Genomic DNA, 144,179 nt, shown 5'->3' on the forward strand with positions numbered 1-144,179 from the left:
CTTGCTCCTTATATATGAATAAAAGCCTTCAGGATTTTCCTTAAACTTGTTTGCTAAAGATATTTCATGAGCCCGTTTATCCCTCTTAATTCCTCATTTCAGATTGGTCCTCCCCTCCAGATATTCTTCCAAAGCTTATGTACCTTCCTTATGTACGCTTATGTCGATCTTATGTATGCTTCCTTTTTCCTCTTTGTTAGTCCCACAATTTCACCTGTCATCCATGATTGCCTCATCTTGCCATTTCTATCCTTCATTTTCACATAGACATATCTGTCCGGCTGTCTAATCAACCTCTCTTTAAAAGCCTCCCACATAGCAAAGAGAATTATAATCAATGGCCCCAAAGTGCTGTCCCATTGACTCCTCAGTCACTCCCCTGCTTTAGTTCCCAAGGTCAAAAAGGCTACCTGGTGAAGGAGCAGCGCTTCAATAACACGTACTTCCAAATACCTGTTGGACTATAATCTGGACTTTTAACTTTGTTCACTCCAGTCCAACACTGGCACCTCCATATCATTATTTCCCAAGAGTAGACCAAGTTTTGTTCCTCCTCTAGTTGCTACTTCCACAGACTGATTATGAGAATTCTCTTGCACAGAATCTTCACCCAAGCCCTTGATACTATTAAAAGTAATATTAGCAAATTTTCTGGGTGGCAGGGTGAAATGTTAGGAGAATACAGGGTGACCTGGACAGGTTGGTAAGTCGACGGATGCATGGCAAATGCAGTTTAATGTGGATAAATGTGTGGTTATCCACTTTGGTGGCAAGAACAAGAAGGCAGATTACTACCTAAATGGAGTCAAGTTAGGTAAAGGGGCAGGACAACGAGATCTAGGTGTTCTTGTATATCAGTCAATGAAAGCAAGCATGCAGGTACAGCAGGTAGTGAAGAAGGCTAATAGCATGCTGGCCTTCAAAACAAGATGAATTGAGTATAGAAGCAAAGAGGTCCTTCTGCAGCTGTACAGGACCCTGATGAGACCGCACCTGGAATATTGTGCGCAGTTTTGTTCTCCAAATTTGAGGAAAGACATTCTGGCTATTGAGGGAGTACCGCATAGGTTCAGGAGGTCAATTCCCGGAATGGCGGGACTATCTTACGCTGAAAGATTGGAGCGACTGGGCTTGTATACGCTTGAGTTTAGAAGGATGAGAGGGGATCTGATTGAGAAGTATAAGATTATTAAAGAATTGGACACTCTGGAGGCAGGAAGCATGTTTCCGCTGATGGGTGAGTCCCATACCAGAGGACACAGTTTAAAAATATAGGTAGGCCATTTAAAACAGAGTTAAGGAGAAACTACTTCACCCAGAGAGTGGTGGGTGTGTAGAATGTTCTGCCCCAGAAGGCTGTGGAGGCCAAGTCTCTGGATACTTTCAAGAAAGAGTTGGATAGAGCTCTTAAGGATAGTGAAATCAAGGGTTATGGGGTTAAGGCAGGAACAGGATACTGATTGAGGATGATCAGCCATGATTATAGTGAATGGTGGTGCTGGCTTGAAGGGCAGAATGGTCGACTTCTGCACCTATTGTCTATGGCAGTCATAGTCTACTTTTGAAAGTTAACATCCTCTACTCTTACCACCCCATTATTGTTACAGATAACTGTAATCTCCTTACAAATATGCTTTTCAATTTTATGCTGAAATATTTAGGAGTGAAACTACTGTCAGACGCTTTGTTGAATTTGCATTGTAAAACACAAAATTTGATCTAAGGACAAAAATCTGTGAGATTGTGTTTTATCAGTCGATACCTGTACTGTATATGATTATTGCAATCAAGAATTGTTATTAGTAGACACTTTACAATATCAGTATCCGTATTACTCATAAACACTGCACATTATTAATATTATCAGTGAAAATAAACATTGGGGGTTGACTTTGATTCTATTCATATTTCTTTCTATTCTATCCAGGTTGTACAATGTTGATCTCACAGATTTTTGGTCTAAAGATTTCTCCATTGCTGTTATTGTGTACAGTTCAGTCACCACAATACCAGAAGGATGTCGATGCTTTGGAGAGGGGACAGAAAAGATTTACCAGAATGTTGGCTGGCCGGGGGATTTTAACGATGAAGAAAGGTTAGATAGACTGAGTCTGTTTTCAGTGGAATGCAGGAAGTGACTTGATAGAAGTTTATAAGATTGTGAATGGCATGGGTAGAATGGAAAGTATGAGCCTTTTTTTCCAGGGTGGAGGTGCCAATTATTCAGAGAGACAGGTTCCAGGTGTCAGTGGGGGTGTGTTTAAAAGAGATGTGTGAGGCACGTTTTTCACGTGAAGTGTAGTGAGTGACAGGAACACGCTGCCAGAGGTGGTAGTGGAGGCGGACACAATTGCAGAATTTTAGAAGCACCTGTATCAACACATGAATAGGAAGAGAATAGAGGGATATTTGATCCTGTAAGAGAAGATAGTTTTAGGACAGAAGGGTAAAATGTATCAGCACAGGCATTGAGGACTGAATGGCCTGTTCCTGTGCTGTATTGCTCTTTGATCTTTGCTGGTATAAACCAGTCACTGAAAGTTCGAGATTTGAGATCAAATTCATTCACAGACAAATTTGTCCCCACACTCTCCTACCCCATACATAAGACCATAAGACATAGCAGTGGAAGTAAGGCCATTCGGCCCATCGAGTCCACTCCGCCATTCAATCATGGCTAATGGGTATTTCAACTCCACTTACCCGCATTCTCCCCAGAGCCCTTAATTCCTTGTGACATCAAGAATTTATCAATCTCGGCCTTGAAGACGTTTAGCGTCCCGGCCCCCACTGCACTCTGCGGCAATGAATTCCACAGGCCCACTACTCTCTGGCTGAAGAAATGTCTCCGCATTTCTGTTCTGAATATCCCCCCTCGAATTCTAAGGTTGTGTCCATGGGTCCTAGTCTCCTCGCCTAACGGAAACAATTTCCTAGCGTCCACCCTCTCCAAGCCATGTATTATCTTCTAAGTTTCTATTAGATCTCCCCTTAATCTTCTAAACTCCAATGAATACAATACCAGGATCCTCAGCCGTTCCTCGTATGTTAGACCTACTATTCCAGGGATCATCCGTGTGAATCGCCGCTGGACATGCTCCAGTGCCAAAATGACCGTCCTGAGGTGTGGGGACCAAAGCTGGACACAGTACTCCAAATGGGGCCTAACCAGAGCTTTATAAAGTCTCAGTAGCACATCGCTGCTTTTATATTCCAACCCTCTTGAGATGAATGACAACATTGCATTCGCTTTCTTCATCACCGACTCAACCTGCATGTTTACATTAAGAGAATCCTCGACTAGCACTCGCAGATCCCTTTGTACTTTGGCTTTACGAATTTTCTCACCGTTTAGAAAGTAGTCGATGCTGTGTTCTTTTTTCCAAAGTGCAAGACCTCGCATTTGCTCACGTTGAATTCCATCAGCCATTTCCTGGACCACTCTCCCAAACTGTCTAGGTCCTTCTGCAGACTCCTCACTTCCTCAGTACTACCTGCCTGTCCACCTAACTCTGTATCATTGACAAACTTCGCTAGAATGCCCCCAGTCCCTTCATCCAGATCATTAATATATAACGTGAACAGCTGTGGCCCCAACACTAAACCCTGTTGGACACCACTTGTCACCAGCTGCCATTCCGAAAAAGAACCTTTTACCCCAACCCTCTGCCTTCTGTCAGACAGTCAATCCTCAATCCATCCCAGTAGCTCACCTCGAACACCATGGGCCCTCACCTTGCTCAGCAGCCTCCCGTGTGGCACCTTATCAAAGGCCTTTTGGAAGTCTAGATAGACCACATCCACTAAGTTTCCCTGGTCTAACCTACTTGTCACCTCTTCAAAGAATTCCAACAGGTTTGTCAGGCATGACCTCCCCTTACTAAATCCATGTTGACATGTTCTAATCCAACCCTACTCTTCCAAGAATTTAGAAACCTCATCCTTAATGATGGATTCTAGAATTTTACCAACAACCGAGGTTAGGCTAATTGGCCTATAATTTTCCATCTTTTGTCTTGATCCTTTTTTGAACAAGGGGGTTACAACAGCGGTCTTCCAATCATCCGGGACTTTCCCTGACTCCAGTGACTTTTGAAAGATCTCAACCAACGCCTCCGCTATTTCTTCAGCCACCTCCCTCAGAACTCCAGGATGTAGCCCATCGGGGCCAGGAGATTTATCAATGCCATACATGTCTGCAGGGTTGGAAAAGATTGGGTTCGTGTCTGTCTTTTTGCTAATATAAAATATAATGTGATCCAGTCTCTTTTATCGGTAACATATATCAAGGATTATTAAAATATTACCTCAGTTTTATTTATGGTTGTGTTCAATCTGTTTATTTCCTGTTTTCTCTTCAATCTGTTTCAGGCTGTTTGGGAATCAGTTCAGGCCAAAGGGACAGAGACAATTGGAGTCAGCACAGGAACCTACAGCTGCACTGACTGTATCCGTGGGTGAATGTTTCAGACTCTTCAGGGCTAGAACAAAAAAGAGAAGTACAACTTTCACGTTGTTGGGGTGGCACTGATATAAGGGGTTAGAATAGAAAGAGTGCAGGATTAAAACTACACGAGACATGGCTATAGGTCAACAGGAACAAGGAGGAAAAGTCACAATGAAAACCCATGTGTGTCTCCCCCAATGAGAAACAGCTGAGGCTTGTTTTCTGTTGAAAATGAATCGATATTTGATGTAAAGGTAGGAGACTGCAAGGTTTAAGTTGGTGTCTCTGAGAGAACAGATGGACAAAGGCCACAATACACCGTGGTATTTATGACTCCTAATGGATAACATAATATGGAGGGGCCGGTGATGGACTGGGGTGGACACAGTTAAAAATCCGACCCCACAAGCTTCCTGATCAAGGAGCAGTTCTCTGAAAGCTAGTACTTTTAAATGAACCTGTTAGACTCTAACCTGATGTTGTGTGATTTTTAATTCAATGGATAACGTGGGAGAGCTTGGACATAGGTTCGAACAAATAACTTGAAACCCATTTAAATCAGCTGGCAGATCCTCAGAAGACTTTAATCCTCGGTTCAAAGTCAAGATGTCAGGGCTTGGGTTTACACCATCTGACCAATTAGAACATCACATGTCACCTATTAACAGTTAATTAGAAATTAGTTAATTATGCAGTTAGCAGTACAATATAATTTGATTCAGTTAAATATGTTAACCTTTTATTATCTTCAGGGAGCACTTATTCAACTTGGATGGTTTATCCTGCTTAACTGTAATAAAGTTGTGTTTTCCTCAAGGATGTCTGAACTCTCGCAGTCAGTGCTGAAAATGTGTTGCTGGAAAAGCACAGCAGGTCAGGCAGCATCCAAGGAACAAGAGAATCGACGTTTCGGGCATAAGCCCTTATGTCCAAAACATCGATTCTCCTGTTCCTTGGATGCTGCCTGACCTGCTTTGCTTTTCCAGCAACACATTTTCAGCTCTGATCTCAAGCATCTGCAGTCCTCACTTTCTCCTTAGCAGTCAGTCCCAAACACGAAATTAGAACAAGGCTATTGATTGGTATGTTTTCTGCTCAAAATCATGCATGTAACTATATTTTGTCTATAGAAGTCACAACTCTATCTATATCACTTGTCTCTTATGGAAAACATGTACAGTCACCAGTAGAGGGGGAATCATGCGTTTGTCTGTGTGAGAGGGCTGGATATTCAGAATCTAGCAGAGGGAGATTGCTGTTGGTGGTGTATGTTCTCTAATTGACACTGTCCTTGAGTGTCAACATTTTTAAAACAATTTGTGTCAAGCAACAATTTCCCAACATTGACTGTAGATGAACTATTGATGAAAAATGGAACAGCCTTGTAACATTGAGTTACAAATTCCTAGGAATGAAATACTTTTGTTTAATGCATGTACATTCAATTCATCATACATTTCTGTTAATTTTTAAAAACATTTTGTCCATTTGTACAATTGCTTTATGTTAAATTGTAGAATGTATTTAGCATAATTTGTATAATCTCAAACTCATTAAACATGCTGATTAAAGTTACCTTTCCTCCTGTGGTTATTTCATGACAACTGCATAGCTTATACAAGTATAATTAGTCCATTCAGTCGATTTGCATTCTTAGTAAGTCAAGTGCCTCCTCTGGGGAGTCATCATCCAGAGGAGCAGCATCTGAAAGATACTAGATTTCAGCATGGAAGTTTGGGCATGGAGGTACTGGGGTAGGCAAGGGTCGATTAACCAGATTCCTCTTTGGCTTAGGCAAAAAACAATATAAGGTCTGCTTCATGCATAGGTGGATGACAATGTATATTCCTAAGATGAGACAAAGGACTATCAATACGTCCCATATGATCCACCCATATCGCGATCATACCCAGCAACTAACACTCCATCCACATGAATCGGATAATGGTGGGGCAGGCACCTTCCCTGTGTCTTGACCCGATTTATTGATAATATCTGTGTTGTCCAAATGTTTTTCGAGAAATCATCAAAGTAGGTGCCACGTTGTGGGCCAATGACTGAACAAGCACCTCCTTTCACAAGGAGGAAATCTAGCACGAGTTGATTCTGAAGCATCATCATCCGGATCTCCTGTAACTCTTTGTTCACCAGCTTCAGAGCATGGGCAGTCGAGTTGGCAAGTTTTTCTTTGTCATATGCCAGGTCACTTATCTGATCTAGGGCCATCTCAACACACCAGCCAGGAATAAGACCTCCCAGCAACCTGGACCACCAGCCTTATTGATGGAAGAAGTTGTGTAAGTTTTGTTTGTCCTTTACTTTTTATTCCGTACTGATTCACATGTTGGTGGGTGTTCCATTCATCACCTGTTTCAGACATTTCATGGTGGATTGTCAAATGTGGTAACGTGTGTACTACGGCACAACTTCCGTACCAGTCATTGGGTAAATATGAGTCGGCTTTGTTTTCACATAGTTAATTGAGGATAAAAGGAGTTCCAAGGGTGTGCTTCTGTGAGTGAATGAGGAGTCCACTCAGAGCGAGAGCTGAATCTTATAAACAGTGAGTGCTACCAAATGTTATGTTCAGTTGTCCAAGGGTATTCACGGATGGAGAACAGGGGTATGATCAGTGTCTTTGATAATATTTTTACATAGTTTTTGTTTCACTTGCCCCATATTGAGGGTACCAGAAGGTCTTTCAGTGTACCATTTTAACAGCAGAACAAGTTTAATATTGAATCCTTTTGGTTTGTACACTTTATACAGTGACACGCTTCTTCTACCGAATGGGTGTTTCCATCACAAATGAGGGACTGCATAAGTGGATGAGTCCTATTTACACACTGTCCATCAGAATGATAGAAGAGTGAGTAGATAACACATGGATCAGGAGGTTTAGCTTAAATAAAGAAACCATTAGTAACAGGAGGAGGATTGGGAATGCATAGAATTTTAGGTCTTGGTTCATCTTTCCAGCTTGTCTTGTCAATTACTGTAGCTACTGAATACAGGAAACGTGTAAAGGTATTGCTGATGGTGGCGTTAGGTTGGATAGGAGAGGATTCCATTAAGAAGGTGTAGATGGTCAGTCTCATTTTGGTACTGTGTGCTCAATATTGCAATCTGTACAGTTCAGTTTGAGAGGCGAATAGACAAACATTTCAAGTTACAGTTTTTGGTTGACAAGAACGGATGAGGTTATGGAATTATGCCATTTCATGATGACTGGCATAGAAGTGTTGTGAGGATGACAATAAGATCGAAAGTGATATTTACTTACACAATGTGAGTAGTTTAAATGAGTTTCAGCTGGCTGGCTGCAGTCATAACTTCCCATGGTTTTAGTACAGGTTGCACTTATACAGTTACACTGGAGTTTAGCCGGTCTGAGATATCACAGATGGGTTGGTTACAGCTGGGCGCATGTACTTGGGTTGGGTTTTCATCAGATGCCTGTATCAGTACTAACACTAGGACTGTGAGGAAGATACAAGCTTGCAATGCCCTTCGTCGCCCATGTTGAATGTCCTTCTACCTTTACTGTAGTTTCAGTTGTCAGAAGAATTTCATAAGGATCTTTCCAGCAGAGGCACAATTTTTCATGATTTAAGTTTTTCAGTAGGAGGTAGTCACAAGGGTTAATGTCTTTAAACGTTGGGGCTTTTTCTTCTTCCTTCCCTGGTGTCTGATAGGCTTCTTTGACCTGTTGATGATAAGACTGCAATGCTTTGGTTAGCTTAATCAGGTACCTGTGCATCTCTTCTGTCATGGCATGCACATCAATAGGGTGTTGGGCAGTTAATGGTGCAGACCAGCAAGTCCTCCAAGGTTTTCCATATATCAGTTCAGCCGCTAAGAATCCCGTGTTTTTCTCTATCATTGTTGGCATATTTAAAAGGGTAATTGGGAGTACTTGCAGCTAATTAAGACTGGTTTAGAGTCATAGAGATGTCAAGCATGGAAACAGACCGTTCGGTCCAACCCATCCATGCCGAACAGATACCCCAACCCAATCTAGTCCCACCTGCCAGCACCCAGCCCATATCCCTTCAAACCCTTCCTATTCATATACCTATCCAAATGCCTCTTAAATGTTGCGATTGCACCAGCCTCCACCACATGCTCTGGCAGCTCATTCCATACACGTACCACCCTCTGCGTGAAAACGTTGCCCCTTAGGTCTCTTTTATATCTTTCCCCTCTCACCCTAAACCTATGCTCTCTAGTTCTGGACTCCTCGGCCTCAGAGAAAGGTTTTGTCTATTTATCCTATCCATGCCCCTCATAATTTTGTAAACCTCTATAAGCATACCAAATGCCTTCTTCACTATCCTATCTACCTGCGACTCCACTTTCAAGGAGCTAAGGTCCTTGCACTCCAAGGTCTCTTTGTTCAGCAACACTACCTAGGATCTTACCATTAAGTGTATAAGTCCTGCTAAGATTTGCTTTCCCAAAATGCAGCACCTCACATTTATCTGAATTAAACTCCATCTGCCACTTCTCAGCCCATTGGCCCATCTGGTCCAGATCCTGCTGTAATCTGAGGTAACCCTCTTCACTGTCCACTCCCCTTTTGTCCTTACTATATTTGTAAAAACCCTTTGGATTCTCCTTACTTCTATTTGTCAAAGCCATCTCATGTCCCCATTTTGCCCTCCTGATTTGCCTCTTAAGTATACTCCTACTTTCTTTGTACTCTTCTAAGGATTCACTCGATCTATTCTGTCTATATCTGACGTATGCCTCCTTCTTTTTTCTTAACCAAACCCTCAATTTCTTTAGTCATCCAGCATTCCCTATACTTACCAGTTTCCCTTCCACCCTGATGGGAATATACTTTCGCTGGATTCTTGTTATCTCATTTCTGAAGGCTTCCATTTCCAGCCGTCCCTTTACATGCGAACATCTGCCTCCAATCAGCTTTTTTCTACCAATTTTCTTACCTGACCTTTTAAGGTACCATTGGCTCTTTCTACAAATCCCGCTGCTTGGGGGTGGTTGGCACAATGGAACTTTTTATTCATATTCAACCTCTTACACAGTGCCTTGGCTAGCTCCGCACAGAAGTGGGGGCCATCGTTGGAAGAGACTGTTACTGGTATTCCAAATCTGGGTATGATTTCCCTTAGTAGAATTTTAAAAGTAGTTGTTGCTGTGCAGTCAGTACAGGGATAAGCTTCAATCCATTTACTAAATACATTGATTATCACTGAGCAATATTTATAACAATGACATCTCGGTAACTCTACAAAATCTAACTGGATAGTATCAAATGTTGCACTTGGCAAGGGAGTTTCATCTGGTGGACACTTTACTCCTCTCCCCGGATTATGCTTTTAACAAATTAGGCAATTTGCAGCTGCTTGCTTTGCTTTTTCTTGCAGGTGGGGATTCCACCAAATTTGGAGAATTCTGTCCACCATTCCTTCCTTACCTATATGCGTGCGTGTATGAACATAATCAACGAGAATAGGCAAAGTCGTGTTGGGCAGACATGTCTGTCCTACCAGCATAACCCAAAGCTTATTGTAACATAACAACCATGGTCTTTCCATCTTTGTTTCTCCTCATCAGAGGTGTCCCCCTGATGGGTCCGTATTTGCTCTAGGTCAGGCATGGTCAGGGTGTCAGAAGAGTATTTGTCATTTGAGTAATCACGTCTTTTTGCTCAAAAGCTGCTTTCTTAGCCGCTTAGCAGAGTTGTTGCTTTGGGTGACATCGGAAGCATCAGAGGAGCGGTGAAGAAGGCGTTTGGTATGCTTTCCTTTATTGGTCAGAGTATTGAGTACAGGAGTTGGGAGGTCATGTTGTGGCTGTACAGGACATTGGTTAGGCCATTTTTGGAATATTGCATGCAATTCTGGACTCCTTTCTAGTGGAAGGATGTAGAAAGGGTTCAGAAAAGATTTACAAGGATATTGCCAGGACTGGAAAATTTGAGCTGTAGGGAGAGGCTGAATAGGCTGGGGCTATTTTCCCTGGAATGTCGGAGGCTGAGGGGTGACCTTATAGAGGTGTATAAAATTATGAAGGGCGTGGATAGGATAAATAGACAAATGTCTTTCCCTGGGGTCGGGGAGTCCAGAACTAGAGGACATAGGTTTAGGGTGAGAGGGGAAAGATATAAAAGAGACCTAAGGGGCAACCTTTTCATGCAGAGGGTGGTACGTGTGTGGAATGAGCTGCCAGAGGATGTGGTGGAGGCTGGTACAATTGCAACACTTAAAAGCATCTGGATGAGTATATGAATAGGAAGGGTTTAGAGGGATATGGACTGGATGCAACAAGTGAGACTGGATTGGGTTGGGATGTCTGTTTGGCATGGACGAGTTGGACCGAAGGGTCTGTTTCCCTGCTGTACATCTCTATTACTTTATGAGTGAACAAAACATTTGATAATTGCTGAGAGGGAAGTTGAATAGCACTGAGGGGATTAGCAACACAGGCAGCATTGAGGATAGGAGTTCCTGATGAGGCAAGGAAGCTGCACTGCTGCTAGAGTTGACCAAAATCATGGGCACATCCAAAGCATAGTGGGAATCAGTCTAGATATTAGCTGACTTTCCTTTAGTAAGTGTACAGGCATGGGTGAAAGCAAAGAGTTCCGCTTGTTAGGCGGAAAAGAGTGGGTCGACAGAATAAGCTTCGATTGTTCAGGACAAAGTGACGATTGCATATCCTGACATGCGTTTGTCCTTTGGAGAAGTAGAAGAAGAACCATCGACATAAAGTGTAAGGTCAAGGTTAACAAGAGCCTGATCCGTAACGTCAGGACATGGTTTAATAACAAGTTCATTTATGAGAACACAAACATGGGGAGGATCAGGCAGTTTAAGAGGTTCTTCCTGCAGGAATGTACCGGGGTAAATTTTGGAGCAGTCTGTAAAGGAGAGAAGTGGATTCTGAAGTATTGAAATCTCATAGCGACAGAGTCGAGCCACAGTGAGCTGTTGAGTACATTTCGAGGTAAGCAAGGATACCACAGAATGGGATGTACAGACTTCTACATTTTGATGTGAAGTTATATTAGGGGCAGCCGCTACCATAGTATGAATGGCGGGGAGAATTTGGGTGGAATTTTAAAATAATCGTGCAGCAGTCACATGTACTTCCATCTTGAATGAATTAAATGTGGTCCCAGTAGAAGGCCACAGGCTGTCTATAAATACTAATTAGGAGGCAGAGTTGTAATTGCCAACCTGTACGATGGCCTAATCCTTCAAATCAGAATTTTAAATTGCATTAGTTTGTATCTAATTTGCACTTCTGGTTGTTTTAAAGTCAAACTAAAATACTTTTTTTTTGAAAAACTAGCAAAATTTTGGTTCTTTCAGCAGTACATTGTTTTCTTTCTGGATAAGGATCATGAACTGATTTTAAAAGCAGCAGTTAGATTTGATCAGAATCAGTGTTCTTAAGTTCACTTATCAGTGCAGTTGTAACACTCCTAAAACACACAGGGACAAATGATTCATTGAGGGAAGGGCATGGGCCTTGGCACATTGGTCCTCAGAGTGGGGGTGGGGTGTGGGGTTCAGGCGACTTTTTTTGATGAAGAGTGTTCACCTTGGCCGTACTGTGGGTGAGATTTGAGGAGGTCCCCGGTGGGCAATCAGAGGAGATCAGCTGACTGGACGGGAGGCGTAAAATATTTCCTCCTCTGAATCTGAGTCCCATCACTCATTCGTAGATGGATCAGGATTTTTTTGTAATGGGTCTTTGGGAGAGATGGGGTATAAGGAACAATCTTTGTCATCCGTCTAGTCCTGCATGGCTGCAGCTGCAATCTGTTTCCCTTTTCTTTGGGCACCTGACATTTCAGCTTCGACTGTGATTCTTTGCTAAACCTTTTTATTATTTTTTTATTTTCTCTCTCGCCAATTCCAATTCTGCTTCTAAATCATGTGCTTCATATTTACATTTTAGTTCTGTCCAATTCAGTTCAATCCTTCCTCAGTTAATGGACTAATTCCCTTTTTAATAAAGTTTGGTCTCCATGATGATTGCATGGATATTTCCCATTTTTCTTGAGCTACCTTTTTCCACACTGATATGGCTTCTTTCTGCTTAGTTCCCTTTCTTTTTTCCCCAAATCTATTCTGTTGAGCAGTTGTGGTCAATATTCTCCTTATTTGTTTCTCATAGTTAGGATACAGACTTATTATTTTTGTTAGGGGACATTTGTCTTCCATCTTATCTAGGGTTGCACCATATTTATCGTATTTACTTTAAACCTTCACAAAACTACTGATCTACAGGGGACTCGAACCCCAATTACTACAGGGGTCTCTAACCCCACAAAACACAGCGGCCTCTAACCCCATAACTTTCTGCTTCTAGATAAACTATCTCATTTAGGGTTGCGTCAGGGTACCGTGAGAGTGAAATGGGGGAAGCAGCACACAAAGAGCAATCAAGATATAATCTTACCTTGTGAGCCCGACCCTCAGGTAAAGCTCCTCTTTTCCAGTTTCACTCAAACGTGTCCCTTGTTGGAACCCTGCTCGCAGCACCAAATTGATAAAGTACAGATTTGAGATGGCCCAGGGAACCCCTTGTGGACTCAACCTGTAAGCCTCTCTTGTTCGTCCCAGAGATTGTACTTTTTGGAAGTCTGGAATTAAAAAAACCTCTTTCAGGCAGTTTAATTTTAGTCATCCCCTTTAATTACCAATAGCATCACTGTTACAACATAACACTGATATCTATAAACCAGGCTAACTAGGTTCTAATGACTAAGGAGTGTAGGATATCAGCTCCTCTACAGCCCTAGCAGGTTACGCTGCTGTACTGTCACAAACAGGCTTCCTTTATTCAAATCAAGTTTACAAAAACACTGCATGTTCTTAACTAGAAAGATAACAGTGAAGGACAATATTTAAGGAGAGAAGTTAATTGATACAGAGTTTCATTTCGAGGTCAGAAACAAACACTGTTCCTAATTTCACAAGGGAACAGCCATGAATGTTATCACTCTGTGTCCTGTTTACACAGATTCACTGATACCAAGATAAATATTTTTAATTGCCTTACCTTCCCTGCCTGTATATTTTCTAGTGTGCAGCAAACGTGTTCTTTAATTCAACATTACATTTTAGTCGAAATGGTTACGGACAAGTTGTAAGGCTACAGACTTTCTCAAAAGGAGAGGGTAGATTCTGTAACATCGTTCCCTGAGCAGACTGTCAAAAGTAACTTGGCAAAATGCCTCATCACCAGAACTTTCCAATAAACACCAAGGCATTGCTTGGCTGGCGGTGGGAAGGGCACTACCTGCGAGACCCTCTTGTCTTCCTAGACTGTGTGTGCCACCACACTCTGCCCTTGAGGCTGCTGCAGACTGAGTAGAGACTGTGTCACATCCTCTTCTGGATTGTACCTTCGCAAAGGAAGTCTGCAGGAAGATGCAGTGGTTTTTATTGAGGTTCATCCCAAACAGCTCCGTGAAGAGAACTCTACATTCTAGGATTCTGTGATACACACTGAGACAAACATTGGCTGTCCCTGGAGGACCATCAACATGGCTAAAGATGCTCTTTGTTCTGCCCAAAACTTGTTGGTCTTCCAAAACAAGGAGGTGACCCCCATCGAGTGTTGCAGACTGGCACGTTCCAAGGTCCAGGACTACGTGCTGAGGGATGCACTAAAGCTTGGGGCAGCTGCTATCAAGACACATTGGGGAAGGACCACTGTTTGAGGTCTTTCTGCTGAAGGCAAGTGGAGATCCATTAAGTTATCGGACCCTTTGGGTACCTCAAAAATATATATAATCTTATACAAGTAAGAGATGCCTTTGGTTTGTTTATTGGATAGAGTCCAACTTCAATGTTTGTCTTGTTTTCTTTACTTGCTATTGTAAAGAATCAAACTTCTTTAGTAACTATGGATATCCATATATTTTTCATGAATAAAGTGTATTTTTGAAATAAAAAGAATCCTTCCTTAGATACGGGACCCAAAACTGCTCACAATATTCCAAATACCTTATACAGCCTGAGCAACACATCCCTATTCTAACCTTCTCAAACAAGCCCTAACATTGCATTTACTTTCCTAACTGACAACTGAAGCTGCATTTTAACATGAAGAGAATCCTGACCACGGACTAACAAGTCCCTTTGTGCTTCAGGTCTGTCAGTATCTGCCCAGAGAGAGATAAAGCTGAGACAATGTTTGGGGTCCGGGGGCGGCCGTTATTCGGAAGATCGCGCTTTGGGACTTGATGCCGCCACACAATTTCTTCATCACTTTCACCTCCCTGCCTGTGGGAGTATTTTCATTCTGATACATATTATTTTGTTTGGCGACACCGAAGTCAGCCCTTTTGTGTTTCTGTTTTCTCTCCTGAAAGGGTTGTTTCTCTTTAAAGAGTTTATTTTCTGAAGCAGCTGCTAACGGTCACTCGGGGCACGAGGCGGCCGTTAACCGCCAGCTCGCGCGCGGCGGGGGGCGGGGCCTGGAGCTAAAATGGTGGCGGTCCCACCCAGAAAGGACAAGGGTCAGAGGGAGAGTGGACTGTGTCAACAAAGTCCCTGTTCTCAAGGTAACGATGGTGGTTATTGGGGGATGGAGGGAGAGTGGACTGTGTCAACAAAGTCCCTGTTCTCAAGGTAACGATGGTGGTTATTGGGGGATGGAGGGAGAGTGGACTGTGTCAACAAAGTCCCTGTTCTCAAGGTAATGATGGTGGTTATTGGGGGATGGAGGGAGAGTGGACTGTGTCAACAAAGTCCCTGTTCTCAAGGTAACGATGGTGGTTATTGGGGGATGGTGGGAGAGTGGACTGTGTCAGTAAAGTCCTGTTCCTGAAGGTAATGATGGTGGACATTGGGGGTTGAGGGGGAGAGGATTGAGCCTGGTCCCTTCCCCACAGTGAGACATCTTTCCGGTAAGCGGGGCTGGGTGACCGTTACCAATTTTATTTTATATTCCACCCCCCTCCCTCTCACGTAGCTCCAAGGGTTTTTGTTTACACTGGAGGATATTGTGTGATGGTGGGGAGCTGATGCTGGTGAAGGAAGAGGGATCGCTGACCACCGCGACGGCGAGGACCACACCGTTTTATTTTGCCGCTGGGACACGCTCCAGATGCAGGAGGATGCCCGGGTTCGGTGGTTCAGTGGTTCGCACTGCTGCCTCACAGCACCAGGGCCCCAGGTTCGATTCCAGCCTCGGGTGACTGTCTGTGTGGAGTTTGCACATTCTCCCTGTATCTGCGTGGATTTCCTCTGGGTGCTCCAGTTTCCATCCACAGTCCAAAGATGAGTGGGTCAGGTGGATTGGCCATGCTAAAGTGCCCATAATATTAGGTGCATTAGTCGGGGAGAAATGGGTCTGGGTGGGTTACTTTTCGGAGGGTCGGTGTGGACTGGTTGGGCAAAAGGGCCTGTATCTGCACTGCAGGGGAATCTAATCTAAGACAGGGTTCACTCTGCTGAAACTGCTGGGATGGGACTGTGCATTGCTCATCAAATAGTTACTGTGTCCCTGACCCCACCGTGTCGGTGTCCCTGACCCCACCGTGTCGGTGTCCCTGATCCCACTGTGAGCAGACTGATACCTTGTCCCTTTAAGGAGGATGTGTTCTGTTTCTCTTGATGAGGGATGTTATCAACCTGGTGCCAAGGTGTATGTTCCATGGAAAGCAGAGTCAATAACTTTGGGTTTTCTTAAATTATGACCAAAGCAGCATGAGGAAGTGGAGTCTGGCTCTTACCGATCCAGGGGCTCAGTGCTGCTTTCAGTTACTGAAGTTGCATTATTTGGTGCTGAAGCTATTCGTCACAGCTGTCACCTCTCTCTGCTGTAGGAAAAAAGCTTGAACTCTCTCCCTGCTGTGAGATTGTTTGTTTTTGTGTTCCTATCTTTTGGATTGGAGGAGATGGTAAGTGAGGGAAGTCTGTTTTGCTGAATTTGCCTTTACTATGGGTCTGTTTATAGGATATGGCTGTATTGGAACAGTTGATTGGTAGAATTAAATAATATATTATTTTGTTCTGTATTCCAACAGGTTCAAGTTGTGTTTTTTTTCATTGTTTGCATTTTAATTGTGGTGTAAGAATTTAGTGTGTTTTCTGTAAAGCTCAACATTCTGACCAATCGAATTACATCCAGAACAGAACACTCTTGAACTGTACATGATGCTACCAGCAATGTCTAAGGTTTGACGTGACCGTTCCCAAACTCACTTGAAATATTTGCCAACAGAGTTCTGTACATTTGAGAAGGGATGTGAGTGCACTGGAGAGGGTGCAGAGGAGATTGACCAGGACGTTCCCTGGGCTTGGAGAGTTTTAGTTCTGAAGAGAGTGTGGATAGACTGGGATTGTTTTCATTAAAGCAGAGGTGATGGAGAGGAGACATGACTGAGATGTATAAAACTATGATGGGCGTAGGGTATACAGGAAGAGAACATTTCCCATGGATGGGGGGATTAAGGACCAGGGCATAGATTTAAGTGAAGGAAACTGAACCCTTTAGTTGAAGAGGAGTAGAGTGTCAACAACTAAATGGCTGGAGGATAAGAGAAAGAGCTGGAAAGCACAGCCTAAATGAGTGTAGAGGTGTGAACCCTGAAGACAATTCGGAATTATATGGATGATATTTTGAAATGCCACAGTAGACAAGGCTGCAGACTGATGTAGACAGTGGGGCAAGAGGATATGACAGACAAGGAATGAAACCCACACCTCTCTGTATAGTGGGCCCAGACCCATACCCTCCCTGGCCTCACCCCTCCATCCCCCTTCAAACTGCTCCGTCATCAGTCAGCTGTTTTGGGTTTCTACACTGAGCATGCCCAGTACACTGCAGGGAACAAAGAATGATTCATCCCCATCTGCTGCCGTACAGATCGTTTGTGTCTCAGAGTCAGCTCTGAGACATCTCCTGGGCAGTCTCAATCTGTATCTGTGTCTCTCTGACTCCGTGTCATTGAGCATCACCCGTACACCCTAATGTCTATGTCTAGAACTTCTTTGTATATTCTGGAATATGAGCACATTGTAACCTGAGAAAGGTGAGGATTTCGGTCCTCCCCGGCTTACTCCCTGTTTGATCGCAGTGAGGCCACTTGAACTGGACAGGTGGAAGTGTGACCTCACAGAATAAGTGTGACCTCACTGTGTACATCAGAGAGAGAGATCCGACATCACAACTGGTTTGTAAACTGGCTTCAACTGAGACACGAGGCTGTGTCAGGAAACACAGGGAAGGCTAGGTCACTGCACTGACCGTGTCTCGGGCTGATCTGTCTGAGAGTGAATGTGATCAGAGAGATCATCAAAACAGCTGGACTTTACCAAGAGAAAACAAAGCTTTGAAAACACCATCAGCAATCGGATCAGGCAGAAGATGGGGTGGTTTGAAAGGTTAGTGTAAAATTCTTCCTTTTGCACTGACTGAGGATTTGGGGGTAATTATAGAGTCATAGAGTTATAGAGATGTACAGCATGGAAACAGACCCTTCGGTCCAACCTTTCCACACCGACCAGATATCCCAACCCAATCTAGTTCCCCTATGGCAGCACCCAGCCAATATCCCTCCAAACCCTTCCTGTTCATTTACCCATCCAAACGCCTCTTAAATGTGGCATTTGTACCAGCCACCACCACATCCTCTGGCAGCTCATTCCATACAGGTACCATCCTCTGCGTGAAAATGTTGCCCCTTAAGTGTCTCTTATATCTTTCCCCTCTCATCCTAAATCTATGCCCTCTAGTTCTGGACTCCCCGATCCTGGGGAAAAGACTTTGTCTATTTATCCTATCCATGCCCCTCATAATTTTGTAAACCTCTATAAGGTCACCCTTCAGCCTCCGACGCTCCAGGGAAAACAGCCCCAGACTGTTCATCCTCTCCCTATAGCTCAGATCCTCCAACCCTGGCAACATTCTTGTAAATCTTTTCTGAACCCTTTCAAGTTTCACAACATCTTTCCGATAGGAAGGAGATCAGAATTGTTCACAATATTCCAGTAGTGGCCTAACCAATGTCCTGTACAGCTGCAACATGACCTCCCAACTCCTGTACTCAATACTCTGACCAATAAAGGAAAGCATACCAAATGCCTTCTTCACCTATCTACCTGCAACTCCACTTTCAAGGAGCTATGAACCTGCACTCCAAGGTCTCTTTATTCAGCAACACTCCCTAGGGCCTTACCATTAAGTGTATAAGTCCTGCTAGGATTTGCTTTCCCAAAATGCAGCACCTTGCATTTATCTAAATTAAACTCCATCTTCCCCTTCTCAGCCCATTGGCCCATCTGGTCCAGATCCTGTTGTAACCTGAGTTAACCCTCTTCGCTGTCCACTACACCTCCAATTTTGGTGTCATCTGCAAACGTACCAACTGTACCTTTTATGCTCGCATCCAAATCATTTATGTAAATGACAAAAAGTGGAGGGCCCAGCACCGATCCTTGTGGCACTCCACTGGTCGCAGGCCTCCAGTCTCAAAAACAACTCTCCACCATCACCCTCTGTCTTCTACCTTTGAGCCAGTTTTGTATCCAAATGGCTAGTTCTCCCTTTATTCCATGAGATCTAACCTTGCTAATCAGTCTCCCATGGGGAGCCTTGTCAAACGCCTTACTGAAGTCCATATGGATCACATCTACTGCTCTGACCTCATCAATCTTCTTTGTTACTTCTTCAAAAATCACAATCCAGTTTGTGAGACATGATTTCCCATGCACACAGCCGTGTTGACTATCCCTAATCAGTCCTTGCCTTCCAAAATACATGTACATCCTGTCCCTCAAGGTTCCCTCCAACAACTTGCCCACCACTGAGGCCAGGTCCATTGGTCTGTAGTTCTCTGGCTTGTCTTTACCGCCCTTCTTTCCGGCACCTCACCTGTGACTATCGATGATACAAATATCTCAGCAAGAGCCCAGCAATTACTTCTCAAGCTTCCCACAGAGTTCTCGGGTACACCTGATCAGGTCCTGGGGATTTATCCACCTTTAACCATTTCAAGACATCCAGCACTTCCTCCTCTGTAATCTGGACCTTTTGCAAGATGTCATCATCTATTTCCCTATAGTCGATATCTTCCATATTCTTTTCCACAGTACATACTGATGCAAAATATTAATTTAGTATTTCCCCCATTTCCTGTGGATCCACACAAAGGCCGCCTTGCAGTTATTTCAGGGGCCCTATTCACTCCCTAGTAACCCTTTTGTCCTTAATGTATTTGTAAAAACCCTATTGGGGAATAATACTCTAGAGATTTATTCTGAGAAAGATTGGGGCTTATTGAAACCGGTGAGATACACAGAACTGATTCTTAATGAGGGACAGAAACTGTCTCAAATGTCACTCTTTTCCTCGGACCTAGACCAATACCTATGTTCGTTCTTTTGAAAAGGGTGGTAAAAATCGTTGAATAGAGAACTGGTCTGCCAAGAATTTGAGGAGAACCCAGAGACAATGCGTGTCACTTGGAGGAAGACGGGTCAGAAATTGAGTTGGAGAGGGATTGATTGAAGTGGAGCTCCCTGTGAGAGATTAGGGTGGGAGAGGAATCTGATGGTGAAGATTAGAGGGGAGGGTATTGTGGAGAGATAATGCCCTGCTTCACATCATCATTGCCCTCAATTCCACCAACATTACCAAGGGTGCCAATCTCAAGAATTTATGGAGATGCTAAACATTCTCAGCATTGGGCCATAGTACTCAATATTCATCATTAGCTTTTTAATAATATCTTTCCTCTCAATCTTGAGATTTGTTATTTACTTGGATTGAGTTGACCGTGGATTTGAAAATCTGCACGCTGTCTTGAAACTCATCCTGCAGACATGACTTGGAGGTGCCCGTGTTGGACTGGAGTGGACAAAATTAAAAACCACACAACACCAGTTTATATCCAACAGGTTTATTTGGAAGCACTGCACCTTCATCAGGTGGTTGTGATAAAGGAGCAGCATTTCGAAAGCTGGTGCTTCCAAATCAATCTGTTGGACTATAATCTGGTGTTGTGATTTTTATCTTCTTCCTGCAGACACAGTTCACAGATGTGGTCTCCTCTACATCGGGGAGACAGAACTCTGACTTGTAGATTGTTTCAGAGAACATCTCTGGGACACCCACACCCACCAACCAACCCCACCGCCTCGTGGCTGAACACTTTAACTTCCCCCTTCTGGATTAGTGGTGCTGGAAGAGCACAGCAGTTCAGGCAGCATCCAAGGAGCTTCGAAATAGACGTTTCGGGCAAAAGCCCTTCATCAGGAAGGGCTGATGAAGGGCTTTTGCTCGAAACGTCTATTTCGAAGCTCCTTGGATGCTGCCTGAACTGCTGTGCTCTTCCAGCACCACTAATCCAGAATCTGGTTTCCAGCATCTGCAGTCATTGTTTTTACCACTTTAACTCCCCCTCCCACCAAGGGCATGCAGGTTCTGGGCCTCCTCCATCACCAAACCCTTACCAGCTGATGCCTGGATATTCCACCTTGGAACCCTGCAACCAGGCAGATCATTGTTGATTTCACTAGTTTCCTCATTTCCCCACCCCAACTTATCGCAGTCCTAAGCCTCCAACTCAGCACCACCCTCCTGACTGGTCCACCTTCCTTCCCACCTGTCCACTCCACCTTCCACAACCCCACGCTCCCCCCCCCCCCCCACCTGACATACCTTCATCTCTCTATCACATTCCCAGCTACCTTCCACCCCCAGCCCCACACCCTTCCCACTTATCTCTCAGTTTCCTGGTCCACAAGCCTCATTCCTGATGAAGGGCTTATATCCAAAACATTGATTCTTCTGCTCTTCAGATACTGCCTGAGCTGCTGTGCTTTTCCAGTGCCACATTCTTGCCTCTGATCTCCAGCATCTGTAGTCCTCACCCTCCCCTCCACTCTAAACCTACCCACATTCCTGTATACTCTCGTAATCAGTCTATATCCCGCCTTATCCCAGGCCCAGCCCTCTCTTTCTACGCCATCCCTTTCACCTGACCGTCTTCCTTTCCACCCATCTGCTCCCCCCCCCCACCCACTGTCCAATCACAGCCACCTCCTCCCTGCATCCACCAATCGCCATCCCACCCACCTTTCCCCAGCCCCACACCCCCATTTTTTTCTGCAGCCCCTTCCTCTCCCTGGGTTCTGATGAAAGTTTCCGACCTGAAACATCAATTGCCCTTCGACTCTGTTTGCAGCTCAACTCTCCAACTCCTCTCTATTCCTTTGTACATTCTGAACCTCCCTCCATGCAGTTGAACAATTTTAACAACCCTGTCTCTCTTCGTACAGTTGGGAGTGAAGGACTGGAAGAGAGAGAGAGAGAGAGAGATGATGGAGGGAGAGAGGATGGAAAACACTTGGATGGAGAGAGGCCCAGCAGACAGGAATGCGGTTACCTTTTTGAGTCGGATCCTGCACCAGGGTTCAATCACGTTGGAGCCGTTCAGAGCTCTGAGGCTGCGGACTATCTCCTGGTTGGTCTTCAGGGGGATGTCTTGGCCACACATTAGATTAGATTACTTACAGTGTGGAAACAGGCCCTTCGGCCCAACAAGTCCACACCGCCCCGCCGAAGCGCAACCCACCCACACCCCTCCATCTGCCCCTTACCTAACACTACGGACAATTTAGCATGGCCAATTCACCTGCCCTGCACATCTTTGTGACTGTGGGAGGAAACCGGAGCACCCGGAGGAAACCCACACAGACACCGGGAGAATGTGCAAACTCCACACAGTCAGTCGCCTGAGGCGGGAATTGAACCCGGGTCTCTGGCGCTGTGAGGCAGCAGTGCTAACCACTGCGCCACCGTGCCGCACATGTTGATGAAGTACCTCCAGGGGACAGGGCTCTCCAGCAGCTCCATCATGCAATTGAGATCTGCCTGAACTCTGCTCCAGCCAGCATAGGTGACCCACTCCAGCTTGGCTGCGACAAAGACATTGTGGAAACACGAAGCGATGGCCCGAAGGGCCGCATGAAATTGACTCGGGGATTTGCAGTCCACGTGGATACAGTAGACATTCTGTGGGGTGTCAATGCTCCGTAGAAGCCTCTCAAACATCTCAATGCTCTGGTGGATGACCATGGAGAAAGCCAAGGGGAAGTGTTCCTCCTCAGGGCTCAGGGGGACAGTGATATACTTGCGGGCCCTCACAAACGATCTGCAATTTCTCCAGCCCTTACATTCCTCAATTTCTCTGTAACGTCCTCCACACCCTACAACCCTCCCTATCTCTGGAATTTCGGGTCATGTTGAGATAATCTCCCTCAGTGATGGCCTGGTGCTTGAGGGAGATAGTAATGGAGTTGATGAGGCCCCTTTCCACCACCTGCCTGTCCGCCTGGATGATCTGCCAGCAGGTGGAGTTCTCGTCGACCAGCAGGAGGCATTCCTGCATTGGACCGGCGCCTGGTTTCACCAGCCTGAGGGTCAGCCGGCCCCCTACTCTCTGGACCAGCAGCCTTTGGCACAACAAGACCACACTGAGCACACACAGCGCTGATCTGAGGCACGACCAGCGGGTACAACGCTGGCTCAGCTTGGGCATGGCACTTTCCAGAGGGCAATGTCCCCAGTCTACAGGCGATAGGCAAATGCAGAATGGATGCTCTCTGTGCTGGGCAGCACTGCCTTAACTCGACCGTGGGGAAGGAGTGACTGCAATTTGCTGGAGAGGTCGCACCAGCCAGTCCCCTCTCCTTGTTAGACTTGTCTTTCCTTTTCCCCAAGATTCAACGAATGACTCCGACTTTCACTCCCTCTCCCCCCGGAACTGCTCTCCATCTAGAATTCCTTTCCCACTTTAACACCTCTCCCTCTCTCCGTTAACCCTTTGTAATCCCTTTCCCTCTATAATCCCTCTCCCTTTGTAATTGCACTCCTCCACTAACTCATCCCTCTGCCTCAGTAACTCCTCTCTCGTTCCTCCTCTCTTTCTGTCCCTCTGTAACTCCTCCCTCTCTCTCTCTGTCTCACTAACTCCTCTCCCTCTCTCTGTCTCTCTCAGTAACTCCTCCCGCCCTCCTCTGGATGATACCCAGCCAATGTTCCGTTGTTTCTCTCTCGGAGTCCGGGCTCCCCTCGCTCCTGTCTGCCTGCCTGGCTACAGGCGTTTTCCTTCCCCGGTCTCTGCTTCTCTCCAGCCGTTCCTGGACCGATGTCGCCTGGGTGAAGTAAAGGAGAGGATCACGATCGGAGAACCTACAACCAGAGAGAACACAGAGCCAGCCAAGTCCAATAACCCACGCCCCAGCCTGGGCTGAGATGCTCTTTCAGGAAGGAACCTTCCATCGAGCCCACATCAATGTGGGAGGCGTAACCCTTGGATGAAGAGAGGACCAGGAGACGGGCAGGACCTGTTTGTACTGTGACTCTTAACTGCCCTCTGGTCTATTAGGGATGGGCAATAAACACTGGCCTGGCCAATGGTGCCTCCATCCCATGGATTTATTTGAAAAAAAGTGACAATAGTAAGTCAAATTAAATCAAACTTCACCACCCGTCATCTCTCTCTCTCTCTCTGATGCGAAATTGGAATTATGGTGATTTGACCGTTCATAATAAAGCTGTGAATCTGAGCACAGCAAGAAGATATGGATCCAAAAAAAATCCCCTGGCCAAGAGTGGCTCAGAGGTTAGCATTGCTGGAGCACAGTGCCAGGGGACCAGAGTTTGATTCCAGCCTTCGGTGGCTGTGTGGAGTTTTGCATGTTGTCTGCTTGGGTACCCTTCAGGTGCTCTGATTTCAAAGATGAAGTTTATCTTCTTGCTGTGCTCAGATTCACAGAGATAAGCAGGGGTGTAAGGGGTGGAGATGGTTACAGAAATAGGGAGGGATGTAGGGGCTGGAGAATGTTACAGAGACAGGAAGGAGTGTAGACCCTGGAGGGGGTTCTAAGATAGAGAGGAAATTGTGGCTGGAGGAGGTAACAGAGATAGGGAGGGGTGTAGGGGCTGGAGGTGATTACAGAGATAGGGAGGGGTGTAGGGACTGGAAGTGGTTACAGAGATCGGGAGGGGTGTAGGGACTGGTGGTGATTACAGAGATAAGGAGGTGTGTAGGGGCTGGAGGTGGTTACAGAGATAGGGAGGAGTGTAGACCCTGGAGGGGGTTCCAAGATAGAGAGGAAACTGGGGCTGGAGGAGGTAACAGAGATAGGGTGGAGTGTAGGGGCTGGATGTGGTTATGGAGATAGGGAGGATCCTAGGGGCTGGAACAGGTTCCAGAGATAGGGAGGGGTGTAGGGGCTGGATGTCGTTACGGAGATAGGGAGGAGCCTAGGGGCTGGAGGTGGTTACAGAGATAGGGAGGAGGCTTGGGGCTGGAGGAGGTTCGAGATAGGGAGGGGTTTAGGGGCTGGAGGTGGTTACGGAGATAGGGAGGGGTGTAGGGGCTGGAGGAGGTTCCGGAGATAGGGAGGAGTCTTGGGGCTGGAGGAGGTTACAGAGATCGGGAGGGATGTAGGGGCTGGAGGAGGTTACAGAGATCGGGAGGGATGTAGGGGCTGGAGGAGGTTACAGAGATAGGGAGGAGCCTTGGGGCTGGAGGAGGTTACAGAGATAGGGAGGTACCTAGGGGCTGGTGACAGTTATAGAGATCTGGAGGAATTTTGGGACTGCAGGAGTTTAAAGAGATCAGTATGGGTGTAAGGTCTGGAAGAGGTTTCAGAGGAAACGAGGGTTATAGGGGCTGAGAGAGGTTAGACAGATATAATCTTTTCTGAACCCTCTCCAGTTTGATAGTATCCTTTCTAGAACACTATTCGAGAAGAAGCCTCACAACTGTCCTGTACAACTTCAACATGTCACCCCAACTCCTGCACTGTATCTCTTAACATCTGATATGTCCCAGAAGGAGTAGGACTAGGAGGGTAGAGCAGATGAATGCACGGCGGAGGAGCTGGCATAGGGGAGAAGGATTCACATTTTTGAATCATTGGAATTTCTTCTGGGGTAGAAGAGACCTGTGTAAGAAGGAAAAGTTGCACCTGACTTGCCAGGGGACTGATATACTGATGGGGAGATTTGCTCGAGCTGCTTGGGGGTCGAAGGGGTTTGGAATTGATACCCAGGAAGAAGGTGGGGAAAGAGATCAGTCTGAGACTGGTATCGTTGGGAAGACAAGCTTATCAATTAAACCAGGGCAGGCCAGAACACAGCAGAAACGAGGTAGGACTGATAAATTAAACTGCATTTATTTCAATACAAGTGGCCTAATAGCTAAGGCAGGTGAACTCAGGGCATGGTTAGGAACATGGAACTGGGATATCATAGAAATGACAGAGACATGGCTCAGGGATGGACAGGACTGGCAGCTTAATGTTCCAGGGTAATAGATGCTAGAGGAAGGATTGAAAGGGGGCAAGAGAGGGAAGGGAGTGGCGTGGTTTTTTTTTGATGAGGGATAACATTACGGCTGTATTAAAGGTAATTATCCTTTTCTTATTTTTCAGTTCCACCTAAATTATTTTTTATTCATTTATGGGACAATGGGTGTCACTGGCTGACCAGCACTGATAGCCCATCCCTAGTTGCCCCTTGAGAAGGTGGTGGTGAGCTGCCTTCTTGAATCACTGCAGTCCACTTGCTGTGGGTTGACCCACAGTGCTGGTAGGGAGGGAATAATTTCCCTGGATGTACTTACAGGAATAATCACCTAAATACGATTCTGTTGTCGACTCCCAAAAGTCAGTGGGAAATTGAGGAGCAAATTTGTTTGAAGATCTCAGTTATCTGTAAGAATAACAGTGTGGTGATTGTAAGGGATTTGAACCTTTCAAAGCACATACTGGGACTGCCATAGTGTTAATGTCTTGGTTAGAGAGGAATTTGCTAAGTGTCTACAAGCAAATGTTCTGATTCAGTATGTGCTTGTACTTACTAAAGAAGGAGCAAAACCTGACCTACTCTTGGGAAATAAAGCAGGGTAGGTGACTGAGATATCAGTGGTGGAGCGCTTCAGGGCCAGTGACCATAATCCTATTAGATTTAAATAAATGATGGAAAAAGACAGAGCAGATCTAAAAGTTAGAGATTTGAATTTAGAGGAAGGCCAATTTTGATGATATTAGGCAAGAACTTTCAAAAGTTGGTTGGAGGTGGGTATTTTCAGGTAAAGGATGGCTGGAAAGTTGGAAGCCTTCAAAAATAGGATAATGAGAATCCAGAGACAGTATATTCCAGTTAGGGTGAAGGGCAAGGCTGGTAGGTGTAGGGAAAGACAGATGACCAGAGAAAATGAGGTTTTGTTCAAAAATAAGAAGGAAGCATATGTCTGTTATAGACAGCAGGATTCTGGAGAATCTCAAGAAGAGTATAAAGGCAGTAGAAGTATACATAAGAGTGAAATCAGGAAGGGAAAAAATGGGACATGAGATACCTTTGGCGAATAAGATTAAGGAGAATTCAAAGAGATTTATAAATGCATTAAAGACAAAAGGGTAATTATGGAGAGAATAGGGCCCCTGAAAGATCAACAAGCCCACCTGTGGAACCGCAGCAGATGTGGGAGACACTAAATGAGCATTTTGCATCAGTGTTTACTGTGATATGGATATGGAAGCATGAGAACTTGGGGAAAAAAATATCTGTAATATGGACATCTTCAAAAGTGTCCATATTACAGAGGAGGAGGTGCTGGACATCTTTAAATATATAAAGGTTGATATATTCCCAGGACCTGTCCAGGTGTAGCCGAGAGCTCTGTGAGAAGCTCGGGAACTGATTACTGGGCCCCTTGCTGAGATATTTATATCATCAATAGTTAATGATAACGGGCCAGTTGGCGAACATGGTGTCATTTTTCAAGAAATGTGGGAAGGAGAAGCCAGGGAACTATAGATCAGTGAGCCTGATATCGGTGGTGGGCATTATGTTGAGCTGAGATCCTGAGGGATCCTGAGAATTTACATAAATTCTAATCTGCCTTTCCACATTTATCAACATGGTGGGAAATCATGTCTCATTAACTTAATTGAGTTTTTTAAGGAAGTAGTGAAGAGGATTGATGAATACAGAGTGGTGAATGTGATTGATATGTACTTCTGTAAGGCATAAAACAAAGTTCTGAATGGTCAATTGTTTAGAAACATGAGGTCACGTGGAATACAAGGAGAATACTAGCCATTTGGATACAGAAGGTAGGAGACAGAATGTGATGATGGGAAATTGCTTTCCAGACTTGAGACCAGTGACCAGCAGTGTGACACCTTGATTGATGCTAGGTCCACCGTGTTTCATCATTTATGTATCTCCCTCATTGACACTTTGGGCTTGCTCTGACCATGGGCTTGGGCCCAAAGCCATATCCACGCCCAAGATGGCCATCTGAAAGCACTCAGGACCCACGGCTGCTGCCACACTTCCCACAATGCAGTACCACTGCTGCCGATCGACAGAACTCCAGTAGGGAAGGGAAAAAATATGAGAAGGAGAGAGGGGGAAAGGAAATATGGCCAGCCTGGAGCAGATGGGCCTACTGTACCTGTTCCACAATCTTGGATAACTTGCTCAATCTCTCCCTCACACTGCCAGGTCCCACTCTCTCTCCCTCACACTGCCAGGTCCCACTCTCTCTCCCTCAAACTGACGGCTCCCACTCTCTCTCCCTCACACTGACAGGTCCCAGTCTCTCTCCCTCACAATGCCGGTTCCCACTCTATCTACTTTGCAATGCTGGGGTTGCTTGCTTTTATTGTCAGTGCATTGAATATAGGAGTTGGGAGGTCATGTTATGGCTGTCAATGACATTGGTTAGCCCACTGTTGAAATACTGCATTCAATTTTATTTTCCCTGCCACAGGAAGAATGTTATAAAACTTGAAAGGGTTCAGAAAAGGTTGACAAGGGTGTTGTAGGATTGAAAGTTTTGAGTTAGAGGGAGAAGCTGAATAGGCTGCGGCTATTTCCCTCGAAGGTTGAGGGGTGACCTTGTAGACATTTATAAAATCATGAGGGGAATGGAAAACGGGAAATAGCCAATATCTATTTCCAAGACTAGAAGTTATAGGTTCAAGGTGAGAGGGGCAAGATTTTAAAGGGACTTAAGGGGCAGTCGTCTTCTTGTAGAGACTGATATGTCCGTGGAATGAGCTGCCAGAGGAAAAGGCTGGTACAATTAAAACATATAAAAGGCATCTGGATGCCTATATTAATAGGAAGGGCTTAGCGAGATGTGGGGCAAATGGGATTAGATTATTTTCGGGTATCTGGATGGTATGGAAGGTTTGAACCAACAGTCTATTTCCGTGCTGTACATCTCTATGACACTATGACTCTATGAAAGGTAGGAAGTGCATGGGGCAGACTGTCCAAGGGTTGGACACAGGGTTGATCTAAACACTTTTCAACATTCAGACAAATGATCTACCAACAACCATGTCTCACGGTTTTCTCTATGCTGATGACTGAGAGTTAAATTGTCATAGCATGGACACAGACCGCTCCGTTAAACCCATTCACCCTGAACAGATCTAGTCCCATTTGCCAGCACATGGCCCCAATCCCTCTGAACCCTTCCTATTCATATAACCATCTGGATGCCTTTCAAATGCTGTCATTGTACCAGCTTCCACCACTTCCTCTTGCAGCTCATTCCATGCACGCACTGACTTATATTTGAGAAAAGTTGCCCCTTAGGTCCATCTTAAATGTTCCCATCTCACCTTAACCCTGTGTGCACCAGTATGAACTCCTCTTCCCCATAGAAAAGACCTTGGCTATTCACCCTATCCACGCTCTTCATGATTGAGCAAACCTCTCTGAGGTCATAGAGTCAGAGAGTCAGAAAGATGTACAGCACGGAAACAGACCCTTTGCTCCAACTTGTCCATGCAGACCAGATATCCCAATCCAATCTCGTCCCAACTGCCAGCACCCAGCTCACATCCTTCCAAACCCTTCCTATTCATATACCCATCCAGATGCCTCTTAAATGTTACAATTGTACCAGCCTCTATCACTTCCCCTGGCAGCTCACTCCATGCATTTACCACCCTCTGCGTGAAAAAGTTGCCTCTTTGATCACTTTTATATCTTTCCCCTCTCACCCTAAACCTATGCCCTCTAGTTCTGGACTTCCCCACCCCAGAGAAAAGATTCTGTCTACTTATCCTATCCATGCCTCCATAATTTTGTAAACCTCTATAAGGTCACCCCTCAGCCTCCGATGCTCCAGGAAAAACAGCCCCGGCCTGTTCAACCTCTCCCTATAGCTCAAATCCTCCAAACCTGGCAACAGCCTTGGAATTTTTTTCAGAATCCTTTCAAGTTTCACAACATCTTTCCGATAGGAAGGAAACCAGAATTGCATGCAGTATTCCAACAGTGGCCTAACCAATGTCCTGTACAGCCACCTCACGACCTCCCAACACATGTACTCAGTACGCTGACCAATAAAGGAAAGCATACTAAATGCTTTCTTCACTATAATATCTACCTGCGACTCCACTTTCAAAGAGCTATGAACTTGCACTCCAAGGTCTCTTTGTTCAGAAACAGGTTATTGCTCAGCCTCCATGAGGACAAGCCCTCAAGGACAAGTGAGATTCTTGTACATTTCTTCTGCAACATTTCAAGTTTAACAACATCTTTCCTATAGCAGAGAGACCAGAATTGAATATGGTATTCCAAAAGTGGCCTAACTCATGTCATGTACAGCCACACTCCTACACTCAATGCACTGACCAATAAAGGCTCTTTAATTCTACACCCTGGACTAGATCCTTAGTGAAGGTGCTGAGCGTAACCTCGGGGTCACCATAGCTCAGGTCAGGGTAAGAAGAGTCCTTCATCGTAGCATCATCTAATGTGGGAACAGGGCCAATGCAGTTGGCATGCCTTTATATTGCAAACTAGCTGTCCAGCTCACTGAGGGAAGAGTTACTGAATGGGCATTCTCGAGAGAAGGATACCTTTGGAACACAATGAGATTCAGAGATGGGAGTGTTTGATTGGAAAACAATATTGCTCGCGGAATGAAAGTTATCATTGCATTAATTAATGTGATCAGAATTGTCCAGTCTTTAAAACTTAATTTTAGAAATAAATGTATATTTATTTGAGCACTTAATGTGCGTTGTCATAATCTGTTTGTTCACATTTGAATGAAACACTAATGTGAAGAGTGGTGGCACCTCACAATCCCCAGGTGATCCTCCATGGTATCGGTTAAAGGGCTGGGAAACGTGGGACATCAGTGTTTGATGGAGAGAGATTGACTGCAGCATGAAAACACAGATTACCTCAACGCTGAAAACATCCAGAATTATCAATAAATTATTCAAAATGATTCTTGCCATGTTAGTATTCCTGATAAGGGATTTAAACTATTGAAACTTTGTAAATATGGGTGATAGTTGGTCTCTGCACCTTGTGATCGAAGATGTTATGTTTTGGTCCAGTGGTCGCCATTATACAGACACTCGAACATTGGTGTCTCTTATTATGTCAGGTGTTATGAATGTTCTCGGTGGTTTAATTCTGATTTGTGAGGGCTTTAGTGGTGCAGTGGCAGTGCCCCTACCTCTGAACCACAAGGTCTGTATTCAAATGCAAACCTGCACTGAAGGAGTGTTTACAGGAAGGAGAGAAGGAGGCAAGAGAGGAGGGGAGTGGTGTTTTTGATAAGGGGAAACGTCATGGCAGCACGTAGAGAGGATATTCCTGATGGATCATCCAGTGAAGCTGTATGGATGGAACTGAGAAAAATGAAGGGTGTGATCACATTGTTCGGATTATACTCTCGCCCTGCGCCCCCATCCCCCCCAATACTCAGCAGGAAATTGGGGAGAAAATACGTGGGGAGCTCGCCAAAGGCTGTAAGAATTATAGGGTTGCAAGAAAAGGGGATTTTAACCTTCGAAATATGGACTGGGAATGGATTGGAGAATTTACTCAGTATATTCAGGAAAACTTTCTCAATTAATATGAAGCCGGCCCTCCAGGAGAAGGAGCAAAACCCAACCTTCTCTCAGGAAATAAGGCAGGACAAGTGATGGAGGTATGAGTGGGGGAGCACTAACTGATATTTGATTAGTTTTAAAATAGCTATGGAAAAGGATAGACTGGTCGACAAGTTAAAGTGTATGGAGTTGACAGTGGGGTCTTTGGACATTACAATATGTAAGTGTGATTTGTAGAAACTTTTTCTGAGTCTTGTAAATGAGAGCGAGATTCACTCTGCATTCAGGTCTCTGTTATTCTTTACAAGTCTGATGGATTACGTTCATATACTAAATGCTTATCTCTATTTACGATTGTAATTGAATCTTTAATATTGCAGTGTACAAATAATTTTCGATGTGATATATCAATTATAAAGAACCTGACCTCTAATGGGAGTATCCATTTGAATTGAATAACTTGCTTGCTTTCTGAACATGATGTAAAACAGAAAATGCTGCAAATACTTTATATGTCAGACAGCATTTGTAGAGAGAGAGAGAAACAGAATGAACGTTTCTGGCCAATGACCTTTCATCAGAGAAAGTGACTGAATATTTCCAGCAGTCTCTGTTTTTATTTAATTTAATGTATCTGGATTATACAGCTTTTCAAATTATAAATCTCCATAACGTATTATTGGAAGCAGGGATTTGTCTACAGACCAGTTTGGAGAGAAATATAAATAATTTCTTTCTCTCTTGTTCTGTTTGAGTGTTCGAATAAAAATGTCACTGGAGGGTGGGATCAGAGTGGGACTGAACAGTGTCTCTGTCTGAGCCTGTGGGAGTGATGACCCTCTGTGTCTCTGTATCTCTGTCAGTGATAATGTGAGCGTGTGTGAGAGGGAACTACCTGCATTGTTACTTGTGTCTCAGCTGGAAGGTGGGAAGAAGAGCAGAAGGGAAAGGCTGTGATGGGCTGGAGGGCAGGAGAGGCTGAAATGACAGAGTAACAATATTGACCAAAATGGTGCAAGGAACCATGGGTGGGGGCAAGGTGGGAGAATGGGAGAAGAGAAGAAACAAAAGATTGGGGTGTAAATAATCCTCACTGACTGTCATCGAAAAACAAACAAAACAAAAGAAAATGGTGACAGAGAAAAGAAAGTGAGGTACTCTGTCATGTCCCCCTTCACTGTTTACAGGATGCACATTTACTCTCCGATTCTGAATGAATCTGTTTTCTCATCATTAACTCTCACATTGCCAGTTACTCTCAGTTTTAAAGGATCTTGTTTCAGCAAACGGGCCTGGAGTCAAGGGACCAATTCATTGGATTTACAGGAATTCAGTTTCAGTGGAAAGACACGGGGAAATGTCCTCTGGCTGTTGATGTGATGGACCCTCCCTGTCAGATCCTGAGAACTTCGCATGAAACAAAGAGTCTGTCACTGACGAGCAATCTTTGTGCACGTGACGTGTCTCCTACATGTGCACTGGACATGACAGAGATAGTTTGGTGAAGGGGCTGGAGGATACAGAGAGAGGGAGGAGTGGAGGTGTTGGAGGTGATTACAGAGATAGGGAAGGGGGCAGGGTCTGGCGGTGGTTACAATGATAGGGTGGTGTTTCGGGGCAGGGTGATGTCACAGAAACGTGGAGGAGTGCAGGTCCTGGAGGAGGTTACATAGATAGGGAAGCATGTTATTATTCCTGATAACCCAGCACTCCCTACACTTACAATCCTTGCCCTTCACCCTAACAGGAACATACTGTCCCTGAACTCTCAGTATCTCATTTTCAAAGGCTTCCCATTTTCCAGCCCTCCTTTTACCTGTGAATATCTGCCCCAATGAACTTTTGAAAAATCTTGCCTAATACCATCAAAATTGTTCTTACTCCAGTTTAGAACATTAACTTTAGATCCAATCTATCCTTTTCCATCATGATTTTGAAACAAGTAGAGCTTTGATCTCTGACCCCAAAGTGCTCCCCAGCCCTCCCTTATTTCCCAAGAGAAGGGCAAATTTTGCTCCTTTTACAAGTAGATTCACCCACGTACAGAATCGAGTGACAGACACACCCTGGGGTCAGTCTGCTCTCCCCTGGGTCAGTGACAGAGACACAGTGGGGTCAGTCTGCACTCCCCTGGGTCAGTTACAGAGACACAGTGGGGTCAGTCTGCACTCCCCTGGGTCAGTGACAGAGACACAGTGGGGCCAGTCTGCTCTCCCCTGGGTCAGTGACAGAGACACAGTGGGGTCAGTCTGCTCTCCCCTGGGTCAGTGACACAGACACAGTGGGGTCAGTCTGCTCTCCCCTGGGTCAGTGACAGAGACACAGTGGGGCCAGTCTGCTCCCTCTGGCTCAGTGACAGACAGTGCTCTCCTTCCCCCTTCCACTTGTCGATGGTGGTGATGATGTATGCATTTGGACATGCTGCTGGGCAGAGTCATGCTCTTGGAGAAAGTGAGGATTGCAGATGCTGGAGATCAGAGTCGACAACTGTCGTGCTGGAAAAGCACAGCCAGTCAGGCAGCATCCGAGGAGCAGGAGAGTCGATGTTTTAAGCATAAGCTCTTCATCAGGAATGGGGGTGGGGTTGGGGAGGGGGGAGGTTTAAGGGGGAAGCGAGATAAACGGGCGGGGGTGAGGCTGGGGGATGGTACCTTGGAATGTAATGGGTAGATGGAAGTGGGGGTGATGATGATAGGTCAGAAAGGATGGTGAAGCAGACAGATGGGAAGGAAGATGGACAGGTAGGACAGTTCAAGAGGGCTGTGCTGCATCGGATGGTTGGATCTGAGATAGGGTGGAGGGAAGGGAAATGAGGAAACTGGTGAAGTCTACATTGACCCTGTGTGGCTGGAGGATCCCAAGGCAGATGATGAGGCGTTCTTCCTCCAGGCATCAGGTGGTTAGGGTTTGGTGGTGGAGGAGGCCCAGGACTTGAATGTCTTTGGCGGAATGGGAGGGGGAGTTAAAGATTAGATTCCCTACAGTGTGAAAACGGACCCTTCAGCCCAAGTCCACACCAACCCTCTGAAGAGAAACCCACTCAGACCCAGTTCTCTCGGACTAATGCACCTAACACTATGGGCAACTTACCATGGCCAATTCACCTCACGTGCACATCTTTGGACTGTGAGAGGAAACCAGAGCACCCGGAGGAAACCCACACAGACAATGTGCAAACTCCACACAGACAGTCACCCAAGGCTGGAATCAAACCTGGGACCTTGGTGCTGTGAGGCAGCAGTGCTAACCACTGAGCCCACAGAGTGGTGGGGCTGCTTCTTGACTGTGTCCCAGAAAGAAACTGAAGACAGACAGTGTCTTTGAAGAAGCGAGGTCTGGGTGGGTTACACATTGGAGAGTCCATGTGGATTTGTTGGGCCAAATGACCACAGGGTCAGTAGTCTAATCTAAAAATGTTCTCTGCAACATTCCGCAAGTTTGTGTCCTGTGTACCCAGTGTAGAGGAGACCACACTGAGAGAAACGGACAGAGTAGATGGTGTGTGTGTGAAATTACAGGTAAATCTCTGTCAGATGTGCAAGGATCCTTTGGGGCCTTGGATGGAGGTGAGGGAGGAGGTATGGGTACAGTTTTGCACTTCTTGCGGTGGCAGGAGAAGGTTCCAGGAGTTGAGGGCGGGTTGGCGGGGCGTGTGCACCTAACAAGGGAATCGCGGAGGGAATGGTCTCTGTGGAATGCTGCTAGGGGTGGGGATGGAAATATATCCCTGGTGGTGGAGTCTGTTTGTAGGTGGCAGAGGATGACATGTTTTATCGGGAGGGTGGTGGAGTAGAAGGTGAGGACCAGGAGGGTTCTGTCCTTGGTGCAATTGGAGAGCTGGTGTTCAAGGGCGAAGGAGCAGGAAGTGGAGGAGATGTACTGGAGGGTACCATCGATCACCTGGGAGGGGAAACTGCGGTCCTTGAAGAAGGAGGCCATCTAGGATGTTCGATGGTGAAATTTGTCCTCCTGGGGGCAGATGTGGCGGAGGCAGAGGAATTGCGAATAAGGAAAGGCATTTTTACAGCAGTGGGGGTGGAAGGAGGTGTAGACCAGGTAACTGTGGCAGTCTGTGGGTTTGAATTAAATGTCCATGTTGAGTCTGTCACTGGAAATGGAGATGGAGAGGAGGAGAAAGGAAGGAGAAAGGGAAAAGATCCTTTCTAACATGGTGCAATTATTTAAGAAAGGTGGTAAGGAAAAGCCAGGGAACTATAGACTGGTGAACATGTTGTCAGTGGTGGGTGAATCTTGAGAAAAAAATAATCAAGTTAAAAATGTACATGGAGAAAGGACACGTTGTTTATACACCGAGCTTGTGGAGAGGCCTGCACAGGGACGGCTCGGGAGAGTTTTTGTATCCAGGCAGTGAAAGCTGAATGTTGGATTATTTGAGGAGGAGTTGTTTTTTTCATTTGTTCAGTTAAGTGTTTGATTTTTAAAAAATATTTATTTTTTTAAAATTTTTCTTTGCATGCTTCATAGTAAATCTGTGCTTAAGGAAAGATAGTTTAATTTAATATATAATTTCTTCAGATATCTGGAAAAGAAAATCTGACAAGCAAAGACATTTGCCCCACCTCCCCTTCCAATTTGAAATTAAACTTACTCTGCAATTTGGGAGACTGTAGACTATAATTGCTTGCAACAAGGAGAATCTTGCATGCAAATTGACGAATGCCAAGATATGCTGTGACACAAACACTCAGCTTCAAGGTCATCACTGATTCATCTCCATCTTTGGACTGTGACTTGTGTATTCCCCTGCAGAAGCCTGAAGGAAAATGTCGAACCCCCCCCCCTCCCCATCAGGTGTATTAACCATGAACAACTCATGCTCGCAAAGCCTCATGGAAATTCAGTTTCTTGAATTTTCCATTCGAACAATTTTCTGTTTAAATTTTAGGCATTTCCTAGACTTCATGCAAGAATGATTCTAAGTAGACTCCCATTTATTGCCCCATACATTAAAGAGCAACTACTAGTTAACAAATTAAATTCATAAGGAGTGGGTACATGGGAAACCCAAGAACTGAATTTCAATCAGCCTACAAAAATGTAGGGAAAAATACAACATGTTTAGGGATGACAGCACCCAGAGACAGCCAATTGGAAGCCATTCTCATGCTTCTAGTTCCACAGTTAGCAGAACTAAAGTGACTATTCACAGCTTTTGTCATTTTAAAGGTGTACAAATATTAAAAAGGTTAAAAGTTGACGACTCAACTTGTTTTCCAGTTGAAGCTTTTTGGTCTTCAATAGCACTCCACTTCTCAACTGAGAATCTGTAAGTCGTTCAAAGCCAATTCCACAGCATCTTGTGCAGTTACTTTGAGCACAGGAAAGAAGAAGCCTCTCCATTCTGAAGCACTGGAGTACCACCTTTGATTTTTAAAACAATTGATTTGGGTGACACGATGGCTCAGTGGTTACCACTGCTGCCTCACAGCACCAGGGATCCGGGTTCAATTGCTGCCGTGGGCCACTGTCTATGTGGTGTTTGCACTTTCTCCCCGTGTCTGTGTGGGTTTCCTCCCCCAATCCAAAGATGTGCAGGCCAGGCAAGTTGGTCATGCTAAATTGCCCATAGTTTAGGTCCATTCGTCAGGGTAAGTGTTGGGGGATGGGTTACTCTTTGGAGGGTCGGTATGGACTTGCTGGGACAAAGGACCTGTTTCTACACTGTAGGTAATGTAAAATGCAATCATATAAGGTGCTATTGAAAGCTTCTTCATTTTCAGATTAATGTTACTGATGGCTTGCAAGAGATATTGAGGATGATGATAAATAGATTTAGTGAATTAATTACATAGCAAGATCATTCAGACAGATAACTGTCCGTCAGGAAGGGTATGAAGGTGGTTTAGAAGTCCCCGTTGCTATTCCTCTCTCAAACAGATATTCCATTTTGGGTATTGTTGAATGAGAAAAATAGAAGTGGTTGTCAGATCTTGGGCACTGACAATGAATTTTGTGTTAAATGGGTTTGTCAAGTTTTAAAGGAATAATCGTTTTCGGGAGCTCGCCTGTCAGGGGCACAGACAGGAGATTCTGCGGTAGTGAGTGTGAATCGAGGAGAGTACGTTGCTTTTCTGGTACCAGGGTGAAAGACGCCTCAAAATGTTTGAAGCAGATTGTCAAAGGGGAGAGTGAGAAGCTGGAACTGGGAAAGGGTTAAAGCTTTACAGAGTGAGTACAAGTGGTTAGGTAGAAGGTTAAAAAAGTAGTAGTATGAAAAGTAGTAATCTCTGGTTTACTTCTGGTGCCGAGTTCTAATGAGGGAAGGAATAAAAGGACAGGGCAGATAAATCAATGGTTGACGAGGTGCTGCAATGTGCAGGGAGTCACTTTCTTGGAGTATTGAGCCACCGTGCCCCCGTTTTCAAGCACCACTCTGATTTTGACTCTAACCTCCAGCATCTGTAGTACCCACTTCTGCTGAATGGAAAAGACTGGCAGCTCAATGATTTTACAGAAAGGATAGAAAGAGGCAAGGTGGGAGAAGGACTGGCATTTTTGATTAAGGAAAATATGATGACTGTAATTAGGGAAGATATTGCTGAGGGATCATTTAGTGAAAATGTATGGGTTGAAGTTAGAAATAAGAAAGGGGTGATCACCGTGATGGGATTGTACTACCAGCTCCCCAAAAGTCAGAGGGCAATTGAGAAGCAAATATGCAGAGAGATCTCTAATATAAGTAAGAATAATAAGTTTGTAATAGGAGGGGATTTTAATTTTCCAAACATTGACTCAGACTCCCATGGTGTAAAAGATTTTGATGGTGAATTATTTGTTCAATTGCAAGAGAATTTTCGCTATCAATGTATAAATCTTCCCACAAGAGACAGATCAATTCTTGAACTTCTCTTGGGAAATAAGGCAGGGCAAGTAACTGAAGTGTTAGTCAGGGATCATCTTGGACCAGTCATCAACTAATAATTTTAAAATAGTTATGTAAAAGGATAAAACTTAAAGTTCTTATTTGGAGTGAGGCAAATGGGTATGAAAGGGTATGAAACAAGAACTTTCTGGAGCAGAATGATCACAGGTAAAAGGATGACTGACAAGTGGGAGGCCTTCCAATGTGTGAGAACAAGAGTTCAGAAATATTCTGTTCCTGTTAGAGTGAAAGGCAAGGCTATTAAGATTAGGGTGCAATGGATGAATAAAGATGTTGAAGTTTAAGTCAAGAATAAAAAAAAAACATCTATTAGAAAGACAATTGAGATCAACTGAATGTCTTGAAGAGCATAAAGAGTTTAGGGGCATTCTTCAGAAGGAAATGAGGAAGGCAAAGAGGGGATAAGAGATCGTCTTGGCAGATAGGGTAAAGATTATCCAAAGAGATTCTATAAGTAGTGAGTGAGGGAGCAACTGGAGAGAGAGTAGGATCCCTTGAAGACCAACGAGGTTGTCTTTGTGTTGAAACTCAAGAGATGGGAGAGATATAAATGAATATTTCACATCAGTTATTATTGTTGGGAAAGAAATGGAGGGAGGCTAGAGAAATCAGGGAAATAAATACTGATGTTTTAGAAACACTTCACAGTCCAGAAGAGGAAGTGCTGGAGATCTTAAAAAAACATGAAGATAGATAAACCTTGAAGACCTGATCAAGTGTGTCCCAGGACATTGTGAGAAGTTAGAGAGAAGATTGTCAGGCCCAGAGCAAAAATATTTGTATCATCTATAAACATGGATAAAGAACTGGAGGACTGAGCTGTGGCTAAATTGTCATTGTTTAAGAAGGGATGTGAGGAGAAGCCTGGAAACGATCGACCTGTGAGTCTGACCTCAGTGTGGGTCCTTGGCCCTGGGTAGTGTTGTAGAGCAGAGAGAGACCTCAGGGTTCAAGTGCATAATCCATTGAAATTTGCATCATAGGTAGACAGTCTGGTTAAGAAGGTGATTAGCATGCTTGCCTTCATTGTTCAGACTTTTGAGCATAGGAGTTCTGACAATATATTGAATTTGTACAGGATGTTGATGAGGCCTCTTCTGGATTAATGTGTGCAATTCTCATTGCCGTGTTATAGGAAGGATATTATTAAAGTGGAGAGGGTTCAGTAAAGATTTACCAAGATGTTGCCAAGAATAGAGGGCTTGAGATATAAAAATGGGCTGTTGCATTGGAAGGTGAGGGGTGACCTTATTGATGTTTAAAAAATCATGTGGGGCAGAGATCAGGTGAATGACAAGGGTCTTTTCTCTCGGATGAGGAGTTCATACCAGGGGGGTATATTTTTAACATGAGAGTAGAAAGATTGGAAAGAAGATGACGGGCATCGTTTTTACTAGTTCATGTGTGGAATGAACTACCAGAGGAAGTGGTGGATGCAGGTACAGTTACAATGTTTAAACTACATTTGGATAAGTTCATGAATAGGGAAGGTTTGGAGGGATATGGGCCAAGCACAGGAAGGTGGGAATAGTTTATATTTTGGAACATGATCAGTGTGGCCTGGTTGGTCTGAAGGGTCTGTCTCCGTGCTGGATGACTCAATGACTCCATGACATTATGGTAGGCAGTCAAAAGACACGTTAGTCTCTGCACATGCTCACGGATACATCGGCGGGAAGGGTGTATTGTCTAGCTAACATCAATTGTTACAGCTAACCTGAGAATGCAACTTTTAAAAAAACGTTTTGTGATTTACACATGAAAGAAGTGAAACTATCAGCTCCCTCTATCCGGGAATTAACTCCCCCAAGGATGGAGCATAGCCAGAGTCACCACTGTGGGATTAGAGGGGGGAAGGAGTGAGGGAACGAGGAGGTTTGAGAGAATGCAGCAGGTAAACGGTTTCATCCAGTCTGCCTTTGTCTACTCCTGCTTTGCATTTTATTGTCTTGGAATGAAAGCCAAATGTATTTTCAAACTGATCCAATTCTTTTTGTCTTTGGGGCTTCCTATTGATCAATGTGAAAGTCTCAACTTGAGATTGCCAGGAATCAACACAAGGAAGAGAAAGGAAACAAAGCCAATTATTGTTGAAAATAAATGTGCAATCAAAAGACACAGAATCCTAACAGTATGTTCTTTCCTCTTTCTGACAGGAAACTCCTGGTGTGTTTTAATTTGCCCAGATGTGTGGCTCAGAGAATTCAGTGAGGAAGAGTGGACAGGAGCCTGTCGTTGCATTTCCCTCTCTGGCCTGCAGTGAACGATTACACCTTCCTCCATATCATTTATTTTTCTAACCTCTTCACTCACTGAGAACGGATTACTTGGGGTAAATGTAGCATTTGTGTATATTTAATTTCTCTTTTGGTTTTGCTTTTGTTGTCCCACTTCCTACTAATTGTTGCTCATTACTAACAGCACTTTACACTGGCTTTACACCTCCAGTCTCTGTCATTTTGCTCCTCAGATGGAGTCAGTCCTTGCCCATGAGGAAAGGAGTGTTATCATGTTGCTGCTCCTCCTTCTCCTTTCGGTCCATTCCTCACGTGGACTCCTCGTTCCGTTATCTGCTGCATCCAACGTTGGCTCTGAGTTACTTGGATTGATTCACCAATTGAATTATTGTTCTAACTGGATATGTCATGGCATACTTTAACTGGTCTCTGAAATGTTTCTGTGTCACCACATAAATAAGGGCATTTGTGCAGCAACTTAAGTTCCTCAGCATGTATCCAATCTGAACAAAGAGACCAAAAGAAACAGAATCCAAGGAATAGCCAGCATTAAAGAAATATAAAATATGCAACAACCAGAGAAGTATGAAGCTGGCAGATATGGCAAAGAGTATAATCACAGAATTCTTCCTGCTCTCTACCTCTGGATCATTCTGTGTTTTTCTCTGACCTCTCAGTTCCTTCCGCACCTTAATGGCCTCGAAGATATGTCTGACAGTCAGAATGTTGATAAAGAGAATAAAAGTGAATGGGAACATTGGTGTTAAAAAAGTCTCAAAATATCTAAAACCTATCCACCGAGGGTCAATATAATAACTAGACCTGAAATAACAGTACCATGGAACATTGTTGATCATCGTTCCAGGATAATACACAAAGAAGTTGGGAATGTTCTTTAAACAAAAGAAGATGCAGATTGTTGCTAGAACCCTGGTTGCAGTTTTCCCTGTGCAATACTTAGTTTTCATCTCATGAAAACAAATGGCGACAAATCGATCAAAGGAAAAAGCAATGGTGAACCACGCAGAACAATCAATGGTCAAGCGGCTGAGGACATAGAGAACGGTACAAACGGGAGTGATTTGCAGGAAACACAGTGGATAATAATAATATTGAAATCGGCGAAGGATGATATAAAAAAAAAAGAACAGTAGATCTGACATTGTCATGGCCACCAGATAGCGAGTGCTGCACGTAGAAAGGCCACATTTGCTCCGAGCTAAGATTACAATCACCACTAGACTAACTGTAAGAGAAAGAAAAAAAGGACTTGAGGTTATTAATCAAACATTCTCTCTGCCTGAGTCCTGAATGTAAGTAATGACACAAAGATAATTGTTGTTCCATGTCATATGAAGTTTAAAGAATCTGAACCATATCATCGCATTCTCTCTAAATGAATCATTTGCACATTTAAAGGACATAGGGAAGAACATGAGCAGCAGGTTACTCACAGAAACACAGTCATATACTCAAAGTGTTTTTGGTTCAACAGCAGTCAATTTCATCTGCTTTCCAGATTACTCTGACTGGCTGGAATTTCCCATAAGCCCACAGCACTCACACAATGACACCTGGGATCAGGAAAACAGAATAGCAGACACCTAGTATGGACATTGATCACAACATTCCTCTATTTGGTTTTGGAGTCTCCACAGTTCAGTTTACCTCCAGAATTCGATATCCACACTGTGTGAACCACAGGGCTGGGCATTTAATCACAATATGGATGAATAAATGATAGGGTATTGAGTCCCTTTCCCATGAAGGTATTCAGCAGTGAATCCAATCACCAGGCCCCAGGTTGGATATCCACTTTAATCAGAAAAACTGCAACATTTATCCAAGATAGTAGAGCACAGCCCTCATGCAAATAAAATCTGAATCCCCACAACACTGGTCATAGTAACGCTCTGGTTTAAAAAGCAGACACTTTATCTGGGATGAAGCGAAGCTTCCTGCCTGATGTCGAGGCCTATGTTCCCAAGCTTCTCTCCTCAGCCCTCTCGTTGTGAATGGAGATTCCCCCTCTCAGATTCGGAGTGAATGCTAGAGCTAGAATACTCCACAGTTTACCCAGCATTCTCCATGGAGTTCACTAGACTTGTATCCACAGCTTTGCATTGCAGACTAATAAATACTTATCAAAATTGATAGTCAAAGACAAAATAAAATTCTCAAATGAATACACCTTCACGAAGACCATTATTGTTTGGGGAGCATCAAAGTGTAACAGCAACAAAGGGCAACGACGGAAATATCCTGTTGGACAAAGTTGTTTGATCCTCTGTGGGAGATCCGCTGCCACAACACTCCAGATCTTAGAGTTTGTCCTATTAGACACTGTACCACGATACTGTGCATCATTTTACAAATGGCACACTGACCTGTCTGTTCAACAATCAAAGAATTCAACAATACACTTCATAATTGGCCTCCTGTTCTCAACAACCCTCCCAGTGATCTGTCCTCACAAATACGATACCGTCACACATCCACTAACTGATGAAAACACAGAAGACTGTCAAACCCATCCTTGCTGACCATCACTTATCACTCCTGATGACTTGAGTTGATACGGCATGGTGCTGGAACAGGTACAGCATGTCAGGCAGCATCCCAGGAGCAAGAAAGTCCATATTTTGGGCATGACTTCACCCACCCCACCCCCCAAACTATCCACGATGGAATATCACCTCCCGCAAATAAAACCTGAATCCATGCAACATTGGTCACTTTAACTGTCCTGAAGAAGGGTCCTGCCTGAAACCTTGACTCTCTTCCTCCTCGGATGTTGCCTGACCTGCTGTGCCTTTTCCATCACCATGGTCTATCTGCAGTCCCCATAGTCTCCTCATTCCTAATGACCTGCTGAATCCACCCATTACCCTGTTGTATCTGGGCTCCCATTTGGAGCGAGCTGCCTGAGCAAGATCCACAAACACAATCCCTTTCCATCAAGGAATGGGAAATACTAGGTGTCACTGCGAGGTGAGTTGTTACAAAACCCATCTGAACGATAGCAGGCTGTGAACTACCACAGAGAGAGGGTGGTCTTCCGAAACCCTTTCTAGACCAGCCAGGGCCGGTGCTTAGCCAAACTCCATCAATGTGGCCTCAGTGTAAACCCATTCTGCACAGTATAGGGAAGCACACAATGTACACATTACTGAGGAGCTTCTGAACTGACAAACTATTCAATTTAAACTCAGTCAGTGAGGACATTATTGTCTGCCATCAGGATTTGCTTTGCTAAATGGAAATATAATAATTTATCAGTTGTCGGTAGAAATCAGGATAATTCAATGCAGAAGTTTATATAAGTTAAGTTGTTGCAAGACCTACCAGGAACACCAACGACAACAAGCATGGTCTCGTACACTCTATCGATCCTTTCCCTGAGAAGATGCATTTCGTTGTGTGTGATACAACCTTTCCCTTCCTGCTGCCCGCTATGTGTCGAAATCAGAGAATTCTCTCGGAGATGAAGCTGACACATTTCCAGAGACTTTATTTTATATTGTGTGGTATCTCCACTGGGAAACTGTAATTACACCTTCAATTTTTTAAACATAATTTTGAACAAACAAATTATGACAACAGGTTTATTTTAATGATGTGATAGCATTTAGATTTATGTCTGTATTCGAATGCCCCAAAGACTGGATTAATCTGATCCTGTTAATTCTCAGGGAATCTACTTTGGTTTCAAGCAACAGTTCTTGCAAATTTCACTCACTATCAGTCCCATCAATATCTAGCTACATTTTGAAATTCGTTTCAGTGATGATCTTCATTCTACTCAGACATTCAATATCTCGGGTTGTAGATCTTTTTGAGAGCTGTTCCACTGCCCACTGTTATCCCACTAATTTCATTGTTAATCCAGTTACACGACTGATTTGGGAAATTCTCTCTGTGAATGAGCACTCTAATACAGAACCTGAAGCTGATACCGACCACACCAACAGCTGGAACTTCCACTCAGTCACATTTTCTCAAAACAAATTATAACATTCAGTTCAAAATCATAGAATGATGGCATCATACAGGACCGACATGGCCCTTCGCTCCATCGAGTTTGTATCTGTAAAATCACACTCAAAGCTATACATGGCTGGAAAATGGGAAGCCTTCAAAAATGAGATAACGACAGTCCAGAGAGAATGTGTTCCTATTCGGGTGAAAGGCAAGGCTGGTAGGTGTAGGGAATGCTGGATGACTGGAGAAATTGAGATGTTGGTTAAGAAAGAAAAAGTAGACATATGTCAGGTTTGGACAGCAGAGACCATCTAGGCATATATTTAAGAGGGAAATCAGGAGAGCCAAAAGGGGACATGAGATAGCATTGGCAAATAAGGTCATAGAGTCATAGAGATGTACAGCATGGAAACAGACCCTTCAGTCCAACCTGTCTACGCCAACCAGATATCCCATCCCAATCTAGTCCCACCTGCCAGCACCCGGCCCATATCCCTCCAAACCCTTCCTATTCATATACCCATTCAAACGCCTCTTAAATGATGCAATTGTACCAGCCTCCACCACATCCTCTGGCAGCTCATTCCATACATGTACCACCCTCTGCGTGAAAAAGTTGCCCCTTAGATTTCTTTTATATCTTTCCCCTCTCACCCTAAACCTATGCTCTCCAGTTCTGGATTCCCCGACCCCAGGGAAAAGACTTTGTCTATTTATCTTATCCATGCCCCTCATAATTTTGGAAACCTCTATAAAGTCACCCTTTAGCCTCCGACGCTCCAGTGAAAACAGCCCCAGCCTGTTCAGCCTCTCCCAGTAGCTCAAATCCTCCAACCCTGGCAATATCCTTGTAAATCGTTTTGGAACCCTTTCAAGTTTCACAACATCTTTCCGATAGGAAGGAGACCAGAATTGCACGCAATATTCCAACAGTGGCCTAACCAATGTCCTATACAGACGCAATATGGCCTCCCAACCCCTGTACTCAATACTCTGACCAATAAAGGAAAGCATACCAAACACCTTCTTCACTATCCTATCTACCTGCAACTCCACTTTCAAGGAGCTATAAACCTGCATTCCAAGGTCTCTTTGTTCAGCAACACTCCCTAGAAGCTTACCATTAAGTGTATAAGCCCTGCTAAGATTTGCTTTCCCAAAATACAGCACCTCGCATTTATCTGAATTTAAGGAGAATCCAAAAGGATTCTATAAATACATTAAGGAAAAAGAGTAAATGGGGGAGAATCGGGCCCCTCAAAGATCAAGCAAGGCAGCCTATGTGTGCCCACAGGAGATTGGGGAGAGACTAAACAAATATTTTGCATCAGTGTTTATTGTGGAGAAGGACATGGAAGATATACAATGTGGGGAAAGAGATGGTAACAGCTTGAAAAATATTCATATTACAGCAGAGGATGTCTTAAAATGCACAGAGGTGGATAAATCCCCAGGATGTGATCAGGTATAACCTAGGACTTTGTGGGAAGCTAATGAAGTGATTGCTGGGCCCCTTGCTGAGGTACTTGTATCATTGATAGTCACAGGTGTGGTGCCGGAAGACTGAGGATTGGCTTATGTTTAAGAAAGGTGGTAAGGAAAAGCCAGGGACTATAGACCAGTGAGCCTGGTCGATCATGGGCAGGTTGTTGGAAGAAATCCAGACGAACAGGACTTAAATTTATTTGGAAAGGCAAGGACTGTTTAAGGATAGTCAACATGGCATTGTGCATGTGAAAAGGATTGATCAAGGCAGAGCAGTGGATGTGATCTACATGATCTACTTCAGTAAGGCATTTGACAAGGTTCCTTGTCATGCTCGGTCTCATGGAATTCAAGGAAAACTAGCCATTTGGATACAGTACTGGCTTAAAGGTAGAAGACAGAGGGTGTTGGTGGAAGGTTGCTTTTCTGACTGGAGGCTTGTGACCAGCAATGTACCACAAGGATCAGTGCTGGGTCCTTTGCTTTACATCATTTATATAAATGATTTAGATATGAACCTGGGACATATAGATTGTAAGTTTGCAGATGAAATCAAAATTGGAGGTTACCTCAGAGTACACATGATCTTGTTCAGATGGGTCAATGGGCCAAGGAGTGGCAGATCGAGTTTAATTTAGATAAATGTGAGGTGCTACAATTAAGAAAGAAAAATCAGAGCACGACCTTTACACTAATGCTAAGGCCTTGGGGAGTATTGCTGAACAAAGAGACCTTGGAGCGCAGGTTCATAGTTTCTTGAAAGCCGAGTCACATGTAGTGAAGAAGGCATTTGGTATGCTTTCCTTTGTTGGTCAGATTATTGAGTATCATAGTTGGAGGATCATGTTATGGCTGTACATGACATTGGTTAGGCCACTTTTGGAGTACTGTATGCAAATCTGGTCTCCCTTCTATCGGAAGGATATTGTGAAACTTGAAAGGGTTCCAAAAATATCTACAAGGCTGTTGCCAAGTTTGAAAGATTTGAGTTGCAGGGAGAGGATAAGTACGCTGAGGTTGTTTTTCCTGGAGCATTGGAGGTTAAGGGGTGACCTTATAGAGGTTTACAAAATCATGAGAGGCATGGATAGGATAAACGGACAAGGAATTTTGCCGGGATTGGTGGAGAGATTTCAAAGAGACCTATTGGGCAACGTTTTCATGCAGAGGGTGGTGCGTGTATGGAAGGAGCTGCCAGAGGAAGTGGTGGAGGCTGGTACAATTACAACATTTAAAAGGTATCTGGATGGGTATATGTACAGTAAGGGTTTAGAGGGATATGGGCCAAGTGCTGGAAAATGGGACTAGATTAATTTAGGATGTCTGGATGAGATGGACCAAGGGGTATATATCTGTGTTGTACATCTTTATGGTTCTCTCTCTCTCTCTCTCTCTCACTCACACACACACACATAAATAATGTTTCTGCCTTTCTACGTAATACCTTCCTTTGCATGGGAAAACAGCTCACTCTGCTCATCTGTAGTTCTTGTAAAACAACTCACTCTGCTCATATGTAGTTCATTTAAACTTGGGACTGAGCGAATTCACGAAACGATCTCAAATTGGGTGTTGTCACAATCGTTCAGATAGGATTCAAGTTCATGTAGTTGACAGCCCTCACTCAGTCTGTGTGTGTTCCCATTTTCTCGCGACCAAATAGAAGCAAACTAATATTACACTCAATGAGAAATAATAAAACTTAAACATTCATTTCATATTTGGGACAAAAATGTCAAGTTGGGTTTTGAATCAGCCAGGAGGCCAGCCATTGAACTGGCTCATATTCAGGTACTTCCCAACTCTTATCGTGGACTCGGGTCAAATCCTATCAATGACAGATGTCAGAATTTCAATTTAATAAACATGTGGAATTATGACTCTAATGTTGGTCATGAAACCCTTGTCAATTGTTGTTAAAACCCATCTGGTTCTCTGATGCCCTTTAAGGATTAGGGCTGTCCTTGTCTTGTTTGGGCTACATGTGACTCCAGACCCACAGCAATTGGTGCGGTGGGTGGAGGTCAGCCATCTAAGCTCCAGGCCCTCACAGCAGGAGGTCCTCAAGGTTGTGTCCTAGCCCTAACTATCTTTAGTGACTGTATAACTGACCTTCCCTCAGGCAGAATGTCATGAGTCCGAGGGCTCTCTAATACTCACACAATGTTCAGCAGCATTCTTCCCTCCTCAGATACTGAAGCACTCCATGTGGCTCTGCAGCAAGATCCTGGCAACTTCAGCTCCTCGGAAACGGCGTTAGGGAAGTGGAGCCGGAGGTGGATGAACTTCGGATCATTCGGGAGGCTGAGGGGGTAATGGAGAGGAGTTACAGGGAGGTAGTCACACCTCAGGTACAGGGGCAAGGTAGATGGATTACAGTCGTGGGTGGAAAGGGAACCGGCAGACAGTGCAGGGACCCCCTGTGGCTGTTCCCCTCAATAACAAGTATACATTTTTGGATACTGCTGGGGGGGATGACTTACCAGGAGTAACACATGGGGTAGAGGACTCTGGCACAGCATATGTCCCTGGTGCTCAGAAGGAAAGGGGGAAGAGGAGCAGAACATTAGTCACTGAGGACTTCATAATTAGGGGGAATGATAGAAGGTTCTGTGGGAACGAGAGAGACTGACGGTTGAGGTATTGCCTCCCAAGTGCCAGGGTTCATGATGTTTCTGATCGTGTTTTCGGTATCCTTAAGTGGGAGGAGGAGCGGCCCCAAGTCGTGCTCCACATAGGCACCAACAACATATGTAGGAAACGGGATGGGACTTTAAGGCAGAAATTCAGGGAGCTAGAGTGGAAGCTTAGTGCTAGAGCAAACAGAATTGATGTCTCTGGTTTTATTACCCATGTCACATGCTGGTGAGGTGAGGAATAAGGTGACAGAGTATTTGAACATGTGGCTACAGGGATGTTATAGGAGGGACGGTTTCAGATACCCGGATAATTGGGGCTCATTCTGGGGTAAGTGGGACATCTACAAACAGCATTGTCTACACCTGAACCAGAGGGGTTCCAATACCCTTGGGGTGCAATTTGCTTTTGTGCTTCATGAATGTTTAAGCTAATTCAGCAAGGGATGAGAACCTGGATTGTAGCTCCAGTGGAAAGGAGGTGGAGAGTAGTGAGGTCAGAAATAAAGTTTCAAGATCGCAGGAGTGTAACAGAAAACAGGAAGGTGGTTTGAAGTGTATCTACTTCAATGCCAGGATCATCCGGAAGAAGGTGGGTGAAATTGCAGCATGGGTTGGTACCTGGGACTTTGGCGTTGTGACCATTTTGGAGACATGGATCGTTTGTTTCAGGTTCCGTGTTTTAGATGTTTCAGTAGGAACAGAGATGATGATAAAAGAGGGGGAGGTGAGGCATTGTTAGACAAGGATAGTATTACAGTGGCAGAAAGGACGTTTGATGATGACTCATCTACTGAGGTAGAATGGGCTGAGGTTAGAAACAGGAAAGGAGAGATCAACCTGTCTGGAGATTTGTATAGGCTTCCGAAAAGACCTAGGGAAGTAGAGTAAAGCATTGTAAAGATGATTGTGAATAGGAGAGAAAGTAACAGGGTAGTTGCTATGGGGACCTTTAACTTTCCAAATATTGACTGAAAATGCTTACTTTAGATGGGTCAGTTTTTGTCCAATGTGTGCAGGACCGTTTCCTGACACAGTATGTAGATAGACCGACAAGGGGCAAGGCCACATTGGATTTGGTACCAGCTAATGAGCCAGGCTTGATGTTAGATTTGGAGGTAGGTGAGCACTTTGGTGACAGTGACCACGATTCAATTACATTTACTTCAGTGATGGAAGTGGATAGGCATATTCCGCAGGGCAAGAGATATAGTTGGGGTGAAGGCAATTATCGAGGAGAAAATGAGGACTGCAGATGCTGGAGATCAGAGCTGAAAATGTGTTGCTGGAAAAGCGCAGCAGGTCAGGCAGCATCCAAAGAGCAGGAGAATCGACGTTTCGGGCATGAGCTCTTCTTCAGGGCTCCTGTTTCCTGAAGAAGGGCTCATGACCGAAACTTCGATTCTCCTGCTCCTTGGATGTTGCCTGACCTGCTGTGCTTTTCCAGCAACACATTTTCAGCTGTGAAGGCAATTATGATGTGATTAGGATTTAAGAGGCATAGGATGAGAAGGAAACTGCAGGGCACAATTGAAATGTGGAGCATGTTCAAGGAAGAGCTACTGTATGTCCTTTATTAGTATGTACCTGTCAAGCAACGAGGAAGTGTTTGAGCGAAGGAACCGTGATTTACTAAAGAAGTTGAATCTCTTGTCAAGGGAAGAGGGAGGCTTAAGATGAGACGATAAGGTTCAATTAGGGTGCTTGAGATTTACAAGTCAGCCAGTAAGGATCTAAAGAGAGAGCTAAGAAGAGCCAGGAGGGAACATGAGAAGTTTTGGCAGGTGGGAACAAGGAAAACACTAAAGCTTTCGAGACTTATGTCATGTATAAAAGAATGACTCGAATAAGATTAGAACCAGTCAAGGACAGTAATGGGAAGCTGTGTGTGCAGTTCGAGGAGATAGGAGAGGTACAGAATGAATATTTTTCATCAGTATTCACACTGGAAAAAGGCAATGTTGTTGAGAAGAATATTGAGATATAGACTATTAGACCAGACGGGATTGAGGTTCATAAGGAGAAACTGTTAGTAATTCTGGAAAGTGTGAAAATAGATATGTCCCCTGGGCCAGATGGGATTTATCCTAGGACTCTCTGGGAAGCCAGGGAGGAGATTGCAGTGCCTTTGGCTTTGATCTTTATTTTGTCATTGTCTACAAGAATAGTGCCAGAAGACTGGAGGATAGTAGACGTTGTTCCCTTGTTCAAGAAGGGGAGTAGAGACAGTGAGCCTTACTTCGATTGTGTGTAAAATGTTGGCAAAGGCTAGAAGAGTTAGGATTTATGATCATCTAGAAAGGACTAAGTTGATGAGGGATAGTCAAAATGCTTTTTTGAAAGGTAGATCATGCCTCACAAACCTAATTGAGGCATGGGGTTGAGGGTGATTTCGTGGTTTGGATCAGAAATTCGCTAGCTGTAAGAAGCTGTAAGATGTTAGAAGTAGCTTCCTTATTCAGAGAGTAGCAAAGGCATGGAATGCCCGGCCTGCAACAGTTGTAGACTTTCCAACTTTAAAAACATTTAAATGGTCATTGGATAAACATATGGATGAGAATGGAATAGTGTAGGTTAAGTAGGCCTCTGACTGGTTTCACAGGTTGGCACAATATTGAGGGTCGAATGGCCTGTCCTGTGCTGTAATGTTGGATGTTCTATGTTCTAGGCCTGGGCTGACAAATGGAAACTAACATCCGTGCCACACAAATGGGAAACAATTACTACCTCCAATAATAGATCACATCGATAACGCCTTTTGACATTCAACGCTTTGCTGTTGCTGAATCCCCCACAATCAACAAGCTGGGAGTTCCCATTGAGCTGAAAATGAAATGGGTTTACAATGTAAGTACTGTGGCTACAAGAGCAGCTCAGGGGGCAGGAACACTGCAGTGAGGGATGTACCTCATGGCTCCAAAAGCCTCTCCACCATCTCCAAGGCACACGTCAGGAGTGTGATGGAATACTCCCCACTTGCCTGGATGGAAATATCTCGGAGATCTCCCAAGAATTTGGATCCCAGCATGACCAAGCAGCCATATAAAAGCACAATGTTGCAGACACTCAAAATCCAAAATGAAGTCAGAAAGTGCTGGAGAAATTCGGCAAACCTGGCAGCACCTGTGGAGAGAAACAAAAAGTAAGGTTCATTCTAAACTTCCTCTATTGAATATAAGTTTGTTATTAATTTTATAGCATCTTGAACTAAGCTTTCTACTTTAGTACTGAGTGGGTGTTCAGATAAGTGGGGTATGGATGCTAGGGCAGTTGCTTGCTCCTCCTGCAGAATGTGGCAGGTGGGAGACATGACACACGTCTCCGCTGGCTCCATCTGTGGGAAGTGCACCCAACTGCAGCTCCTTGAAAACCGTGTTAGGGAATTGGAGCTGGAGCTGAATGAACTTCGGATCATTCGGGAGGCTGAGGGGGAAATTGAGAGGAGTTACCGGGAGTTGGTCACTCCTAAGGCTCAGGATAAGGATAGATGGGATACAGTTAGGGGGAGGAAAGGGCCCAGACAGACAGTGCAGAGATCCCCTGTGGACATTCCCCTCAGCAATCAGTATACCGTTTTGGATACTGCTGGGGGGATGACCTACCAGAGGAAAGCCATAGCAGTCAGTTCTCTGGCACTGAGCCTGAGACTGTGGCAAAGAAGGGAATGGGGCAGAATAGAAAAGTACTTGTGGTAGGGAACTCGATAGTTAGGGGAATCGACAGGAGATTTTGTGGTCAGGATCGGGATTCCCGGAAGATATGTTGCCTCCCTGGTGCCAGGGCCCAGGACGTCTCCGATCGGGTGTATAAGGTTCTAAAAGGGGAGGGCGAACAGCCAGAAATCTTGTTACATATTGGCACTCATGATATAGCCAGGAAAAGGATCGAAGATATAAAATGTGATTTCAGGGAGTTAGGATGGAAGCTACAAAACAGGACAAACAGAGTAGTGTTCTCTAGTTTACTACCGGTGCCACGAGATAGCGAGGCGAGGAACAGGGAGCGGGCGCAGCTTAACACATGGCTGCGCAGCTGGTGTAGGAGGGAGGGCTTCAGATATGTAGATAATTGGGATGCCTCTGGGGCAGGTGGGACTTGTACAAGAAGGACGGGTTGCGTCTGAACTGGAAGAGGACCAATGTCCTGGGTGGAAGGTTTGCTCGAGTAGTTCGTGAGGGTTTAAACTAGTATGGCAGGGGGGTGGGAACCTGAGCTGTATACCGGAGGTGAGAGGTGATGCAGATGAGGCAATAGCAAGAGGTAGACCAGCTAGTGGGAAGCATTTTCCTGGGAAGGAACCAAGGTATCAGTTAAAGTGTGTTTGCTTTTACGCAAGGAGTATCAGGAATATGAGTGATGAACTTAGAGCATGGATCAGTACCGGGTGCTATGGTGTTGTGGCCATAACCGAGACATGGGTTTCTCAGGGGCAGGAATGGTTGCTGGATGTTCCAGGGTTTAGAGCATTTAAAAAGAATAGGGAGGGGGGTGAAGAGGAGGGGATGTAGCACTACTAATCAGAGAGAGTATCACAACTACAGAAGCTTCCATTGTCGAGGAAGATCTGCCCACCGAGTCAGTATGGGTGGAAATTAGGAACAGCAAGGGAGCAGTCACCTTGTTAGGGATTTACTATAGGCCCCCCAATAGCAGTAGGGAGATGGAAGAAAGCATAGGTCGGCAGATTTTGGAAAAGTGTGGACGTAGTAGGGTTGTTGTAATGGGTGACTTTAACTTTCCCAATATTCATTGGAACCTCCTTCAAACAGAAGATTTGAATAGAGCTGTTTTTGTAAGGTGTGTTCAGGAGGTTTTCCTAACTCAGTCCGTTGACAGGTCGATGAGGGGAGAGGCCATTCTAGACTTAGTGCTCGGAAACGAGCTGGGGCAGGTATCAGATCTTGTGGTGGGAGATCATGTTGGAGATAGTGACCACAACTGCTTCACATTCTACATAGCTATGGAGAAGGAGAAGATTAGGCAAAATGGGAGGATATTTAATTGGGGAAGAGGAAACTATGATGCGATTAGACATGAATTAGGAAGCATGGATTGGGAGCAATTGTTCTATGGTAAAGGCACTATAGACATGTGGAGACTGTTTAAGGAACAGTTGTTCCAAGTGATGAATAAATATGTCCCTCTGAGACAGGCAAGAAGTGGTAAGATAAAGGAACCTTGGATGACGAGAGCGTTGGACCTTCTTATCAGAAGGAAAAAGGTAGCTTACATAAGGTAAGGAAGCTAGGGTCAAGCTCAGTTCTACAGGATTACAGGCAGGCGAGGAAGGAACTCAAAAATGGTCTGAGGAGAGCCAGGAGGGGGCACGAAAAAGGCTTGGCAGACGGATTAGGGAGAACACAAAGGCATTTTACACTTATGTGAGGAATAAGAGAATGGTCAAAGAAAGAGTAGGGCCGATCATGGATAGCATAGGGAATTTGTGTGTGGAGTCTGAGGAGGTAGGGCAAGCCCTAAATGTGTTTTTTGCTTCTGTCTTTACGAAAGAAACGAACTTTGTAATAAATGAAACCTTTGAAGAGCAGGTGTGCATGCTGGAATGTATAGAGATAGAGGAAGCTGATGTGCTGAAAGTTTTGTCAAACATTAAGATTGACAAGTTGCCAGGCCCGTTCCAGATTTGTCCTTGGCTGCTTTGGGAAACGAGAAATGCAATTGCTTCGCCACTTGCGAAGATCTTTTCATCCTCGCTCTCCACTGGAGTCATACCTGAGGATTGGAGAGAGGCAAATGTAATTCCTCTCTTCAAGAAAGGAAATAGGGAAATCCCCGGCAATTACAGACCAGTAAGTCTCACGTCTGTCGTCTGTAAGGTGTTAGAAAGGATTACAAGGGATAGGATTGATGACCATCTGGAAGAGCATGGTTTGATTAAATGCAGTCAACACGGCTTTGTGAGAGGCAGGTCATGCCTCACAAACCTTATCGACTTCTTTTAGGATGTGACTAGAAAAGTTGATGAGCGCCGAGCTGTGGATGTGGTGTATAGACTTCAGCAAGGCATTTTTATCATGGTTCCCCATGGTAGGCTCAATCAGAGGGTCAGGAGGAATGGGATTCAGGGAACATAGCTGTCTGGATACAGAATTGGCTGGCCAACAGAAGACAGCGAGTGGCAGTAGAAGGAAAATATTCTGCCTGGAAGTCTGTGGTGAGTGGTGTTCCACAGGGCACTGTCCTTGGGCCTCTACTGTTTGTAATTTTTATTAATGACTCGGATGAGGGGATTGAAGGAAGGGTCAGCAAGTTTGCAGATGACACAAAGGTTGGAGGTGTCTTATAGAGGGCTGTTGTAGGCTGCAGCGGGATATTGACAGGATGCAAAGATGGGCTGAGAGGTGGCAGATGGAGTTCAACCTGGATAAATGCGAGGTGATGCATTTTGGAAAGTTGAATTTGAAAGCTTAGTACAGGATTAAGGATAAGATTCTTGGCAGTGTGGAGGAACAGAAGGATCTTGGGGTGCAGGTACATAGATCCCTTAAAATGGCCACACAAGTGGACAGGGTTGTTAATAAAGCATATGGTGTTTTGGCTTTCATTAACAGGGGGATTGAGTTTAAGAGTCGTAAGATCTTGTTGCAGCTCTATAAAACTTTGATTAGACCGCACTTGGAATACTGCGTCCAGTCCTGGTCGCAATATTACAAGAAAAATGTGGATGCTTTGGAACGGGTTCAGAGGAGGTTTACCAGGATGCTGCCTGGACTGGAGGGCTTATCTTATGAAGAAAGGTTGACTGAGCTCGGACTTTTTTCATTGGAGAAAAGGAGGAGGAGAGGGGACCTAATTGAGGTATACAAGATAATGAGAGGCATAGATAGAGTCAATAGTCAGCGACTATTTCCCAGGGCAGAAATGACTAACACGAGGGGTCATAGTTTTAAAGTGTTTGGAGGAAAGTATCGAGGGGATGACAGAGGCAGGTTCTTTACACAGAGAGTTGTGAGAGCATGGAATGCGTTGCCAGCAGCAGTTATGGAAGCAAGGTCATTGGTACATTTAAGAGACTACTGGACATGCATATGGTCACAGAAATTTGAGGGTGCATACATAAGTATCAGTGGTCGGCACAACATCGTGGGCTGAAGGGCCTGTTCTGTGCTGAACTGTTCTATGTTCTATGTTCTATGTTTACCTTTTGAATCCAAATTAACTCTTCTTCAGAACAGTGCTGATGAGGAGTTATGCCAGACTAGAAACATTCATTCTCTTTCTCTCTTCACAGTTACACCAGGCCTGCTGAGTTTCTCCAACATTTTCTGTTGTATGATGAAGTAACCAGTTTGATTGGCACCACATCTACAAACATTCAGTCCATCCACCACAAATGCTCTGTGGACAGCACCTTCAACATCCATGAACACCACCTTCCTAAAGGCAAAGGCAGTAGATGCATGAGAACACCATGACCTGCATGTTCCCTTCCAAGCCACTCACCATCCTGACTTGGATAGATATTCCTTTCGTAAATTCTCATTCAATCATAGGGCTGATCTCTCTGAGACATGACTGATTGTGTGTTTCACCTGGATCACCATGCTTCAGGGGAGCGGGGGGTTAAGAAGGTGGGACTTTTATTGTGATCTCAACCAGTGTGGTTTGGAGGTGCCGGTGTTGGTCTGGGGTGGCCAAGGTTAAAAATCATACAACACCAGGTTATCATCCAAAAGGTTTATTTGGAAACACCAGCCTTTGGAGCACTGATGAAGATGTAGCACCTCAAAAGTTAGTGGTTCCAAATAAACCTGTTGCACTATAACTTGGCGTTGCATGATTTTTAACTTCAACCAGTGTGAGAATTGAACTTGTGTTGTTAACGTCGGACATTGAACAGGAAACCACAGCACAGGTCCTTCAGCCCTCAATGTTGTGCTGACCTTTTATCCTCCTCGAAGATCAAAGGGACATCCATACCCTTCATTGTTCCACCTTCCATGTGCCTATCCAAGAGTCACTTAAATATCCCTCATGTATCTCACTTTACTCCCCCTGCTGGCAATGCATTCCACACACCCACCACTCTCTGTGTGAAGAACCTACCTCTGACATCCCCCCAAACCTTCCTCCAATCACCTTAAAACTTGTGGTAGCCAATTGTGAAGCATGACCTGCCCCTCACAAAGCCATGATGGCTATCTCTAATCAAGCTATGGTTTTCCAAGTAATGAAAAATCCTGTCTGTCAGAATCCTCTCCAATTATTTGTTTACCACAGATGTAAGACTGACTGGTTTGTAGTTCTCAGAGTTAACCCTATTCCCTTTCTTGAACAAAGGAATAACATTTGCCATGCTTCAATCATTTGGCACTACTCCAGTGGACAGTGAGGATGCAAATATCAGCGTCAAAGGCGCGGCAATCTCTTCCCTAACTTCCTGTAGTATCCTAGGTGTATCCTGTCTGTCCCATGGGACTTAGGTATCATAAAACATAGAACATAGAACATTACAGAGCAGTACATGCCCTTCGGCCCTCGATGTTATGCCGACCTGTCATACCAATCTGAAGCCCATCTAACCTACACTATTCCATGTACGTCCATATGATTGTCCAATGACGACTTAAATGTACTTAAAGTTGGCGAATCTACTACCGTTGCAGTTAAAGCATTCCATACCCTTACTAATCTCTGAGTAAAGAAACTACCTTTGACATCTGTCCTATATATATATCACCCCTCAATTTAAAGCTATGACCCCTCGGGCTCGCCGTCAACATACTTGGAAAAAGGTTCTCCCTGTCCACCCTATCTAACCCTCTGATTATCTTATATATCTTTATTAAGTCACCTCTCAACCGTCTTTTCTCTAATGAAAACAACCTCAAGTCTCGCAATCTTTCCTCGTAAGACCTTCCCTCCATACCAGGCAACATCCTAGTAAATCTCCTCTACACCCTTTCCAAAGCTTCCACACCATTCTTATAATGCGGTGACCAGAACTGTACACAATACTCCAAGTGAAGCTGCACCAGACTTTTGTACAGCTGGCGCATAACCTCATGGTTCCGGAACTCGATCCCTCTATTAATAAAAGCTAAAACACTGCATACTTTCTTAACAACACAGTCAACCTGGGTGGCATCTTTCAAGGATCTGTGTACATGGGCACCGAGATCTCTTTGCTCATCTACACTACCAAGAATCTTACCATTAGCCCAGTATTTTGCATTTCAGTTACTCCGACCAAAGTGAATCACCTCACACTTGTCCGCATTAAACTCCATTTGCCACCTCTCAGCCCAGCTCTGCAGCTTATCTATGTCTCTCTGTAACCTACAACATCCTTCATCACTACCCACAAATCCAACGACTTTAGTGTCATCTGCACATTTACATACTCACCCTCCTACGCCCTCATCCAGGTCGTTTATAAAAATGACGAACAGCAGTGGACCCAGTACACCACTAGTAACTGGACTCCAGGATAAACATTTCCCATCAACCATCACCATTTGTCTTCTTTCAGCAAGCCAATTACTGATCCAAACTACTATATCTCCCACAATCCCATTCCTCCGCATTTTGTCCAATAGCCTACTGTGGGGAACTTTATCGAACGCCTTGCTGAAATCCATATACACCATATGAACCGGTTTACTCTCATCGACTTGTTTGGTCACCTTCTCAAAGAACTCAATGAGTTTTGTGAGGCACAACCTACCCTTCACAAAACCGTGCTGACTATCCCTAATTAGATTTTTTCTTTCTAGATGATTATAAATCCTACCTCTTTTAACCATTTCCAACACTTTACGAACAACTGAAGTAAGGTTCACTGGTCTATAATTACCAGGGTTGTCTCTACTCCCCTTCTTGAACAGAGGAACCACATTTGCTATCCTCCAGTCTTCAGGCAGTATTCCTATAGACAATGACGATCTAAAAATCAATGCCAAAGGCTCGGCAATCTCCTCCCTGGCTTCCCAGAGGAATTTAGAATAAATTCCATCCGGCCCAGGGGACTTACCTATTTTCACATTCTGCAGGATTTCTAATACCTCCTCCTTGTAAACCTCAATCCCACCGAGTCTAGCAGCCTGTAATTCAGTATTCTCCTCGACAACATTGCCATTTTCTAGAATGAATACTGTCGAAAAATATTCATTTAGTGCTTCCCCTATCAACTTCCCACTACTATCCTTGATTGGCCCTAATCTTACTCTCGTCATTTTTTAATTCCTTAAATACCTATAGAAAGCCTAAGGGTTTACCCTGATCCTATCCGCCAACAACTTCTCATGCCTCCTCCTGGCTCTTCTGAGCTCTCTCTTTAGGTCTTTCCTGGCTACCTTGTAACTCTCAAGCGCCCTAACTGAGCCTTCACATCTCATCCTAACATAAGTCTTCTTCTTCCTCTTGACCAGAGGTTCTCGTTCCTTCATAAACCACAGCTCCTGCGCTCTACAGCTTCCTCCCTGCCTGACAGGTAGATACTTACCTCGGACACATAAGAGCTTTTCCTTGAATAAGCTCCACATTTCTAATGTGCCCATCTCCTGCAGTTCCTTCCCCTTCCTATGCTTCCTAAATCTTTCTTAATTGCATCGTAATTGCATTTCCCCCATCTGTAATTCTTGCCCAGTGGTATACACCTATCCCTTTCTATTACTAAAGTGCACATAACAGAATTGTGATCGCTATCACCAAAGTGCTCACCTACTTCCAAGTCTAACACGTGGCCAGGCTCATTACCCAGTACCAAATCTAATGTGGCTTCGCCCCTTGTTGGCCTGTCTACATACTGTGTCAGGAAGCCCTCCTGCACACACTGGACAAAATCTGACCCATCTATAGTTCTCGTACTATAGTGTTCCTGGTCAATATTTGGAAAGTTGAAGTCCCCCATGACAACTACCCTGCCTCTCTCACTCCTATCGAGAATCATCTTTACTATCCTTACCTTTTTCAAACTTTTCAGCACATCCTCCTAATAAACATTTTGAGCAGAAACTGTTTGAGCAGACCAGCCTGTTTCACGCTGTCCTCACAAATGTCAAGGTCCCTCTCCGTAGTGAATACTGAAGCAAAGTATTCATTAAGGACTTCCCCTACCTCCTCCTCCACCTTCAGGCACAAGTCCTTGCTCGGCCTCACCCTCACTCTGGCCATCCTGTTATTCCTTACATAAGTGTAGAATGCTTTATGGTTTTCCTTAATCCTACCCACTCAAGGCTTTTTAATGCCTCCTCCTAGCTCTCCTAAGTCCATTCTTCAGTTCCTTACTGGCTACCTTGTAACGCTTTGGGAGTCCTGTCTGATTCTTGCCTCCTCAACCTAAAATAAGCTTCCTTCTTCCTCTTGACTAGATGTTCCACATCCTTTGTCACCCAAGGTTCCTTCACCCTATCATCCCTTCTTTGCCTCAGTGGGACAAACCTGTCCAGCACTATCAGCAAGTGCTCCCTAAACAACCTCCACATTTCTGTTGTGTATTTCCCTGGGAACATCTGTTTCCAGTTTAGATGCTTCAAACAAGATTATGGCTGCTAGAAAATTCGGACAGGAAGAGGCATAACCATTAGAATTCAAATCAGAATCCCTACAGTGTGGAAACAGGCCCTTCATCCCTTCATCCTATCAAGTCCACATTGACTTTCCAAAGAGGAACCCACCCACACCCATCCAGTTCGCTATATTTATCCCTGACTACTGGACCGAACCTACACATCCCTGAACACTGTGGGCAATTTAGCATGGCCAATTCACCTAACGAGCACATCTTTGGAAGAAAACACACACAGACACGGGGAATGTGCAAACTCCACACAGGCAGGTGGCTGAGGCTGTGATCGAGCCCAGCTCTCTGGTGCTGTGAGGCAATGGTCCTAACCACTGAGCCACTGTGCCACCCCTGTGCAGGGAATGCAGCAAATTGCTGAACGCTCAGTTCAATCACATTGTAACCATGATGACATATATTGAGCAGAGTGCAGTCTGGCTGAATTTATTTTGGAAATGTTTCTGACCTGTGTAGCATTTTCAGACAGCACTGTCAGGCAGTGGTTAGTCCTTGGGGCAGGTCATAAAATCCCTGCTGTTAAAAGTAGGAATAACTTCTTATAATCCAGAATAATTGTCTGATATTTGGTCTGTTCCTGTGTCTCAGATGTTCTTGTGCCCCTCGTGATCCCAAGGTGGTCAGTGTTTGTGTTTGAGTGGAACAAAACATACTGCCCGTGCCAGCAGCGCAGCAAATCAGTGACTGTCATTGTAACGGGAGGGTGTTCTGTAACCAGGGCTCTATAGAGCTGCAGCATAACCTCGCAGCTCTTAAACTCAGCTGGAATTGTATTTGAAGAGTATCTTTATCTCTGGTGTAATTGTGGGTTAACACATTTATCGGGACAGCACAGTAACCTCTGCAGTGAGCAGTTTCCCATTCAAACTGACAATGATTGATGCTTGTTAGTGTAAGGGTATCATATCAAAAGAACTGATCTGAAGGAGATGGGGATCAAGACCTGGGTCAAGACCCGGCTCAGGGTGATCTGTCTGAGAAGAGTTCCCATCACCTGTCCTGTGGGGATTGGCTCACTGCCATCAATTCAACCCCTCACTTTCCACATGGAAATATTGTCATCATCTCAATCTGAATGTACACAATACAAATCATACCTGAGTATATTTGGTAAATGTCTGTAAGTAATGTAACCAAATTGATTCCCTGGGGTTTGAGATTAGAATGAGAATTAGATTTTATTGTCACGTGTACAGGAATACATGAGGACAGTGAAAAGTGCCCACAGACACCATTCTCCACCACCATCTGCACCAAGATAGATTCACTTCCATTACCTTGGTCATACACCAGTCAGAATCTGTCAGCTCCTAAAGAAATCATCCACTCTGGTAAAGAATGGGGAAACTGCTATCCAGCCAGTGAATGACCTTTCCTGTCTGAATCCTGAACCTGTTGCTGTTCCTGGTGATTCATGGTTCAGCCCCAGTGTATTGGAAGGTAGGGGGTGGAAGCCCTACATTAAAAAAGGGAGACAGAAAGCAGGAAGCACAAGCCGGTTAGCTTAACATATCACAGGGAAACTGCTGGAAGGTATTATTCAACCAGATACAGCAGGTCACATTGATCAGTTGAAGATAATCTGGCAGAGTCGACATTGTTGTGTGTGTCCATTGAATTTCTTTGAGGATGTAACATGTGTCATTGATAAAGGGGACTGCCCTGAGCTTAGCTTTTGTCCCATAAAATGACCCAGCAAATGTCATGGCAGGAGGTAAAGGCTCACAGTGTGTGTGTGTGGGGGAGGGGGGGAGGTGGGGGAAGGGGGGAATGATTACATGGGAGCATGGGAGCACTGTGGTTTATTGAAACGGAAAGCAATGGGGAGCAGCAATTACATATCCGATAGTGTTGGGGCTTGAAGCACCACTTACATATCCGATAGTGCTGGGGCTTGAAGCAGCACTTACATATCCGATAATGTTGGGGCTTGAAGCAGCACTTACATATCCGACAGTGCTGGGGCTTGAAGCAGCACTTACATATCCGATAGTGCTGGGGCTTGAAGCAGCACTTACATATCCGATAGTGCTGGGGCTTGAAGTGAGTTTGCCAATTGCTGGGTTTGTTTCCCTTTGGCCCGAGCTGCCTCCTGTTCACCATTGGGTGGGGGGGCGCGGTGGGGGGGGGGGGGGAAGAAGTGTATAATCCCTCTGTCCATCCATCTCCCATCAGGATGGCCTGAAGGTTCTCTGCTTCTGCCTCAGAAAGAGACCTGAACAGTCCCCATCCCCCACCATCCCCATCCACCAGGCTCAGCTCATTTGGAACCGTTTCCCTTTCACTGACCTCACTTTCTCCAAATCAAAGGGCTGCTTCTGGCTCCCTGCACGGGTCCTCGTGTATCTGTGTCTTTGTGGGGAAGGTTGAATAGTTCTTGACGCAGTCCTATTTAGCTCTTTCTCCAACCTGTTGGTGATGCAATTGCTGCTATTCCTGCTCATACCAGAATTAGAGGAAAAATATATTAATTTGTTTCCAATTTGTGTCTTTCCCTCATTACCTGTTTGCTACCCTGTTATTGCAGCCTTTGGTGTTCCTGGTAAGGCAATGTGTTTTTCTTCATGGACAGTGAATACCATGGTGTTCATGGAACAGATTTCAGGAATAGTCCTCATTGCAGAGTACCTTATCCACCAGAAGGAATTGGGGAATATGGACTCGGTGCTGCATATTTACTGAGCAGCTCCCCCAGGACAGGGATCAGCAAAGAAAATCAAGTCTAAAGACTTTAATGTAATGTTTGTGATGAAACTGAACATTTTACTGGAATCAACACATATTCAACAATTATCAAGAAGTTATATCTAATATATGGGAAGTAAAGTTTGTTGAAAGGACACATACATGTCGTCTTCAAAGATTTCTTTTCTTCAGACAAATTGTCAGGATCATTGATCTGTAGCATGGAAGCAAATCTGTGGTGAGCTCTGTGGAATATCACATCCCAATATAACCCAACCATTTGGTGTGATTTATTATGTGAAGGTCCTCCTTGCTGTCTCTTCTCTCTCCCTCTTACAGCAAACCTACTGACCATCATCATTCTCTCCAATGGGAAGTGTGGACATTCCAAATGTATCTCGGTGTACATGATCGCCATGGCAACTGCAGATTTCCTGGTCCTGTTTTTTGGTGTTGTATCACGTTTTGAGATATCACATTCCAGATTCATTTCTTTCCTACGCTGCAGTTTGTAAAGTCATCCTGTGTTATATTCCTGCCACATTGGATATGTAAGTTTTGTTGACTGTCTTCTTTACAAATGACTGTTTTGTAACTATCTGTTGTCAGATATTTAAAGCAGACTATTGCACAGTGCGAACTGCTGCTCTGATGATGACAGCATTCCCTGCCCTGATTGCTTTACAGAACACATCCTGCTAGTTTCCATATGACCCTGGCTGAATAATTCCCAACATTGCCAGCGGCTGTCACTCTAACGTGACCTTTTACACATCAACTGCAGGTGAGGCATCCTCCTGGGTGAAAAGGATTTCAGTTGCATGGCTGCCTTTTTGTTTGAGATTACTGTTTAACTCTTTAACAATCTGGTGTATTTTAGTGGGACAGCAGAGTCTGCAGGGAATTGTGGGATCTCAGCAATGAGAACAGCTCCGACACAGAGATGAAACTCAGAAGGAAATCCATCGTTTTCCTGTTCAGTCTATCAGGCAGTTTTGTGGCTTATACAGCCATTATTAACTTTTTAACCAGTAAAAAGACAGCGACAGTACATTACCGAGGTGATTATACAGCTCCAACATACACCGCCATTGATACTGGGGACATTCGAATGGATTTGAGTTTCTGCACAAACACGTGTAATTATGCAGCTAACCAAACCCAAATTCAGGGAAGAGGAGAAGAAGGCGATGAAATCTCCCTTCATTTTGATATTGACTTTGGTTAAAAAACATTAAATTGAAACTTTCTTCCCAGACTGAGTAAATGCCAACCTGTGGTCTCACTCAGAATGGCCTATTCTATTACAGCTAAGAAGGATTCCACTTGTCAAAATGAAACGTTCTTGGAATACATTTTTCAAACTGTCGGCTGTGTTTGAGACCTGCTCATTTCTCAGGGGGTAACAGTCCTGATGGTGGTTACCCTCCATCCAGTCAAATTGTTCTCCCGGTTTTACCTGCCAGGGGCTAACACTACAACAGCCTCTTCTTGTTCACCAGCATCTCCACTTTAATCTTTGAGCAGTAGTCCAGCCTCACCTCCATTTCCCAGATGGATGGGAATGCCAACTTCTGATACCATTCTCACCGTGACCTTCTGCGAGTGTTTGTTGTGGTTCAGCAGGAACACAATAACTTCTGATCGTTTCGCTCAGAAAAAGGTGAACTGAAGTTACCCAGATACAGATCCAAGGCTCAGTCTGTCTAGAAAGGACAAACTTAAAAATCACACAATACCAGGTTGTAGTCCAACAGGTTTATTTGGAAACACGAGCTTTCGGAGCGCTGTTCCTTCATCAGGTGGTTGTGGAGGAAAAGATCATGATCGCAGAATTTATAGCTGAAGGAGGCCAGTGTCATGGCAATGTGATACATTAAACAATTTTAGATTAAACCTTTCAACTTTTAGAATGGGATTTGCTGGCTTCTGTTCTTTGATACGTAAACCCCAGAACTTCTTTTAAATTACATTCTCAAGATAGCTCACCTTTTCTAACAATAGGTGTGAAGTCTGTCTGTGTCCCAGTGCTATGTCAGACTGAGGAGCCATCCACATACACAGGATCTGCTCAGATGAGGAGGAATGTGACGGGCACTTGAAAGTGCTCAAGGATGTCATGAGAACAGGGTACGATGCTCAACTCATCGACTGCCAGTTCTGACATGCCACAGCGAATAACCCCAGTGACCTCCTCAAGAGACAGACATGACGCTATGACAATGAATGATTTACAGCGCACAACAATCACCAGACAGGGGTGTTCCCTCCCAGTCAGGGAACACTTCAGCAGGCAGGGACATGTGGTCTCGGATCTTCGGATGACCATCCTCCAAAGCAGACTTCAGGACAAGCAACAACACAAAGTAGCCGAGCAGAGGCTGATAGCCAAGTTCGGTCCACATGGGGTTGGCCTCAACTGGGACCTTAGGTTCATCTCTCACTACAGTGACCCCACTGCACCACACAGACACAGACACACACAGACACACACAGAATCAGGCACACACACACACAGACACACACAGACATACACACACACAGACACAGACACACACACACAGGCACACACACACAGACACACACACACACACACACACACACACAGACACACAGACACACACACACACAGACACACAGACACACAGACACACAGGCACACACACACAGACATAGACACACACACAGACACACAGACACAGACACACACAGACACACACACACACAGACACAGACACACACACACACACACACACACACACAGACACACAGACACACAGACACACAGGCACACACACACAGACATAGACACACACACAGACACACAGACACATACACACACAGACACACACACACACACACACAGACACAGACACACACACACACACACACACACAGACACACGCACAACACACCCTCCCTCTCATCTCAAATGCACACCCAAAGCCCCTGCCCTCACGCCCACATACACCATCTCACAGACGGATACTCCATCACACTCACACAGACACTTAACCAAGTCTACACACACACTCTTCCACGTGCACTCACATCCACATGCACACACTCACATGCACACTCACTCTGTTGCTCCGACACGCACACACATAGAAGTTTATGGGGTGAGTATGTTTTTGCAGAATTACATTTTATTTTGCTCAAAACCTGCATGAATCCATGTAAAACTATGCAGAGGGTTTGTCACTCTGACATGGCATTGGGACACAGACAGACTTCACACCTATTGTTAGAAACGCTGAGCTATCTGGAGAATGTAATTTAAAAGATGTTCTGGGGTTTACGTATCAAAGAATCGGCAAATCCTGTTCTAAAAGTTGAAAGCTTTAATGTAAAATTGTTTAGTGTATCACATCTCCATGACACTGGACCCCTTTGGCTATAAATTCTGTGACCATGATCTTATCCTCCACAACCACCTGATGAAGGAGTGGCGCTCTGAAAACTAGTGCTTCCAAATAAACCTGTTGGACTCTAACCTGGTGTTGTGTGATTTTTAACTTTGTCCACCCCAGTCCAACACCGGTAACTCCAAGGCATGTCTCGAAAGGAGAAGAGCACACACCTGCTCAAAGGAACATGGAGACAAATTCCAACAGAGGAAGAAGTCAATCAGCTCAGTGTGTTTGTACTGATGCACGAAAGGTCTGCAGCTCCATTCACACATTACACAGCTCCTCTATTCTATTCCATTTGTGTCTCATTCCCAACTAAAGCCAACTCAGTTTCTCTGGTCAGTAGAATAGGTCAGTCTCAGGTTCGGACAGTGGAGTTCTCTTTGTTGGGCAGAGCAGTGGCATGATCACCATCTGCTACATCGGACACTGTTACCTCTGTAAAGGTTTTCCAGATTGACTGGGACCATGTGACAGTCGAAGGGCGGGTCCGGACCAGTATAACTGGTGACAAGGCAGCAGTTGGACCCCACAAAACATTGTGAGTCATCTTCATCCCACTTCATGTTCCCCACCTCTCTATTTCCCCCTCCCCGTATTGGTCGATAAATGGATGGTACAGTCTGTGGAGAGATCATCAGCTTTACTGGGATTCGGAATGTGAAGGCAATGGCCCTGAGAGATATTCCTGTCTATTCCAGAGGATCTCCAGGCTTCATTGTTCCCACCGAAATAAAGTTAATTTAAGTTACATTTTTCAGCACTCGACAATCCTCACAATTCTCCTATTGCTGCTTCTGAAACCTCCCGGAATCACAAGGACATGCACATTTACAAAGTGGATCAATACCCAGAGTTTGATGTTGTCACTTACCTTGTGAAATACAAGAGATTGTTTGGACGTTTCAGGACTGGAGGGACATTGGTCAATTTTACTCCAAACAGACAATGGGTTTGAAGTTGAGCAGAGATTGATGGATGTGATTGAGAAGATGCTGAATGATCTATTACACTGACAGAGACGTTCTCTTTGATTTGAGTCTGCAGACTGTCCAGTTTTTGATCAAAGATCTTGCTTGGGATTGATGGAGATGATTAGGAGATGGGTAGATTGGGACTGACTTCCAGAGTTGTCCTCCCCCTGGTCAGGATGGGCTCAGTCTAGCTGTTCCTCATGGGGACAGTCTCACTGGTCAATCTATGTGTAGTGTGACTGTCCCCTGCCCCTTCACCCAGCTCTGGGACCCTGTCTCTCTCGCCCCCCTGTTGCTATTGTTAGAAACAAAATCAATGAAATTTATACGAGACCACCAACACTGGAAACAAGACAATTTATTCTACAATCTTATAAGAAAGGGCATCAATTGCAGAAGCAAATGAGCAATGAACATTCAAACTCGTACACAGTTATACGTTTGAGCTGCGTGAGGTCACCTCTCCCGACTCTTACATTACCCAATCTTTCTTATTGTATTCTACCACTACCCAGCTGTGCTCCGCCCTTATTGCCCCCTTTTCTCCAAGTTGGCAACCTTTCCCTCTGTAAGTGCTGACATGAGGCTAAACTTGTATCTTGATGTTCTTTTACTTTGCTTGTATCATCTTCCATTGTTCATAGGTACATTCCATTCTTGAACATACGTTTTAACAATGTATCTTTTCATGCTTGGTTTATGTGTTTCAGCTGTCTCAGCTATTTTGCTGAGACTATTATGTAAAAGAATTATTTGCTTTAATAATTCTGCACTAAAGTTAGTATTTAATTATCCACAATTATTCATTAAAGATAAAGATACATTTCCCTAATGCTTGCCTAGCTGATATTTTTCCCTGTACCCCTTGTCCGCACATACACACTCTGGTGCAGAGGTTCACAATCTTGTCATTTCTGTCCTTCTAAATCTGTCTTTTTTCAAACTCTCGGAGTAATCTGCTCCTCTCTCTCTTTCTTGCGCTTGTGCTATTGTCATGACCATTATTGATTGTTGTCCTCCCAAAGACATTACCAGCTTAGTCATTATCCACTTTAACACATTCAACACTATCAATAGACCTACTATTATTAGTAATACATAAATGCCTAAATTAACTAACCACTTTCCCCAAACAGTCAGTCTCCAGTTACCCATCCCCATCCTTCACCTTTTCGGAGTTCATCCCCAATTTCTCTTATAATGCTTATCTTTTTCTTTACTATTTCTGCCTTATCTTCCACTATGGAAGAGGTGACTGGGATGAAAGTGCAGCATTCCTCACCAATCAGAGCACAGGTTCCCCCTTTTTCGGCCAAGGGATAATCTAAAGCCATTCGATTCTGTTTCAGCTGTTAGTCTTATGGCAATTATTTCAGTGGCTATGGCCGATATTTGGGACTGAGTTTCTCCCATTGCGTCGGTGGTATCATTAATTAAATTTTCAAGGGCAGCCGCCAGTTTCTGTATGTCTACCCCTGTCCTTGTAGTGCCATAGTTTGGGAATAGTATCCACAACAGACGGTCTCCTTCAGAGACCTCTCGGGTCTTACGTCTCATCCCCCCTTCCTTTCTCAGGTTGGGCTCATGTTTTCCTATTCGGAGGTGAGGGACATATAAGTGAGGTAACAGCAGCCACTCCAGCCTTTCTGGTCTTGAGGCAGTGTTTCATCAACTACATAACATGCATGTATTTCTACACATTCGGTCACGCAAACATATTTTTCCCCGGTAATAAATGGATAGGCCTTCAGGCTGCACACCCAATATGTTCTGTTTAATATTCGGGGAGTGGTCGTGGTCGGAGCTTGGCTGGTGTAGACACAAGATGATCTTCCTAACTGGAAGGGTACGGTGTCATTCTGATTACAGAAACAGGTGGTATTCACTGCTCCTTTTGGTGGGGAAATTCTAAGGCCATCGATAACAACCTGAGTTTTCGGGGCCGGCCTTGGGAACCATCCCACAAAGTTATATTTTCTCTTTTCAGATTTCCACTTTATATTACTTGTGCCCAAGTCAAATTGTTGTACATCGTATCCTTCTGTTTTAGTGAGTGGTATTACCGAGGTGGGGATTCCGGATTCGTCATGGTATGGAATTTCTGCACATACCCAACTGTCGGCAAGTCCCTCTTGTTTAGCATAATTTTGGCATAGTGTAGTGAAGTGATTTTTTTCACTTCCTTGAACAGTTAATACTATTAACATTACAATGCTATACCAGTATTCACCCATCTCGGAACCCTGCCTCCCGCCCTATCTTAATCTTTTAGGCGCCAGGGAAAAGTGAGTCCACACAACCCTTACAATCAATAACAATAACTATATATATATATATATATATATATCATCAAACATTAAGAAGAGTGAAAGAGTCTTTTATCGCAGTTCATTCCTTCTTTCTCAGCTTAACTTTCAGAGGGTTGTCTGTAGGATGAGCGTACCACTCCACCAATGGGGCGTTCCCAGGACCTTTGATGCGAGTGTGATGACTCCACCCTTTCCCAACAGTCCGGATAGCTGTCTCACTGGTCAGGAGGGTTGGGAATGGTCCCTCCCAGCTCGGGTTGAGTTTGGTATCTTTCCAGGCCTTGATCTGGACCCAATCACCCGGCTGTATACGGTGTGCTGCAAATTCGAGCGGCAGTGTCTGTACCAACAAGCCTTTATTCCTAAGAATAGATAATGAAGAGCCAAGTGCTACAATATAATTTTTCAAAAACTTGTCATTAAATTCAGCTGTAGGCACCTCTCCTTTCCCTCCTAGGAATGGTAGCCCAAACATCATTTCATAAGGAGAAAGGCCGATATCGCGCCTTGGGGCAGTCCGAATGTGTAATAGTACAATAGGTAAACATTTGGTCCATGGTAATCGAGTCTCTCGGACTAGTTTAGATAATTGCTTCTTTATGGTCTGATTCATTCGTTCCACCCGTCCAGAGGAGGGTGAGTGCCAAGGGGTGTGGAACTCCCAAGAGATCTCTAATCTTGGCATTACTTCTTGCAAGATATTGGAAGTGAAATAGCTCCCTTGGTCTGAGTCTGTCCTTTCCACTATTCCATATCATGGGATGATATGTTCGAGGAGGGTTTTCACCACTCCTATTGAGGTGGCTGATGGGAAAGCCTTCATCCACCCGGTTAAATGGTCTACTAGCACTAACAGGTACTTCTGTTTTCCCATCGGGATAGTTCGGTATAGTCCACCTGTATGCTTTGGAAGGGTCTCACTCCTGGGTTTCTTCCTCCTTTAAGCCCTTCCTTTACTATTTTCTTATTGATCTTTTGACAAGTTACACATCCTGCACATATCTGTTTCGACAACGTATATATTCCCTTACATCCATAGTTTCTTAATACAGTGTCACACATGGCTTTGGAACCCCAGTGACTACCCTGGTGTAAGGTGGCTAAGATGTTTCTCATGACTGGTTTCCTCAGTAATTCCCTCCCATCCGGGAGGATCCACTTTCCTTCAGTTGTCTTAGTGGCTCCTATTTCTTGGAACTCTTTTTCCTCTTCTCCTGTGTATATGGGGTTCATGGGAGAAGAGTCAATTAAGGGTGTAAGAATCTGTATCCTTGTTACTGTATGGTTCATAGCTGCCTCTTTGGCTGCCTCGTCTGCTAGCCAGTTTCCCTTTGCTTCGAGAGTGTTCCCCTTCTGGTGTCCAGGTACATGGACTATAGCTATTTCCTGGGGTAATTTCAAACTTTTCAATCCTTGTCCTATTAACTCTTCATGTACTAACTCCTTTCCCTGACTATTGATTAGTCCCCGTTCTTGCCATATCTTTCCGAAGGTATGGACTACCCCATAGACACACTTGGAGTCAGTGTAAATTGTCCCATCCCGTTTCTCTAAGTTTCTCTAAGCTTGGTTTAATGTGTACAATTCACAGGTCTGGGCTGACCATGTGTTAGGCAGCCGGTCAGCCTCCACTGTTTGGTTTTTGTTACTGTCCACTACTGCATATCCATTGTGTCTTTTTCCTTCCACTCCTCTCGATGATCCATCTATAAACAATCTATCCCTGTCATGTAGAGGGAGATGTCTCAGGTCCTGTCTAATTTTGGTTTGATATTCGATGATATCTAAACAGTCGTGCTCTAATTCTCGTTTGTCTAGAGGTTCTCCCTTCCAAAGAAAGGGAGCTGGGTTTAGACAGGTGTCTGTTGCTAACACGAGGTCATCTTTCTCCATCAGGATGGCCTCGTATTTTAGAATTCGTGAATCTGTCAACCATCTTCCTGCTTTTTGGTTTAACACAGTTCTGACTTGGCGGGGAGTGCTAACTACTAGCGCTCCTCCGAAAGTAAGTTTCCAGCTTTCTTCTCCCATTATGGCCGTTGCTGCAACTGCCTGTAGACATCCAGGATTTTGGACAGGAAGGCTATGGGCTGTTTCTTTCCCCCTCCTTTCTGGGTTAACACTCCTAAGGCTGCTCCATCGTTTACTGTCACAAAAAAGTGACATGGTTTCTCGCGGGAAGGAAGGGCCAATACTGGTGCTTGTGCTAGACTACGCTTCAACTCATGTAACCCTTCCTTTTCCTCTTCTGTCCAGTACAGTCCTTCGTGTTCTGATTCTGTCAGTTTGGAATATAACCTCTTCATTTTCTGGACATAGGCTTCTATCCACAATCTACAATAACCCATCAGCCCATGGAACTTTATTAATTCCTGTTTGGTGTTCGGGAGAGGCAGTTCTACTATCCCTGGGATTCTTTCGGGGTTAATGCGTCTAGTTCCTAATAAAGTGTCCTAAGTATTTCATCTCTTTTTCTGCATATTGCAATTTATTCCTAGATACTCTTAAACCCCATCGCTCGAGGGAATTCAATAATCCATTGGTGGCCGAACTTACATCATTTCTCTTTTGTCCTGACACAAGTAGATCATCTACATATTGCAACAGTGACGTCTCCCCGGGCACTTTATATTGTTCTAGGACTTGTTCCAGTACTTGCCCAAATAAGTGAGGTGATTCTGTGAATCCCTGGGGAAGTACCGTCCATCGGAACTGTTGCTTTCTGCCAGTGTATAGGTTTTCCCATTCAAAAGCGAACATGTCGCGGCTCTCTGGGGCGAAAGGACAAGCACAGAATGCATCTTTTAAATCTATTACACTAATCCAGCGGTGGTTATACAGTATCTTACCAAAAAGGGTGTATGGATTAGGCACCACTGGGTGCTGTGTCCGGACCAGTCGGTTCACTAATCTGAGATTTTGTACCACTCGGTAAGTTCCATCTGGTTTCCGGACGGGTAATATTGGGGTATTAAAGGGTGACAGGCATGGTTCTAATAGCCCTTTTTTTACTTGAGAGTCTATTACCGGTTGTAAACCCTTGCGTCCCTCTAATGAAACCAGATATTGTTTAAGCCTGACTGTTTTATTTTCTTGGGACAGTGTAATTACGATGGGGTTAACGTTCAAATGACCCGTGTTCCTGGTTCTCGCCCACACGTAGGGTTTATCTGTTCTTCATCACTGGTCGTTAGTTTATTTATTGTTACAGTTATTGAACTATTCTCTACTCCAACCTTCAAGTTTAACAAAATGATTAAATCCCTACCCAAGAGATTGCTTCCAACATCAGGAATATATAATCGTTGTCCCGTCACTTCTTCGGTATTTCCCCTTATTAGGGTCGGCTCAAAAATGGGCACAAAGAATCCTTCGCCTTTTACTCCAGAAACTCTGAGACTCTTATTAGTTAATTTAACACCGTTAGGTCTAAAACTGAGGGATGACCGCGAGCCGCTCCCGTATCCACCACAAACACTGTCTCCTCTCCTTCAGGTCCCACCTTTAGATTTATCAAGGGTTCCCGGTGGGTCTCAGGAGGAAGGAATCCCTGACTCCCCTATTCCTCATCAAAACTCATCAATAATACAGCTTCTCTTTGTCGTCCTAACTTTGGACATTGCCTTTTAAAATGTCCTGATTTTCCGCAGTAATAACATCCTGCCAGTTGCTTCCTTCCCCTACCATCTGTTCTCTGTCTCTCTTGTCCTCCCCTGTTGTTTTCTGATTCTAACTTTCTCGTCGTAATTTCCTCAACTGCTGCAACCATTATTTTAGCTTTCTGTTTTTGTTTCTCCTCTTCTCTTTTCACATACACTTTCTGTGCCTCATGGAACAGTTCTTCCATCTGTCTTTCACTCCATCCATTTAATTTCTGTAACTTCTTTTGTATGTCTGGCCATGATTTTGTTACAAACTGGACCTTTAAGAGTCCCTGTGCTCCCGGATCATCGGGATTCATTCCCGAATATTTTCTAGTGGCTTCTTTTAGTCTCTGTAAAAAGGCTGACGGGGCTTCCTCCTTTTCCTGTCTTACTTCAAAGGCTTTAAAACAATTCTGAGATTTAGGTGCTGCCTCTCTAATACCCAAAATAACTATTTCTCGAAAGTCTCTCATTTCTCCTCTATCATGGTCATCCATGCCCTGCCAACAGGGGTCCACATTGGGAAATTTGTTTTCTCCTGGTATTACTCCTTCATTCACCGGGTGTCTCTTTTCCCATTCCCTCAGGGCAGCTCTTCTGATCATCCCCCTTTCTTCCCCTGAAAATATCGTCCCCAGAATGTTCATCAGTTCACCCCATGTGTACAAATTCAGCCCCAAGAATTGATCCAACTGTTCCGCCAATCCTACTGGGTCTTCAATCAAGCTTTTTATGTCTTTTTTAAAGAATCTAACTTCCCTGTTAGTTAGTGGTACATTGACATATCTGATTTCACTGTTACCAACGGGTACTTCTCTAAGTGGATATATTTGTGCCGCTGCCCCACCTATGTCCCCCCTTCCCTCTTTTTCACTGCTGATCTAGACTTAATCGGACTTGGGGGAAGGTCTTCCTCCAGACCTTTTTCAAGTTCTTGTACTGGGGAATGCGCTGTGGGAGAGGGGAAAGACGACAACGGACCATTACTGTCATTGTCGTAAGGAGGGGGTAAACTTGACAAAGGATCCCAAAGGGAAACCTTCGTTTCCTCATCACCTTCTTCTGACTTTTTCAAAACAAGGATTTTCGGACTCCCTATCCAACAGGCGGCATAATCAGATTCTTTACAGGAGTACTTTTGTTTCTTATTTACATATATATTTAAATCTTGACATAGCCAATCTTCATCTGACCCACATTTAGGCCAAAATATACTTGGAGTTTTAATGCTTTCCTTCGTCCAGACAAAACAACAAAAGTTTATCATTTCTTTTTTATCCTTCCTTCGCGTCCGAGGATTGTACTTCCAATTACTTAACATTTTTCCTTAAGGATTGTCTGTTGGGATGTGGTCCTTAAACGTCCTTCCAATGTCTCCTTCTAAACTTAAATCACTATTTTTAATTCCCCATTTCAATGCTCGGCCGTTTCTTTCTGTAATTTAGTTAACCTTACTGAGGTTCGGTGTCACCTTCTTCCACACCCACTTCAGGGTCCTGACCTTCACGTGGGGGATTTCCCCTCTTAACAGCCGCTCTAAGGCTGGTTGATCAAACCTTACTCGTCAGATTAATCTAGCCAATTAAACACTTTTGTTTTGTGTCCAATGATTGTTCTTCAATACTAACCGTGTCCACTTTAATTGTCCAATAATCACAGGTCCACCCATTTGTTTGGTTTAATTTTCAGACTCAAATCTGTTGAAGACAAAGTGCACAAACATGCCTGGTTATCACACCCAGATCAAACTATTATAAAGGTCAAGCACTTTGAAAATATTCAATTTGGAAATAACTTCCTTACCAAATTGTTTTCATGACAATATTTTTAATTGTGTTTCCAAATATTCTTCAGTCCAGATACAAATACATTTTAAATTGCTTCCACCTCTCTCCCGTGTGAGTAATCTGGTATATGAATGTCAGTGTCTGTGTGACGCTATGTATGTAGGCCATGTCTCTGAAAGACTGACAGATTGTTCCAGACAGCATTTCTCTTCAGGTCTTCATAACAAACAGGTTACAGCCTGGACCCAACCAGCTTACACTCACAAAACATAAAACCCAGTGCCCACTGTTGGTTGTGATTGGGTAACATTTTAAATGAATTCTAATCCATTCCTGGGCATCGCCGGTTGGGCCGGCAATTATTGCTCATCCCTAGTGGTTGTTGAGAATGTGTTGTGGGTTTGGAAAGTGCTGTCTAAGGAGCTTCTGTGAATTTCTGCAGGGCACCTTGTCGCTGGTGCACATTGCTGCTCCTGTGGGTCAGTGGGGAAAATAACATGGATGTTTGTGGATGTCGTGGCAATCAAGTGGGGTCTTTTATCCCGGCTGGTGCCAAGCTTCTGGAATACTGTTGGAGCTGCCCCCATCCAGGCCTGTGGGGAGTATTCCATCATAATCCTGACTGGTGTATTGTAGATGGTGGACAGTCTGTGGGGGATCAGGAGGTGAGTCATTCACTGCAGTATTCCAAGCCTCTGACCTGCTCTGTTGTCACTGTATTTATATCACTGGTACAATTCAGTTTCAGGTCAATGGTAACCCCAAGGTGTTGACAGGAGAGGATTCAGCAACGGTAACCCCATTGAATATCAAAGGATGATGGTTTGATTCTCTGTTGTTGGAGATAATCAGTGTCTGGCATTTATGTGGCACGAATGTTCTTTGTCACTTTTCTTCCTAGTCCTGGATATTATCCAGGTTTTACTGCACTTTCCAAGGGCTGCTTCAGTATCTGAGTAGTCACACATGCTGTTGAACATTGTGCAAACATTGGCTAACATCCTTAAGATGGAGGGATGTACATTTATAAACTATTGAAGATTGTTGGGCCGAGGACATTCTCCTGAAGAACTCCAACAGAAATGTTCTTTCGTTGTGATGACTGACCACCAACAATCACAACCTTCTTCCTTTGTGTCAGGTCCAACTCCAACCAGCAGAGACTTTTCCTCAATTTCCATTGGCTCCAGATTTGCTCAGGCTCCTTGATGTCACACTCAGTCAAACACAGCTTTAACATTAAGCCCAGTCATACTCACACCACCCTCTGGTATCATCTCTTTTTCCAAGGACATGGTCACACACCAGTCCCTCATCGGAGAGGGGCAACTGGTGCTGAGTATAACCTCAGGGTCACCATAGCTCAGGCCAGGGTAAGAAGAAGAGTCCTTCACGGTAACATCAGCTAATGTGGGAATAGGGCCAATGCAGTTGGTGTGCCTCTCCATTGTAAACCATCTATCCAGCTCACAGAGGGAACGAGTTATTGAGTGGGCATTCTGGAGAGAAGGATACCTTTGGAACACAATGAGATTTAGAGATGGGAGTGTTTGATTGGAAAACAATATTGCTTGGGGAATGAAAGTTCTCATTTCATTAACTAATGTGATCAGAATTGTCCAGTCTTTAAAACTTAATTTCACAAATACATGTATATTTATGTGAACCCTTAATGTGCGTTGTCATGATCTGTTTGTTCACATTTGAATGAAACACTAATGTGAAGAGTGGTGGCACCTCACAATCCCCAGGTGATCCTCCATGGTATCGGTTAAAGGGCTGGGAAACGTGGGACATCAGTGTTTGATGGAGAGAGATTGACTGCAGCATGAAAACACAGATTACCTCAACGCTGAAAACATCTGGAATTTTCAATAAATTATTCAAAATGATTCTTACCATGTTAGTATTCCTGATAAGGGATTTAAACTATTGAAACTTTGTAAATCTGGGTGAGAGGTGCTCCCTGCACCTTGTGATCGAAGATGTTATGTTTTGGTCCAGTGGTCGCCATTATACAGACACTCGAACATTGGTGTCTCTTATTATGTCAGGTGTTATGAATGTTCTCAGTGGTTTAATTCTGATTTGCGGGGCTTTTGTGGTGCAGTGGCAGTGCCCCTACCTCTGAAACACAAGGTCTGTGTTCAATTGTGTTCAATTAATGGGGGAGCACGAACTGCTATTCGATTAGTTTTAAAATAGCTATGGAAAAGGATAGACTGGTCCACAAGTTAAAGTGTATGGAGTTGACAGTGGGGTCTTTGGACATTACAATCTGTAAGTGTGATGTGTAGAATCTTTTTCTGAGTCTTGTAAATGAGAGTGAGATTCACTCTGCATTCAGGTCTCTGTTATTCTTTACAAGTCTAATGGATAATGTTTATATATTTAATGCTTATCTCTATTAGTGTTTGTAATTGTATCTCTAATATTGCAGTGTACAAATAATGTTCGATGTGATATATCAATTATAAAGAACCTGACCTCTAATGGGAGTATCCATTTGAATTGAATAACTTGCGTGCCTTCTGAACATGATGTAAAACAGAAAATGCTGCAAATACTTTATATGTCAGACAGCATTTGTAGAGAGAGAGAAACAGAATGAACGTTTCTGGCCAATGAACTTTCATCAGAGAAAGTGACTGAGTATTTCCAGCAGTCTTTGTTTTTATTTAATGTTCACAGTATCTGGAGTATACAGCATTTCAAATTATAAATCTCCATAACGTATTATTGGAAATGGGATTTATTTACAGACCAGTTTGGAGAGAAATATAAATCATTTCTTTTGCTCTTGTTCTGTCTGAGTGTTCAAATAAAAATGTCACTGGAGGGTGGGATCAGAGTGGGACTGAACAGTGCCTCTGTCTGAGTCTGTGGGAGTGATGACCCTTCTGTGTCTCTGTATCTCTGTCAGTGATAATGTGAGTGTGTGTGAGAGGGAACTACCTGCATTGTTACTTGTGTCTCAGCTGGAAGGTGGGAAGAAGAGCAGAAGGGAAAGGCTGTGATGGGCTGGAGGGCAGGAGAGGCTGAAATGACAGAGGAACAATATTGACCAAAATGGTGCAAGGAACCATAGGTGGGGGTGAGGTGGGAGAATGGGAGAAGAGAAGAAACAAAAGATTGGGGTTTAAATGATCCTCACTGTCTGTCATCTAAAAACAAACAAAACAAAAGAAAATGGTGACAGAGATAAGAAAGTGAGGTACTCTGTCATGTCCCCCTTCACTGTTTACAGGATGCACATTTACTCTCAGATTCTGAATGAATTCTGTCTGTTTTCTCATCATTAACTCTCGCATTGCCAGTTACTCTCAGTTTTAAAGGATCCTGTTTCAGCAAACGGGCCTGGAGTCAAGTGTCCAATTCATTGGATTTACAGGAATTCTGTTCCAGCCCAGTTTCAGTGGGAAGACACAGGGAAATGTCCTCTGGCTGTTGGTGTGATGGACCCTTCCTCTCAGATCCTGAGAACTTCGCATGAAACAAAGAGTCTGTCACTGACGAGCAATCTTTGTGCACGTGACGTGTCTCCTACATGCGCACTGGACATGACAGAGATAGTTTGTGGTGAAGGGGCTGGAGGATACAGAGAGAGGGAGGGGTGGAGGTGGTGGAGTAGATTACAGAGATAGGGAAGGGGTTGTAGTGTCTGGAAGCGGTTACAATGATAGGGTGGTGTTTTGGGACAGAGTGATGTCACAGAAACCTAGAGAAGTGCAGGTCCTGGAGAAGGTTAGGTAGATAGGGAAGCATGTTATTATTCCTGATCACCCAGCACTCCCTACACTTCCAAGCCTTGCCCTTCATCCAAACAGGAACATACTGTCACTGAAAACTCACTATCTCCATTTTCAAAGGCTTCCCATTTTCCAGCCCTCCTTTAGCCTCCAAACATCTGCCCCAATCAACTTTTGAAAAGTCTTGTCTAATACCATCAAAATTGCCTTACTCCAATTTAGAACATTAACTTTTAGATCCAATCCATCCTCTCCCCTGGGTCAGTGACAGAGACACAGTGGAGTCAGTCTGCTCAACCCTGGGTCAGGGACAGAGACACAGTGGGGTCAGTCTGCTCAACCCTGGGTCAGGGACAGAGACACAGTGGGGTCAGTCTGCTCAACCCTGGGTCAGGGACAGAGACACAGTGGGGTCAGTCTGCTCAACCCTGGGTCAGTGACAGAGACACAGTGGGGTCAGTCTGCTCAACCCTGGGTCAGGGACAGAGACACAGTGGGGTCAGTCTGCTCAACCCTGGGTCAGGGACAGAGACACAGTGGGGTCAGTCTGCTCAACCCTGGGTCAGGGACAGAGACACAGTGGGGTCAGTCTGCTCAACCCTGGGTCAGGGACAGAGACACAGTGGGGTCACTCTGCTCTCCCCTGGGTCAGTGACAGAGACACAGTGGGGTCAGTCTGCTCTCCCCTGGGTCAGTGACACAGACACAGTGGGGTCAGTCCGCTCTCCCCTGGGTCAGTGACACAGACACAGTAGGGTCAGTCTGCTCTCCCCTGGGTCAGTGACACAGACACAGTGGAGTCCGTCTGCTCTCCCCTGGGTCAGTGACACAGACACAGTGGGGTCAGTCTGCTCCCCCCTGGGTCAGTGACAGAGACACAGTGGGGTCAGTCTGCTCAACCCTGGGTCAGTGACAGAGACACAGTGGGGTCAGTCTGCTCAACCCTGGGTCAGGGACAGAGACACAGTGGGGTCAGTCTGCTCAACCCTGGGTCAGGGACAGAGACACAGTGGGGTCAGTCTGCTCAACCCTGGGTCAGGGACAGAGACACAGTGGGGTCAGTCTGCTCAACCCTGGGTCAGGGACAGAGACACAGTGGGGTCAGTCTGCTCAACCCTGGGTCAGGGACAGAGACACAGTGGGGTCACTCTGCTCTCCCCTGGGTCAGTGACAGAGACACAGTGGGGTCAGTCTGCTCTCCCCTGGGTCAGTGACACAGACACAGTGGGGTCAGTCCGCTCTCCCCTGGGTCAGTGACACAGACACAGTAGGGTCAGTCTGCTCTCCCCTGGGTCAGTGACACAGACACAGTGGAGTCCGTCTGCTCTCCCCTGGATCAGTGACACAGACACAGTGGGGTCAGTCTGCTCCCCCCTGGGTCAGTGACACAGACACAGTGGTGTCACTTTGCTCTCCCCTGGGTCAGTGACAGAGTCAGAGTTGGGTCAGTCTGCTCTCCCCTGGGTCAGTGACAGAGTCAGAGTTGGGGCAGTCTGCTCTCCCCTGGGTCAGTGACACAGACACAGTGGGGTCAGTCTGCTCTCCCCTGGGTCAGTGACAGAGACACAGTGGGGTCAGTCTGCTCTCCCCTGGGTCAGTGACACAGACACAGTGGGGTAAGTCTGCTCCCCCCTGGGTCAGTGACAGAGACACAGTGGGGTCAGTCTGCTCTCCCTCGGGTCAGTGACACAGACACAGTGGGGTCAGTCTGCTCTCCCCTGGATCAGTGACACATACACAGTGGGGTCAGTCTGCTCTCCCCTGGGTCAGTGACAGAGACACAGTGGGGTCAGTCTGCTCTCCCCTGGGTCAGTGACAGAGACACAGTGGGGTCAGTCTGCTCCCCCCTGGGTCAGTGACACAGACACAGTGGGGTCAGTCTGCTCCCCCCTGGGTCAGTGACAGAGACACAGTAGGGTCAGTCTGCTGCCCCCTGGGTCAGTGACAGAGACACAGTAGGGTCAGTCTGCTCTCCCCTGGGTCAGTGACACAGACACAGTGGGGTCAGTCTGCTCTCCCCTGGGTCAGTGACACAGACACAGCGCGGTCAGTCTGCTCTCCCCTGGGTCAGTGACAGAGACACAGTGGGGTCAGTCTGCTCTCCCCTGGGTCAGTGACACAGGTACAGTGGGGTCAGTCTGCTCTCCCCTGGGTCAGTGACAGAGAGACAGTGCTCTCCTTCTCCCTTCTACTTGTCGATGGTGGTGATGATGTATACATTTGGACATGCTGCTGGGCAGAGTCATGCTCTTGGAGAAAGTGAGGATTGCAGATGCTGGAGATCAGAGTCGACAATTGTAGTGCTGGAAAAGCACAGCCAGTCAGGCAGCATCCGAGGGGCAGGAGAGTCGATGCTCCAAGCAGACGCTTTTCATCAGGAATGGGGGTGGGGAGGGGCAAGGCAGTGGTGTGGGTGGGGGGAAGGTAGCTGGGAACGTAATAGGTAGATGGAGCTGGTGGTGATGATAACAGGTCGGAAAGGAGGGTGAAGCAGACAGGTGGGAAGGAAGATGGAAAGGTAGGACAGTTCAAGAGGGCAGTGCTGAGTTGGATGGTTGGATCTGGGATAAGGTAGAGGAAGGTGAAATGAAGAAACTGGTGAAATCTACATTGATCCCGTGTGGTTGAAGAGTACCAAAGTGGAAGATGAGGCATTCTTCCTCCAGTAATCTGGTGGCTAGAGTTTGGCAGTGGAGGAGGACCAGGACTTGAATGTCCTTGGCAGAGTGGGAAAGGGAGTTAAGGTGTTCAGCCACAGAGTGGTGGGGCTGTTGAGTGTGTGCCTCCCAGAGATGTTCTCTGCAATATTCCGTAAGTGGGCGCCCTGTCTCACCAATATAGAGGAGACCACAACGAGAGCAATAGACACAGTGGGTGATGTGTGTGGAAGTACAGGTAAATTTCTGCTGGATTTGGAAGGATTCTTTGGGGCCGAGGATGGAGGTGAGGGGGGAGGTGTGGGCGCAGGTTTTGCACTTCTTGCAGTGGCCAGGGAAGGTGCTGGGAGGGGAGGGTGGATTGGTGGGTGTGTGTGAACCTAACAAGGCAGTCGCGGAGGGAATGGTCTCTGCGGAATGCAGAGAAGGGTGGGGAGGAAAATATATCCCTGATAGTGGGGTCTGTTTGTAGGTGGCAGAAATGGAAGAGGATGGTGCATTGTATCCGGAGGTTAGTGGAGTAGAAGGTGAGGACCAGGGGCATCCTGTCCTTGTTGCGATTGGAGAGGTGGGGTTCAAGTGCGGAGGTGCAGGAAGTGGATGAGATGCATTGGAGGGTATCATCGACCACCTGGGAGGGGAAAGTGCAATCCTTGAAGAAGGAGGGCATCTGGGATGTTCAATGGTGGAATTGGTCCTCCTGGGAGAGGTTGGGCGGGGCTTTCTAAACAACAATGAAAATAGAAAGAAAGGTGACATTGATTCTGAATCAGAAAACATTAAGTTATTGAGAAAAGACAGACAAGAGCAAGTCAGAGAACAAAGGAACACTGAACACTTCAACTGCATTTATTTCAATGCAACAGGTCTCATGGATAAGGCTGATGAACTCAGGGCATGTAAGGGAACATGGGCCTGGGATGTCATCGCTATTACAGCAACATGGCTGAGGTATGGAAAAGACTGGCAGCTCAGTGTTCTGGGTTTTAGATGGTACAGGAAGGATAGAAAGAGGCAAGGTGGGAGAAGGACTGGCATTTTTGATTAAGGAAAATATTCCTCCTGTAATTAGAGAAGGTATTTCTGAGGGATCATTTAGTGAAAATATATGAGTTGAAGTTAGTAATAAGAAAGGGATGATCACCTTGCTGGGATTGTACTATCGGCTCCCTAATAGTCTGAGGGCAATTGAGAAGGAAATATGTAGAGATATTAAATATATGTAAGAATAATAAGGTTGCTATAGTAGGGAATTTTAATTTTCCAAGCATTGACTCAGACTGCTGTGGTGTTAAAGGTTTTGATGGTGAAGAATTTGTTCAAATGCAAGAACATTTTCTTTATCAAGATATAAATTTTCCTGTGATAAACAGATCAAAACTTGAACTTCTCTTGAGAAATAAGGCAGGGCAAGTGACAAATGTGTTAGTCAGGGAACACTTTTGGACCAATGATCATAATCCTAGTAATATTGAAATAGTTATGTAAATTGATAGCAATTAAAGTTCTTAATTGGAGTAAGGCAAATGGGTATGAAAGGATATGAAACAAGATCTTTCAAAAGTTGATTGGAGCAAAATGATCACAGGTAAAAGGATGACTGACAAGTGGGAGGCCTTCCAATGCGTGAGAACAAGAGTTCAGAAATATTCTGTTCCTGTTAGAGTGAAAGGCAAGGCTGGTAAGGTTAGGGTGCAATGGATGAATAAAGATCTTGAAGTTCAAGTCAAGAATCAAAAGCTAATCATCTATTAGAGAGACAATTAGGATCAACTGAATGTCTTGAAGAGTATAAAGACTGTAGGGACATTTTCCAAAAGGAAATGAGGAAGGCAAAGAGGAGATAGGAAATTGCTTTGGCAGATGAGGTAAAGATAATCCAAGGAGATTCTATAAATACACTAAGAGAGAGGGAGCAACTGGAGAGGGAGTCGAACCCCTGAAAGACCAATGAGGTTGTCTTTGTGTCGTACCTCAAGAGATGGGAGAGATCTAAATGAATATTTTGCATCAGTTTTTACTGTTGGGAAAGAAATGGAGGTGAGAGAGATCAGAGAAATAAATATTGATGGTTTGGAAACAGTTCACAGTAATGGAAGAGGAAGTGCTCGAGAACCTAAAAAAACATAAAGATAGATAAGCCTCCAGGACCTGATCAAGTGTGTCCCAGGACGTTGTGGGAAGTAAGGGAAAAATTGCAGTGCCCCTAACAGAAATATTTGTATCATCCATAAACATGGTGAAGAACTGGAGGACTGGGGTGTGGCTAATGTGGTGCCATTGTTTAAGAAGGGATGTGAGGAGAAGCCTGGGAACGATCGACCTGTGAGTCTGACCTTGGTGGTGGGGAAGTTTTTAGAGATAGGATTTACAGAGGTTGGAGAGGAAAGAATTGATTAGAGATGCTCAGTATGGCTTTGTGCGAGGAAAATCATGTCTCACACTTGATTGGGTTTGTTTTTGGAAGGAACCAAAATGATTAATGAAGACAGAGTGTTGCATGTTGTTTGCTTGGCCTTTAGTAAAGTGAGATCAAATAGGATTCAGGGTGGGCTTGCCAATTGGACACAGAATTGGCTTTATGGTAGAAGACATTGTTTTTCAGACTGGAGGCCTGTGACCAGCGGTGTTCCACAGGGATCGGTACTGGCTCCATTTCTGTTTGTCATTTATACAAAGGATTTGGATGAGAATATAGGAGGTATGTTTAGTAAGTTTGTGATGACACCAAAAAGGTAAATTGAACAGTGAAGGATGTGACCCAAGACTACAAAGAGATCTTGATCAATTGGGTCAAAGGTCTGTGGAGTGGCAGATGGAGTTTAATTTGGATAAACGTGAGGTATTGCATTGTGGTAATACAAACAAGGAGAAAGTGAGGACTGCAGATGCTGGAGATCAGAGCTGAAAATGTGTTGCTGGAAAAGCGCAGCAGGTCAGGCAGCATCCAAGGAGCAGGAGAATCGACGTTTCGGGAATGACCCTGAAGAAGAAGGGATCATGCCCTTCTTGAAGGAGGGCTCCTGAAGAAGGGCTCATGCCCGAAATGTCGATTCTCCTGCTCCTTGGGTACTTCCAGAACTGCTATACGTTTCCGGTAATACAAACAAGGTCAGGAGTTAACGGTAGGGCCCTGGGTAGTATTGTAGAGCAGAGAGACCTCAGGGTTCAGGGGCATATTTCTTTGAAATTTGCAACCCAGTTAGACAGGGTAGTTAATAATGTATTTTGCACATACACTTTCATTTCTCAGTCCTTTGAGGATCGGAGTTCTGACATCATATTGAACTTGTACAGGACATTGATGAGGCCTCTTCTGGATTAATGTGTGCAATTCTCATCGCCCTGTTATAGGAAGGATATTATTAAACTGGAGAGGGTTCAGTAAGGACTTACCAAGATGTTGTCAGGAATGGAGGGCTTGAGATATAGTAATGGGCTGCTGCATTGGAGGGTGAGGGGTGACCTTATTGATCTTTGAAAAACTATCAGGGGTATAAATAAGGTGAATGACAGGGGTATTTTCCCTAGGGTAGGGGAGTTCAAACCTGGCGGGTATATTTTGAAGATGAGAGGGCAAAGATTTCAAAAGGGCTTGAGGGGCAACGTTTTTAGGTGTTTATGTGTGGAATGAAATATCAGAGGAAGTGGTGGATGCAGGTGCAGTTTCAATGTTGAAAATACCTTTGGATAAGTTCATGAATAGGAAAGGTTTAGAGGGATATGGGCCAAGTGCAGGCAGTTGGGAATAGTTTAGTTTTGGAACATGGTCAGTGTGGCCTGATTAGTCCGAAGGGTCTGTCTCCGTGCTGGATGGCTCGATGACTCCATGACATTACGGTACACAGTCAAAAGACAAGATAGTCTCTGCACATGCTCACTTTGTCCTCCAGAGCAGAGGCTGGGACACAGCAAGGGGAAGGGTATTGTTGATGGATGGAGATACTGAGGGGCTTTTATATGCAGTGGGTGTGAAATAGAGAAACTACAGAGGGGCAATTCAGGGGAGATGAAGCAGCACAGGGAAGGGCAAATGGACAGGGGTCATGGAGGGGGAAAGGGGCTAAATTTGCGATGGGTGTGAGTTGTCCAATATTGAAGGGGGTGCAGTTTCAGGATTGAATAACAGAAATAGGGAAGGAAAGAAAGATAGAGAAAATGACAGAAGAAGAAAGAGCAAGAGAGTGAAAAAGATTATAGATAAAGGTGGGAAGAAGAGGCAGGGGAGAAAAAATACAAAGAAGAGGCTGTCAGTAACAGAGACAGTGAGAGAGAGAGAGAGAGAGGGAGGCAGAAAGATAGTGTCATCGAGAAAAGTTGAGAGGAAGAGAGAGATGTAGAGTGTACAGACAGAGAACAAGAGACAGAGGCAAAGAGAGAGACCAAGAGAGAGAAAAGAGGAAAAATCAGACAGATGCAAACAGGTGATAAGGAACGCTATGGTGAGATTAAAGAGGTGATATTCCAAATTCTGATTGGTCTAAGCTCTCTCAATGATCTCTCACACTCCATCTTTCCCATTTAGGACAGACTCTGTTCCAGGGTCTTGCTTTTGAGATTCAAACATTCTGTGCACTTTCACACACAGAGACAGACAGAAACACACCGATACTCACCCCCTGCTCAGTGCACACGGTGAAAGGGACAATGGCTGCCAGAACCAGTTTGAAATATCCACAAGTCTCTCATTCAAAGTCCCCTCTCTGCCAAAGTCCAGCTCATTCAGTCAGCTCCCATCTCTCTCTACTCCAGGCAGACCTCCCCCATGGATGTAGCACAGCCAGAGTCATCTCAGTGGGATTGCAGGGAGGAGGGAGGGAGGGAGGTGGTGTGAGAGAAGGCAGCAGGGAAATAGTTTCATCCAGTCTGCCTTTGTCTGCTCCTGCTTTGCATCTTATTATCTTGGAATGAAAGCCAAATATATTTTCAAACTGATCAAATTCCTTTGTCTTTGTGGTTTCCTATTGATCAATGTTAAAAATCTCAATTTGCGATTGCCAAGAATCTAACCCAGGTCACCTGCTTTGAAAACAGCTACACTAACCACGATAGCACCATCACCGTGCACTTTACCACAACACAGTCCCCAAACATAGTTAAAACGACCTTTACCATGCCAATTTAAATAGAGGTAATGTTGATTCACTAAAGGGGATGTTAGGTCAGGTGACAATAACTAATATGAAAAGGTGGATTTGTCGGAGCATCTGAAATCGGGGAGGGAGCTGGCTCATTGGGCAGGTGCAGGGGGGGAGTTCCGAAATCCCTCTGGTTGGGTTTGGATTCCCTCGGCAATGCATCAGCTGGTTCATAGAAAGGAACAAATAAAGAAACAGAATGATATCAGAGAAATAGTTTAGTCCAGCCTGCCTTTGGCTCCGCCTACTCTGCATTTTACTGTCTTGGAATGAAAGTCACATGTATTCACAAACTGATCAAATTCCTTTTCTCTTTGGGATTTCCTGTTGATCAATATGAAAATGTCAACGTGTGATTGCCAGGAATCAAAGTGAGGAATTGAATGAAAACAAAGTCAATTATTGTTGAAAATAAATGTGCAATCAGAAGACAAGGAATCCTAACAGTATGTTCTTTCCTCTTTCTGACAGGAAACTCCTCGTGTGTTTTAATTTGCCCTGATGTGTGGCTCAGAGAATTCAGTGAGGAAGAGTGGACAGGGGCCTGTCGTTGTATTTCCCTCTCTGGCCTGCAGTGAACGATTACACCTTCCTCCACATCATTTATTTTTCGAACCTCTTCACTCACTGAGAACGTATTACTTGGGGTAAATGTAGCTTTTGTGTATATTTGGTTTTGCTTTTGTTGTCCCACTTCCTACTAATTGTTGCTGATTACTAACAGCCCTTTACACTGGCTTTCCCCCTCCAGTCTCTGTCATTTTGCAATAGGAGGGCCATGGAAAACCCTGCCTGCAACAGTAGTGTGCTCACCAACATTGAGGACTGAAGGACCTGTCCTGTGCTGTATTGTTCTGTGTTCAATGTTTAGTGTGAGGAATTGAATGGAAACAAAGTATGTTATTGTTGAAAATAAATGTGCAATCAAAAGACACAGAGTCCTGACACTATGTTATTTCCTCTTTTAAACTTCTCATGTATTTTGTTAGTTTGCCCAGATGTGTGGCTCAGAGAATTCAGTGAGGACAGGGGCCTGTCGTTGCATTTCCCTCTCTGGCCTGCAGTGAACGATTACATTCCTGCCTCAGGTAACTGTCTGTGTGGGGTTTGCACATTCTCCCTGTGTCTGCGTGGGTTCCATCAGGGTGCTTCAGTTTCCTCCCACAATCCAAAGATGTGCGGGTCAGGTGAATTGGTAATGCGAAATTGCCCACAGTGTTAGGTGCATTCGTCAGCGGTAAATATAGGGGAATGGGTCTGGGTGGGTTACTCTTCAGAGGGTCAGTGTGGACTGGTTGGGTCAAATGGCCTGCTTCCATACTCTGAGCAATCTAATCTCATCTCATCTAACACTCACCTTCCTCCATATTATTTATTTTTCTCCCCACTTCACTCACTGTGAACAGATTACTTGACATGAATGTTGCTTTTGTGCATATCTAATTCATCTTTTGGTTTTTTTTTATTGACCCACTTCCTACTAATTGTTGCTGATTACTAACAGCCCTTTACACTGGCTTTACACCTCCAGTCTCTGTCATTTTGCCCCTCAGATGGAGTCAGTCCTTGCCCATGAGGAAAGGAGTGTTATCATGTTGCTGCTCCTCCTTCTCCTTTCAGTCCATTCCTCACGTGGACTCCTCGTTCCGTTATCTGCTGCACCTAATGTTGGCTCTGAGTTACTTGGATTGATTCACCAATTGAATTATTGTTCTAACTGGATATGTCACGGCATACTTTAACTGGTCTCTGAAATGTTTCTGTGTCACCACATAAATAAGGGCATTTGTGCAGCAATTTAAGTTCCTCAGCATATATCCAATCTGAACAAAGAGACCAAAAGAAACAGAATCCAAGGAATAACCAGCATTAAAGAAATATAAAATATGCAACAACCAGAGAAGTATGAAGCTGGCAGATATGGCAAAGAGTAAAATCACAGAATTCTTCCTGCTCTCTACCTCTGGATCATTCTCTGTTTTTCTCTGACCTCTCAGTTCCTTCCGCACCTTAATGGCCTCGAAGATATGTCTGACAGTCAGAATGTTGATAAAGAGAATAAAAGTGAATGGGAACATTGGTGTTAAAAAAGTCTCAAAATATTTAAAACTTGTCCACCGAGGGTCATGAACATAACTGTACGTAAAATAACAGAGAAGTGGTACATTGTTGATCATTTTTCCAGGTCTATGCATAAAGGCATTTGGAATGTTTTTTAAACAAAAGAAGATGCAGATTGTTGCTAGAACCCTGATTGCAGTTTTCCCTGTGCAATACTTAGTTTTCATCTCATGTAAACAAATGGCAACAAATCGATCAAAGGAAAAAGCAATGGTGAACCACGCAGAACAATCAATACTCCAGCCGAAGAGGACATGGAGAACACGACAAACAGGAGTGATTTGCAGGAAACACAGTGGATAATAATAAATTCGAAATCGGTGAAGGATGATGTAAAAAACAATGAACAATAGATCTGACATTGTCATGGCCACCAGATAGCGAGTGCTGCACACAGAAAGACCACATTTGCCCCGAGCTAAGATTACAATCACCAGTAGACTAACTGTAAGAGAAAGGAAAAAAAGATGTAAAGTTAATAATCAAAGATTCTCTGTGCCTGAGCCCAGACTGTAAGTAATGATACAAAGATAATTGTTGTTCCATGTCATATGAACCACAGCAACAAACTCTCTCCAAATGAATCATTTGCATTTTTAAAGGACATAGGGAAGAACATGAGCAGCAGATTACTCACAGAAACACAGTCACATCCTCAAGGTGGTTTTGGGTCAGCAGCAGTCGATTTCACCTGCTTTCCAGGTTACTCTAACTGGCTGGCATTTCTCATAAGCCCATAGCATCCACACAAAGACACCTGGGATCAGCAAAACACAGAATAGCAGGCACCTAATGTGGACATTGATCGCAAAATTACTGCATTGGGTTTTGGAGTCTCCACAGTTTAGTTTTCCTTCAGAATTCTATATCCCCACTGTATGAACTACAGGACAGGGTATTTAATCAGTCCACAGTATCCCAGAATGAATGGCCTCCACAATATGGATGAATAAATGATAGGGCATTGAATCCGTCCCTCGTGAACATCCTGACAATCTGAACCATGAAGATATTCAGTAGTAAATCCAATCACCATGTCTCAGGTTGGATACTCACCACAATCAGAAAGCCTTCAACATTTGACCCGACCTCCCTCATCTGTACAGGATGGCACAGCACAGTCCTCAGCAAAAAAATCTGAATCCCCACAACATTGGTCACGGTATCGCTCTGGTTTAGAAAGCAGACGCTTTATCTGGGATGAAGCAAGTCTTCCTTCCTGATGTCCAGGCTCATGCTCCCAAGCTCCTCTCCTGATCCCTCTCCTTGTGAATGGAGATTCCCCCTCCCAGATTGGGAGCACACACTGGGGTGAGAAAACCCCACAGGTTACCCAGCATTCTCCATGGAGATCACTAGAATTGTACCACAGCCTGGCACTGCAGCCTAATAAATATTGATTGAAATTGATAGCCAAAGACAAAATAACAATCCCAAATAAACGCACCTTCATACAGACCATTATTGATGTGGAACATCAAAGGATGACAGCAATGAAGTTCAACGTGGGAAACATCCTGTTGGATGAAGTTGTTTGATCTCTATGGGAGTGTAGCTGCCTTAATACTCCAGATCTTAGTGTTTGTCCTATTAGACACTGTACCACGGCATTGTGTATCATTTTACAAATTACATACTCACACGTCTTTTTGACAATTCAGTAACTCAACAATACACATCATAATTGGAACCCTGTTCTCAACCCCCCCACCAGTGATCTGTCCTCATAAATATCACGCCTCCACACATCCACTGACTGATGAAAACACACAAGATGGACAAACTCATCCGTGCTCACCATCAGTTATCACTTCGAATGACCTGAGTTAATAGAGTGTGGTGCTAGAAAAAGTACAGCAGGTCAGGCAGCATCCCAGGAGCAAGAGAGTCGATGTGGGCGGCACGGTGGCACAGTGGTTAGCACTGCTGCCTCACAGCGCCGGAGACCCGGGTTCAATTCCCGCCTCAGGCGACTGAAAGTGTGGAGTTTGCACATTCTCCCCATGTCTGCGTGGGTTTCCTCTGGGTGCTCCGGTTTCCTCCCACAGTCCAAAGATGTGCAGGGCCATGCTAAAATGCCCGTAGTGTTAGGTAAGGGGTAAATGTAGGGGTATGGGTGTGTTGCGCTTCGGCGGGTCGATGTGGACTTGTTCGGCCGAAGGGCCTGTTTCCACACTGTAATGTAATGTAATGTATGTAATGTTTCAGGCACGACTCTCCCCACCTGCCCACGATGGTATGGCACTGCCCTCACACAAATAAAATCTGAATCTATGCAACATTGGTCATTGCAACTGCTCTGAAGAAGTGTCCTGCCTGAAACCTTGACCCTCTTGGTCCTTGGATGTTGCCTGACCTGCTGTGCCTTTTCCAGCACCACGCTCTATTAGCATGTCCCCATAGTCTCCTCATTCCTAATGACCTGCTGGACCCACCCATTGCCCTGTTGTATCTGGGCTCCCATTTGGAGCGAGCTGCCTGAGCAAGATCCACCAACATAATCCCTTTCCATCAAGGAATGGGAAACACCAGGTGTCACTGCGAGGTGGGTTGTTACAAACCCATCTGACCGATAGCAGGCTGTGCACTACCACAGAGAGAGGGTGGTCTTCCGAAACCCTTTCTAGACCAGCCAGAGCTGGTGTTCAGCCAAACCCCATCAATGTGGACTCAGTGTAAACCCATTCTGCACAGTATAGGGAAACACACAATGCTGCACATTACTGAGGAGCCCCCGAACTTACAAACTATTCACTTTAAACTCAGTCAGTGAGGACACTATTGTCTGACAGTGGGATTTGCCATGCTAAATGGAAATATAATAGTTATCAGTTGTCTATAGAAATGAGGATGATTCAATGCAGAGGTTTATCTAAGTTAAGTTGTTCCAAGACTTACCAGGAACACCAGTGACAGTGAGGATGGTCTCGTACACTCTGTTGATCCTTTCCCTGAGAAGATGCATTTGGTTGTTTGTGACACAACCTTTCCCTTCCTGCCGCTGGCTATGTGTCAGAATTGGAGACTTCTCTCGGAGATGGAGCTGACACAGTTCCAGAGACTTTGTTTTATATTGTGTGGTATCTCCACTGGGAAACTGTGATTACATCTTCAACTGTGTTATTATCATTTTGAACAAACAAGTTACGACAACAGGTTTATTTTAATGATGTGATAGCATTGAGATTTATGTCTGTATTTGAATACCCCAAAGAATTCATTAATCTGATCCTATTAGATCTCAAACGTTAGTTCCAGTTTGTCTTCAAGTAACAATAGTTGCAAAATTTCACTCACTATCAATCCCATCAATATCTCAATATCTTTTGATATTCTTTTCAGTGATGACCTTCATTCTGCTGAGATTATTCAGTCATTCAATACCTCATGTTGGAGAGCTCCTTGAGAGCTGTTCTACTGCACACTGTTAGCCCACTGCTTTCCGTGTTCATTCAGTTATGCGACTGAGTTGGGAAATTCTCTCTGTGAGTGAGCATTCTAATACTGAACCTGAAGCTGATACTGACCACAGCTACAGCTGGAACTTCCACTAGGTCACATTTTCTCAAAATAAGCACAAAAATAATCAGAACTTTCAATTCAAAATCAGAGAATGATGGCATCATACAGGACAGAGATGGTTCTTCACTCAATCGAGTTGGTATCTCTAAAACCACACTCAAAGCTACACAGGGCTGGAAAATAGAAGCCTTCAACAATGAGATAACGAGAATCCAGAGACAGGATGTTCCTGTTAGGGTGAAAGGCAAGGCTGGGAGGTGTGGGCAAATGCTGGATGACTGGAGAAATTGAGATTTTGGTCAAGAAAAAGAAAGAGGTTTATGTCAGGTTTGGACAGCAGAGATCAAGTGAATCGTGAGAAGGCATATACTTAAGGCATATACTTAAGAGGGAAATCAGGAGGGCCGACAGGGGCCATGAGACAGCATTGGCAAATAAGGTTAAGGAGAATCCAAAGGGATTCTATAAATACATGAAGGACAACAGAGTAAATGGGGGAGAATAGGGCCCCTCAAAGATCAGTAAGGCAACCTATGTGTGCCCACAGGAGATTGGGGAGATACTAAACAAATATTTTGCATCATTGTTTACTGTGGAGAAGGACATGGAAGATATAGAATGTGGGGAAAGAGATGGTGACATCTTGAAAAATGTTCAGATTACAGAGGAGGAGGTGCTGGACATCTTAAGATGCATAGAGGTGGTTAAATCCCCAGGATGTGATCAGGTGTACCCGAGAACTCTGTGGGAAGCTAGTGAAGTGATTGCTGGGCCGTATAGTTTGCAAGTCGGCAGATGACATCAAAATTGGAGGTTATTTCAGAATACACAGAATCTTGTTCAGATGGGTCAATGGGCCATGGAGTGACAGATGGGAGTTTAATTTAGATAAATGTGAGGTGCTACATTTAGGAAAGACAAATCAGAGCACGACTTATGCACTCATGGTAAGGTCTTGGGAATATTGCTGAACAAAGAGACCTGAGAGTGCAGTTCCTTGAAAGTGGAGTCACATGTAGATAGGATAGTGAAGAAGGTGTTTGGTATGCTTTCCTTTATTGGTCAGAGTATTAAGTATCATAGTTGGGAGGTCATGTTACGGCTGTACATGACATTGGTTAGGCCACTTTTGGAATACTGTGTGCAAATCTGGTCTCCCTCCCATCGGAAGGATGTTGGGAAACTTGAAAGGATTCAGAAAAGATTTACAAGGATATTGACAGGGTTGGAGGACTTGGGCTACAGGGAGAGGCTGAATAGGTTGAGGTTGTTTTCCCTGGATCTTGGAGGTTGAGGGGTGACCTTATAGAGGCTTATAAAATTATGAGGGGCATGGATAGGATAAATAAACAAGGATTTTTCCTGGGGTTGGGGGAGAAATTTTAAAGAGACCTTTATGCAGAGGGTGGTGCATGTATGGAATGAGCTGCCAGAGGAAGTGGTGGAAGCTGGTACAATTGCAACATTTAAAAGGCTTAAAACTGTGTTGCTGGAAAAGTGCAGCAAGTCAGGCAGCATCAAAGGAGAAGGAGAATCGACGTTTTGGGCAGAAGCCCTTCTTCAGGAATTTCTGAAGAAGGGCTTATGCCCGAAACGTCAATTCTCCTTCTCCTTTGATGCTGCCTGACCTGCTGCGCTTTTCCAGCAACACATTTTCAAGCTCTGATCCCCAGCATCAGCAGTCCTCAGTTTCTCCAACATTTAAAAGGCATCTGGATGGCGATATGAACAGTAAGAGTTTGGAGGGATATGGGCCAAGTGCAGGCAAATGAGACGAGATTATTGAGGCTATCTGGATGAGATGGACCAAAGGGTCTCCTTCTGTGTTGGACATCTTTCTGATTCTCTCTCTCTCTCTGTCACACACACACACACACAATATACATGACACACATGTAAATAATGTTTCTGCCTTTCTATGTAATAACTTCCTTTCCATGGGAAAACAACTCACTCTGCTCATCGATAGGTCCTTCAAACTTGGGACTGAGCGAGTTCACAAACCGATCTCAAATGGGGTGATGTCACAACAGTTCAGATAAGATTCAAGTTCATGGAGTTGACAGCCCTCACTCAGTCTGTCTGAATTCTGATTTTCAAGGGACCAAATACAGACAAAATAATATTACACTCAATGAGACATAATAAAACTTAAACATTTATTTCATAATTGGGACAAAAATGTCAAGTTGGATTCTGAATCAGCCAGGAGGCCAGCCATTGAACTGGCTCATATTCAGATACTTCCCAACTCTTATTGTGGACCCGGGTCAAATCCTATCAATGACAGATGTCAGAAATTCTCTTTAATAATCATGTGGAATTACGGCTCTAATGGTGACCACAAAACCCTTATCAATTGTTGTTAACACCCATCTGGTTCTCTAATGCCCTTCAGTGATTAGGGCTGTCCTTGTCTTGTTTGGGCTCCATGTGACTCCATACCCACAGCAATTGGTGCGGTTGGTGGAGGTCATGCATCTAAGCTCCAGGCCCTCACAGCAGGAGGTCCTCAAGATTGTCTCCTAGCCCTAACTATCTTTAGTGACTGTGTAACTGACCTTCCCTCAGGCAGAATGTCATGAGTCCGAGGGTGCTCTAATGCTCACTCAATGTTCAGCAGCATTCTTCCCTCCTCAGATACTGAAGCACTCCATGTGGCTCTGCAACAAGATCCTGGCAACTTCAGCTCCTCGGAAACGGTGTTAGGGAAGTGGAGCCGGAGGTGGATGAACTTCGGATCATTCGGGAGGCTGAGAGAGTAATTGAGAGGAGTTACAGGGAAGTAGTCACACCACAATCAGGGACAGGGGAAAGGTAGATGGATAACAGTCAGGAGACAGAAAGGGAACTGGCAGATAGTGCAGGGACCCCCTGTGGCCGTTCCCCTCAATAACAAATATACTGTTATGGAGAATGTTGGGGGGGAGACGATTTACCAGGGGTAAGCCATGGGGTACAGATATCAGGCAGAGAATCTGTCCCTGTTGCTCAGAAGGGAAGGGGAAAGATGAGCAGAGCATGAGTCATTGGGGACTCCATAGTTAGGGGGACAGATAGAAGGTTCTATGGGAACGAGAGAGACTCACGATTGATGTTTTGCCTCCCAGGTCCCATTGTTCATGATATCTCTGATCGTGTTTTCGGGATCCTTAAGGGGGAGGGTGAGCAGCCCCAAGTTGTATTCCACATAGGCACCAACGACATAGGTAGGAAATGGGATGGGGATTTAAGGCAGAAATTCAGGGAGTTAGGGTGGAAGCTAAGTGCTACAACAAACAGAGATGTTAGGTCAGGTTTGTTACCCATGTCACATGCTCACAAGGCGAGGAATAGGGAGACAGAGCAGTGGCTGCAGGGATGTTATAGGACGGAGGTTTCAGATACCTGGATAATTGGGGTAGGTGGGACATCTACAAAACAGCATTGTCTACACCTGAACCAGAGGAGATCCAATATCCTTGGGGTGCAATTTGCTTTTGTGCTTCATGAAGGTTTAAGCTAATTCAGCAAGGGATGGGAACCTGAATTGTAGCTCCAGTGGAAAGGAGGTGGAGAGTAGTGAGGTCAGAAATAAGGTTTCAAGGTTGTAGGAGTGTCTTGGCAGGCAGGAAGGTGGTGTGAAGTGTGTCTACTTCAACACCAGGAGCATCCAGAATAAGGTGGGTGAAGTTGCAGCATGGGTTGGTACCTGGGACTTCAATGTTGTGGCCATTTCAGAGACATGGATCGAGCAGGGACAGAAATGATTGTTTCAGGTTCTGGGGTTTAGGTGTTTCAGTAGGAACAGAGAAGATGAGAAAAGAGGGGGAAGTGGGACATTGTTAGACAAGGACAGTATTATGGTGACAGAAAGGACGTTTGATAAGGACTCGTCTACTGGAGGGAGAATGGGCTGAGGTTAGAAACAGGAAAGGAGAGATCATCCTGTCGGGGGTTTTGTATGGGCTTCTGAAAAGTTCCAGAGATGTAGAGGAAAGGATTGCAAAGATGATTGTGGATAGGAGAGAAAGTAACAGGGTAGTGGCCATGGGGGTTGAAAATGTGTTGCTGGAAAAACGCAGCAGGTCAGGCAGCATCCACGGAACAGGAGAATTGACGTTTCGGGCATAAGTCCTATCAGAAGAAGGGCTTATGCCCGAAACGTCGATTCTCCTGTTCCTTGGATGCTGCCTGACCTGCTGCGCTTTTCCAGCAACACATTTTCAGCTCTGATCTCCAGCATCTGCAGTCCTCACTTTCTCCTAGTGGCTATGGGGGCCTTTAACTTTCCAAATATTGACTGGAAATGCATACTTCAGATTTGTCAGTTTTTGTCCAATGTGTACAGGAGCGTTTGCTGACACAGTATGCAGACAGGCTGACAAGGTGCAAGGCCACATTGGATTTGGTACTGGGTAATGAACCAGGCTTGATGCTAGATTTAGAGGGAGGTGAGCACTTTGGTGATAGTGACCACAATTCAGTTACATTCACATCAGTGATGGAAATGGAAAAGTATATCCTGCCGGGCAAGAGATGTAGTTGGGGGAAAGGCAATTATGATGCGATTAGGCAAGAGTTAAGACGCATAGGATGGGAAGGATGAGCTTGTTCAAGGAACAGCTCCTGTATGTCCTTGATCAGTATGTACCTGTCAGGCAGGGAGGGAGTGGTTGAGCGTGGGAACCGTGGTTTACTAAAGAAGATGAATCTCTTGTCAAAGGGAAGAAGAAGGCTTAAGATGAGACGTGAAGGCTCAATTAGGGTCCTTGAGATTTACAAGTCAACCAGTAAGGAGCTAAAGAGAGAGCTAAGAAGAGCCAGGAGGGAACATGAGAAGTCTTTGGCAGGTAGGATCAAGGAAACGCTAAAGCTTTTGAGAGTTATGTCAGGAATCAAAGAATGACTCGAGAAAGATTAGGACCAGTCAAGGACAGTAATGGGAATTTGTGCGTGGAGTCCGAGGAGATAGGAGAGGTAAAAAATGAATATTTTTCATCAGTATTCAGACAGGAAAAAGGCAATGTTGTCGAGGAGAATACTGAGATACAGACTATTAGACAAGACAGGATTGAGGTTCATAAGGAGGAAGTGTTCCCAATTCTGGAAAGTGTGATAATAGATACGTCCGCTGGGCCACATGGGATATATCCGAGGACTCTCTGGGAAACCAGGGAGGAGATTGCAGTGCCTTTGGTTTTGACCTTTATGTCATCATTTTCTTCAGGAATAGTGCCAGAAGACTGGATGGGAGTAAATGTTGTCTCCCTTGTTCAAGAAGGGGAGTAGAGACAACCCTGGTAATTATAGGCCACTAAGACTTACTTCAATTGTGGGAAAAGTGTTGACAAAGATTATAAGAGTTAGGATTTATAATCATCCAGAAAGGACAAAGTTGATGAGGGATAGTCAACATGGTTTTGTGAAGGGTAGGTTGTGCCTCACTAACCTACTTGAGTTCTTTGAGAAGGTGACCAAACAGGTGGATGAGGGTAAGGTGGTCGATGCGGTATATATGGATTTCAGTCAGGCGTTTGATAAGGATCTCCATGGTAGGCTATTCCACTAAATACAGAGGCATGGGTTTGAGGGTGATTTAGCGGTTTGGATCAGAAATTCACTAGCTGTAAGAAGACAGAGGGTGGTGGTTGATGGGAAATATTTATCCTGGAGTTCAGTGACTAGTGGTGTACCGCAAGGATCTGTTTTGGGGCCACTGCTATTTGTCATTTAAATAAATGACATGGGTGAGTGTGTAGTACGATGGGTTCATTAAATTTGTGGATAACATTAAAGTTGATGAAGTTTTGGACAGTGTTGAAGGACGCTGCAGGTTACAAACGGACATAGATAAGCTGCAGAGCTGGGCTAAGTGATGGCAAATGGAGTTTAATGCAGAAAAGTGTGAGGTGATTGACTTTGGAAGGTGCAACAGGAATGCAGAGTACTGGATTAATGGGAAGATTCATTGAACAGATTCTAGATGAGCAGAGAGATCTCGGTGTCCATGTACATAGATCCCTGAAAGTTGCCACCCAGGCTGATAAGTTGTTAAGAAGACATACAGTGCATTAGCTTTTATTGGGAGAGGGATTGTGTTTCGGAGCCATGTTGCAGCTGTAGAAAACTCTGGTGCGGCCGCACTTGGAGTATTGCGTACAGTTCTGGTCACCGCATTGTAGGAAGGGTGTGGAAGCATTGGAAAGGATGCAGCGGAGATTTCCCAGGATGTTGCCTGTATGGAGAGAAGGTCATATGAGGAAAGGCTGAGGGACTTGAGGCTGTTTTTGTTACAGAGAAAAAGGTTGAGAGATGACTTCATAGAGACATACAAGATGATCAGTGGATTAGATAAAAGAAGTTACTGCAGATGCTGGAATCTGAAACCAAAAGAGAAAATGCTGGAAAATCTCAGCAGGTCTGGCAGCATCTGTAAGGAGAGAAAAGAGCTGACGTTTTGAGTCTATCTGAGTCAGGCCTGCTGAGTTTCTCCAACATTTTCTCTTTTATGATGAAGTAACCAGTTTGATTGGCACCACATCTACAAACATTCAGTCTATCCAACACGTAGACAGCACCTTCAACATCCATGACCATTACCTTCCTAAAGACAAAGGTAGGAGATGCATGAGAACACCATGACCTGCATGTTCCCTTCCAAGCCACTCACTATCCTGTCTTGGATATATATTCCTTTAGTAAAGTCCCATCCGACCATAGGGCTGATCTCTCTGAGACATGACTGGTCGTGTGTTTAACCTGGATCACCATGCCTCAGGGAAGCGGGGGGTTGAGAAGTGGGACTTTTGTTGTGATCCCAACCAGCATGGTTTGGAGGAGCTGGTATTGGTCTGGGGGGTGGGCAAGGTTAAAAATCACACAACACCAGGTTGTAGTCCAACAGGTTTATTTGGAAGCACTAGCTTTTGAAGCACTGATGAAAAGCAGCACTTCAAAAGCTAGTGCTTCCAAATAAACCTGTTGGACTATAACCTGGTGTTGTGTGATTTTTAACTTCAACCAGTGTGGGAATTGAACCTGTGCTATTAATGTAGAACATTGAACAGGAAAGCAGAGGACAGGCCCTTCAGCCCTCAATGTTGTTCTGATCGTTTATGCTCCTCGAAGATCAAAGGAACCTCCATACCTGTCATTGTTCCATCTTCCAAGTACTTATCCAATAGTCGTTTAAATGTCCCTCATGATTCTCACATTACTCCCCCTGCTGGCAGTGCATTCCACACACCCACCACTCTCTGTGTGAAGAACCTATCTCTGACATCCTCCCAAACCTTCCTCCAATCACCTTAAAACTTGTATCCCCTTTTGATAGCCATTTCCAGCCTGGGAAAATGTCTCTGACTATTCACTCTATCTATGCCTCTGATCGTCTTGGACACCTCTCTCTAGTCACCTCACATCTGTCTTCACTCCAATGAGAAAAGTCTGAGTTTTCTCAAATTATCTTCATAAGACATGCCCTCCATTCCAGACAGCATCATGGTAAATCTCCTCTGCACACTCTCTAAAGCTTCCACATCCTTCCTATAATGAGGTGACCAGAACTGAATACAATATTCCAAGTGTTGTCGAACCAGGGCTCTATAGAGCTGCAGCATAACCTCACAGCTCTTAAAATCAATCCACCTGCTAATGAAAGCAAACACGCCATACACCTTCTGAACAACCCAATCAAATTTGGTGGCAACCTTGAGGGATCGATGGACATTGGCCCCAAATCCCTCTGTTCCTCCACACTGCCAAGAATCCTGCCTTTAACCCTGTATTAACCCAATTAAATGCAACCGTCCAAAATTAATCATTTCACACTTCTCCAGGTTGAACTCCATCTGACACCTCTGTATCCTGTCAATGTCCTGTTGTTACCCACAACAGTCCTCCACACTATTTACCACTCCACCAACCTTCATGTTATCGGCAAACCTATTAACCCCTCCCTTCCACTTCCTCCTCCAGGTCAGTAATAAAAATCACAAAGAGCAGAGGTCCCAGATCCTTGCAGAACATCACTGGTCACCAAGCTCCAGGCTTTACATCCAATATTTCCTGATGAAGGGATTTTGCCTGAAACATCAATTTTTCTGCTTCTCAGATGATGCCTGACCTGCTGTGCTTTTCCAGCACAACTCTAATCTAGACTCAGATCTCCAGCATCGGCAGTTCTCACTTTCACCTCTCCAATACTTTCCATCTACCACCACTCTCTGTCTTCTATGGGCCAGCCAATTTTGTATCCAGACAGCCAAGATTCCCTGTATCCCATGCCTCCTTACTTTCTGATTGAGCTTAGCACAGGGAACCTTCTCAAACACCTTGCTAAAACTTTTAAAGGGGAAACAAACCTACCCAGGTAAGCTTACGCTCTACCTGCTTCCGGGTCTCGGCTGCCTCTCTGGTCGTCGTCACTTCCCCCTGCTGCTCCCGCTCTTTCTGTGAAGAGAGAGTGAAAAAAAAACACCGCTGCCCACTTCCGGTAAGTACTTTTAAAACAAACAGTCTTACCTTAGCTGCTGCTCGCACTCAAAATGGTAGTTGATGAATGTTTATCGCCAGATCCCTCTAATCCTGCGCACTCTTTACGATTGTGCCATTACATTTCTATTACCTCTCCACATCCTTCTCCCAAAACATATCACCTTACACTCTTCTGTATTCACCTCTGACTGGATGCTGTCTGTTCACTGTGGTGACTCTGGACAATTAACATCATCCTCACCATTTGCCAATCCTCCAGGTTTATCATTGCCCCAAATATGGGCATTCTGCCACATACTCCAAGATTGATATCACTGACATATTGAATCAAAGCAGTCGTCTATTTAAGGCTGAGATACGGAAACATTTAACTTACAGGATAGTTAAGTTATGGAATTCTGTACCACAGGAAGCTGTAGAGTTTGAGTCATTGAATATTTCCAAGAATGCGATTAACAAATATTTAGGTTTCAAAAGCATCAAAGGCATGGGGAGAAAGTGTTAGTATGGCATTGAGATAGAGAATTAGCCATGATCATATAGTATGGTGGGCCTCATGGAGGGCCAAATCATCTTCTCCTGCTCCGGGTCTTGATGTTTAAAATGTCCCAGCTGTGTGGATCATTCCCACCTACCAACCTCTCGTCCAAAACAAGATCCATGAATCAGGGCTTGTGTTGTCAATTTTGTTGTTCAGCTGTTTTTATCTAGTGCCTAGTGAAACACTTCATTGAATCCAGTTCAGACAACATTCTCTGCATTCAAATTCTCAGCTACTTCATCAATGCATGATGCGAGGTTGGAGACTTACCTTTTGAAAACCTGCGCTGGCTTTGCTTCATTAATTTGATCTAAAGCAGGTTGGTGCGAATTGCAGCCGTAACTACCAGCGTGAATGTCAAGTGCACGATATAAAGTAAACTAGGATCTATGTGGTGTGAGCCTCGGAGACCCAGGTTCAAGTCGCTTCTGTTCCAGAGTTGTGCGATAACATCTTTGAACAGGTTCATCAGTAAATGTAAGACCATTAACAAGTCGGGACAGGAGTCGGCCATTTGGTCCCTCAAGCCAGCTTCACTCGGATCGTGGCTGATTCAACATTCCTCAAGTCCATGTTCTTGCCCTATCCCCGTAACGTTTAATTCCCCAACTGAGCAAGAATCTATTCATCTAAACCTTAAATATATACAAGGACAGCTCTCTGTGGCAAGGAATTCCAAAGATTCACAACCTTCTGAGAGAGGAAATTCCACCTCATCTCAGTCTTAAACTGGTGCCCCTTTATTCTGAGACAATACCCCCCCCCCGCCCCCCCCAGCATTTACCCAGTCAAGCCCCTTAATCCTGTCCATTTCAATGGGGTCACCTCTCATTCTTCTAAACTCCAGTGAGTAGAATCCTGTTTAGCATTTTGTTTTTAAGACAATCCCTCCATAATGGGGCCATCCCACTGAACATTCTCTTAACTTCCTCCTGACTTTTATACTCCAAACCCCCTTCAAATAAGGGCAAACATTCCACTTCAGTTCTAAAGAAAGGTCACCAGACTCGAAACATTGACTCTGTTTTCTCTCTATGAATGCTACCCGACCTGCTGAGTCTCTCCAGAAATTTCTGTTTTTGTCCAACATTCCATTAGTCTTCCCAATTACCTGCTGCCCTCGTGTGCAAGCTTTCCATGTTTCATTCACTACTTCCCCCAAGTCCCTTTGTGTTGCAGCTTTCTGAAGCTTTCTCCATTTAAATAATATTCTATTCTTTTGATTTCCCTTCCAAATGAACAATTTCACATTTTCCCACATTGCACTCCATTTGCCAACATTTTTGCCAACTTAACCTATCAATATCTGACTGTAAAGCACATAAGACAACATTTTTTACTGTAACTCGATTTATACATGACAGTAATATATCAGCAAGGTTTGAGAAGGTTTGTAGTTCAGGTTGAGGTTCTAGATGTAGGTTTGCTCGCTGAGTTGGAAGGTTCGCTGAAGATGTTGCCTAGTATCGTGACAAAAAATCTGAAAATGAACCTTCCAGCTCAACGAGCAAACCTACATCCAGAGTAATATTTCAAGTCAACCTCAGAGTACAACGGGATCTTGATCAGATGGGATAATAGGCCGAGGAGTGCCAGATGGAGTTTAACTTCGATAAATGTGAGGTGCTCCATTTTGGAAAGGCAAATCAGGGCAGGAATAATACACTTCATGGAAAAGTCTGGGGAGTGATGATGAAAAAAGAGATCTTGGAATGCAGATTCATAGTTTCTTGAAAAAGGAGACGCAGATAGACAGGGTAGTGAAGAAGTCGTTTGCTACACTTGCCATTATTGGTCAGTGCGTTGTGTGTAGGAGTTGGGAGGTCATGCTGTGGCTGAACAGGACATTGGTTTGGCAATTTCTGGAATACAGCATGCAATTCTGGTCTCCCTGCTATAGGAAGGATGTTGTGAAACTTGAAAAGGTTCAGAAAAGATTTACAAGATGTTGCCAGAGCTGAATGTGGAAATGCAGGAGATTGGTACTAGATGTGGAATAATTACAGACACGATGGGCTGAATGGCATCCTTCCGCAAGAATTCTTTAATTCTGTGACTGGCGCAGAGGGAGATTAACTTCAAGGTTCATGTTATCAGGAGGGACACCAAAGCCCTTAGCTGAGTGGTCAGAAAACTCCCTACTCTTTATTTGAACTAAGGCATAACCTGTCTCCACCAATATCAAAGCATAAGTCAGCCATTCGTCCCTTCAAGTCTGCTCCACCATTCAGGAAGATCACTGCTCTTCTGGTTGCAATTTTAATTCCACATTTCTATCGTTTGTCCCGGGGTCCTTATCTTTTTTTTAAAAAAAGGTCACCTTGCTCACCCTTTCACAACTTCATCAACTCAGCCTTCACAACTTCGTACAGAAGAGATTTACACAGTGCAACTGCCCTCTCAGGGGAAAATAATTCTGCAAGGCATTGGTGAGGCCACTTTTGGAGTATTGGATAAATTTGTGATCGCCCTGCTGTTGGAAGGGTGTTGTTAAACTACAAAGGATGCAGAATAGATTTACAAAGATGTTGCCAGGACTGCAGTTATAAGGAGAGGCTAGATAGGCTAGGACTTTTCTCTCTGGAGTATTGGAGGGTGAAGGGTGACCATATAGAAGTTTATAAAATTGTGGGGGAAATCAATAAAAGTGAATAGCCCCAGGATGGGGGAGTCCAAACCCAGAGGGCATAGGTTTAAGGTGAGACCTGAGGGTGGTGCAAAGACGGAGCAAGTTGCCAAAAAGAATTGTTGTAGTGGGTACAATCACAAGATTTAACAGACGACATAAATAGGACAAGTTTAGAGGGATATGGACCAAACACAGGATAATGAGACTAGTTCCAATTAGGATACCTGGTTAACATGGATGAGTTGGACGAAAGAGTATGTTTCAGTGCTGTAGGACTCCGACGATATCTTATTCTACAGAACATCTTGTCAAACCTACAAGAGAAAGCAATGTCCCATCAACCACCTTACCATGTCCCCTCAGAGAAATTTATACATTTCAAAAAGATCTCTCAGATTTCCAAACTTAAATGTGTAAAAGCCAATTTGTTCAACCTTCATCCCTGGGAAAAAGGCAGGTGAAACTTGCTGTCAATGTAATTATTTTATGTTTTAAATGAGAGAAAAATATACAGACTGATTCTGATGTGGTCTCATCAAGGCCTTGTGTGGCATTCTCTCCACATCTCAGGCCTGGAAGTGGACTCAACATTTTGAAGGAAAAGGTCTGTGTTAATAGACTCTGGACTAGAAAGGACTCTGTTTGTTGGTAATTAACTATCATATGGTTTGTTGGGCTTATCACCTGCACTGTCTTGCATGTCCCTGGGTCTGGCAGGTCTTACTGTGAGCTGGGAGGCTCGTGGGTCGTCCTGAAAGCTGTCACCCCGAGAGCCGGCGAGTGGGTAGGCCATCCTGTGAACCTGAAGGTTGGTAGGCTGTCCCGAAAGCCGGAGGGTGGGTAGGCCACCCTGATGACAGTCTCTCCGATAGCTAGATGGTGGGTAGACCGTTCTGAGCACTGTCAACCTGAAAAGGGGTAATCGGGACGGGCTGTCCTAGAGGTGGTCGAAAGCTGTATCAGAGCAGCCAAGAGCCAGAAAGCGTGTAGGGGCGGGCTGAGATCCAGAAGGATTGTGGGCTGCCCTGCACGCTGTCGTCCCAGGGAAGGGGACAGGCTGTCCTAGAGGTGGCCGAAAGGTGTGCCAGGATAGCCATTGGCCAGATGGCCCATCGGGGTCGGTGAGAGCCCAATGGTACATAGGGGCAGACCGAGAGCTAGAAGGTGGGTAGCCGTCCTCAGCGCTGTCACCCCAGGTGGGTAGTGGGGCGGGCAGTCTTCGAGGTGTTCGAAGGGTGTGTCAGGGCAGACCAAGAGCCAGAATACGCGTAGGGGGGGGGGGGGCTGCCTGAGAGTGGTCGGAAGGTGGGAGGGACAGGGGCTTGCTGGGTCTGTATTATCTGCACTTTTTAACGTAACAGGATTGTCTTATGCATAAATGTCATTGTTGCTGTCTTTTCATATTTGAAACTGGGATTTGTGGTTTGTCCTTAATTCCCTGTAAACTGGTTGAACGGTAGGGTTTGGGGCCTAGCTTTGCTGCTCCTCTCCCTTGTAAAATTGCTGTTGTATACAGCTGTAAATGTTAACTGTTGTGCTGTAACCTCTTTTTTGTACTTGTTTAATAAAATAAATAAATAAACAGGGGAATGCTCCTCACCCTTGTAAAATTGCTGTCTCTTGTATACAGTTGTAAATGTTAACTGTTTTTGTAAACTGTTTAATAAAATTTATAAACAGGAGATTCGGAGGTCTCCTCAATTTAGGGGACTGACTCTGTGCTGGCTGGGTCACAGTCAGTGTGTTACTGTTGGTTTCTGCTTGTTTTTTGTGTGGGGGAAACCTGATTCCTGAACTGGCTGAATTATTTAGCCAGTTTGTTAACTGGTATTCCTTTAGGGAGGACTGATTATTAAAATCCTGATGCACATACTGTGTTTCAGGTGTAACTCAGTTCTCATTAGGGGACTGTTGTTTCACTGACTGGTTATAGTCTGTGTGTTACTCTTTTCTTCACTTTTGAGAAAAGGACAGTGTTAATTTTGTGGTAGGGCTTAGCCCTTGGACTCTAGTTTTCTTTGTTTTTTGTATGTGTCCTCACTGTTTGGACTGAGCCCTTGTAGAAGACATACATTTTACCAGAGGAGCTGTTCCTGTGGGGTGGTCTAGCTCTGAGACTGGGCCTCTGAAGATTGAACACCTGTGTGTGTGCTGGGAGGTGAGCACTTGCTGTATCCTGGAGTTTAGGAGAAGACCTTCCCTTCAGGAGTGGACCAAAACCCCTGTGAGTTAACCACCTTTACAATGTACTGTGTTCCTGTGAGTGGGCCTGGCTCTCCAAGGATGTGCCAGGACTCCATGGAGACTGAACACCTGTGTGCTGTGGGGTGTGCATTTGCTGCCTTTGGGAGTGGACTCTGCCCTTGGTTGTAGACCTTGTTTTTAGCAGTGGACTCTATTTCTGACAACACATGTTGTAAACTGGAGTGGACTCTGTTCCTGAGAACTCTATTTTTTTGAAGACTCTATATTTGGACTGTGTACCAGAAAGGACTCTGTTTTTTTCACAATTAACTCTATTGTGTTTCTTGTTGGGCTTATCACCTGCACTGTCTTGTGTGTCCCTGGGTCTGGCAGGCCTTACTGTGAGCTGGGATGTTCATGGGTTGTCCTGAAAGCTGTCACCCTGAGAACCAGAGGGTGGGTAGGCCACCCTGATGCCAGTTGCCCCGAGAGCCAGTAGATGGGTAGGCCATTCTGAGCGCAGTCGTCCTGAGAAGGGGTCATCTGGATGGGCTGTCCTACAGCTGGTTGGAAGGTGTCTCAGAGCAGCCAAGAGCCAGAAGGCTCATCGGGGCAGGCTGAGATCCGGAAGGCTTGTGGGCTACCCTGCACACTGTCGTCCCTGGGAAGGGGACGGGCTGTCCTAGAGGTGCCGGAAGGTGTGTCGGGGTAGTCCACTGGCCGGACGGTGCATTGGGGTGATGAGAACCCAGTGGTAAGTAGGGGCAGACAGAGAGCCAGAAGCAGTCCTCAGCGCTGCTGCCCCGGGCGGGTAACGGGGCAGGCTGTCCTAGAGGTGGTCGAAAGGTGTGTCAGGGCAGACCGAGAGCCGGAAGGTACGTAGGGGCGGGCTGCCTTAGAGCGGCCGGAAGGTGGGAGGGATTGGGGTGGAGGGGGAGGCTTGCTGGTTTTTTGGGGGTCTGTATTGTATGCTCTGTTTCTTACACAGTTGGACTGTCTTATATGTATGAATGTCATTGTTACTGTTGGTAATGATTGAAACTGGGGTTTGAGGTTTGTCTTCATTTCCCTGAAAACCGGTTGAATATCAGGGTTTGGGGCTTGGCTTTGTCATTCCCCTCCCTTGTAAAATTGCTGTTTCTCTGTATACAGCTGTAAATGTAATTGTTTGTATAAACTGTGAATTGTTTAATAAAATATAAATAAACTGGACTGTCTGTTTCCTTTCTTCCTGGTGATGGAATATAAATTGTGAGGAGCAATTATAAATGTTGTCTGCGAAAATCACAAAGCTGAATCATGAAAGAGGAAGGGGAGTGTAGGTTAAGCTGGATATACTTGTACAAACAGTTATAAGCATCTGTTTCCCACTTCTGCAAAAACAAAAACCACAATCAAGAGGTCATAAGGCTCAGTGTGGATGAAGAATGAGAGGAAATGTTGCTTTAGCAAGCAAGGAAGCAGATGGCAGTGAAGGTAGATATACGCTAACAATAGACCACAGAGGGATGTGGTGAAATGGCCAAGCAAAACCTGTACTGTTAGGCACAAGGCCAGATAAGGCAAGAGATAAACAAGAGGAATGGGCACTGGGTTTAGAGTAGTGGGAGGAGGGAAAGAGAAATGAATTGTATCAAGGTTTTGTACTGTGTGCCTACCTTGTAGATACCACTCTTGCAAGAGTATATCAGATGATACTGCTGCTGCAGATCTTGTCTTGGACTGAAATTATGAAGTGAGTGGGTTCTATTTCCCACATAAATTAAGATTTACACACTTGTTGTTTTTCACTGCATCTGACACCTACACACATGACATGGGTACAAGGGAAAAATAAGCATGACTGCTGTCGGGTGGTAGTGGAAGAAAAATAAACAGGCATGTCAAGGGATCTGCTCACTGAGAGCTGGCTCTAGGGGAGCTGGATCAGCATATGAAGGACTCTTCAATCCTCTCGAGGAGAGGAGACTGACTTCGAAACATCTTCAGTGTGTCTTATGTGCTGCTGTTGGTGTCCTCCTACTGAAAAGGAGTTTCAAATTTTTTTTCATGGTTTGTTGTGATTTGTTTTCTGGGGTTTCTTTCTGCTTATTTCTGTTAATTTGAAGCTGTGCTCAGCTGTACAGGCAGCTACTACTACCACTGCTGCTACAGTCTGGGCCTGCTCCTCCGACTGAAGCCTGGACCGTGCCTGCACCCCTGCTGCTGCTGCCTGGGCCTACCTACACCTGGGGACGACTTCGACTGCTACTCCTGAGGCTGCTTCCGAAAAAAAATAAACAGGATGATCAGATGTTCTGTTCACTCTGAGCTGGCTCTGCGGAAGCTGGATCAGTGTCAAGGACTCCATGTGTAAACAAAAGGGTGAGTTGGTGACTGGATAATGGCCTCTGTGAAGTTATTCGTGATGTAGGGGTTTCCTGCTCCTCTGATGCTGCCTGACCTGCTGTGCTTTTCCAACACTGCTCTAATCTTGACTGTAATCTCCAGCATCTGCAGTACCCACTTACAGTCATAGAGATGTACAGCATGGAAACAGATCCTTCAGTCCAACCTGCCCAGGCTGACCAGATATCCCGACCCAATCCAGTTCCACCTGCCAGCACACAGCCGATATCCCTCCAAACCCTTCCTATTCATATACCCATCCAAATGCCTCTTTAATGTTGCAGTTGTACCAGTCTCCACCACATCCTCTGGCAGCTCATTCCATACACGTACCACGTTCTCCATGAAAATGTTGCCCCCTCAGGTCTCTTTTATATCTTTCCCCTCTCACCATAAAGCTATGCTCTTTAGTTCTGGACTCCCGGACCCCAGGGAAAAGACGTTGGCTATTTATCCTGTCCATGCCCCTCATAATTTTGTAAACCTCTATAAGGTCACCCCTCAGCCTCCGATGCTCCAGGGAAAACAGCCTCAGCCTGTTCAGCCTCTCCCTTTAGCTCAAATCCTCCAATCCTGGCAACATCCTTGTAAATCATTTTGGAATCCTTTCAAGTTTCACAACATCTTTCCAATAGGAAGGAGACCAGAATTGCACGCAATATTCCAACAGTGGCCTAACCAATGTCCTGTACAGCCGCAACATGACCTCCCAACTCCTGTACTCCATAGTCTGATCAATAAAGGAGCGTATACCAAACACTGCCTTCACTATCCTATCTACCAGCGACTCCACTTTCAGGGAGCTATGAACCTGCACTCCAAGGTCTCTTTGTTCAGCAACACTCCCAAGGACCTTACCATTAAGTGTAGAAGTCCTGCTAAGATTTGCTTTCCCAAAATGCAGCACCTCGCATTTATCTGAATTAAACTCCATCTGCCACTTCTCAGCCCATTGGCCCATCTGGTCCAGATCCTGTCGTAATCTGAGGTATTCCTCTTCGCAGTCCACTACACCTCCAATTTTGGTGTCATCTGCAAACTTACTAACTGTACCACTTAAGCTCACATCCAAATCATTTCTGTAAATGACAAAAAGTAGAGGGCCCAGCACCGATCCTTGTGGCACTCCACTGGTCAAAGGCCTCCAGTCTGGAAAACAACCCTCCCATGACCACCTTTTGAGCCAGTTCTGTATCCAAATGGCAAGTTCTCCCTGTATTCCATGAGATCTAACCTTGCTAATCAGTCTCCCATGGGGAACCTTGTCGAACGCCTTACTGAAGTCCATATAGATCACATCTACCGCTCTGCCCTCATCAATCCTCATTGTTACTTCTTCAAAAAACTCAATCAAGTTTGAGAGACTATTTCACTATCAACCTAAGAACAATCCTTTACATGCTCTGAACCAAACATACATTCTTTTGTTCACTCTTAACTCTTAAGGGGTAGCCATGGGCACCCACATGAGCCCCAACTATGCCTGCCTCTTCATCCATTGGCACCATTCCCCACTTTTCTTCCTCCACTACATCGATGACAGGATTGGCACTACCTCGTATTTGCATGAGTGGTTCAAAACTTCATTAATTCTACCAACACCTTCCAACCTGACCTCAAATTCACCCGGACAAACTTGGACACCTCCTTTCCCTTCCAGGACCTCTCCATCTCCATCTCTGGCAACCGACCAACCACGGACATCTACTACAAACCCACCAACTCCCACAACTACCTGGAATACACCTCCTCCCACCCTGCCCCTGTAAAAACACTATCCCTTATTCCCAATTTCTCTGCCTCTGCTGCATCTGTTCCCAGGAGGACCACTTCCATCACAGAACATCCCAGATGGTGTCCTACCTCCAAAAACTACAACTTCCTCTCCCACATGGTTGACAATGCCTTCTCGTGCATCTGATCCATTTCCTTTACCTTCACCCTTGAACCACACCCCTCCCAACGCAACAGGGACAGAACCCCTTGGTCCTCACCTTCTACCCCACCAACATCCGGATACATTGCATTATCCTCCACCACTTTCTGCCACTTACAAACAGACCGCACCATTAGGGACATATTTTCCTCTGCACTCCATCTGCATTTCAGAGACCATTCCCTCTGCAACTACCTTGTTAGATTCACACACCCTACCAACCCACCCTCCCCTCCTGGCACCTTCCCTGGCCTCTGAAAGAAGTGCAAAACCTGCACCCACACCTTCCCCCTCACCTCAGACCAAGGCTCCAAAGGATCCTTCCACATCTGACAGAAGTAGACTTGTACCTCCACCAATGTCATCGACTGCATCCATTGCACCCAATGTGGTGTCCTCTACATCGGGGAGACAGAACTCTGACTTGTGGATTGTTTCAGAGAACATCTCTGGGACACCCACACCCACCAAGCAACCCCGCCGCCCCGTGGCTGAACACTTTAACTCTCCCTCCCACCAAGGGCATGCAGGTTCTGGGCCTCCTCCATCACCAAACCCTTACCAGCTGACGCCTGGATATTCCACCTTGGAACCCTGCAACCAGGCAGATCATTGTCGATTTCACTAGTTTCCTCATTTCCCCACCCCAAGTTATCGCAGTCCTAAGCCTCCAACTCAGCATCACCCTCCTGACCGGTCCACCTTCCTTCCCAACTGTCCACTCCACCTTCCACAACCCCCCCACCCGATACCTTCATCTATCTATCACATTCCCAGCTTCCTTCCACCCCCAGCCTCAAAACCCTCCCAATTATCTCTCGGCCCCCTGGTCAACAAGCCTCATTCCTGATGAAGGGCTTATATCCGAAACATTGATTCTTCAGATGCTGCCTGACCCGCTGAGCTTTTCCAGTTCCACACTTTTGTCTCTGATCTCCAGTATCTGTAGTCCTCACTTTCTCCTACACTCTTAACATAGCTACATTCCTGTATACTCTCGTAATCAGTCGATATCCCTCCTTATCCCAGGCCCGCCCTCTCTTTCTAGCCCATCCCTTTCACCTGACCATCTTCCTTTCCACCCATCTGCTCCGCCCCCCCACCCACTGTCCAATCACAGCCACCTCCTCCATGCATCCACCAATCGCCATCCCAACTATCTTTCCCCAGCCCCACACCCCCATTTTTTCTGCAGCCCCTTCCTCTCCCTGGGTTCTGATGAAAGTTTCTGACCTGAAACATCAATTGCCCTTCTACTCTGTTTGCAGCTCAACTCTCCAACTCCTCTCTATTCCTTTGTACATTCTGAACCTCCCTCCATGCAGTTGAACAATTTTAATAACCCTGTCTCTCTTTGTACAGTCGGGAGTGAAGGACTGGAAGGGAGAGAGAGAGATGATGGAGGGAGGGAGGATGGAAAACACTTGGATGGAGAGAGGCCCAGCAGACAGGAAGGCGGTTACCTTTTTGAACCCTGGTGCAGGATCCAACTCAATCACGTTGAAGCCGTTCAGAGCTCTGAGGCTGCGGACTATCTCCCGGTTGGTCTTCAGGGGGAAGTCTTGGCCACACGCGTTGATGAAGTACCTCCAGGGGACAGGGCTCTCCAGCAGCTCCTTCATGCAGTTGAGATCTGCCTGAACTCTGCTCCAGCCAGCATAGGTGACCCACTCCAGCTTGGCTGCAACAAAGACATTGTGGAAACACGAAGCGATGGCCCGAACGGCCGCATGAAATTGACTCGGGGATTTGCGGTCCACGTGGATACAGTAGACATTCTGTGGGGTGTAAATGCTCCGTAGAAGCCTCTCGAACATCTCAATGCTCTGGTGGATGACCATGGAGTAAGCCAAGGGGAAGTGTTCCTCCTCAGGGCTCAGGGGGACAGTGATATACTTGCGGGCCCTCACAAACGATCTGCAATTTCGGGTCATGTTCAGATAATCTCCCTCAGTGACGGCTTGGTGCTTGAGGGAGACTGTAATGGAGTTGAGGAGGGCCCTTTCCACCTCCTGCCTGTCCCCCTGGATGATCTGCCAGCAGGTGGAGTTCTCCTCGACCAGCAGGAGGTGTTCCTGCATTGGACTGGCGCCTGGTTTCACCAGCCTGAGGGTCAGCCGGCCCCCTCCTCTCTGGACCAGCAGCTATTGGCACAACAAGACCACACTGAGCACACACACCGCTGATCTGAGGCACGACCAGCGGGTACAACGCTGGCTCAGCTTGGGCACAGCGCTTTCCAGAGGGCAGTGTCCTCAGCCTACAGGCGATAGGCAAATGCAGAATGGATGCTCTCTGTGCTGGGCAGCACTGCCTTCACTAGACTGTGGGGAAGGAGTGACTGCAATTTGCTGGAGAGGTCGCAGCAGCCAGTCCCCTCTCCTTGTTAGACTCTTGTCTTTCCTTTTCCCCAAGATTCAACAAATGAGTCCGACTTTCACTCCCTCTCCCCCCGGAACTGCTCTCGCTCTGGAATTCCTCTCCCACTTTAACACCTCTCCCTCTCTCCGTGATCCCTTTGTAACCCCTCTCCCTCTATAACCCCTCTCCCTTTGTAATCCCTCTCCTCCACTAACTCATCCCTCTCCCTCAGTAACTCCTCTCTCATTCCTCCTCTCTCTCTGTCCCTCTGTAACTCCTCCCTCTCTCTCTCACTAACTCCTCTCTCTCTTTCTCTGTCCCTCAGTAACTCCCCTCCTCCCTCTCTCGGTAACTCCTCTCTCCCTCTCTCACTAACTCCTCTCCCTCTCCCTGTCTCTCTCAGTAACTCCTCCCGCCCTCCTCTGGATGATACCCAGCCAATGTTCCGTTGTTTCTCTCTCGGAGTCCGGGCTCCCCTCGCTCCTGTCTGCCTGCCTGGTTACAGGCGTTTCCTTCCCCGGTCTCTGCTTCTCTTCAGCCGTTCCTGGACCGATGTCGCCCGGGTGAAGTAAACGAGAGGATCGTGATCGGAGAATCTACAACCAGAGAGAACACAGAGCCAGCCAAGTCCAATAACCCACGCCCCAGCCTGGGCTGAGATGCTCTTTCAGGAAGGAACCTTCCACCGAGCCCACAACAATGTGGGAGGGGTAACCCTTGGATGAAGAGAGGACCAGGAGACGGGAAGGACCTGTTTGTACTGTGACTCTTAACTGCCCTCTGGTCTATTAGGGATGGGCAATAAACACTGGCCTGGCCAACGGTGCCCCCATCCCATGGATTTATTTGTAAAAAAGTAACAATAGTAAATCAAATTAAATCAAACTTCACCACCCGTCATCTCTCTCTCTCTCTCTCTTTCTCTCATGCGAAATTGGAATTATGGTGATTTGACCGTTCATAATAAAGCTGTGAATCTGAGCACAGCAAGTTGATATGAATCCAAAAAAAAAATCCCCTGGCCGAGAGTGGCTCAGAGGTTAGCATTGCTGGAGCACAGTGCCAGGGGACCAGAGTTTGATTCCAGCCTTGGGTGGCTGTGTGGAGTTTTGCATGTTGTCTGCTTGGGTACCCTTCGGGTGCTCTAATTTCAAAGATGTTCAAGTTAGGTGGATTGGCCATGCTGAATTGCCCATAATGTCCAGGGATGTGCAGGCTGGGTGGGTTACCATAACCAAACACACACACACACACTCCTGCAGGTTTAGGCAATGCTCAATCTAATGCAACATCCTGGTGGTTCTCCTTTGCTCCCCCTCCAGTACAATCACATCCTTCCTATAATGTGGTGACCAGAACTGCACACAGTATTCCAGCTGTGGTCTCACCAAAATCCTGTAAAGCTCCAACATGACACCTCCCTGCTCATGTATTCAGTGGCTTTGATCCTTCTTAATTCCCTTACCTGCCTATCCTGCTGCCTTCACGGATGGCTGGAACACACAAACCAGGATCCGTCTAATCTTCTGTGCTTGCCAGGGTCCTCCTATTTAACGTGTACTCCCTTGCCATGTTCGTTCTCCGGAAATGCATGTCACAGAAATTTGGGCATTCACTAGCACAGAATGGAGAAAAAAAAATGACTGGCATCAAGAGCTGGCATCTTTTAAACATTGTAACTGTGCCCACATACATTACTTCATCTAGAAGTTCATTCCATCACAAACCACTCTGGGGAAAAAAGAGTTGTTCCTCAATCTTTAAATCTTTTTCCTCTGACCTTACAAACATGGCCCTGAGTCTGAACTCCCCCACACTAGGGAAAAGACCCTTGTCATTCACCTTATCAATCACTGTCATGATTTTATAAACCTCAGCAAGGTCACCCCTCAATTTCCTATGCTGCAGTGAAAAACACATACAGTTCTGATGTGGATCCTTCAGAGAGGGGACAAAAAATGTTTACCAGGACGTTGTTTGGAATGGGGGATTTTACCTGTGAAGAAAGATTGGATAGACTGGGTTTGTGTTCACTGGAATGCAGGAGGTTGAGGGGTGACCTTATAGAAGTTTATAAGATTGTGAATGGCATGGATAGGGTGGAAAGTATGAGGCCTTTTCTCAGGGTGGAAGAGTCAGTTACTCAGGGATACAGGTTCAAGGTGGAGGGGTCAGGGGGGTGTTTAAAAGAGATATGTGAGGCATGTTTATCATGGAAGGGGTGGTGAGTTCATGGAACACACTGCCAGAACAGACAATGGAAGCAGACACAATTGTAGTTTTCAAGAAGCATTCAGCAGCAGGCATGAATTGGAAGGGAACAGGGGAATACGGATCCTGTAAGTGAAGACAGTTTTAATATGGAAGGCAAAATGTGTCAGTGCAGGCTTGGAGGGCTGAAGGATTCATCACTGAAGGAAAATGCAAACTGTTCAAAGACTTATCAGATGGTAACATGGAGGCCCCAAGCAGCTGAAGGCCCAGTGGAGCGATGGTCAAGAGGCTGGAATCAAAGGAGAGCAGACATGTTAGAATGATAATGAGCATTGATGTTACAGCTCAGAGAGGGTTATTGGGACTGGAGGAGATTACTGAGATGGGGGGGGGGGGGGGTAGGAGTTGGAAGAGATTACAAAGTAGAGGTTGGAAGAGGTTACAAAGATAGGGAGAAGTGTTGTGGGTGGAGGAGGTCACAGTGTCATCGATTCACAGAGATGTACAGCATGGAAACAGACCCTTCAGTCCAACTCGTCCATGCCAACCAGTTATCCTAACCTAATCTGAACTCATTTGACAATATTTGGCCCACATCTCTCTGAACCTTTCTCAGTCATATACCCATCCAGATGCCCTTTAAATGCTGTAATTGTACCAGCCTCCACCACTTTCTCTGGCAGCTCATTCCATACACACTCCACTCCTCAGCCTATTGGCCCATTTGATCAAGGTACCGTTGGCCTCCGAGGTCAACTTATTCGCAGTCCACTACGCATCCAGTTTTAATGTCATCTGCAAACTTACTAACTATACCTCCTGTGTTCACATCCAAATTATTTATATAAATGATGCAAACTAGCGGACCCAGCACCGATCCTTGTGGAACACCACTGATCACAGGCCTCCAATCTGAAAAGCAACCCTCCACCACCACCCTCCGTCTTCTACATTTGAATCAGTTGTGGATCCAAATGGCTATTTTCTGCTTGTATTCCATGAGATCTAACCTTTCTGACCAGTCTCCCATGGGGAATCTTGTCGAATGCCTGACTGAAGTCCACAAAAATCACGTCCACCACTCTCCCCTCATCAATGCTCTTTGTTAATTCTTTAAAAAATTCAGTCAAATTTGTGAGACATGTTTTCCTACACACAAAGCCATGTTGACGATCGCTAATCAGTCCATGCTTTTCCAAATACATGTACATCCTGTCCCTCAGGATTCCCTCCAACAACTTGCCCACCACCGATGTCAGGCTCATTGGTCTATAGTTTCCTGGCTTTTCCTTACCACCTTTCTTAGTGACACCACATTAGCCAAACTCCAGTCTTACGGCACCTCGCCGAAGACCATCAATGATACAAATATCTCAACAAGGGGCACAGCAATCATTTCCCTTGCTTCCCACAGCGTTGTCGCGAACACCTGATCAGGTCCTGGGGACAGGGAAGTTTGTAGGAGCTGGAGGTGGTGACAGAGATAGGGAGGGATGTAGGGGCCGGAGGAGGTTACAGAGATAGGAAGGAGTGTAGGAGCTGGAGGAGTTTTAAGACATAGGGAGGGAGTGCAGGCACTGGAGGTGTTTACAGAGATAGGGAGGAATGTAAGGGATGGAGGTGATTTGAGGATAGGGAGGAGTGTAGGCTCTGGAGTAGGTTACAGAGATGGGGAGGGGATTAGGGGCTGCAAGGGGTTACAGAAATAGAGAGGAGCCTAGGGGCTGGAGGAGGTTACAGAAATAGGAGGGATGTAGGGGCTGGATGAGGTTACAGAGATAGGGAGGGATGTAGGGGCTGGAGGAGGTTAAAGAGATAGGGAGGGGTGTAGAGGATAGAGGTGGTTTGGGGATAGGGAGGGATGTAGGGTCTGGAGGTGGTTACAGAGATATGGAGGAGAATAGGGGCTGGAGGTGGTTACAGAGATAGGGAGGGGTGTAGGGACTGGAGGTGGTTACAGGGATAGGGAGGGATGTAGGGGCTGGAGGTGGTTACAGAGATAGGGAGGGGTGTAAGGGCTGGAGGTGATTACAGAGATAGGGAGGGGTGTAGGGGCTGGAGGTGGTTACAGAGATAGGGAGGGGTGTAGGGGCTGGAGGTGATTACAGAGATAGGGGTGTACGGGCTGGAGGTGATTACAGAGATAGGGAGGGGTGTAGGGGCTGGAGGTGGTTACAGAGATAGGGAGGGGTGTAGGGGCTGGAGGTGGTTACAGAGATAGGGAGGGGTGTAGGGGCTCGAGGTGGATACAGAGATAGGGAGGGGTGTAGGCGCTGGAGGTGATTACAGAGATAGGGAGGGGTGTAGGGGCTGGAGGTAGTTACAGAGATAGGGAGGGGTATAGGGGCTCGAGGTGGATACAGAGATAGGGAGGGGTGTAGGGGCTGGAGGTGGTTACAGAGATAAGGAGGGGTGTAGGGGCTGGAGGTGATTACAGGGATAGGGAGTGGTTTAGGGGCTGGAAGTGGTTACAGTGATAGAGAGGGGCGTAAGGGCTGGAGGTGGTTACAGAGATAGGGAGGGGTGTAGGGGCTGGAGGTGGTTACAGAGATAACGAGGGGTGTAGGGGCTGGAGGTGGTTATAGAGATAGGGAGGGGTGTAGGGGCTGGAGCTGGTTACAGAGTTAGAGCGGGTTATGGGGGCTGCAGGTGGTTACAGAGATATGGGTATAGGGGCTGGGGGTGGTTACAGAGATAGGAAGGTGTGTAGGAACGAGAGGTGGTTACAGAGATAGGGAGGGATGGAGTGGCTGGAGGTGGTTACAGAGATTTGGAGGCATTTAGGGGCTTCATGTGGTTACAGTGATAGTGAGGAGCAAAGGGGCTGGAGGAGGTTTCAGAGATTTGGAGTGATCTTGGGGTTCGAGGGGATTACAGAGATAGGGACGAGTGTTGGGGCTGGAGGAGGTTACAGAGATTGGGAGGAGTGTAGGCTCTTCAGCAAGTTACAGAGATAGGGAGGTATGTAGGGGCTGGAGGACGTTACAGAGACAGGAAGGAGTGTAGACCCTGGAGGGGATTCTGAGATAGAGAGGAAATTGTGGCCAGAGGACGAAACAGAGATAGGGTGGAGTGTAGGGGCTGGATGTGGTTCTGGAGATAGGGAGGAGCCTCGGGGCTGGAACAGGTTCCAGAGATAGGGAGGAGCCTCGGGGCTGGAACAGGTTCCAGAGATAGGGAGGGATGTAGGGGCTGGAAGAGGTTAAAGAGATAGGGAGGGGTGTAGGGGCTGGAAGAGGTTAAAGAGATAGGGAGGGATGTAGGGGCTGGAAGAGGTTAAAGAGATAGGGAGGGATGTAGGGGCTGGAAGAGGTTAAAGAGATAGGGAGGGATGTAGGGAATAGAGGTGGTTTGGGGACAGGGAGGGATGTAGGGTCTGGAGGTGGTTACAGAGATAGGGAGGAGAATAGGGGCTGGAGGGGGTTACAGAGATAGGGAGGGGTGTAAGTGCTGGAGGTGGTTACAGAGATAGGGAGGGGTGTAAGGGCTCTAGGTGATCACAGAGACAGGGAGGTGTGTCGGGACTGGAAGTGGTTACAGAGATCGGGAGGGGTGTAGGGGCTGGATGTGGTTACAGAGATAGGGAGGGGTGTAGGGGCTGGAGGTGGTTACAGTGATAGGAAGTGGTGTAGGGACGAGGTTTTTGCAGAGATAGGGAGGGTTGTAGGGGCTAGAGGTGGTTACAGAGATAGGGAGGGGTGTAGGGGCTGGATGTGGTTACAGAGATAGGGAGGGGTGTAGGGACTGGAGTTGGTTACAGGGATAGGGAGGGATGTAGGGGCTGGACGTGGTTACAGAGATAGGGAGGGGTGTAAGGACTGGAGGTGGTGACAGAGATAGGGAGGGGTGTAGGGGCTGGAGGTGGTTACAGAAATAGGGAGGGGTGTTGGGGATGGAGGTGGTGACAGAGATAGGGAGGGGTGTAGGACTGGAGGTGGGTACAGAGATAGGGAGGTGTGTAGGACTGGAGTTAGTTACGGAGATAGGGAGGGGTGTAGGAACTGCAGCGGGGTTATAGCGATAGGGAGGGGTGAAGGGGCTGGAGGTGATTACCGAGATAGGGAGGGTTGTAGGGGCTGGAGGTGGTTACAGAGATAGGGAGGGGTCTCGGGACAGGAGGTGGTTACAGATATAGGGAGAGTTGTAAAGGGTTGGAGATGTTTACAAATATAGGGAGGGGTGTAGGGGCTGCAGGTGATTACAGAGATAGGGAGGGGTGTAGGGGCTGGAGTTGGTTACAGAGATAGGGAGAGGTGTAGGGGCTGGAGGTGGTTACAGAGATAGGGAGGGGTGTAGGGAATGGAGGTGGTTACAGAGATAGGGAGGGGTGTCGGGACTGGAGGTGGTTACAGAGATAGGGAGAGGTGTAGGGGCTGGAGGTGGTTACAGAGATAGGGAGGGGTGTAGGGACTGGAGGTGATTACAGAGATAGGGAGGGGTTTAGGGGCTGGAGCTGGTTACAGATATAGGGAGGGGTGTAGGGGCTTGAGGTGGTTACAGAGATAGGGAGGGGTGTAAGGACTGGAGGTAATTTTAGAGATAGGGAGGGGTGTAGGGGCTGGAGGTGGTTACAGAGATAGGGAGGGGTGTACGGGCTGGAGGTGGATACAGAGATAGCGAGGGTTTTTGGGGCTGGTGGTGGTGACAGAGTTAGGGAGGGGTGTAGGACTGGAGGTAGCTACAGAGATAGGGAGCGGTGTAGGGGCTGGAGGTGGTTACAGAGATAGGGAGGTGTGTAGGGGCTGGAGGTGGTTACAGAGATAGGGAGGGGTGTAGGGGCTGGAGGTGGTTACAGAGATAGGGAGGGGTGTAGGGGCTGGAGGTGGTTACAGAGATAGGGAGTGGTGTCGGGGCTGGAGGTGGTTGCAGAGATAAGGAGGGGTGTAGTGACTGGAGGTGGTTACAGAGATAGGGAGGGGTGTAGGGACTGGAGGTGGTGACAGAGATAGGGAGGAGTGTAGGGGCTGGAGGTCGTTACAGAGATAGGGAGGGGTGTAGGGGCTGGAGGTGGTTACAGAGATAGGGAGGGGTGTAGGGGCTGGAGGTGATTACAGAGATAGGGAGGGGTGTAGGGGCTGGAGGTGGTTACAGAGATAGGGAGTGGTGTCGGGGCTGGAGGTGGTTGCAGAGATAAGGAGGGGTGTAGTGACTGGAGGTGGTTACAGAGATAGGGAGGGGTGTAGGGGCTGGAGGTTGTTATAGAGATCGGGAGGGGTGTAGGGACTGGAGGTGATTACAGAGATAGGGAGGGGTGTAGGGACTGGAGGTGGTTAAAGAGATAGGGAGGGGTGTCGGGTCTGGAGGTGGATACAGAGATAGGGAGGGGTTTTGGGGCTGGTGGTGGTGACAGAGATAGGTAGGGGTGTAGGACTGGAGGTGGTTACAGAGATAGGGAGGGGTGTAGAGGCTGGAGGTCATTACAGAGATAGGGAGGGGTGTAGGGACTGGAGGTGGTTACAGAGATAGGGAGGGGTGTAGGGGCTGGAGGTGGTTACAGAGATAGGGAGGGGTGTAGGGGCTGGAGCTGGTTATAGATATAGGGAGGGGTGTCGGGGCTGGAGGTGTTTACAGAGATAGGGAGGGGTGTTAGGGGCTGGAGGTGGTTACAGAGATAGGGAGGGGTGTAGGGGCTGGAGCTGGTTACAGATAGAGGGAGGGGTGTAGGGGCTGGAGGTTGTTATAGAGATAGGGAGGGGTGTAGGGACTCAAGGTGATTACAGAGATAGGGAGGGGTGTAGAGACTTGAGGTGGTTACAGAGATAGGGAGGGGTGTAGGGACTGGAGGTGGTTATAGAGATAGGGAGGGGTGTAGGGGCTGGAGGTGGTTACAGAGATAGGGAGGGGTGTAGGGACTGGAGGTGGTTTTCGAGATAGGGAGGGGTGTAGGGACTGGAGGTGTTTACAGAGATAGGGAGGGTTGTAGGGACTGGAGATGGTTACAGAGATAGAAAGGAGTATGGGAGCTGGAGGTGGTTACAGATATATGGGTATAGGGGCTGGGGGTGGTTACAGAGATAGGAAGGGGTGTAGGGACTAGAGGTGGTTACAGAGATAGGGAGGGATGGAGTGGCTGGAGGTGGTTACAGAGATTTGAAGGCATTTCGGGGCTTCATGTGGTTACAGTGATAGGGAGGTGGTTACAGAGATAGGGAGGGGTGTAGGGACTGGAGGTGGTTACAGAGTTAGGGAGGGGTGTAGAGGCTGGAGGTGGTTTCAGAGATAGAGAGGGGTGTAGGGGCTGGAGCTGGTTACAGATATAGGGAGGGGTGTAAGGACTGGAGGTGATTACAGAGATAGGGAGGGGTGTAGGGGCTGGAGGTGGATGCAGAGATAGGGAGGGGTTTTGGGGCTGGTGGTGGTGACAGAGATGGGTAGGGGTGTAGGACTGGAGGTGGTTACAGAGATAGGGAGCGGTGTAGGGGCTGGAGGTGGTTACAGAGATAGGGAGGTGTGTAGGGGCTGGAGGTGGTTACAGAGATAGGGAGGTGTGTAGGGGCTGGAGGTGGTTACAGAGAAAGGGAGGGGTGTAGGGACTGGAGGTGATTACAGAGATAGGGAGGGGTTTAGGGACTGGAGGTGGTTACAGAGATAGGGAGGGGTGTAAAGGGTTGGAGATTGTTACAGATATAGGGAAGGGTGTAGGGGCTGCAGGCGATTACAGAGATAGGGAGGGGTGTAGGGGCTGGAGGTCATTACAGAGATAGGGAGGGGTGTAGGGACTGGAGGTGTTTACAGAGATAGGGAGGGGTGTAGGGGCTGGAGCTGGTTACAGATATAGGGAGGGGTGTCGGGGCTGGAGGTGTTTACAGAGATAGGGAGTGGTGTTAGGGGCTGGAGCTGTTTACAGAGATAGGGAGGGGTGTTAGGGGCTGGAGGTGGTTTCAATATAGGGAGGGGTGTAGGGACTGGAGCTCGTTACAGATAGAGGGAGGGGTGTAGGAACTGGAGGTGGTTACAGAGATAGGGAGTTGTTTAGGGGCTGGAAGTGGTTACAGAGATAGGGAGGGGTGTAGGGGCTGGAGGTGGTTACAAAGATAGGGAGGGGCGTAGGGGCTGGAGGTGGTTACAGAGATAGGGAGTGGTGTAGGGGCTGGAGGTGGTTGCAGAGATAAAGAGGGGTGTAGTGACTGGAGGTGGTTACAGAGATAGGGAGGGGTGTAGGGGCTGGAGGTTGTTATAGAGATAGGGAGGGGTGTAGGGACTGGAGGTGATTACAGAGATAGGGAGGGGTGTAGGGACTGGAGGTGGTTACAGAGATAGGGAGGGGTGTAGGGACTGGAGGTGGTTATAGAGATAGGGAGGGGTGTAGGGGCTGGAGCTGGTGACGGAGTTAGAGCGGGGTATGGGGGCTGCAGGTGGTTACAGAGATATGGGTTTAGGGTCTGGGGGTTGTTAAAGAGATCGGAAGGGGTGTAGGGACTAGAGGTGGTTACAGAGATAGGGAGGGATGTAGTGGCTGGAGGTGGTTACAGAGATTTGGAGGCATTTAGGGGCTTCATGTGGTTACAGTGATAGGGAGGAGCATAGGGGCTGGAGGAGTTTTCAGAGATTCGGAGTGATCTTGGGGTTCGAGGGGATTACAGAGATAGGGACGAGTGTTGGGGCTGGAGGAGGTTACAGAGATTGGGAGGAGTGTTGGCTTTTCTGCAAGTTACAGAGATAGGGAGGGTTGTAGGGTGTGGAGGAGGTTACAGAGAAATTGAGGAATGTAAGGGCTGGAGGTGATTACACAGATAGGCAGGGGTGTAAGGGCTGGAGATGGTTACAGAGATAGGGAGGGATGTAGGGGCTGGAGGACGTTACAGAGACAGGAAGGAGTGTGGACCCTGGAGGGGATTCTAAGATAGAGAGGAAATTGTGGCCAGAGGACGTAACAGAGATAGGGTGGATTGTAGGGGCTGGATGTGGTTCTGGAGATAGGGAGGAGCCTCGGGGCTGGAACAGGTTCCAGAGATAGGGAGGACCCTCGGGGCTGGAACAGGTTCCAGAGATAGGGAGGGATGTAGGGGCTGGAAGAGGTTAAAGAGATAGGGAGGGATGTAGGGGCTGGAAGAGGTTAAAGAGATAGGTAGGGGTGTAGGGGATAGAGGTGGTTTGGGGACAGGGAGGGATGTAGGGTCTGGAGGTGGTTACAGAGATAGGGTGGAGAATAGGGGCTGAAGGGGGTTACAGAGATAGGGAGGGGTGTAAGTGCTGGAGGTGGTTACAGAGATAGGGAGGGGTGTAAGGGCTGGAGGTGATTACAGAGACGGAGGTGTGTCGGGACTGGAAGTGGTTACAGAGATAGGGAGGGGAGTAGGGACTGGAGGTGGTTACAGAGATAGGGAGGGGTGTAGGGACTGGAGGTGGTTACAGAGTTAGGGAGGGGTGTAGGGACTGGAGGTGGTTACAGAGATAGGGAGGGGTGTAGGGGCTGGAGGTGGTTACAGTGATAGGGAGGGGTGTAGGGACTGGAGGTGGTTACAGAGATAGGGAGGGGTGTAGGGACTGGAGGTGGTTACAGAGATAGGGAGGGGTGTTGGGGCTGGAGGTGGTTACAGCGATAGGGAGGGGTGTAGGGGCTGCAGTGGGTTACAGAGATAGGGAGGGGTGTAGGGGCTGCAGGTGATTACAGAGATAGGGAGGGGTGTAGGGACTGGAGGTGGTTACAGAGATAGGGAGGGGTGTAGGGACTGGAGGTGGTTACAGAGATAGGAAGGGGTGTAGGGATTGGAGGTGGTACAGAGATAGGGAGGGGTGTAGGGGCTGGAGGTGGTTACAGAGATAGGGAGGGGTGTAGAGGCTGGAGGTGGTTTCAGACATAGGGATGGATGTAGGGGCTGGAAGAGGTTAAAGAGATAGGGAGGGGTGTAGGGGATAGAGGTGGTTTGGGGACAGGGAGGGATGTAGGGTCTGGAGGTGGTTACAGAGATAGGGAGGAGAATAGGGGCTGGAGGGGGTTACAGAGATAGGGAGGGGTGTAAGTGCTGGAGGTGGTTACAGAGATAGGGAGGGGTGTAAGGGCTGGAGGTGATTACAGAGACAGGGAGGTGTGTGGGGACTGGAAGTGGTTACAGAGATAGGGAGGGGTGTAGGGGCTGGAGGTGGTTACAGTGATAGGAAGTGGTGTAGGGACGAGGTTTTTGCAGAGATAGGGAGGGGTGTAGGGGCTAGCGGTGATTACAGAGATAGGGAGGGGTGTAGGGGCTGGATGTGGTTACAGAGATAGGGAGGGGTGTAGGGACTGGAGGTGGTTACAGGGATAGCGAGGGATGTAGGGACTGGAGGTGGTTACAGAGATAGTGAGGGATGTAGGGACTGGAGATGGTTACAGAGATAGGGAGGGGTGTCAGGGCTGGAGGTGATTTCAGAGATAGGGAGGGGTGTAGGGGCTGGAGGTGGTTACAGAGATAGGGAGGGGTGTAGGGGCTGGAGGTGGTAACAGAGATAGGGAGGGGTGTAGGGACTGGAGGTGGTTACAGAGATAGGGAGGGGTGTAGGGACTGGAGGTGGTTACAGAGATAGGGAGGGGTGTAGAAGCTGGAGGTGGTTTCAGAGACAGGGAGGGGTGTAGGGGCTGGAGGTGATTACAGAGATAGGGAGGGGTTTAGGGGCTGGAGCTGGTTATAGATATAGGGAGGGGTGTCGGGGCTGGAGGTGTTTACAGAGATAGGGAGGGGTGTAGGGGCTGGAGGTGTTTACAGAGATAGGGAGGGGTGTAGGGACTGGAGGTGTTTACAGAGATAGGGTGGGGTTTAGGGGCTGGAGCTGGTTATAGATATAGGGAGGGGTGTCGGGGCTGGAGGTGTTTACAGAGATAGGGAGGGGTGTAGGGGCTGGAGCTGGTTACAGATATAGGGAGGGGTGTCGGGGCTGGAGGTGTTTACAGAGATAGGGAGGGGTGTTAGGGGCTGGAGCTGGTTACAGATAGAGGGAGGGGTGTAGGAGCTGGAGGTGGTTACAGAGATAGGGTTTTTTTTCGGGGCTGGAAGTGGTTACAGGGATAGGGAGGGGTGTAGGGGCTGGAGCTGGTTACAAAGATAGGGAGGGGCGTAGGGGCTGGAGGTGGTTACAGAGATAGGGAGTGGATTAGGGGCTGGAGGTGGTTGCAGAGATAAGGAGGGGTGTAGTGACTGGAGGTGGTTACAGAGATAGGGAGGGGTGTAGGGGCTGGAGGTTGTTATAGAGATAGGGAGCGGTGTAGGGACTGGAGGTGATTACAGAGATAGGGAGGGGTGTAGGGACTGGAGTTGGTTACAGAGTTAGAGCGGGATATGGGGGCTGCAGGTGGTTACAGAGATGTGGGTATAGGGGCTGGGGGTGGTTACACAGATAGGAAGGGGTGTAGGGACTAGAGGTGGTTACAGAGATAGGGAGGGATGTAGTGGCTGGAGGTGGTTACAGAGATTTGGAGGCATTTAGGGGCTTCAGGTGGTTACAGTGATAGGGAGGAGCATAGGGGCTGGAGGAGTTTCAGAGATTTGGAGTGATCTTGGGGTTCGAGGGGATTACAGAGATAGGGACGAGTGTTGGGGCTGGAGGAAGTTACAGAGAAATTGAGGAATGTAAGGGCTGGAGCAGGTTACAGAGATAGGCAGGGTTGTAAGGGCTGGAGATGGTTACAGAGATAGGGAGGAATGTAGGGGCTGGAGGATGTTACAGAGACAGGAAGGAGTGTAGACCCTGGAGGGGATTCTAAGATAGAGAGGAATTTGTGGCCGGAGGAGGTAACAAAGATAGGGTGGAGTGTAGGGGCTGGATGTGGTTATAGAGATAGGGAGGAGCCTCGGGGCTGGAACAGGTTCCAGAGATAGGGAGGGGTGTAGGGGATAGAGGTGGTTTGGGGACAGGGAGGAACGTAGGGTCTGGAGGTGGTTACAGAGATAGGGAGGAGAATAGGGGCTGGAGGGTGTTACAGAGATAGGGAGGGGTGTAAGTGTGGAGGTGGTTACACAGATAGGGAGGGGTGTAAGGGCTGAAGGTGATTATAGAGACAGGGAGGAGTGTAGGGTCTGGAAGTGGTTACAGAGATAGGGACGGGTGTAGGGGCTGGAGGTGATTACAGAGATAGGGAGGGGTGTAGGGATTGCAGCGGGGTTATCGAGATAGCGAGGGGTGTAGGGGCTGGAGCTGGTTACAGAGATAGAGCGGAGTATGGCAGCTGGAGGTTGTTACAGATATATGGGTAAAGGGGCTGGGGTAAGTTACAGAGATAGGAAGGGGTGTAGGGACTAGAGGTGGTTACAGAGATAGGGAGGGATGTAGGGGCTGGAGGTGGTTACAGAGATTTGGAGGCATTTCGGGGCTTCAGGTGTTTACAGTGATAGGGAGGAGCAAAGGGGCTGGAGGAGGTTTCAGAGAATTGGAGTGATATTGGGGTTCGAGGGGATTACAGAGATAGGGACGAGTGTTGGGGCTGGAGGAGGTTACAGAGATTGGGAGGAGTGTAGGCTCTTCAGCAAGTTTCAGAGATAGGGAGGGTTGTAGGGTGTTGAGGACGTTACAGAGAAATTGAGGAATGTAAGGGCTGGAGGACGTTACAGAGATAGGCAGGGGTTTAACGGCTGGAGATGGTTACAGAGATAGGGAGGGATGTAGGGGCTGGAGGATGTTACAGAGACAGGAAGGCGTGTAGACCCTGGAGGGGGTTCTAAGATAGAGAGGAAATTGTGGCCAGAGGAGGTAACAGAGTTAGGGTGGGGTGTAGGGGCTGGAGGTGGTTACAGAAATAGGTAGGGGTGTAGGGACTGGAGGTTTTTACAGAGATAGGGAGGGGTGTAGGACTTGGAGGTGGTTACAGAGATAGTGAGGGTTGTAGGGGCTGGATGTGGTTACAGAGATAGGGAGGGGTGTAGGGACTGGAGGTTGTTACAGAGATAGGGAGGGGTGTAAGGGCTGGAGGTGGTTACAGAGATAGGGAGGGGTGTAGGGACTGGAGGTGGTTACAGAGATAGGGAGGGTTGTAGGGTGTGGAGGACTTTACAGAGAAACTGAGGAATGTAAGGGCTGGAGGAGGTTACAGAGATAGGGAGGGATGAAGGGGCTGGAGGATGTTACAGTGATAGGAAGGGGTGTAGCGACTGGAGGGTATTACAGAGATAGGGAGGGGTTTAGGGGCTAGAGGTGGTTACAGAGATAGGGAGGGGTGTAGGGGCTGGATATGGTTACAGAGATAGGGAGGGGTGTAGGGACTGGAGGTGTTTACAGAGATAGGGAGGGGTGTAAGGGCTGGAGGTGGTTACAGAGATAAGGAGGGGTGTAGAGACTGGAGATGGTTACAGAGATAGGGAGGGGTGTAGGGGCTGGAGGTGATTACAGAGATAGGGAGGGGTGTAGGGACTGGGGGTGATTACAGAGACAGGGAGGGGTGTTGGTTCGGAAGTGGTTACAGAGATAGGGAGGGGTGTAGGGGCAGGAGGTGGTTACAGAGATAGGGAGGTGGTTACAGAGATAGGGAGGGGTGTAGGGGCTGGAGGTGATTATAGAGATAGGAAGGGGTGTAGGGACTGCAGCGGGGTTATAGAAATAGGGAGGGGTATAGGGGCTGGAGCTGGTTACAGAGATAGGGAGGGGTGTAGGGACTAGAGGTGGTTACAGAGATAGGGAGTGATGTAGGGGCTGGAGGTGGTTACAGAGATTTGGAGGCATTTCGCGGCTTCAGGTGGTTACAGTGATAGGGAGGAGCATAGGGGCTGGAGGAGGTTTCAGAGATTCGGAGTGATCTTGGGGTTCGAGGGGATTACAGAGATTGGGACGAGTGTTGGGGCTGGAGGAGGTTACAGAGATTGGGAGGAGTGTAGGCTCTTCAGCAAGTTACAGAGATAGGGAGGGTTGTAGGGTGTGGAGGACTTTACAGAGAAATTGAGGAATGTCAGGGCTGGAGGAGGTTACAGAGATCGGCAGGGATGTAAGGGCTGGAGATGGTTACAGAGATAGGGAGGGATGTAGGAGCTGGAAGAGGTTAAAGAGATAGGGAGGGGTGTAGGGGATAGAGGTGGTTTGGGGACAGGGAGGGATGTAGGGTTTGGAGGTGATTACAGAGATAGGGAGGGGTGTAGGGGCTGGAGGGGGTTACAGAGATAGGGAGGGGTGTAGGGGCTGGAGGTGGTCACAGAGATAGGGAGGGGAGTAGGAACTGGAGGTGTTTACAGAGATAGGGAGGGGTGTATGGGCTGTAGGTGGTTACAGAGATAAGGAGGGTTGTAGGGACTGGAGATGGTTACAGAGATAGCGAGGGGTGTAGGGGCTGGAGGTGATTACAGAGATAGGAAAGGGTGTAGGGACTGCAGCGGGGTTATAGAGATAGGGAGGGGTGTAGGGGCTGGAGCTGGTTACAGAGATAGAAAGGGGTATGGGAGCTAGAGGTGGTTACAGATATATGGGTATAGGGGCTGGGGTTGGTAACAGAGATAGGAAGGGTTGTAGGGACTAGAGGTGGTTACAGAGATAGGGAGGGGTGTAGGGGCTGGAGGTGGTTACAGAGATTTGGAGGCATTTAGGTGCTTCAGGTGGTTACAGTGATAGGGAGGAGCATAGGGGCTGGAGGAGGTTTCAGAGATTCGGAGTGATCTTGGGGTTCGAGGGGATTACAGAGATAGGGACGAGTGTTGGGGCTGGAGGAGGTTACAGAGATTGGGAGGAGTGTTGGCTCTTCAGCAAGTTACAGAGATAGGGAGCTTTGTCGGGTGTGGAGGACGTTACAGAGAAATTGAGGAATGTCAGGGCTGGAGGAGGTTACAGAGATCGGCAGGGATGTAAGGGCTGGAGATGGTTAAAGAGATAGGGAGGGATGTAGGGGCTGGAAGAGGTTAAAGAGATAGGGAGGGGTGTAGGGGATAAAGGAGGTTTGGGGACAGGGAGGGATGTAGGGTTTGGAGGTGGTTCCAGAGATAGGGAGAGAATAGGGGCTGGAGGGGGTGACAGAGATAGGGAGGGTTGTAAGTGCTGGAGGTGGTTACAGAGATAGGGAGGGGTGTAAGGGCTGGAGGTGATTACAGAAATAGGGAGGGGTGTAGGGACTGGAGGGGGTTACAGAGATAGGGAGGGGTGTAGGGGCTGGAGGTGGTTTCAGAGATAGGGAGGGGTATAAGGGCTGGAGGTGATTACAGAGAAAGGGAGAGGTGTAGGGGCTGGAGCTGGTTACAGAGATAGGGAGGGGTGTAGTTGCTGGAGGTGGTTCCAGAGATAGGGAGGGGTGTAGGGCCTGGAGGTGGAACAGAGATTTGGAGGGGTGTAGGGGCTGGAGCTGGTTACAGAGATAGGGAGGGGTGTAGGGACTGGACGTGGTTCCAGAGATAGGGAGGGGTGTAGGGACTGGAGGTGGTGACAGAGATAGGGAGGGGTGTAGGGGCTGGAGCTGGTTACAGAGATAGGGAGGGGTGTAGGGACTGGAGGTGGTTCCAGAGATAGGGAGGGGTGTAGGGACTGGAGGTGGTGACAGAGATAGGGAGGGGTGTAGGGGCTGGAGCTGGTTACAGAGTTAGAGCGGTGTATTGGGGGCTGCAGGTGGTTACAGAGATATTGGTATAGGGGCTGGGGGTGGTTACAGAGATTGGGAGGGATGTAGTCGCTGGAGGTGGTTACAGAATTTGGAGGCATTTAGGGGCTACATGTGGTTACAGTGATAGGGAGGAGCAAAGGGGCTGGCTCTTCAGCAAGTTACAGAGATAGGGAGGGTTGTAGCGTTTGGAGGACGTTACAGAGAAATTGAGGAAAGTAAGGGCTGGAGCCGGTTACAGAGATAGGCAGGGGTGTAAGGGCTGGAGATGGTTACAGAGATAGGGAGGGATGTAGGGGCTGGAGGTGGTTACAGAGTTAGGGAGGGATGTAGGGGCTGGAGGATGTTACAGAGACAGGAAGGAGTGTAGACCCTGGAGGGGGTTCTAAGATAGAGAGGAAATTGTGGCCAGAGGTGGTAACAGAGATAGGGTGGAATGTAGGGGCTGGAAGTGGTTATGGAGATAGGGAGGAGCCTCGGGGCTGGATCAGGTTCCAGAGATAGGGAGGGATGTAGGGGCTGGAAGAGGTTAAAGATATAGGGAGGGGTGTAGGGAATAGAGGTGTTTTGGGGACAGGGAGGGATGTAGTGTCTGGAGGGGGTTACAGAGATAGGGAGGGGTGTAAGTGTGGAGGTGGTTACGCAGATAGGGAGGGGAGTAAGGGCTGAAGGTGATTACAGAGACAGGGAGGGGTGTAGGGACTGGAAGTGGTTACAGAGACAGGAAGGAGTGTCGACCCTGGAGGGGATTCTAAGATAGAGAGGAAATTGTGGCCGGAGGAGGTAACAGAGATAGGGTGGAGTGTAGGAGCTGGATGTGGTTCTGGAGATAGGGAGGAGCCTCGGGGCTGGAACAGGTTCCAGAGATAGGGAGGAGCCTCGGGGCTGGAACAGGTTCCAGAGATAGGGAGGAGCCTCGGGGCTGGAACAGGTTCCAGAAATAGGGAGGGATGTAGGGGCTGTAAGAGGTTAAAGAGATAGGGAGGGGAGCAGGGGACAGAGGTGGTTTGGGGACAGGGAGGGATGTAGGGTCTGGAGGTGGTTACAGAGATAGGGATGAGAATAGGGGCTGGAGGCGGTTACAGAGATAGGGAGGGGTGTAAGTGCTGGAGGTGGTTACAGAGATAGGGAGGGGTGTAAGGGCTGGAGGTGTTTACAGAGACAGGGAGGGGTGTTGGGACTGGAAGTGGTTACAGAGATAGGGAGGGGTCTAGGGGCTGGATGTGGTTACAGAGATAGGGAGGTGTGTAGGGACTGGAGGTGTTTACAGAGATAGGGAGGGGTGTAAGGGCTGGAGGTGGTTACAGAGATAAGGAGGGGTGTAGGGACTGGAGATGGTTCCAGAGATAGGGAGGGATGGAGGGGCTGGAAGAGGTTAAAGAGATAGGGAGGGATGTAGGGGCTCGAAGAGGTTAAAGATATAGGGAGGGGTGTAGGGAATAGAGGTGGTTTGGAGCCAGGGATGTATGTAGGGTCTGGAGGTGGTTACAGAGATAGGGAGGAGAATAGGGGCTGGAGGGGGTTACAGAGATAGGGAGGGGTGTAAGTGTGGAGGTGGTTACACAGATAGGGAGGGGTGTAAGGGCTGAAGGTGATTACAGAGACAGGGAGGGGTGTAGGGGCTGGAGGTTGTTACAGAGATAGGGAGGGGTGTAGGGACTGGAGGTGGTTACAGAGATAGGGAGGGGTGTAGGGGCTGGAGGTGGTTACAGAGATAGGGAGGGGTGTAGGGGCTGGAGGTTGTTACAGTGATAGGGAGGGGTGTAGGGACAGGAGGTGATTACAGAGATAGGGAGGGGTGTAGGGACTAGAGGTGGTTCCAGAGATAGGGAGGGATGTAGGGGCTGGAGGATGTTACAGAGACAGGAAGGAGTGTAGACCCTGGAGGGGATTCTAAGATAGAGAGGAGGTAACAGAGATAGGGTGGAGTGTAGGGGCTTCAGCAAGTTACAGAGATAGGGAGGGTTGTAGGGTGTGGAGGACGTTACAGAGAAATTGAGGAATGCAAGGGCTGGAGGAGGTTACAGAGATAGGCAGGGGTGTAAGGGCTGGAGATGGTTACAGAGATAGGGAGGAGCCTCGGGGCTGGAACAGGTTCCAGAGATAGGGAGGTGCCTCGGGGCTGGAACAGGTTCCAGAAATAGGGAGGGATGTACGGGCTGGAAGAGGTTAAAGAGATAGGGAGGGGTGTAGGGAATAGAGGTGGTTTGGGGCCAGGGAGGGATGTAGGGTCTGAGGTGGTTACAGAGATAGGGAGGAGAATAGGGGCTGGAGGTGGTTACAGAGATAGGGAGGGGTGTAAGTGTGGAGGTGGTTACACAGATAGGGAGGGGTGTAAGGGCTGAAGGTGATTACAGAGACAGGGAGGGGTGTAGGGACTGGAAGTGGTTACAGAGATAGGGAGGGGTGTAGGGGCTGGAGGTGGTTACAGAGATAGGGAGGGGTGTAGGGACTGGAGGTTTTTACAGAGATAGGGAGGGGTGTAGGGGTTGGAGGTGGTGACAGAGATAGGGAGGGGTGTAAGGGCTGAAGGTGATTACAGAGACAGGGAGGGGTGTAGGGACTGGAGGTGGTTACAGAGATAGGGAGTTGTGTAGGGGTTGGAGGTGATTACTGAGATAGGGAGGGTTGTAGGGGCTGGAGCTGGTTCCAGAGATAGAGCGGGGTATGGGAGCTGGAGGTGGTTACAGATATATGGGTATAGGGGCTGGGGGTGGTTACAGAGATAGGAAGGGGTGTAGGGACTAGAGTTTGTTACAGAGTTATGGAGGGATGTATGGGCTGGAGGTGGTTACTGAGATTTAGAGGCATTTAGGGGCTTCAGGTGGTTATAGTGATAGGGAGGAGCATAGGGGCTGGAGGAGGTTTCAGAGATTCGGAGTGATCTTGGGGTTCGAGGGGATTACAGAGATAGGGACGAGTGTTGGGGCTGGAGGAGGTTACAGAGATTGGGAGGAGTGTCGGCTCTTCAGCAAGTTACACAGATAGGGAGGGTTGTAGCGTGTGGAGGACGTTACAGAGAAATTGAGGAATGTAAGGGCTGGAGGAGGTTACAGAGACAGGCAGGGGTGTAATGGCTGGAGATGGTTACAGAGATAGGGAGGAGCCTTGGGGCTGGAACAGGTTCCAGAGATAGGGAGGTGCCTCGGGGCTGGAACAGGTTCCAGAAATAGGGAGGGATGTAGGGGCTGTAAGAGGTTAATGAGATAGGGAGGGGTGTAGGGGATAGAGGTGGTTTGGGGACAGGGAGGGATGTAGGGTCTGGAGGTGGTTACAGAGATAGGGAGGAGAATAGGGGCTGGAGGGGGTTACAGAAATAGGGAGGGGTGTAGGGACTGGAGGTGGTTACAGAGATAGGGAGGGGTGTAAGGGCTGGAGGTGATTACAGAGACAGGGAGGGATGTTGGGACTGGAAGTGGTTACAGAGATAGGGAGGGGTGTAGGGGCTGGAGGTGGTTACAGAGATAGGAAGGGGTGTAGGGACTGGAGGTTTTTACAGAGATAGGGAGGGGTTTAGTTGCTAGAGGTGGTTACAGAGATAGGGAGGGGTGTAGAGGCTGGATGTGGTTACAGAGATAGGGAGGGGTGTAGGGACTGGAGGTGTTTACAGAGATAGGGAGGGGTGTAGGTGCTGGAGGTGGTTACTGAGATAGGGAGGGGTGTAGGGATTGCAGCGGGGTTATAGAGATAGGGAGGGTTGTAGGGGCTGGAGCTGGTTCCAGAGATAGAGCGGTGTATGGGAGCAGGAGGTGGTTACAGATATATGGGTATAGGGGCTGGGGGTGGTTACAGAGATAGGAAGGGGTGTAGGGACTAGAGGTTGTTACAGAGATAGGGAGGGATGTAGGGGCTGGAGGTGGTTACTGAGATTTAGAGGCATTTCGGGGCTTCAGGTGGTTATAGTGATAGGGAGGAGCATAGGGGCTGGAGGAGGTTTCAGAGATTCGGAGTGATCTTGGGGTTCGAGGGGATTACAGAGATAGGGACTAGTGTTGGGGCTGGAGGAGGTTACAGAGATTGGGAGGAGTGTAGGCTCTTCAGCAAGTTACAGAGATAGGGAGGGTTGTAGGGTGTGGAGGACGTTACAGAGAAATTGAGGAATGTCAGGGCTGGAGGAGGTTACAGAGATAGGCAGGGGTGTAAGGGCTGGAGATGTTTACAGAGATAGGGAGGTGCCTCGGGGCTGGAACAGGTTCCAGAAATAGGGAGGGATGTAGGGGCTGGAAGAGGTTAAAGAGATAGGGAGGGGTGTAGGGGATAGAGGTGGTTTGGGGACAGGGAGGGATGTAGGGTCTGGAGGTGGTTACAGAGATAGGGAGGGGTGTAAGTGTGGAGGTGGTTACACAGATAGGGAGGGGTGTAACGGCTGAAGGTGATTACAGAGACAGGGAGGGGTGTAGGGACTGGAAGTGATTACAGAGATAGGGAGGGATGTCGGGGCTGGAGGTGGTTACAGAGATAGGGAGGGGTGTAGGGACTGGAGGTTTTTACAGAGATAGGGAGGGGTGTAGGGTTTGGAGGTGGTGACAGAGATAGGGAGGGGTGTAAGGGCTGAAGGTGATTACAGAGACAGGGAGGGGTGTAGGGACTGGAGGTGGTTACAGAGATAGGGAGGGGTGTAGGGGCTGGAGGAGGTTACAGAGATAGGCAGGGGTGTAGGGGCTGGAGGTGGTGTCAGAGGTAGGGAGGGGTATAGGGACTGGAGGTTGTTACAGAGATAGGGAGGGGTGTAAGGGCTGGAGGTGGTTATAGAGATAGGGAGGGGTGTAGGGACTGGAGGTGGTTACAGAGATAGGGAGGGGTGTAGGGACTGGAGGTTGTTACAGAGATAGGGAGGGGTGTAAGGGCTGGAAGTGGTTACAGAGATAGGGAGGGGTGTAGGGACTGGAGGTGGTTACAGAGATAGGGAGGGGTGTAGGGACTGGAGGTGGTTACAGAGATAGGGAGGGGTGTAGGGGCTGGAGGTGATTACTGAGATAGGGAGGGGTGTAGGGATTGCAGCGGGGTTATAGAGATAGGGAGGGTTGTAGGGGCTGGAGCTGGTTCCAGAGATAGAGCGTGGTATGGGAGCTGGAGGAGGTTACAGATATATGGGTATAGGGGCTGGGGGTGGTTACAGAGATAGGAAGGGGTGTAGGGACTAGAGTTTGTTACAGAGTTCGGGAGGGATGTATGGGCTGGAGGTGGTTACTGAGATTTAGAGGCATTTAGGGGCTTCAGGTGGTTATAGTGATAGGGAGGAGCATAGGGGCTGGAGGAGGTTTCAGAGATTCGGAGTGATCTTGTGGTTCGAGGGGATTACAGAGATAGGGACGAGTGTTGGGGCTGGAGGAGGTTACAGAGATTCGGAGTGATCTTGGGGTTCGAGGGGATTACAGAGATAGGGACGAGTGTTGGGGCTGGAGGAGGTTACAGAGATTGGGAGGAGTGTAGGCTCTTCAGCAAGTTACAGAGATAGGGAGGGTTGTAGGGTGGGGAGGACGTTACAGAGGAATTGAGGAATGTAAGGGCTGGAGGAGGTTACAGAGATAGGCAGGGGTGTAAGGGCTGGAGATGGTTACAGAGATAGGGAGGAGCCTCGGGGCTGGAACAGGTTCCAGAGATAGGGAGGTGCCTCGGGGCTGGAACAGGTTCCAGAAATAGGGAGGGATGTAGGGGCTGTAAGAGGTTAAAGAGATAGGGAGGGGTGTAGGGGATAGAGGTTGTTTGGGGACAGGGAGGGATGTAGGGTCTGGAGGTGGTTACAGAGATAGGGAGGGGTGTAGGGACTGGAGGTGGTTACAGAGATAGGGAGGGGTGTAAGGGCTGGAGGTGATTACAGAGACAGGGAGGGGTGTTGGGACTGGAAGTGGTTACAGAGATAGGGAGGGGTGTAGGGGCTGGAGGCGGTTACAGAGATAGGAAGGGGTGTAGGGACTGGAGGTTTTTACAGAGATAGGGAGGGGTTTAGTTGCTAGATGTGTTTACAGAGATAGGGAGGGGTGTAGGGGCTGGATGTGGTTACAGAGATAGGGAGGGGTGTAGGGACTGGAGGTGTTTACAGTGATAGGGAGGGGTTTAAGGGCTGGAGGTGGTTACAGAGATAAGGAGGGGTGTAGGGACTGGAGATTGTTACAGAGATAGGGAGGGATGTAGGGGCTGGAACAGGTTCCAGAGATAGGTAGGGGAATAGGGGCTGGAGGGGGTTACAGAGATAGGGATGGGTGTAAGTGCTGGAGGTGGTTACAGATATAGGGAGGGGTGTAAGGGCTGGAGGTGGTTACAGAGATAGGGAGGGGTGTAGGGGCTGGAGGTGATTACAGAGATAAGGAGGGCTGTAGGGCCTGGATGTGGTTACAGAGATAGGGAGAGGTGTAGGGACTGGAGGTGGTTCCAGGGATAGCGAGGGATGTAGGGGCTGGAGGTGGTTACAGAGATAGGGAGGGGTGTAGGGACTGGAGGTGGTTACAGAGATAGGGAGGGATGTAGGGAATGGAGATGGTTACAGAGATAGGGAGGGGTGTAAGGACTGGAGGTGATTACAGAGATAGAGAGGGTTGTAGGGGCTGGAGGTGGTTACAGAAATAGGGAGGGGTGTAGGGACTGGAGGTGGTTACAGATATAGGGAGAGTTGTAAAGGGTTGGAGATGGTTACAAATATAGGGAGGGGTGTAGGGGCTGGAGGTGGTAACCGAGATAGGGAGGGGTGTAGGGACTGGAGGTGGTTACAGAGATAGGGAGGGGTGTAGGGACTGGAGGTGGTTACAGAGATAGGGAGGGGTGTAGAGGCTGGAGGTGGTTTCAGAGATAGGGAGGGGTGTAGGGGCTGGAGGTGGTTACAGAGATAGGGAGGGGTGTTGGGGCTGGAGGTGATTACAGAGATAGGGAGGGGTGTATGGGCTGGGGGTGGTAACAGAGATAGGGAGGGGTGTAGGGACTGGAGGTGGTTACAGAGATAGGGAGGGGTGTAGGGACTGGAGGTGGTTACAGAGATAGGGAGGGGTGTAGAGGCTGGAGGTGGTTTCAGAGATAGGGAGGAGTGTAGGGGCTGGAGGTGATTACAGAGATAGGGAGGGGTGTAGGGGCTGGAGGTGGTTTCAGATATAGGGAGGGGTGTAGGGGCTGGAGCTGGTTACAGATATAGGGAGGGGTGTAAGGACTGGAGGTGATTACACAGATAGGGAGGGGTTTTGGGGCTGGTGGTGGTGACAGAGATAGGTAGGGGTGTAGGGGCTGGAGGTGGTTACAGAGATAGGGAGGTGTGTAGGGGCTGGAGGTGGTTACAGAGATAGGGAGGTGTGTTGGTGCTGGAGGTGGTTACAGAGATAGGGAGGTGTGTAGGGGCTGGTGGTCGTTACAGAGATAGGGAGGGGTGTCGGGACTGGAGGTGATTACAGAGATAGGGAGGTGTGTAGGGACTGGAGGTGGTTACAGAGTTAGGGAGGGGTGTAAAGGGTTGGAGATTGTTACAGATATAGGGAGGGGTGTAGGGGCTGCAGGCGATTACAGAGATAGGGAGGGGTGTAGGGACTGGAGGTTGTTACAGAGATAGGGAGGGGTGTAGGGACTGGAGGTGGTTACAGAGATAGGGAGGGGTGTAGAGGCTGGAGGTCATTACAGAGATAGGGAGGGGTGTAGGGACTGGAGGTGGTTACAGAGATAGGGAGGGGTGTAGGGGCTGGAGGTGGTTACAGAGATAGGGAGGGGTGTAGGGGCTGGAGCTGGTTATAGATATAGGGAGGGGTGTCGGGGCTGGAGGTGTTTACAGAGATAGGGACGGGTGTAGGGACTGGAGCTGGTTACAGATAGAGGGAGGGGTGTAGGGGCTGGAGGTTCTTATAGAGATAGGGAGGGGTGTAGGGACTCAAGGTGATTACAGAGATAGGGAGGGGTGTAGGGACTGGAGGTGGTTACAGAGATAGGGAGGGGTGTAGGGACTGGAGGTGGTTATAGAGATAGGGAGGGGTGTAGGGACTGGAGTTGGTTACAGAGATAGGGAGGGGTGTAGGGGCTAGAGGTGGTTACAGAGATAGGGAGGGATGTAGTGGTTGGAGGTGGTTACAGAGATTTGGAGGCATTTCGGGGCTTCATGTGGTTACAGTGATAGGGAGGTGGTTACAGAGATAGGGAGGGGTGTAGGGACTGGGGGTGGTTTCAGAGATAGGGAGGGGTGTCGGGGCTGGAGCTGGTTACAGATATAGGGAGGGGTGTAAGGACTGGAGGTGATTACAGAGATAGGGAGGGGTGTAGGGGCTGGAGGTGGTTACAGAGATAGGGAGGGGTGTAGGGGCTGGAGGTGGATGCAGAGATAGGGAGGGGTTTTGGGGCTGGTGGTGGTGACAGAGATGGGTCGGGGTGTAGGACTGGAGGTGGTTACAGAGATAGGGAGCGGTGTAGGGGCTGGAGGTGGTTACAGAGATAGGGAGGTGTGTAGGGGCTGGAGGTGGTTACAGAGATAGGGAGGGGAGTAAGGACTGGAGGTGGTTACAGAGATAGGGAGCGGTGTAGGGGCTGGAGGTGGTTACAGAGATAGCAGGGGTGTAGGGACTGGAGGTGATTACAGAGATAGGGAGGGGTTTAGGGACTGGAGGTGGTTACAGAGATAGGGAGGGGTGTAAAGGGTTGGAGATTGTTACAGATATAGGGAAGGGTGTAGGGGCTGCAGGCGATTACAGAGATAGGGAGGGGTGTAGGGGCTGGAGGTCATTACAGAGATAGTGAGGGGTGTAGGGACTGGAGGTGTTTACAGAGATAGGGAGGGGTGTAGGGGCTGGAGCTGGTTACAGATATAGGGAGGGGTGTCGGGGCTGGAGGTGTTTACAGAGATAGGGAGTGGTGTTAGGGGCTGGAGGTTTTTACAGAGATAGGGAGGGGTGTTAGGGGCTGGAGGTGGTTACAGATATAGGGAGGGGTGTAGGGACTGGAGCTCGTTACAGATAGAGGGAGGGGTGTAGGAGCTGGAGGTGGTTACAGAGATAGGGAGTTGTTAAGGGGCTGGAAGTGGTTACAGAGATAGGGAGGGGTGTAGGGGCTGGAGGTGGTTACAAAGATAGGGAGGGGCGTAGGGGCTGGAGGTGGTTACAGAGATAGGGAGTGGTGTAGGGGCTGGAGGTGGTTGCAGAGATAAAGAGGGGTGTAGTGACTGGAGGTGGTTACAGAGATAGGGAGGGGTGTAGGGGCTGGAGGTTGTTATAGAGATAGGGAGGGGTGTAGGGACTGGAGGTGATTACAGAGATAGGGAGGGGTGTAGGGACGGGAGGTGGTTACAGAGATAGGGAGGGGTGTAGGGACTGGAGGTGGTTATAGAGATAGGGAGGGGTGTAGGGGCTGGAGCTGGTTACAGAGTTAGAGCGGGGTATGGGGGCTGCAGGTGGTTACAGAGAAATGGGTTTAGGGTCTGGGGGTGGTTACAGAGATCGGAAGGGGTGTAGGGACTAGAGGTGGTTACAGAGATAGGGAGGGATGTAGTGGCTGGAGGTGGTTACAGAGATTTGGAGGCATTTAGGGGCTTCATGTGGTTACAGTGATAGGGAGGAGCATAGGGGCTGGAGGAGTTTTCAGAGATTCGGAGTGATCTTGGGGTTCGAGGGGATTACAGAGATAGGGACGAGTGTTGGGGCTGGAGGAGGTTACAGAGATTGGGAGGAGTGTAGGCTTTTCTGCAAGTTACAGAGATAGGGAGGGTTGTCGGGTGTGGAGGAGGTTACAGAGAAATTGAGGAATGTAAGGGCTGGAGGTGATTACCCAGATAGGCAGGGGTGTAAGGGCTGGAGATGGTTACAGAGATAGGGAGGGATGTAGGGGCTGGAGGATGTTACAGAGACAGGAAGGAGTGTAGACCCTGGAGGGGATTCAAAGATAGAGAGGAAATTGTGGCCAGAGGACGTAACAGAGATAGGGTGGAGTGTAGGGGCTGGATGTGGTTCTGGAGATAGGGAGGAGCCTCGGGGCTGGAACAGGTTCCAGAGATAGGGAGGACCCTCGGGGCTGGAACAGGTTCCAGAGATAGGGAGGGATGTAGGGGCTGGAAGAGGTTAAAGAGATAGGGAGGGATGTAGGGGCTGGAAGAGGTTAAAGAGATAGGTAGGGGTGTAGGGGATAGAGGAGGTTTGGGGACAGGGAGGGATGTAGGGTCTGGAGGTGGTTACAGAGATAGGGTGGAGAATAGGGGCTGAAGGGGGTTACAGAGATAGGGAGGGGTGTAAGTGCTGGAGGTGGTTACAGAGATAGGGAGGGGTGTAAGGGCTGGAGGTGATTACAGAGACGGAGGTGTGTCGGGACTGGAAGTGGTTACAGAGATAGGGAGGGGTGTAGGGACTGGAGGTGGTTACAGAGATAGGGAGGGGTGTAGGGACTGGAGGTGGTTACAGAGATAGGGAGGGGTGTAGGGACTGGAGGTGGTTACAGAGATAGGGAGGGGTGTAGGGGCTGGAGGTGGTTACAGTGATAGGGAGGGGTGTAGGGACTGGAGGTGGTTACAGAGATAGGGAGGGGTGTAGGGACTGGAGGTGGTTACAGAGATAGGGAGGGGTGTAGGGGCTGGAGGTGGTTACAGAGATAGGGAGGGGTGTAGGGGCTGCAGTGGGTTACAGAGATAGGGAGGGGTGTAGGGGCTGCAGGTGATTACAGAGATAGGGAGGGGTGTAGGGACTGGAGGTGGTTACAGAGATAGGGAGGGGTGTAGGGACTGGAGGTGGTTACAGAGATAGGGAGGGGTGTAGGGACTGGAGGTGGTACAGAGATAGGGAGGGGTGTAGGGGCTGGAGGTGGTTTCAGACATAGGGATGGATGTAGGGGCTGGAAGAGGTTAAAGAGATAGGGAGGGGTGTAGGGGATAGAGGTGGTTTGGGGACAGGGAGGGATGTAGGGTCTGGAGGTGGTTACAGAGATAGGGAGGAGAATAGGGGCTGGAGGGGGTTACAGAGATAGGGAGGGGTGTAAGTGCTGGAGGTGGTTACAGAGATAGGGAGGGGTTTAAGGGCTGGAGGTGATTACAGAGACAGGGAGGTGTGTCGGGACTGGAAGTGGTTACAGAGATAGGGAGGGGTGTAGGGGCTGGAGGTGGTTACAGTGATAGGAAGTGGTGTAGGGACGAGGTTTTTGCAGAGATAGGGAGGGGTGTAGGGGCTAGCGGTGGTTACAGAGATAGGGAGGGGTGTAGGGGCTGGATGTGGTTACAGAGATAGGGAGGGGTGGAGGGACTGGAGGTGGTTACAGGGATAGCGAAGGATGTAGGGGCTGGAGGTGGTTACAGAGATAGTGAGGGATGTAGGGACTGGAGATGGTTACAGAGATAGGGAGGGGTGTCAGGGCTGGAGGTGATTTCAGAGATAGGGAGGGGTGTAGGGGCTGGAGGTGGTTACAGAGATAGGGAGGGGTGTAGGGGCTGGAGGTGGTAACAGAGATAGGGAGGGGTGTAGGGACTGGAGGTGGTTACAGAGATAGGGAGGGGTGTAGGGACTGGAGGTGGTTACAGAGATAGGGAGGGGTGTAGAAGCTGGAGGTGGTTTCAGAGAAAGGGAGGGGTGTAGGGGCTGGAGGTGATTACAGAGATAGGGAGGGGTTTAGGGGCTGGAGCTGGTTATAGATATAGGGAGGGGTGTCGGGGCTGGAGGTGTTTACAGAGATAGGGAGGCGTGTAGGGGCTGGAGCTGGTTACAGATATAGGGAGGGGTGTCGGGGCTGGAGGTGTTTACAGAGATAGGGAGGGGTGTAGGGGCTGGAGGTCATTACAGAGATAGGGAGGGGTGTAGGGACTGGAGGTGTTTACAGAGATAGGGAGGGGTGTAGGGGCTGGAGCTGGTTACAGATATAGGGAGGGGTGTCGGGGCTGGAGGTGTTTACAGAGATAGGGAGTGGTGTTAGGGGCTGGAGGTGTTTACAGAGATAGGGAGGGGTGTTAGGGGCTGGAGGTGGTTACAGATATAGGGAGGGGTGTAGGGACTGGAGCTCGTTACAGATAGAGGGAGGGGTGTAGGAGCTGGAGGTGGTTACAGAGATAGGGAGTTGTTTAGGGGCTGGAAGTGGTTACAGAGATAGGGAGTGGTGTAGGGGCTGCTGGTGGTTACAAAGATAGGGAGGGGCGTAGGGGCTGGAGGTGGTTACAGAGATAGGGAGTGGTGTAGGGGCTGGAGGTGGTTGCAGAGATAAAGAGGGGTGTAGTGACTGGAGGTGGTTACAGAGATAGGGAGGGGTGTAGGGGCTGGAGGTTGTTATAGAGATAGGGAGGGGTGTAGGGACTGGAGGTGATTACAGAGATAGGGAGGGGTGTAGGGACGGGAGGTGGTTACAGAGATAGGGAGGGGTGTAGGGACTGGAGGTGGTTATAGAGATAGGGAGGGGTGTAGGGGCTGGAGCTGGTTACAGAGTTAGAGCGGGGTATGGGGGCTGCAGGTGGTTACAGAGATATGGGTTTAGGGTCTGGGGGTGGTTACAGAGATCGGAAGGGGTGTAGGGACTAGAGGTGGTTACAGAGATAGGGAGGGGTGTAGTGGCTGGAGGAGGTTACAGAGATTGGGAGGGGTGTAGGGACTGGAGGTGATTACAGAGATAGGGAGGGGTGTAGTGGCTGGAGGAGGTTACAGAGATTTGGAGGCATTTAGGGGCTTCATGTGGTTACAGTGATAGGGAGGAGCATAGGGGCTGGAGGAGTTTTCAGAGATTCGGAGTGATCTTGGGGCTCGAGGGGATTACAGAGATAGGGACGAGTGTTGGGGCTGGAGGAGGTTACAGAGATTGGGAGGAGTGTAGGCTTTTCTGCAAGTTACAGAGATAGGGAGGGTTGTAGGGTGTGGAGGAGGTTACAGAGAAATTGAGGAATGTAAGGGCTGGAGGTGATTACCCAGATAGGCAGGGGTGTAAGGGCTGGAGATGGTGGCAGAGATAGGGAGGGATGTAGGGGCTGGAGGATGTTACAGAGACAGGAAGGAGTGTAGACCCTGGAGGGGATTCTAAGATAGAGAGGAAATTGTGGCCAGAGGACGTAACAGAGATAGGGTGGAGTGTAGGGGCTGGATGTGGTTCTGGAGATAGGGAGGAGCCTCGGGGCTGGAACAGGTTCCAGAGATAGGGAGGACCCTCGGGGCTGGAACAGGTTCCAGAGATAGGGAGGGATGTAGGGGCTGGAAGAGGTTAAAGAGATAGGGAGGGATGTAGGGGCTGGAAGAGGTTAAAGAGGTAGGTAGGGGTGTAGGGGATAGAGGAGGTTTGGGGACAGGGAGGGATGTAGGGTCTGGAGGTGGTTACAGAGATAGGGTGGAAAATAGGGGCTGAAGGGGGTTACAGAGATAGGGAGGGGTGTAAGTGCTGGAGGTGGTTACAGAGATAGGGAGGGGTGTAAGGGCTGGAGGTGATTACAGAGTCGGAGGTGTGTCGGGACTGGAAGTGGTTACAGAGATAGGGAGGGGTGTAGGGACTGGAGGTGGTTACAGAGATAGGGAGGGGTGTAGGGACTGGAGGTGGTTACAGAGATAGGGAGGGGTGTAGGGACTGGAGGTGGTTACAGAGATAGGGAGGGGTGTAGGGGCTGGAGGTGGTTACTGTGATAGGGAGGGGTGTAGGGACTGGAGGTGGTTACAGAGATAGGGAGGGGTGTAGGGACTGGAGGTGGTTACAGAGATAGGGAGGGGTGTAGGGGCTGGAGGTGGTTACAGAGAGAGGGAGGGGTGTAGGGGCTGCAGTGGGTTACAGAGATAGGGAGGGGTGTAGGGGCTGCAGGTGATTACAGAGATAGGGAGGGGTGTAGGGACTGGAGGTGGTTACAGAGATAGGGAGGGGTGTAGGGACTGGAGGTGGTTACAGAGATAGGGAGGGATGTAGGGGCTGGAAGAGGTTAAAGAGATAGGGAGGGATGTAGGGGCTGGAAGAGGTTAAAGAGATAGGTAGGGGTGTAGGGGATAGAGGAGGTTTGGGGACAGGGAGGGATGTAGGGTCTGGAGGTGGTTACAGAGATAGGGTGGAGAATAGGGGCTGAAGGGGGTTACAGAGATAGGGAGGGGTGTAAGTGCTGGAGGTGGTTACAGAGATAGGGAGGGGTGTAAGGGCTGGAGGTGATTACAGAGACGGAGGTGTGTCGGGACTGGAAGTGGTTACAGAGATAGGGAGGGGTGTAGGGACTGGTGGTGGTTACAGAGATAAGGAGGGGTGTAGGGACTGGAGGATGTTACAGAGACAGGAAGGAGTGTAGACCCTGGAGGGGATTCTAAGATAGAGAGGAAATTGTGGCCAGAGGACGTAACAGAGATAGGGTGGAGTGTAGGGGCTGGATGTGGTTCAGGAGATAGGGAGGAGCCTCGGGGCTGGAACAGGTTCCAGAGATAGGGAGGACCCTCGGGGCTGGAACAGGTTCCAGAGATAGGGAGGGATGTAGGGGCTGGAAGAGGTTAAAGAGATAGGGAGGGATGTAGGGGCTGGAAGAGGTTAAAGAGATAGGTAGGGGTGTAGGGGATAGAGGAGGTTTGGGGACAGGGAGGGATGTAGGGTCTGGAGGTGGTTACAGAGATAGGGTGGAGAATAGGGGCTGAAGGGGGTTACAGAGATAGGGAGGGGTGTAAGTGCTGGAGGTGGTTACAGAGATAGGGAGGGGTGTAAGGGCTGGAGGTGATTACAGAGACGGAGGTGTGTCGGGACTGGAAGTGGTTACAGAGATAGGGAGGGGTGTAGGGACTGGAGGTGGTTACAGAGATAGGGAGGGGTGTAGGGACTGGAGGTGGTTACAGAGATAGGGAGGGGTGTAGGGACTGGAGGTGGTTACAGAGATAGGGAGGGGTGTAGGGGCTGGAGGTGGTTACAGTGATAGGGAGGGGTGTAGGGACTGGAGGTGGTTACAGAGATAGGGAGGGGTGTAGGGACTGGAGGTGGTTACAGAGATAGGGA

Source organism: Chiloscyllium punctatum, chromosome 29, assembly GCF_047496795.1.
Source record: "Chiloscyllium punctatum isolate Juve2018m chromosome 29, sChiPun1.3, whole genome shotgun sequence".
Lineage (NCBI taxonomy): Eukaryota > Metazoa > Chordata > Chondrichthyes > Orectolobiformes > Hemiscylliidae > Chiloscyllium > Chiloscyllium punctatum.